General features: G+C 41.9%; 1 protein-coding gene across 5 annotated transcripts; it reads right to left on the reverse strand.

Moving 5' to 3' along the window:
- Window positions 1-5,978: 5,978 nt before the first annotated feature.
- LOC129709621 (thyroid hormone receptor-associated protein 3-like) lies at window positions 5,979-118,421 on the reverse strand. Of its 5 annotated transcripts, none has more exons than XM_055656086.1 (13): window positions 118,303-118,421; window positions 100,895-100,948; window positions 71,860-71,940; window positions 49,304-49,483; window positions 31,631-32,611; window positions 28,340-29,008; window positions 26,787-26,959; window positions 24,139-24,247; window positions 18,108-18,192; window positions 14,467-14,660; window positions 12,453-12,648; window positions 11,291-11,440; window positions 5,979-8,740 (listed from the first exon to the last, which is right to left on the reverse strand). In XM_055656086.1, the coding sequence occupies exons 4-13, from the start codon at window positions 49,438-49,440 to the stop codon at window positions 8,495-8,497; spliced, it is 2,940 nt and encodes a 979-aa protein (XP_055512061.1). In that variant the 5' UTR covers window positions 49,441-49,483; window positions 71,860-71,940; window positions 100,895-100,948; window positions 118,303-118,421; the 3' UTR covers window positions 5,979-8,494. The 5 variants fall into 5 exon arrangements, with proteins under 5 accessions (XP_055512061.1, XP_055512059.1, XP_055512060.1 ...); XM_055656084.1 differs by having other exon boundaries at window positions 31,616-32,611; window positions 118,303-118,419; XM_055656085.1 differs by having other exon boundaries at window positions 31,616-32,611; window positions 118,353-118,392.
- Window positions 118,422-144,179: the final 25,758 nt, after the last annotated feature.

Consider the following 144,179-nt stretch of genomic DNA (forward strand, 5'->3'; position numbering starts at 1 on the left):
GGTCATGACTCGAAATGGTGTCTGTCCATTCCCTTCACAGATGCTGCCTGACCCATTGAGTTCCATGTTTGGACCAAGATAGGAATGAGATCTGGTAATGAATATTCTTGGTAAAACACATAGTGAGAGTTGGCTACTGGCAAGTTCCTGTTGAGAGTACTGTCATTACTACCTTCCATTCCATATTGGCCAGCAAATGTTTAGCACACAACAGCTTTGTATGGTAACTTGACCATATTTGGGCATCTTGGTTCAGATCCACTTAGTCCTGTTCCTAGCCTACACTTCCACACTCCCCATCGAGCCCAAGCTGTCACCTGGTGTGATAGTAAGAAAATGAGTAGCGTGCTAAACCAGGCGGTTAAAAGATTTAGTGGAATTAATTCTACTGCCAAGCTTACAAACCATCCTACTAAAGCTACTCGATTTATTTTGAATCAATCCCAAGTAACTCATTTTGTCTCAGCACTAAGACTTGGTCTCCACTAAGACCATGGTTAGTCCCTTCATGATGCATTTCAATAAGACAAGGATGAAAATCCAGCAAGCCTTTTCTTTCACATTACTTCCGGCTCCTGTAATAACACTAGCTTAATTTAGAGATACAGCATGGAAACAGGCCCTTTGGCCCATCGAGTTCACACTGACCATCGATCAACTGGTTCACCCAAGTTCTATTTTATAAAGCCATAAGTGATAGGAGCAGAATTATCCATTTTCTCATTCACTCCCTCTACACTAGGGGCAATTTGCCTACAAACCCTCAAGACATTGGGGCGTGGGAGGAAACCCACGGTCACAGGGAGAACATGCAAACTCCACTCAGACAGCACCCAAGGCCAGAATCAAACCAGAGTCTGTGGAACTGTGAGCAACAGCTCTACCAGCTGCGTCACCAAGTTGCCCTCAAAGTCTAGTAGAACTTAGTTTGGCCGGCTGTGGACGAGCACTGAAACACTCTTAGTGATGGTCATCCCAGAATGCATGCTTTAATGCTTTAATATTCTCCTTGGGAGTATTGGCCAGTCAGCTGGCAACAGATCAATCCATATGCCTGAATCTGACCTAACATCATGAGATTTCATGGGGCCAAGAAGACTGTTGGCACAGTAGTGTAGATCAAATGCTGCATTGGTAGCGACAAATTGCAGAATTCACCACGCTGTTGCCTGGATTGGCTTACTGCTGGTGGCAGGAAAGAATTTTAAAGGGCATCTGACAGATACGTTTTCTTTTTTATACACAGTAAGTGGTTAATATCTGGAATATCTAGCTGCCAAAAATCTAACAAAAGACATTCAGCGAGTCTTAAATAGGCAGACTAGAGAAAGATATACAGTGCCCTCCATAATTTTTGGGACAAAGATTTATTTGATCTCTATACTCCACAATTTGAGATTTGTAATAGAAAAAAATCACATGTGGTTAAAGTGCACATTGTCAGATTTTATTAAGGGGTATTTTTTAATACATTTTGATTTCACCATGTAGAAATTACAGCTGTGTTTATACATAGTTCCCCCCCACACCTCATTTCAGGGCACCATAATGTTCGAGACACATGGTTTCACAGGTGTTTGTCATTGCTCAGGTGTGTTTAATTGCCTCCTAATGCAGGGATAAGAGAGCTCTCAGCACCTAGTCTTTCCTCCAGTCTTTCCATCACCTTTGGAAACTTCTATTGCTGTTTATCAACATGAGGACCTAAGTTGTGCCAATGAAAGTCAAAGAAGCCATTATGGGACCGAGAAACAAGAATAAAACTGTTAGAGACATCAGCCGAATCTTAGACGTACCAAAATTAACTGTTTGGAACATCATTAAGAAGAAAGAGAGCACTGGCGAGCTTACTAATTGCAAAGGGACTGGCAGACCAAGGAAGACCTTCACAGCTGATGACAGAAGAATTCTCTCTGTAATAAGAGAAAAATGCCCAAAGACGTCCATCAGATCAGAAACGCTCTTCAGGAGTCAGGTGTGGATTTGTCAAAGACTACTGTCCAAGAAAGACTTTATGTAGAGAAATGCAGGGGCTACATTGCAAGATGCAAACCACTGGTTAGCCACAAAAATAGGATGGCCAGGTTACAGTTTGTCAAGAAGTGTTTAAAAGAACAACCAGTTCTGGAAAAAGGTCTTGTGGACAGATGAGATGAAGATTAACTTATCAGAGTGAAGGCAAGAGCAAAGTATGGAGGAGAGAAGGAATTGCCCAAGATCTAAAGCATACCACCCCATCTGTGAACCACAGTGATGGGGGTGTTTTGACCTGGGCATGTATGGCTGCTGAAGGTACTGGCTCACATCTTCATTGATGATACAACTGCTGGTGGTAGTAGCATAATGAATTCTGAAGTGTATAGACACATCCTATCTGCTCAAGTTCAAACAAATGCCTCAAAACTCATTGGCCGGCAGTTCATTCTACAAGACAATGATCCCAAACAACGGATATGTAAGAAAATACTAAACATGAGTACTTTCATTTACATGACATTGCTGTATCCCAAACATTATAGTGCCCTGAAATGGGGGGGACTATGTATAAACACTGCTGTAATTGCTACATGGTGAAACCAAAATGTATAAAAATGGCCTTTATTACAATGTGCACTTTAGCCACATGTGGATTTTTTTCTATTACAAATCTCAAATTGTGGAGTACTGAGACACATAAATGATGGGACTTTGTCCCAAACATTATGGAGGGCACTGTAGTCAGAATGCAGGCAAATTGGATTAGTGTAAGTCAGCATAGGCATAGTGGGCTGAAGGGCCTGTTTGTGCTGTGCATCTTTCACTAAATCTGTAATTTAAAGGGTATTTAGGTTACTATTTCACTGTAGCAGAGATCTCCGACCGTGTATGCTGATATTACTGAAATAGGGAGGTCATTGAATTGTTTAAGAAGGGTCTGAAGAAGGGTTTCGGCCCAAAACGTTGCCCATTTCCTTCACTCCATAGATGCTGATGCACCCGCTGAGTTTCTCCAACATTTTTGTGTACCTTAGGTCATTGAATTTGCTTGGTGCTTAGAAAGGGGCCTTTGCTGACAAACCACATTGGCACCGCTGCCCACACTATGCACTTAGAATTAGACGGAGCTTTGACAAGACGAAGAATAAAACTCACTAAACTCCAAGGAAGTGTACTCACAGTGCAATAAAAACTCACTGTATTCCTGAGATGTGAAGCTCGGTTCAAAAGCTTGCCACCAGTGCGAGTTTTTTCTCACTTCCAAGTCTGCTGTAAATTGCTGTGAATAATAACTCCATCATTGTAGTAAGTAATCCCGGAATAAGCAGCTGGATAGATGAGTCTCTCACTACTACCCTCATCCATCCCCCACTCAGGCACCTTGCTGGACCTACATTCATCGATGTGGCAGTTTTCCTCCTCCTTGCTACTTGTCTTTTTTTTTTAAACGTTCAGTGTATTTGTAGTATCTGCCTGTTCTGATAAAAGAATTACAGTGAAATATGACTTCCTCTGTTGGCAGCAGCAACACGGTCTGACTGGAACCATTTCCAACACCTGGTTTCATTCTCAGATTAAAACCAGTACTTATTAAAAAACCTGACTCTCTCTGGCTGGATTCCAATGTTGTGACAATCTGCTTAATGATCAATTTGATTTGTGCAAACTGTTTACATAATTGTCTATTGATGTTGGGTATATACGTCACACCAATTATCAGTACCTTTGTTTAAACGTTGATTTTATAACCAAAACATCAGCTGATTCACTCTGCTGGTATTTGAATGGCCACTGGGAAACTCCCAGTTGATAGAACTTGCACGCACAAGGCAGATATAATTTATCAATTGATGGCTTTCAATTTTGTAGATATCTGTGATGATGCATTTGTTGTACTTTTAGCAAATTTGCTCCTTTGATGTAGACTCAAGTGTTTTTTTTTTTAGCGAGGTATTCATAAATTCACAAAATATGAATTGGCTTGTTCATAAATTCACAAAATATGAATTGGTTTGTTCAACGAAGTCTGCTTTGCGTCCATTGTTTGTTCATGCTGGGAAATGCAGACATTTTTTTGAAAACTGAGAACCAGGGATGTTTGGTGTTGAGTTTATGGTCAACAATCTATACCACAGACACACTGTTCTTTCTATCAGGATTTGATGCTCCCCAAACCTCTTCATGTCACCTCTGCCATCATCTTCAAATTGCTTTCAGAATGTGTCTCCCAACATTTCCACCCTTTACGTAAAACACCCAATTGTAAAAATGTCATGTTTACACAAATGCAGGTTTCAGCAGGTGGGTGTAGGGGCCATAATTTAGGTATGTTGCAAAACTTACCTTCAGCGGCGCTGCAGTTCTGCCGCCGCCCGTGTGCGCGACTTTGGCGCCTTTGAGAGGGGGGCGGGTTTAAAACGCGATTTTCTCTAGGCTGTTGAAATCGATGTTGTTCAGCCTACTGAGTTGCTGATGAAAAATCGCTGCGAAATTCGTTCGCTGCAGGTATTTTTAAACTAAATTGGGTTATTTAATTGTTATAGTAGATTAAAAATCATCCTCTAAAGCCGCGAACCCCGACAACGGGACGGATCTCATGTAGGGGACAAAGCAAGGTAGGTTGTTTATTTTTACATTAAAAAGGGCTTCTTAAGATCCCTTTATACAAAATTTTATGTTGCGAGTAGGTGACTTGGGGGCCCATTCAATCCCACAGTGTCTTTCATGCCGACATGGGGTACAAATTCACCGCAATGGTAGTGCTCTAAACCAGCGCGTTCCACAGAATCACACTAGCAAGCTGATTTAATAGGCCATTAATTTACAGCAATTGAACACTAAATCCCTTCCATTTGGCCTATAAATTAGTCAATGATTTAAAAATCATGTTTTATTGTGAATTCTTGTGTGAATGTTCTTTGGACACTTTGGCTATTTAAAAATGTTTATCTTTCCTTCAGAAATGGATAGATGTTTAGATCTAGTAATTGAATTTTGGAATTAGCTACAATTGGGTTAACTAATTATATGCTTTAATTTCAGGTCATCCGTAGGATTGTTTAATATTTGTTTCAGAATGCTTCAATCTATAATAACTGAAAATTTCTTTCAGTTCCCTTAATTTTTAATAATTATGCTAATTTCCGAGTATGAAAATGGCCATAACTTTTTAATACTGAAGATATGAAAGTGAATTAGGTGTCAAATTAAACTTATTTTTATGCGTTATCCGATGGGATAAATTGCAGACTTGATTATTTTGTAACATTGCTACATAATTCACTATCATGAGTTATGTTATCTTTGTCCTTAACTTCTTTCTTACCCGATCCCTATAAATTCCACATTTGAGATTCCTTCCCATGAAGAGTTCTTTCCCGTACCCACCCCCCACCAGTGGAAATTCCTCGCTGCACTTCCCATCAAGCCCCTCAGAACCGTACATTTTTCCGTGAGAAAACCTCTCATTATGTTCAGCTGTGAGAGATGTACGTTCAATATTTCACCTCCAAGTTCCAAGGATGGACCAATTTAGTTACCTCCACAGTTTCCGTCTCCTGCCCCACTCCCTTCTCAAACACCAAAACAATTTAGCACTCCTGGAATTGGCTCATTAAAAACCAAGCAGCAAAGTTTTTCCTCATCTTGCGCTGCATGCCCTTCCCAATAAAGGCAGCATTTGCCTCCTTAATGACTTTGCCAGTCAGAAGGTTGTCCAGATCGCTAAGAGCACCAACTGTTTATAGCTTAGCTTTTCCATTCTTCCTACCAATATGGCTATCACCATTCCTACCCTGGTCGTATAACACGTGCTATGTCTATGACCCTATCCTGACCCATATCCTCCTTGTGACTTTCATAGTGGCCCATCTCTATAAGGCAGACAAACTTCGAGACGTTATACTTGTGTGTGTATGGATGACAAATATCCATTCAAGTGTCACTGCATAAATGGGAATTGTTGAGTCAAGGCAGAGTCAATAACACACATATACAACTGGTGACGCTGGCACAGAAGTTTAATTAAAATTTAACACAATGCTTTGAACCTCAGCAAAATCACAGTTTGAGGGAGAGTCAAGGGAACTAAATTTAATGACAGAATGCCATTTTAGACTAGGGATGAGACCACAGTAACAAAACTGAACACAAATAACTGGAGAGATACAAATCAAGTTAAATTCTGGACAAGAGTGACTTTTAACGAATCTTAGTGATAAGGTAGTCAACAAATATTACAAAAAATAGTGCAGCCGTCATACTCCTCCCATTTCATGTTCCCCTCCCCTCACAACTATTTACTTCTATGTATAAAAAAAAATCCAACATACTTCCTGCAGCCGAGAGCATGTCACTTTTTTAATAATTTTTTGATACATACATAAAAAGATACAAAATAAAGGGATTAAGCAAGATGCAATAGAGAATGGGGGTTAGGCACAGAGTGGAGGTGAGACAGCTGATTGTCAATATAAAATGTACTTAAATGTTTAACCAATGTCTGTTCAATAACATTAATTTCAAGGTCTAAAGCAACAAGTGACTCAACATTTAAAGTCAGATGACGAAAGAATCTCCCAATAACAAATAAAAAAATCAAAAGGAACTTAAATCCATTCTTTATTAATATGTGTATTGCGCCCAATTTCCCAGTTGGGAAATTCAAAATTTTTGGGGGCGGCGGCAGGAAATTGGGACAGAAGAATGGTGGATAGTGACCAGGTAACACAAGTCTGAAGCCATGCCATAATCTGGGGGAGGGGGGTTGTTGCCCGTAGGCTCAAGTTTTAATGGGACCATTTATGGAGGAGGTATCACAGAATGTAGACTACTTGCCTACATGGACAATCGAACTGTATTTCAAACGGCAGATCTGCACAGCAAGAGTCCTCTTGCAAGCACTCCCAATGATCCAATACTCCACAATTCCAATCAGCACCACCTCGAATATTTGCCAGAAACGAGCAAACTAAATTAATTGACATCTTTTGCTTCAGGTAAATATTTTTTTGCAGATCTGTTAAATTTAAAGAATTATTTGAGAACAGTTGAATCTCCCCATTAATTTGAATCTCAGTTCCTAATCCTTGTCCAGCCTCTCTCAAACCATTCCAATTATATTTGCTAACTGTGGCCAGAGGAAGGGAGGGAGGGATAGAGGGAGAAAAAAAAAGAAGAAAAAAAGGCCTTGCCAAATATAAGAAGCTGGCACAAATAATGCTCTGAGCCAAGTTAAAACCTTTCTTCCTTTTTCAAGTGATTTTTCTCCCACCTCTCTCGCCCTTACCCCTTCTCCAGTTCTTTGCTCATGATCAACGCAGTTCTTAAGCAGCATTTAAATACATAGCCTCTTAGGCAGTGTAATGTGATCAAGAACAGAAATACTGGCTGGATCCCTTCCACTGAGCACAGTGATAAAACAAGAAATAGAGGCCACAGCAATGGCCAGGAACCAGCTCAATGAATACACTCATTGAGCCGTCTCAAACTCACAATCTAAAATGTAATGTTTCAATTTAGACTATTGCTGTTAGCAAGCTGGGAGGGGGGGGGGGGGGGGGGGGGGGGGGGGGGGGGGGGGGGGGGGGAAGATTGGGGCCGAGCACACGGGTTTAAAGTGATCCTTCTGGGCATTAAGTTTGTTGACTCGGGCCATTTCATACCTGAACTATCAGAAATATTCACAGCTGGTTCACACCTTTTGATCAACACTACAAACAAACAGCGAATTAGGCCCATGAAGAACTGCTAGTTGCTTATTTAAAAAAACAAAATCAAAAAAATATAGAAACCACTCTCGCCGTCAATCACATTGGTAATAAAGCATAAGCCAAGCGTCGTAACCAAATATGGAGATGTGCAGATTGCAAAAGGAACTAGTGAAAGGAAATGAAGGAGAATCCTTGAAACATGTACCACTATAAAGCTGGCTTCAAAAGTGAAAGTGTTTTAAAACCCATAATGATAAAATAAGCATGCGGCAATATCGGGGGCTCAGAAAAACAACAATTTGGGAAGAAATTTCTTCTAGATTGCAGAGTGCGACTTGTGAAGGGAGTACTCATTTTCTCCTTCCCTTGTCAGTTCACATTTTTTTGAAGCAGTTTCCTATCACAAACTGAACCCAGTAGCTCAGGAAGGCTTGCAAAGTCGATCTGCACAAGTCGCATCAACATGCACTCTTATATATTGTTTTAATGTCTCTAAATACACGGGGGTGGGGAATCACAGCCCCAGGGCAACCTGTGGCGTTATCGATGTCGACTCGTGTGGTATTACGACACAGGTACGACGCCCGCACCGCACTTTATATAGTAAGTTGCATTAAAGACAAGATGTTTTTGGTCCTTTCAATCTCAAAAGGGTCCTATACCCTTACCCCCACCAAAACAAATAACCTACTACACTGTAAACCCTATAGAGATCTGGATGAAGAAATCTCCTCTGATCCTAGTGATCAGCTTCTATACTCAAATCAATGTACTGTTGCCATGAGATAGGCCCAGTCCTTTCACCTCTACTGTTCCAACGCGCCCATATTTTTCTCTTCCTGGGTGGCGATGCCAGCAATTTGCCCATCCTCCTCCTCCTCTTCCTCTTCCTCCTCCACGCCTTCCTGTCCACTGCCTTGATACTTGTCATGTGTCCACTTGGGGCTGGTGTTGGACTTTTTGTACAGGAAACGACCTCTGCCTCGCTGGAAAGCTCCGCGACCCCTTTTGTTTGCCCAGTAGTTGTCTCCTTCTCCCTCACGGTCATCATGCTGCAGAGGAGAAAGTAGGGCAGGGAGGTAGGGTGGAGGGAACAGGGGAGAAAAATTATAGCAAGTGTAATTAAATGCAAATTATCAGCATGGTCAGCCTTTTAATTCAATCTATTCAGAAAGTCATCAAGCATTTTACCATCTTGTGTAGCTTCATAACGATTATATGGGAATGCAATCATGTCTCTGATGACACACAGCTGATTAGTCCCTCAGCCAGCCACCCTGGCCTCGTTGGTAGAGATCTCCTACTCCCCTTCCCCTCAGAGAAGATAGTAGATTCAACCCTCAGAGTCTAGAAGGGCAATTCAGTACGACTGAGAGAGCAGCAAACTGTCGTAGCTTTTCACGGATTAGTCACACTGCTGTCTCTGATCCCCCCCCCCCGACTCCCCCTGGCTCCCACCCACCACCAGCAAAACAGAACTTCTCCAAGTATCTCTTTCATAAGGTCATGAGTGATAGGAGTAGAATTAAGTAATTCGGCCCATCAAGTCTACTCTGCCATTCAATCATGGCTGATCTATCTCTTCCTCCTAACCCCATTCTCTTGCCTTCTCCCCATAACCTCTGACACCCGTACTAATCAAGAATCTATCTATCTATCTCTGCCTTCTCAGCCAACACTCATTACAGATGATCTGGTTTTATATCACAGCTGCTTGCCTTGGTTACTACATCCTTTCCAATAGTGACTACACTATAAATGTACTACTTCAGATGCGTTGCACTTTGGTATTCATGAGACCAGACAAGACACTAAACAGAAACATGGAGACACAAGGGACAGCTGCTGTTGGAAGCTTGAGCAGAAGACAAATTGCTTGGTGCACCCAGTGGCTGCCTATATGTCAGTGAGACTAACAGCAGACTTGGCGACGACTTCGCCAAACATTTGCGCGTGACTGCCGGGACTAGACGGAGCTCCCACTTACAATGTATTTTATTTCTCCTTCCCATTTGCTCACGGACCAGTCTGTCACCGGCCTCCATTGCCAGAGTACCTCGTATTCCGCTTGGGTAGCTACAATGTAATAGCATAAGCACTGAATTCTCTAATTTCAGATAATCCTCTTTCCTTCTGATCTACCCAGGCCCTCTCACTCACACCCTTCTTTCCACTATTGTGTTAACTTCTTCACCTCCTTCTACTCATCACCCACCCTTCCCACTCCATGTCCCCCTTCCCACCCCCTGCACCACCATTCCCACCTACCTATCACTTTCAGCACATGCCCCACCCCATTTCCTACCAGTTAAATCCATTCTAGTTTTGGGGAAGGGTGCTGACCCGAAATGTCATCTGTTCATTTTCCTCCATGGATGCTGCCTGTTCCGCCGACTTCTTCCCGCAGTTTGAACTTTTGCATCAACAGACAAAATGAGTTCCCATAAGGAAGCAGGAATACAGGGAATCAAACTAACGCGCATGACAGAGGACGATGGTTTGATACTGTAGCAGAAGCCGATATTTACTATTAAATGAACACTGCTGTAAATTTAATGGCTCTTGCCAATTATATTCGAAGTGTGCTTCAGCTTTAGCCAGTGCCTCTACCAATTAGCTCCCACAAGTATGTATTCTTTTGGGTTCACATCACGAGGACACAGTCACCTTTGCATTCCCCAGGTAGGGTGGAAAGACAATTGACATAAAATAAGGCTCAATTACTCTCTAAGCAACAGGATAATCCATTAACCCCCACCAAACTAACACACCAATTAGATTTTGCTTAACTCTCTGTCCCAGCATGGGAAAAAGAATGACTTGCTTGGATTAGTGATAAATTATTAAATCCTATTAAGCAGTTACACTTGTACTTTACCCTCTCCCCAAAGCTGCTCAGTGTCACTGGCAACCCACAGGTTCGATATTTCCATTACAGATGTTTGTACAAATTTGCAGCAATAGCTATATCAGCAAGTGGTCAGCATTTTAATACTGAGGTGAACTTCCAACAGAAAACTCTGGATAGAAGCATCTTAACCTTGATAGATAGACCAAGCCTCAAAATGAAACCCTGTAGCACATGGCCAATATGATATGGTAAAAATTGGGTCACTGCCTGATGGCAACTGTACAAGATTAAGGTGCTTCCATCCAGAGTGAGTCATGGATTATAAAGATTTGCCCATCTGGATTGTGAAACTTTTAATTGATTGACCCCCTGATTCCGACTAGCCTCCAGGTTTCCATGTGCCCATCACCCCTCCAGGGTAGAAGTGCTTCCTGGTGTCACTACAAAACAGCCTTAGCGTACATTACACCCTATTTGCTCTGTAGGCACAACTTACGATTCAGGACTCAACTATTTCGCAGTGACATCAAAAACACTTCTAAATACAAAGACACAAACCTGCCACATCTACTCTATTCACATCAATCACTCACTGTTTCAACTTGCTGAGCTCTTGGGGGGAGAGGGGGGGGTGGGGGGGTTGGACACCTGCCTATCCCTGTGTTACTTAGGACATTGTCTGAAATCCCCTCAGCACAGACTGAACATGGCACTGACCCAGGCCTGAGCCTGGATGCTTGTGGACACGTACCAGATAGTACTTTTTGCTTTTTGGCGTGTACTCGGGATCCCAGTCCTCTTCACGGGGTCGCTTTTGGAAGGTTGTGTTACCTGGGTTACTGCTATTGCTGGGACCAGGAAACGCTCCCCTGCCATATCCTCTTCCTCTTATTCTGAACTGCTGCATTAGCATAAAAAGGAAGGCGTGATTGGGACAGGTATTCAACTTCAACGGGTTACATTTTCAGATCTTGATGCAAGTACCAGTGACAGAGAATGAAACTGACTCAATGTACCATGGTGACAGGTGGAGGTGGCTTTCTCACACTAACTTGGTCATGCAACTCCACCCAAACACTGCCATTTTATGATAGTGCCCTCATGCAGCAAAGGATCTCAATTCTCTGAACTCCTAAGCACTGTCTAGTCGAGAGAGAGAGTAAGAGAAAAAAAGAGAAAAAAGAGAGCAAAGAATGAAAGAGATAGAGAGGGGAGAGAAAGCGGGAGAGATGCATTCAAGCACTGTTTTGTCATGAGAGAGGGAGAGGGGGAGAGAAGGAGAGAACAGGAGAGTGAGGTGGGGAGGTGAGAAAGAGAAAGAAAAAGCAACGGGTCAAGTCACAAAGGCCAGAAGTAAAACCACCCCAAAACCCTCTCTCTAAGTATCACTTCTAATTGCTAAACAACTGTGGGTTTCTACTTTGGTTCTCTGTATAAATTAGGAGCAAATATCACGCAAGCTGGAGGTCAGACATGGGCATTAAATAGAAACTCTGGATGGAAGCATCTTAACCTTGATATCCAACCAAGATCACTATTCCCAAAAAATCAATGTGGAACTCTGTGCCACAGTGTCAATACAGAGTTAAGACTTGGTCAAAGCCCACAAGCAATTGTTTCCATTCAAGGATGAGGTGGTTCCAACCAGAATCATTTGAAGACACTCAACTCCAATCCTGGGCTCTAGAAAAGAAGGTACATTAATCACATTTCTATACAAGAGTTAATAACTCTCAAATCACTTCAGTATCAGACTGGGCGATTCTGGGCCAGATTTGAACACAAACTCAGTCGCTTAATCTGAATATTACAAAAAGCAGTCACCCGTTTTGTCCAAAAATTAGAAATCAAGGAAGTCCTAATGCTAGAGATGTGACGGCAGAAGGCACCATCAATGCTCAGTGTTTGCTTACAAAAACTCCACGTGCTCGGCCTCGAGTCGGTGGGCCGGTGAACTCTCTTGTCCCAAGGCGAGCTTTGTTAAAGCCAGGAGTGGGTTCTTCCCGGCCTGCCCCCTCTTCTCTTTCTTCTTTTGCCTCGTGCCCCGGGGAAGAGGAAGAAGATGAGGAGCTTGAAGAGCTGGACCTTGCTCTGGCTTTCTTGCGCTTCCTGTTCAAAGTTACATAAACATTTAAAACGTTTTTTTGTTAGAACCAATGTAGAACTGTGGATGTTGGTTAAAAAGTGGGACACAAAGTGCTGGAGTAACCCAGTTGGTCAAGCAGCATCTCTGGAAAACATAAATAGGTGATGTTTCAGACTGAAGAAGGGTCGCAACCTAAAATATCACCTATCTACGTTCTCCAGAAATACTGCCTGACCTACTGATTTATTCCAGAACTTTGAGCGCTTTTGTTTTAAACCCATGTGTTCTCAAGCATTAATTAACACTTAATAAATACCATAATCTGTTAAGAGATTCAGCCTCATCCAGATTAGACATATGTAGTGAGATCAGAGACAGCAGTAAGAATGATGGGGCTGTATTATGAGGATCCCCCAAATGTCAGTAGAAATTAGGAGCAAAATGTAGGGAGATCACAGGTGGCAGTAAGAAATAAAGTGTCAAAGGTGATTTTAACTTCCCGCACATTGGGAATTTATTGACTGAGAATCTCACACTGCGAAGGTTTGAACTTGTTGGAATTTCTTAAATATGTCCAGGAAAGATTTTGTAAACGATATGTATAGAGCTCTGTAAGAAAGGGCGCAACATTAGACCTCCTAACTTGGGAATGGGGCAGGGCATGTAACTGCAGCATCAGCAGCAGGAACAGGTTAGGACCAGTGACCCTCAAATTATATTAGTTTTTAAATAGTTACGGAGAAAGAAAGGTCTGGTCCATAAAGCCAGTCCTAAACTGGGCCATTGGACAGAAACATGCATAGGTTGACTGGGAGATGTTCTTCACAGGTAAAGGGAAGTCTGGCAATTGGGAGATTTTTTATAAAGGTGTGATTGGGAGAGTTCAGAGACAACATGGATTAAACCCTTTTAACCCTTGTTAAAGTGCTAGTCAGAAAACAAAGACATTCACCAAGTATCAGCAGCTGGTGTCAAGCAAATCCTTGGACAAGTACAAAAGATGAAGAATAGATTTTTGGAGAAAAATAGGACACGAGATAGGATTTTCCTGTCTTGCCTGACAAAGCTAAGAGATTCCACAAGTTTCTTAAGAACGATCTATCACCCTCTAACTTTGTCATGCTGGCCATCAGTAAGAGCATCGAGTACAGAAGTTAGGATGTTGTGTTCCAGTTGTACAAGAAGTTGGAGAGACTGCACGGGAGTATTGTTTTTAGCTTTGGTCACCCTGCTTTAGGAAAAGTGCTTTTAAGTAGGTCCAGGGACTGAGTTATAGGGTTAGGGACTGTGTTATGGGGTGAGGTTAGGCAGGCTAGAACCTGGAGTGTAGGGGACTGTGTGGTAGGTAACCTTAGAGAGATTTAAGGAATCAAGAGGGGTATAGATGGAGTGAATACACCTTTTCCCATGGTTGGATAATCATTGACTAAAGAACAAATGTTTAAGGTGAGAGGAGCAATTTAATAGGATTACGGAAGGCTGGGGGCGTAAGGGCAACCTTTTCACACATAGGAGGTACATATGTGGAATGACCTTCCAGACTATGTAGATTGAGGCATGTACATCAAAAGGTAGTTGGACGGGTGTGTGGATAGGAAACGTTTTGAAGGGATATGGGTCAAATGCAGGCAAATGGTTAGATAGGTATCTTGGTTGGGCATGGGTGAGTTGGGTGAAGGGTCAGTATGACTCAAAATGAAACAAAATTTCAGCCGCACGAGATAGTATCTCACCAGATTCATGACTACTGTTTCCCCATTAGGTAAGGCCCATGTAGTCATGGAAAGGAGAGACTGAGCGGAGACATGTGATCCATTGGAACGAAGGAAATGAAATATTACCTTGGCTTTTTCGATTCCTTGTAAGCTTTAGCAACTTTTCCAGATTTTTCCTTTGAGCGCTCACGTGAATGACTTGAATCCCTTGAGTCTTTGGAACTATCCTTTTTATGCTCTCCTTCCTTGCTTTTATATTTTCTACGTTGCTCAATATCTTGGCGAAGGTCATCCATTTCATCCCTTAATTTTCCTTCTCCCTGTCGGGTTCAATATAAAAACAAGTGCATTTAAAATAGACTCCTGGCGAAGGAGGTTGAAGAACCCAAACCTCTTCAGGAGATGACAATGTGGACTCACATTTCCATGACTTACTCTGCAATTCATCTGACTAGCTTCACAGTAATGCTGTAGCACACCTGGCAATGTGTGCACAGCCAAGAATTGGTTGGAATTGGTTGCAAAGCTGCAGATATGGCCTTTACTCCCTAGTTTTTTTCTTAACCTCATAGTCAATCTCCAGTTACCTGCATTGCAAGTATAACCCCACATCACAATATAACAATCTGCCTCAAAGTATGAGGTCTAAAAATCTATATCATTCAGAAACACCACAATTTTTCTTTGCCCCCTTCTCCTGAAGTCTTGTGCTTTTCAGAATATTTTGCGAGTAAAAAATAAAATAATGGTCGACAGCAAGTAGATTTGAACTCATGTTGACATAGATGATAAGATTCAGGAGTGCAGAATTTATAAGCCAATAAGTGACCTCTGTAAACATGACCAGAAACATGATCCACATCATTGCTACTCCAGTAAACTATCTAGTTCCTTCTTTATTATTCCAACTCCTGCAGTGGGTAAGAAGGGTAGGCTCCTTAACTTGTAATTTCACTTTCCATTTCCTCACCGGTACTACTAGTTTGTTCCACGCAAGGCATCCCGTCAATCCCACCTTGGCCTTCCACAAACATAGGGTCGGACGGCGTGTTGGAAGAGACTAAAATAACACTGTAGATGTTTCCTCCCCCTCCCTAAATGTGTTCCTCATTCCAGTCACATTATCATCAGATACCTTTGAACGAGGACTGATGGAGCTGGTCCATAATTTGAAAACTACTGAATCAAGGTGGTGCCCTTTTAAGAAATGTTACTATTGTAAACTCAGTGATGCGTCAGGAGGGATATGATTGAAATAATCATTGATTGGAAACCAGGAGCCAAAGGTGAAGGTGACTTCTTCAGTCACCAATTATTGGAAAAGATCAGTCCAGTCCAATAAACATTGACTGAAGCAATTAAACAGTTGAATTAGCTTCCACTTCAGTAGGGAATAAAGGGCGTAACCAGGAAGTTAAATTAAAATTTGGATTAGATCAGGATCAAAGTACGCTGAATGGTCTCTTCCCGATATTATATCCTATTCTTCCACCAAGGGTGATAGGCAAACACTTGTGAGTGCTGGTCTGGTCACTTCACCAATTTGCATTCAGATGTTGCTTTCCGATTTGAAGCAGTTGACATAAGAGGTTACGGTAACCAGATCTCTGCATCTCTTGAAGTCATAAATTCTCAAAACACAGCGAGAAACACGAGGAATTAACTAACGAGTTTGGCTTCTCTGCATGATGATCTACATCCTTTTCTGTTGCAGTGAAATGTTTTGCCATGGTGCTGTCAGAGGAACTGCCATGGGCTGTGCCTGCCTCCTTATTCATTCTCAGCTTCAAGGAGCAATCTGTCTCTCTCTTTACATCAATTTCAGTTTTGTGCAATTGGAAAATTATCCACTGACAACACTGCAAATGAACAACAGCCAACATCTTGCAGTGTCTCGGAGCCAGTTAAGAGTGACCAGATGTTTAAAAAGCAAGGCCCCGACCAGCTCAGAGGAGCCTGCATGCATGAAGTGTATAGGTTTTGCAGGCCAAGCAATGTTCTATCACAAGTAATGCAGTTCTTAACTGCCAGAAGAGCTTTGGCAAAAAATAAATAAATCTGGTCCACAAATACTGGAACGAATAGGATATTTGCACATCTGGAAAATAATTCTGGTACAAATGACATCTTGCAGGTTCCACCCACCTCTGCTTTTCAGGCTGTCTGCTGACACATGTCTAAAATTATGAGTTCAAGGCTCAGCGCAGCCAGCATTTCCCCTTTCTCCTTATGTTGCTGACATGTATTGAGAGTGATTTCACTAACAGCCTTTTTGGTACCTACAGCATGCCTCGATCATGAACATCACTGTATTTGGTCATCTCTAGGAAGTACAGGCTTTGAACCAACAAAAGGAAATGCAAATATTAGAGCGAGCTTGACAAGTTATGGACTGGACTAGAATTAAACCCCCAAGAACACAGCAAGAGCAAAGAGAAGTGCAGGCACATAGAGAAGGTGAAGGAAAATAGAGTTAGAATTTGTTTTGTGAACTATCATGTCAATGAAAATTCTTTCCCTCTGAGGAGTTCACTCAGCAACTACTTTGTGTCTGGACTCAGAAACCCATGTGTCTACAACTAACATGTAGCTCCATTACCAGAATTATTAAGTATAAATGAACAGGGGTCGGAGTGCACTCAGCAAATCCAGACGATTTTTATCATCGAGTAAGCTATGCCCATTCATTAAAATGTATCTCTGCTAGTATAGCTAGTAGATCCCAGGTATGTTTGACCTGCGTCGCCAGTCTCCACAGGCAGCAGAGAACAGTGCGTACACAGTGATCCAAACCAATTTGACGAGTCAGCCTATAGCTTACAATATGGATTACAGTGGCGCTGATGTTTTCCATCAAATGTCAGCATTGTATTTAATGTAATAACTGGATTGGAAAAGAGGAAAGAGCTGCAGTTTCCTTCATATTCACTATACAATTCAAAACTATTTATGAATATAGGCATGCTGAGAAACCTTTCTCCAGTACTTATAATGCATGGTAAGGGGGCAGGCAGTTTAGTCCTTCACGTACTCCTTTGATCTGGTTTATTAGTTGAATCATTGTCCAGACACCAGGTCTAGGAATCAGAATGGACCCCATACCTAACATATCTTATTTTGTACGCCACTCAGAATCTCTTTTCGTACATGTAAATAAATGGCATAAAAATCAAAAATTTATTCTGAATTCCTATGTTATTTTTATAAAATACATACAGGCTCTGGAGACAGCTAATGCCACAATGGCCTAGATTCATTTGTTAATTTTCCAAGGAGCAAGACATGGGTACAAATATCCTAATACTACATCAGGGATGACAAAACAGAATTCTTAAAATGTCAACTACATTTGAAAGTATTAAAATTTTCTTCAGAAAAAAATCCAAAATACTTACAGCTCAGTCAGAAAAGTAGTTTTCCTGCATCAGTCACTCGCATTTTTTATATATTTTTGCATTTTTCTAAAGATTTTTTTTTCCAAAAATGTCTCCCAGTGTCTCAATCTCACCTCAACAGGCTCTGACAGCATTTGCCATACTTTTAAGCACGTCACAGAGGTGAGGATTAATTTAATAAATTAAACACTTTGCAGCTCAGTTTTTTTTAGAACAATTGTTTTGGGGCCTTAAAAGAAAAACACAAACTTATGATAGGAGAAACTTCAAACAAAAATTAAGTTATTTGCATTACGCAGTCATTACCCGATATCCATGCATTAAAAGCACAAAACACATCATTAGTAAAATCATAACTGAACACCAAGTTACCTTATAACTGCTTTCCTTCGGATTCTTTATGTCATCACGGAGATGCATGCGTTTCTTTAGAGCACTGGGTGATATATCAATCCGCCTTAAAAATTGGAGACCAACATCAGAATGAAGAATAACAAAAGAGCAAACTCCTTAAAGATGCCGCATTAATTTTGAAGGATGGGAGGCAAAAAATAAAATGTCGTGCTTAACAAGAGGTTAACAAGAGTACAAGCAGACCTACTATTTCAGCTATTCGGTATCGGTATTGATGTCTCTAACACCGAGTGGGTACAGCACAGCCAAATGAAGAGTTTGAACAAGAGCTATTGTGGGCAGCACAGTGGAGCAGCTGGTAGAGCTGCTGCCTCACAGCGCTAGAGACCTGTGTTCGGTCCTGACCTCGGATGCTGTTGGTGTGGAGGTTCCATGTTCTCTCTGTGACCGTGTGTGTATCCTGCTCAGTTTCCTTCCACATCACAAAGACATGCGAGTTTGTAGGTTAATTGGCCTCTGTAAATCACCCCTAATGTGTAGTAAGTGGATGTAAATGTGGGATAACATAGAACTAGTGTGAACAGATGGTCAGCGTGGACACAATGGGGCGTGTTCCCATCTCTTTAAATAAAAAGCCCAAGACTCTACCTCTGCTGTGTTTGTGCTCCAAGTGGTCCACTTGTATTTCCCCTGGGACTGTTTGTTTACTATTTGAATTAAACTTATTAATTCACAATCGATTAATGACTATCAGGAATAACATTGCACTGAATTGATTTTGAAAGTGCACACCAATTTTACTTCCAAACTTCAGAGGGCAAAGAACTAATGGAAGGTTTGCTAATGCCACACGGGAGGGTTTAAACTAGATTGGCGGGGTGGTAGGATCTGGTGCAGGACAGAAACACGTGAGAGGCTAGAAGCTTTTGGTGTGCTAGCCTTTGTAAATCAGAGCATTGAGTATAGAAGTTGGGATGTAATGTTAAAATTGTACAAGGCATTGGTGAGACCAATTCTGGAGTATGGTGCACAATTTTGGTCGCCCAATTATAGGAAGGATGTCAACAAAATAGAGAGAGTACAGAGGAGATTTACTAGAATGTTGCCTGGGTTTCAGCAACTAAGTTACAGAGAAAGGTTGAATAAGTTAGGTCTTTATTCTTTGGAGCGCAGAAGGTTAAGGGGGGACTTGATAGAGGTCTTTAAAATGATGAGAGGGCTAGACAGAGTTGACGTGGATAAGCTGCTCCCATTGAGAGTAGGGAAGATTCAAACAAGAGGACATGCCTTCAGAATGAAGGGACAGAAGTTTAGGGGTAACATGAGAGGGAATTTCTTTACTCAGAGAGTGGTAGCTGTGTGGAATGAGCTTCCAGTGGAAGTGGTGGAGGCAGGTTTGATTTTATCATTTAAAAATAAATTGGATAGGTATATGGATGGGAAAGGAATGAAGGGTATGAAGGGCATGAAATATGGTCTGAGTGCAAGTAGATGGGACTAGGGGAAAAAATAAGTGTTTGGCACGGACTTGTAGGGCCAAGATGGCCTGTTTCCGTGCTGTAATTGTTATATGGTTATATAAGTTGGTATGGAGGATGGTGTGGGAAAGGTTAGAGGACAGAATAGGCAGGTGAAAGGCAGAGAGCGAGGATGGATTTAAACTGCACGTATTTTAATGCAAGGGGCTTGACGGGTAAGGCAGATGAGCTTAGGGCAAGGATAGGTACGAGCGACTGGGACGTTGTAACTCATGACTGAAACCTGGTTACGGGTGGGGCAGGATTGGCAGATCAATGTTCCGGGGTACAGGAGCTTGAGGAGAGACAGGGGCGAGGGAAAAAGAGGAGGGGGGTTTGCATTGTTGGTAAAGGAGGATGTCACGGCTGTGTTCAGAGGACATTATGGACAGTTTGTCTATGAGGCTATATGGGTGGCGCTGAGGAACCAGAAAGGGATGATCACTTTGTTGGGGGTGTAGTCCCCAAATAGTTAACAGGAACAAATGTGCCTGGAGATTGCAGGTCAAATAAGGTTGTTGTCGTAGGGGTTTTTAACTTTCCCAATATAGACTTGGAAAATCATAGTGTGAGGGGTTCAGATGGGGTGCAATTCCTCAAAAGTGTTCAGGAAAGTTTTCTTAAGCAGTATGTGGAGGCCCTCACACGTGAGAGGGCAACGCTGGATCCAGTATTGGGAAATTGGGAAGGGCAAGTTAATGAAGTCTATGTGGAGGAGCCTTTTGGGACCAGTGACCACAGTTCGATTAGGTTTAAGATAGTTATGGATCGGAAAGGAGAGGGTCCATGTGTTAAAATGGTCAACTGAGGTATGGCCAACTTTGAGGGTATGAGAGAAGGTCTCGCTCACGTTGACTGGAGCAAGTGGTTGGATGGGAAAGGGACATCGGCTAAGTGGGATGTTTTTAAAAGTGTACTAAAGAAAGCTCAGGATGTGTACGTCCCAGTTAGAGTGAAGGGCAAAGCAGACAAACTTACGGAAGCTTGATTGACGAGGGAAATTGACACGTTAAACAACAAGAAGGATGCAAGGGACAGGTATAGGCAGCTGGGATTAAGTGCATCTCTGGAGGAGTTTCAGGAGCTAAGGAGTAAACTAAAAAAGAACATCAGAAGGGCAAAAAGGGGCCAAGAGATACAGTGCCCTCCATAATGTTTGGTTCAAAGACCCATCATTTATTTATTTGCCTCTGTACTCCATAATTTGAGATATGTAAGGAAAAAAAAAAATCACATGTAGTTAAAGTGCACATTGTCAGATTTTATTAATGGCCATATTTATACATTTTGGTTTCACCATGTAGAAATTACAGCCTGGTTTATACACAATCCCCCCATTTCGGGGCACCATAATGTTTGGGACACATGGCTTCACAGGCGTTTGTAATTGCTCAGGTGTGTTTAATTGCGTCCTAATGCACGTATAAGAGAGCTCTCAGCACCTAGTCTTTCCTCCAGTCTTTCCATCACCTTTGGAAACTTTTATTGCTGTTTATCAACATGAGGACCAAAGGTTGTGTCAATGAAAGTCCAAGAAGCCATTATGAGACTGAGAAACAAGAATAAAACTGTTAGTGACATCAGCTAAACCTTAGGCTTACTAAAATCAACTGTTTGGAACATTATTAGGAAGAAAGAGAGCACTGGCGAGCCTACTAATCGCAAAGGGACTGGCAGGCAAGGAAGACCAGCACAGCTGATGACAGAAGAATTCTCTCTATAATAAAGATAAATCCCCAAACACCTGTCCGACAGATCAGAAACACTCTTCAGGTGTGGCTTTGTCAATGACCACTGTCCGCAGATGACTTCATGAACAGAAATACAGAGGCGACACTGCAAGATGCAAACCACTGGTTAGCCGCAAAAATAGGATGGCCAGGTTACAGTTTGCCAAGAAGTACTTAAAAGAGCTACCACAGTTCTGGATTAAGGGCTTGTGGACAGATGAGACGAAGATTAACCTATCAATGTGATGGCAAGAGCAAAGTATGGAGGAGAGAGGGAACTGCCCAAGATCCAAAGCATCTGTGAAACGGTGGTGGGGGGTGTTTTGGCGTGGATATGGAACAAAATACTAAACATGACTACTTTCATTTACATGACATTGTTGTGTCCCAAACATTATGGTGCCCTGGAATTGGGGGGACTGTATAAACACTGCTGTAATTTCTACATGGTGAAACCAAAATGTATAAAAATGGCCTTTATTAAAGCCTGACAATGTGCATTTTACCCACATGTGATTTTTTTTTCTATTACAAATCTCAAATTGTGGAGTACAGAGGCAAACAAATAAATGGTGTGTCTTTATCCCAAACATTATGGAGGGCACTGTTATAGAAAACATCAGTGCCCTCCATAATGTCCAGGATAGGTTATACAGGCATTTGGATGGGTATGGGCTGATTAGGAATAGTCAGCGTGGTTTTGTACGTGGGAGGTTGTGTCTCACGAAACTGATTTTTTTTTTGAAGAAGTGACCAAAAAGGTTGGTGAGGTTGTGTACATGTTGCGTTCGACAAGGTTCCGCATGGTATGCTGCTCTGGAAGGTTAGATCGCATGGGATCCAAGGAGAGATAGCTGAATGGATAGCAAATTGGCTCCATGGAAGGAAGCAGACGGTAATGGTGGAAGGTTGCTTCTCAGAATGGAGGCCTGTGACTAGTGGTGTGCTTCAGGGTTCGGTGCTGGGCCCATTACTGTTTGTCATCTACATCAATGATTTGGATGAGAACATACAGGGCAAGATTAGCAAGTTTACTGATGATACAAAAGTTAGTGCTTTTGCAGATAGTGAAGATGGTTATGAACGATTGCAGCAGGGTTTGGACGATTGCCCAGGTGGGTGGAGGAATGGTTGATGGAATTTAATACAGAGAAGTGTGAGGTGTTGCATTTTGGGATGTCTAACAAGGGCAGGACCTACACAGTAAATGGAAAGCCTCTAGGTAGTGTTGTAGAACAGAGTGATCTACGAGTACAGGTGCATGGTTCCTTGAAAGTCGAGTCGCAGGTAGACAAGGTGGTCAAAAAGGCTTTTGGCACTTTGGCCTTCATCAGTCAGAGTATTGAGTATAGAGGTTGGGAGGTCAGGTTGCAGTTGTACAAGACGTTGGTGAGGCCGCATTTAGAATATTGTGTTCAGTTCTGGGCACCATGTTATAGGAAAGATATTGTCAACCTGGAAAGGGTTCAGAAAAGATTTACGAGGATGTTGCCAGGACTAGAGGGTGTGAGCTATAGGGAGAGAGTTGGCTGGGTCTCTATTCCATGGAGCGCAGGAGGATAAGGGTGATCTTATAGAGGTGTATAAGATCATAAGAGGAATAGATCGGGTAGATGCAGAGAGTCTTTTGCCCAGAGTAGGGGAATCGAGGACCTGAGGTCATGGGTTCAAGGTGAAGAAGAAAAGATTTAATAGGAATCTGAGGGTCAACTTTTTCACATAAAGGTGTGGGTGTATGGAACAAGCTGCCAGAGGAGGTAGTTGAGGCTGGGACTATCCCATCGTTTAAGAAACAGTTAGACAGGTACATGAATAGGACTGGTTTGGAGGCATATGGGCCAAGAGCAGGCGTGGGACGAGTGTAGCTGGGACATTATTGGCTGGTGTGGGCGAGTTGGGCCGAAGGGCTGGTTTCCACACTGTATCACTCTATGATTCTCTAACTGAAAAACATTTCTCTCACCATTATGGATTAAATTTAAAGTGAAAGGACAAACTATCCAGTTCCTTTCATTATCAACAAGCAAACATACTTGTTCAAGAAAAAGAAGTGGAGAGGCAGGACTTTATGTACTAAGAAATGGGAACCAGAGAACACTCCCCAACTTCTGTTGCCATCCTAGGCAACCTAACCTATACAATTATGGATTTTGTCTCTTTGAAAACGTCTGGATTTTAAAGCTAAAATAGTAGTTCTAAAGTGGTTCTATAAGGAAACAAGACAGACAAACACAAAGCACCCTCACTCTTCATCATTAACACTTTGAAATGTTTGAAGTACAATGAATAGGACAGTTTAATTTTTCATCTGCATCATGGCACTTTTGACACAGTAAGACTGCATCGGTACAATACACCACTATCACCCAAAACTTGTTCATAACTCAAAAAGAGGGCCTGATTGCCCAAGAGGTAAAGATGTTATCAACTCAACCAAGGCTGTCAGAGGAGAACAAGCAGATCAATCCTAAAGATTAGCATGAGTGGGAATATTACATAATCCCCAACTTCTAATTTAGGAAGGAGTGGCTATGGAAGAAAACTGACACCAACATCACATTTCTTCACTGACAATGCTTTTCTTCACTAACTATGATTAACAGATTGCATAAAGTCAGCACACACTAGGGGGAAAAGTCAATGGGCACTCAATTTTCACAGCACAATTAAAGAATGTTTCAGGGCCAACAGTTGACAAGAGTTGAATATCAGGATCGAAACTCGAATCTCTTTATTGACAGTCTTGGCGCAAGATTGCTGAAGCATACCAATACGCCAGTAGTAAAAAGGAAAACCAGGTACCTATGAATTTCTGGGCTCTTCTGCCTGGGAACCTCCTGCTCAGCTGTTCTCCTTTGGTACATTGTAAAGCGTTCATTTAATGTAACTGCTGCTGATTTGAAGTAATGCTCTGTTGGTTTCAAAACAAGAAACATGGTCTTTTAAAGAGATGTATGAGTGAATAGAATGAGAGATATCCAAATCTTAAAGAAAATTTACCATCAAGAAGGCAAAGATTATATATTTGAATATCATCCAAAGTGGAAGAAGACTGTTGTGAATTGCAGTCTCACACTGTTGGTACATTAACTCTACGACCTCTCAAAACATTTTTTATTAACACCCATGATGTCTAATTTTAATGTTTTCATTTCCAAAGTGCTCAAACATAGCACTCCTGGTGATTCATTCCAACAGTCTCAGCTCAATCATTGCATGGAATTCATTGCAAGAGTTGTATTTCCAAAGAGACTGGGACCCATTGTTTCGAAGGGGCTTCCAAAGCTCCTTTTGTAGGTGGTTCGAGCATATCGCTGACCATTTTTTCTTGTCCGGTCACTTCTATGCACTTGTGCTTTAGGATAAGCCAACTACTTCAAACCCATTTGGTTTTTACGTGAAAAGATTACCACAAAAATACAAATTGCAGAACAATCATGGTTAGAAGCGTACAATAACTGGCACAAATGCTGGTAGGCATCTCTTTTTCATCTCCACTAAAATGTCATCTCCTTTTCCCAGCTCCATCATTATCACACATACTTTGTTCCAAGTTTCGATTCTTTTACTAAAAGAATGAAACCTAATTTTCTTATTTAATCGCATTTCTTTTATCCGTGCTTATTCGTTCAAACAACCTGACGAACTCAAATCCCTTTCAGCTTTCAGTAACTTTTGCTTACGATGACTGGCGATAGCGGATCTTTGTGGATATAAAAACAACAGACTACATTCAGCAAAAAAATTGCCAGCTGGTCTTCCAGTAACAAACATTTCCATCCGATAGCCACAATGCAGCAACATCTGGAGACGAACCATCCATTGGGTTTTCTCGATCAATATTCAGAATATACATTGTAAATGCAAACGCTGTCATTTTAACATGGAATCCATCCATCATCAATGAGGACATCTAGCAATTTCACCCAGATGATAAAGGATGAAGTTCCTTTAAATATTTAACTCTTTGGTAGGTATCACCACAATGAACAATTTAGCTGTAGCGATTAAACAGTAAAAGTGCCATGACTTCAGTCGGCAGCCAAACAATTTTGTGAAGTTACCCGCACCATCTTATCCCACAACAAGACGTCACGTTATGTCCTGCAAAGCTCCGGAGTTAATATATTCCAGATATAAATCAAAAGTTGGAAAAGGCTTATGCCACAGGTCACTTCTTTTCCATTCAGTCATATCTCTACACAAATAGGAAAATAATTAGAGACATGTTAACCAACAGTACCAGATACCCATACCCTACCTTTTTGGGCCAAAAAAAGCACCAAGTGCAAATGACAAATCTGAAACACAGAAACTGCTGGGAGCGCAAGTCAACTCAAACAAGGAAACTTCATTCTCTATGAGACTATTCTGATAAAAAAAAGTCTCCGAAATATCATCATTTATCTTTCTTCACGAAAGCTTTTTGTTTCAAGCTGTCCAACTTGCTGAATGTTTCAACTTTAAACCTGGATGGAGAATTAAATGCAAATGGTTCACAGCCTGCAAACTGGTTTTGTAGCATTAGCGGCCACATTTTTAAAAAGTACTTTTGAGATGCTAGATTTTTGGTTACAACATAAAATTGGACCGCAAATCAAATGTGTGAAGGTCAATCATAGTCCACGGATCAGTTTATTATTAAAGATGGTGAGATATTTTTATTGGGCCTCAAGGTGGATCTGTGCCATCTGCAGAGCAAAAAGCCATTGTATAAAAAGATCAGATAACAACAGAGCTGATACAAACACATTTCCCAAAGTATAGAAGAAGACCAATATAGATTTATCATGAAAAGCTGAGACTCTATTTGTCTGGAGAAGGCTGTGAAGTGCCCTTCTATAGTTAAAAAAATATATATATATGAATGGCTTGACTGGTAGATGTGAACTGTTACAACTTCCAAAACTAGAGGCTTAAATAAAAGATGCTCAATGATAAATAATCTTTACTTAGGGAATGGAAGGAATATTGAAAAGTGGAGGGGAATAATTAAGATGTACGGTTTCCCCCCACCCCTTTGTTCACTCAATAGCAAGATGAATGAGGTCACAAAAACATATGATGTAGGAAACAGATACGAATGAAAGATACATCATTAATTTGGCAGCTTGTTTCAGTAACCAGCACACACTCTTATAGAATTCATTTACCAGCACTGTTTGGTGGTTTCACGGGTCACTATGTGTCGTGGCTACAAGTAAATGATGCCCTTTTTGAGCCCTTTTGTGTGATCGAAACACAACTGATTTACAGCATGGATGCAAGAATAATGAGCATTTTTTATGATGTTTTTTTATATAATGATTATAATGAGTATAATTGTCAGCATTCACAATTTTAACATGTTACATGGTTGCAAAGGGACCAGACCCAAAAGAAAAAGAATTAAAACAAACCCCACACTGAAAGGAGAAAATTGCTAAATAGTCAGTCACTTGTTATCTTACCTTTCACGTGGTGAACCAATGTCACAATGTGCTGAGCAAACAGTTCTGAAGGGCTACGGCGAGTCTGGGCCATCTGAATATGTTGGAAGATGGAACGGAACTCTTGATCTTTTTTGGGTTTGTGAACAAGGTCACGACAGAGTCGTCGTTCATGGGTCAGGACGTTGGCAGAGCTGGAAGGATGACACAAAGAATTGCTCATGAAAGTCGGCTATTCCGATGCAATGCTCTGACTGTCACTCAATGTATTCAGTACAGCAAGGGCATCATTCATTCTATCATGTAACATTTTTCTGATCACCACCATGCATCAATATCTCAAAGATAAGTCACCAGGTTTGTTGAAGTTTAGATAATGAAGATACTGAATAATTTAAATATAGATAATCTATCATTTTCCAGTCCATGGTGAGGGAGGTGTTACGGCAGCATGGGAAAAAGCATGGGAGAGAAACATTTTAAATTGCTGCTCACTCTGATAAATTGCTTTCAAAGTCAAGAAATAGCTGATGCTCTCCACAGCATAAAAGACAGCAATTGAACATGATCTGGGCATATTATCAAACGGAGGCAGGAAAGGATGGGGAAAAATCCTAAAAGAGTAAATGAGGGTATATGAATAACAATGCAAAAGAATTATAGGGTCACTGAATCAAGCTTCAGTAAGGCAGCAGAGGGCCTCAAGAGCAATATTTTAGTGGCCCGTTACACAATTAGCAGACATCATAAGGTCAGAATAGGAGCAAAATTACGCCTTCCAGCCCATCAAATCCACTCTGTTATTCAATCATGGCTGATCTATCTCTCCCTCCTAACCCCATTCCCCCGCCATCTCCCCATAACCCCAGCACCCCCGAGATCTATAATGTATGCCCAATTTTTTAACCAATCTATCAGATGGATCACTGGTCTTATGGCTTGGAACCAATGTGTTGTTTACATTTTATGCAAGTAACAAATTTCAGCTGGAAATTACACAAAGCGGAATCAAGATTACAGAAATATGTTTTAAGAATTTGACTTCACTGCAACAGGTTGAAGTAGTGAGAAATCAGGAACTATGAGACATGGTCTTGAATTAAAGGGTCACCCAACTGAGACTGGAGCCAAGTTTCCCTCTCAGAGGATAGTGACTTTTTTAGAACTCTGCACCCAAGAGAGCAGTAGATGATGAAATACAAAATACATTCACAACTGAGACAGGCAGATTTTTTCAGACTAATCAGGGGAATGGGGATGAAGTGGCAAAATAGAGCTGATGTCGATGATCAGATCACCATCATCGTATTGAATGATAGTGCAGTTTCAAAGGGCTGTACGACAAGCATTAAGTTCTATTAAGTTCTTACAACCAGCTCTCTAAAGCAACCACAAATTACTAAATGGCCTTAGCCCCACACAAATGTAGAATCCCACCTAACATATTTAATATACTATTTCAGGATGGGGTGGGGAGATGGAAGAGAAAGTATTTAATCATTACAGAATTAGCCGCAGAGAAACCACATAAACCTCCATGACGAAATAAACATGAAACACAATCCAATTCTTACCCGAGAACATCATCGCCAAACTGCAAGGAATCCATTTTCAGTGTCACCTCTGTCGGACGATGAGCTGGTTTGAGCACTGAGGAGCTCTCCTCCAGAGCAGTGACATCTTCCTGCTCTTTGGCCTCAGTGCTCTTCCTTGCAGGAAGAGGACTTTCTGCTCGGCCTGACTTATACTTTGATGTTTTCATGGGCGATACCTCCCGGTATCTGTTCCCATCTACTTTCTTGGTTTGAAAGCGGTCCTCTTTTTTAAATCTCTCAGGTATCATTTCCTCATCCTCCACATTCTCCACCTCCCTAAACTTTTCCTTGGAGATGGCAATCTGCTTAAAGAAATTCACTTCTTCCCGTTTGCGTGACCTATCACTCTCATCTTCTTCCTCCTCCTCCTCATCTTCCTCGTCATATCTCTCCTGAGTTTTACTTGCGATTAATTTGCTCCGGTACCTGGGCTCATCCTCATATCCATATTCCTTTTGGTTCTTGGACGGGTATTCTTTAGTATGATCCTCCACTTCCTCTTCATCATAACTAAATTTGTGACGCATCTCTGCTTTCGACACTTTTTCAAAATCCTCTGCAACTCCACCCTTGAATCGTTTTGGGGATTGGCTGCTACGGTTGCCCTTCTCTGGAATATTTTTCACATGGAATTCCGTTTTCACCACACTGCAAGCAGAAAGCCTTTCGTAAGCACTGGCCTGGTCTCTCGCTTTCTTTAAAAAAAAAATCTGTTCCTTTCTGCTCCTTTTCTCTTCCATTCGCCCTATCCTTCAGTAATATTTTAGCTTTTTATTCACTGTTTTTAAAAACCCAATAACATATGCAGAGAAAAAGAAATCATGCCATATAGCTTCTGGCTAAAATGGAAGATTTTACAGCAAGGATCCATCTCAAAGGTCTTGTCTTTACCCAAGCTTGGAGCAAGACCTCAACTTGAGATCCATTAAAGTACTTTTTCGAAAAGATGTTTAGGTGAAGTGCCAACACAAATGTAAGGTAAAGACAGAAAAGAATAGAGAATATCATGTGCTGATTAGGTTACAAAAGCTCTGGGGTTTTTAAAAAAAGGAAGTAAAGGATAAGACGATGACTTGGGGCAGAGTTTCAGTTGAGCTAAACTAGAACACTTAAAAACACAACCATATTTTCCAAGGTATAATACAAAGTTACAGATTAATAATGCACACTTTTCCTTTGCTTGCTTAAAGATCACAATCCCACATCTACATTCAAGGACTACTCCTTGCCATCTAATACAGATGGAAAAAAATCTCTTGACACGTTTGCACAAAAAGAATTGAGGGGAAACGCAGGGGTTAAATCTAGTTACACATTGCATTAGAACAAGATATTGCCAGACAGTAGCCAACTTTGAAACCATTTTAATCAAATATTGAAAGAGCACCTCAGAACCAGCCTGACCATAAACAGGGCTCAAATATATGACAGTTGTTCGCGATTTGCTCCAGTCTCTTTTTTTTTAAAAAGACTTTCAAAGGCAGTTTTAAATGGATAAATGGGGAAATACATAGTGCATGGTACACTGTACATTGCATATTTGGGAGTACGGTCCCTCGCAAAACATTGAGAACTGCAAAGCTAAAGGAAGTTGAGACACTGTTAAATGGGTCTAAAAATCAAGCCAAAGTATCCATGCCCTCCATCTCAAACATGCCAATTTAGGAGCGGCATTAAATGGAGGATAAGCCCGCATGTGCCAGAGTCAGAGTATCACAGCACAGAAATGGGCCCTTTGACCCAACGCATTCATGCTGACCTTCTTCTCATCTAGACTAATCCCATTTGCCTGAATGTCATGCCTATTTAGGAGCTGTATAAATGCCTCTTAAATGTACTAATCGTATCTGATTTCACCACCTCCTGTGGCAGCGAGTTCCTCATATAAACTACTCCATATAAAACTTTTCCCTCAAATCATCTTGAAAACTTCCTTTGACCTTATATCTGTGGGCTTGTTTTTGATACCTCTGCCATGGGAGAAAGAATATGACTGCCCCATTACTACCTCTCAATTTTATACATTTCTATGAGGCACGCTTTTATTTTACTCTAGGGGAAACAAACCGAGCCCATCCCCATAAACTTAATCCTCCAATGCAGGCAACCTCATGGCAGGCTTCCTGTCACTCTCACCAACACAACCATCACCTTCCTACAGTGTCGCGGCCATAACTGCACACAATAATCCCAGTACAGCATTTTGTAAAGTTGCAACATCCCAAATGTTATATGCTATACCCTGACCGATAAGGACAAGCATGCCTTCTTCACCACCCTTCATACCATTTTCAGGTGAACTAGACCTTCAAAGTCCCTCTGTTCTTTAACAATCTTAAGCGCTCTACCACTCACTGTACCTGTCCTGCCCTATTTCTAAATTGACTAACACCTCACACTTGTCAGGATTAAATTCCATCCGCCAATTGCCTGTCCAATTTTCCATCCAGTCCTTCCTCGGCTTCCTATTCAGCAACTTCCTCGCCATCCACATCACCACCAGTTTTCACGTCATCTACGTGTGTTATAGAGCCACGTACAACAAAATGCAATCTCATCCTTTATTATTTGACCACCCCACATCCAAAAGCTTAAGTTGCAAGATGTTTCTGATGACGGTAATAACAGTTTAAGACCGAGCCCTGCTGGGAACAGGGTGACGACTGAGGATGCACAATAGAAGTATTTCTTATATGTGTGTTATATCTTATTCAAGGCCATTAAACAACGTATTCTGGAATGCTCTCTTACTTTACCAACCATCCCACTCCATTACACAGAAGATTTAAAAGTAAGGAGTACCACATTCATGGAAGACAAAAAAAACTGTCAATTCCTGAACTTCTGCCAGCCTTGCCAAGCTAGCTGGATTACAAAGGCTTAACAAAATGAAAGCCAAAATCATAATGGAAGAACTATTCTTTCAGGCCACAGTCACTTGACCAATCATACCTTTTCAAACACGCAAGTGTTAACAAATCATTCTACCGTTATCCACAGTTACACAGAACAGCCATTCTATTGTTAAATAATTGGTTAACTAGTCACTAGCTGGGTTTACAGAACCTGCGCCTCGGAAGATATTTCATTAGATGCTACAAATCACAAAGACTCACCATTGTGAAATGCAATGTACCTACTATTCAATTCTACAGGAGCAATTGTGACAACTTTTCAAACACTTTCGTAAGAAGGCTAATTAAAGATGAACAAAAGGGATGGAAAGGAAAGATAAGTCAAGAACTTAATACTGACCTTTTTGGAACATACCTCTTTAGATATGAAGGGATGGTTGGGGCCGGCTGCTCCGGAAATAGGCCAGATATTCCTGGCCGCATTTCTTCTTTCTGTGCAATGCCCAGTGGGAGACCGGTCAGCGGTGGACTCCTCTGCGGCGGGCTGTGGTTGGCCGAGATTTGACGAGGCAGGCTACGAATTGTAGAGCTGATAGACGGAGGGCTCTGGTGAGAGGTATTCAGCCTGCTGGGGCTACGGCCCTGAGGACTCATCTGTGAGGGGCTCCCATGAGGCGAAGTGTGGCGGACAACGCTCGACTGTGGAGGGCTCTGCTGGCTGGGGCTGGAATGCACGGGAGAACTGGTCTTCAGCACCACCGTGGAGCGCGGGGCAGGGCTGGGATGCTTGGGGCTGGCGTCGTAGGCAGTCAGACCTTTCCAGGAGTCGCCACGTTTGGGGGGCAGACCAGTGGGAGTCTCTGTGCCACCATTGCCAGCCTGCCCGTCCTCGGGTGACCTCTTCTGCTGGTCTTCGGGCTCCTGGCTGGGCGGCTGAGAGGCAGCCGCCTCCTTCTGGGCAGATTTATTTTTCTTGCTCCGCCGCTTTGGCGAGGCCGAGCGACTGCGGTGAGGAGAGGAGCGGGACCTGGATGATGATGACCTGCCCGACCTGCTGGACGATGACTTGTCAGTATACCTGGAGCGGCTCCTGGACCTTGGCGACGCCGACCTCCGCTTGGGAGAGCGAGAGCGGGATCGGCCCCTCCGGGGACTGTAGGTCGAGCGGTAGTTGTGCCAGTTGGGCCGGTAGTTGCCGTAATGGTTGTAATTGCCGTAGTTGCCGTAGCCCCCACGGTTGTTCCAGTTGCCCCGGGGGTAGTAGCCTCGCCCACGACGCTGGATGAAGGGCCGCCTGTAGCCACGGTGGCCTCTGAACTCCCGAGGCTGGTACTCTCGCGGGTAATTCCTCTCCCGGTTATGAGTTGGAGAATAGGACCTGGAACGAGACCTGGGGCTGCAAGGCAAAAGCAGAAGAGAGATCACAGTGTGAATGTAATATGAACATACTTTTTTTTATTTTCTGGTGGCTGATGCAATAACTACCAGCATTTATACAATGGCTTTGATGCAATCATTTATCCCAAGGAAATACAGAAGCTGGAATCTCAAGCAAGAAACAAACTGCCGGAAAAATACAGCGAGTCAGGCAACATCTAAGGAGGTAAAGGGAAGGTTGACGTTTCAGGTCAAGACCCAGCACCAGCATATTGCACAAGAACCATTGACCATCCCTTTGCCGAGTACTCGCCGCTGTTTGTTTTTTGCTAATAATTTACCTCAAGATGACCAACATTTACCTTCCGAGATCAACATTTTTTAGTGGGGGAAGCGCACAAGATCTGGGAAGCCTTTACAACACAATTTGGCCAATTAGATTTAAAGAAATGGCTTTGAGGAGAAGGCTAAGCTAAGACATTTAGGGACAGAACTTTAAGACCCAGAAATATTAAGGTCATATTGCCAATGGAAAACAATCTCAAAAGGCAGTAGATTTAGAGGAAATTGTGGGCACAACTTGCACATTTTCCTCTCCTCCTTGCAGCAACGATAATTTGACCTTCTACTGGGTGCAATTTTTTAACACTAAATTTTCTGGTAGTGCTGCTGCCTCACAGCACCAGAGACCCAGATTCAGTCCTGACCTCGGTTGCTGTCTGTGTGGAAATTGCACATTCTCCCTGTGATTGCATAGGTTTCGTCTGGGTGCACCGATTTCCTCTCATATCCCAGAGGCGTGCAGGTGTGTGGGTTATTTTGCCTCTGTAAATTGCCCTGGTGTGTAGGAAGTGAAAAAACAAAGACTGGTGTGAACAGGTGATCGATGGTCGGTGTGGACTCGGTGAGCCTAAGCACTTGTTCCCATGCTGTATCTTTCAATCAATCAATTACTTCACCTGTCTTTACCAGAAGATTAAAGGCTCCACATAGGCAGAGTGAATATACGGCGACACAAAACGGTGCATGGATGTTCTTTGGCTTCCTCATAATTGCATTCCCTCCAGCAAAACAGTTGAAGTGGCCATTTAATCTTTACCAGTGGGACACTGCTGTGCAAACTGCTGCAGCGCCTACATATCAGTTGTCTCCAGCAGGGGTCACTCCACAGCGTCGGGTGAGGTTTTACATTCGAAGTTGGGGAAATGGAGCTGAATTGTTGCATCTTGGAGCAGGGTTGGCAGTCCGCAGAGGCCAAGATCTGTGATTGGGAAATCTCCAGGACTGTTGAGGCTTAATGCCAACATTTTCAAATAATTCCCAAAAGAGACATCGAGGAATTCCTTCCACACGATAATCACTAACTGATGACCCTATTGTTTCTGGCAACACTGAACCACTAAATCACCACCAGCCTGGGCTGAACAACAGTTTTACCGAAATTTTGCACCGTATATTGGAACATTGCTAAACCTTTTACTAGACAAACCTATTACAAACATCCTTTTCTCAGAAGGATTTTGCCGTGAATGAGACGCTAAGGGCATTAACATTTGCTTTATTTTTTAACCTTGTTTGAAAAAACGAGGAGCACTGAGCAAGATAATGGACGGCAAAAACCAAGGGCATAATTACTGCACCTGAAAAATGACTGCAGACATTATTGTGCGACATCTGTGTAACCACAGGCCTATTTCAGACGCCATAACTTTCACATAACACAAGATTGCTTAAAAGCCGTTTCTCTAAAAGGAACTCATTATATGTTCTATCATCCCGACCACCAGAACTCGATTTTCAAGTACTGTACAAATTTGTCATAACACATCTATGGTAGCAGAGTGGAGCTGCTGCCTCGCAGCACCAGAGACCCAGTTTAATCCCAATCACAGGTGCTGTCAGCAGAGTTTGAGCAAGGTTTTTCCCTTCAACCAATTTTCCCCCACATGGCAAAGATGTATTGGTTAACAGGTTAAATAGCCACTGTTAATTGCCTCAAGGGTGTAGGTGGGCAATAGAATCTGGGGAAAGTTGACTGAAGTGTAAAGAGAATTAAATGCAAGATTAATGTTGGATTAATGTAAATGATTGGCTGATGGTCAGTACGGACAGTGGGCTAAATAGGTATTTCTATGCAACCTTGTGAACAATTCCATTTCTATAACTTAAATTCCCTTATCCATCTCCCTGATCTTCTCAATACTGCGATCAGAGCCATCAGCTGCAGTGTTATCCTCTGAAGCAATTCATCTAATCATTCCTACTCGCCACATTATGCTTAAAAACCATCCCTTTCAACAAGTTCAGGTTATTCTCCAGCAATTTATCCTGACTTTTTGTTTAATTCTGCACCCATGAGAGAGCAGAGGAAAAGAAAGAGGGGGAGAATAAGGAGGTTAAATTGCTGAGGGAAGAGAAATGGACAGAGCTTGCAGAAGTGGGGCGAGGGGGGCGATAGTAGACTGGGGCTAGTTGTTAGGGAAATGGGGTGGCGGGTGCAAGGAACATGAATTGAGTGGCAACTGGCAGACAAATAGCTCGGAATAAGGTCAGCAAGTGATTGAGTGGGGAGAGAGGCACGGGGGAGTTCGACGAGAACAGTTAGTCAGAATATCCACAATCTTTCACTCACTTAACAATATTTTGGACTTCAGCGTATACATTCGAAAAATATTGTTAACTGTTTATCTTCTGCCACCATCACAGACATCAATAAGTGCTAATAAAGGGCATAAAACACCCTCTATACTTGGAAAATGGTTTCATAATCAAAGTACAGTAAAAGCTTTTTATAACCAAATTGAATTAGTGATTTTCACTGTAGTTCTAAGATACAACTGACTGATACATTATTATGCCTGTGATAATTATTTGAATGGATTTCATTATTTTAAGTTAAATTTATTAAAATATTTAATAAAATCTTCAGATATTTAGTCATAACATTGGACTGAACCTTCTCCTAATTTCTAACGAATATGGAAAAAGACATAATATTCAGCTGATTTAATTTTGTCAGAGACTCACCTCCTCACCCAGCAGGGCCCAGTATTGAGCTGAGATCTGGGTAGGAGTTGTTTTAATGTGACAACAACTATAACATTAAAATGGAGGCACAAGCAACTGCATATGCTGGAATCTAAATGAAAAGATAAACAGGCTGCTGGAGAAGCTCAGCAGGTCAAGCAGCATCTGAGAAGGGAATGGACAAATGATAACTTGGTTTTGGGACCCTTCAACCATATTCCCACTGTTCCAATCTGCCCATGCTGCCACCCTTATTTGATTCCATTCTTTAACTTTCTTTCCTATCATCCGCAGCCCTTTGTTGCCCCCACATATCACCTCCCAGCCTCCTCCATCAGGCTCCATCAGCCACTTAATTCCTTCCCACCTGGATCTGCCCGTCGTTCATCAGAACATGCCCCCATCCCACCTCTTTATACTGGTTATTTCCCCTGTACTCTTTCGGTCTAGATGAAGGGTCATGACCAGAAACGTCAACTGTCCAATCGTCTCCGCAGACGCTGCTAGACCCACTGAGTTCCAGCAGCTTGTATTTTTGCTCCAAATTAAAATACAGTAAAACCTCTCAATAATGGACCGCTGTGAGGGTGGGTGGTGGGGGTGTAGTCCATTAATGCTTATTGTCTGCTATGACCGAGTGAAGGGCGTAAATTTTAACCCAAGACCAGGAGGGAGAAAACGTGGCATTGGGAGAGGGGAGGGGCGGAGGGGTTTAAAACAAACGGCAAATTCACAGGCCTGGGGATCAGCAGATCCCCCGAACCCAAACGCAGTGTGCCAGGGGGTGGATCTGGCACTCATGGCGTCTTCATGCTGTTCGCTCTTTCCATTCCAGCAACCAGATGTCACATGGCGTCATCTCATTTGGTCACTGGCAGATGGGGAGGGGGTGGCATGGTGCAATGGGAGCCTCGGTCCACTATAATCAAAATCCACTATGTAGAGGTCCTTTATTGCAAGGGTTTACCGTAGGCCTCTTACAGGATTGTGGATTAAAAACATTGCTCAAATCAAAAAAAAAATGCCCCTCAGATGCCATGCTCCTGACAGAACAACATAAATAAAAACAGAGAATGCTAGAAATACACAGGTTAGGCCGCATCCGTGGGACAGAAACAGAGTCAATATTTATCAAAGCTGGAAAGGAGACAAGAGAGGGTGGGGAAGGGAGTACATCTCTGATAGTGTAAAACCTGGGTCAGTGAGTGAATGGCAACTGCTAGCACATGGCAAAATAACATAGAACAAAGACGGTTGAAGTTAGAAAATGCAGGAGCACGAAACATCCAGCAGGTCAGACTGGGTATGGTCGCTCACTCAATAGAAGTAAAAACAAAAAGGGAAAAAACAATTTGTTCTGGCCCAACCACATGGAAGCTACAGCCAAAAAGCACACCAACGCCTCGACTTCCTCAAGAGACTAAGGAAGTTCGGCATATCTCCAACAACTCTTACCAACTTCTACAGATGCACTGTATTAAACATCCAATCACGGACGCTGGAATTTGTCAGTCAGTTTGATTGTCAGCAGCTTTGACCAAGACCACAAGAAATTGCAAAGTTGTGGATGTACAGACACGGTGAGCGAGGAGATGTTGTTTACCTAGATTTTCAGAAAGCCTTTGATAAGACTGGCTGCTGCTGAAGACGATGGTATCAAAGGGCAGGTACTTGCATGGATGGCAGAAGGGTAATGAAGGGAGCCTTTTCTAGTTGGCTGCCAGTAACAAGCGGAGTTCCGCAAGGGTCGGTGCTGGGGCCGCTGCTCTTCAGGTTGTATATTAACAATTTGGATGAGGGGATTGAAGGCTTTGTGGCCAAGTTTGCGAATGATATAAAAATAGGTGGAGGGGCTGGTAGTGCAGAGAAAGCAGGGACTCTGCAGATGGACTTGGATAAGTTGGGGGAGTGAGCAGAGAACTGGCAGATGCAATATAGTGTAGCAAAGTGTGGAGTCATGCATTTTGGTAGTAGGATTAAAGGCGGAGATTATTTTCTGAATGGGGAGAGAAACCAGAAATCTGAGGTGCAAAGGGACTTGGGACTGCTGGTGCGGGATCCCAAAACGTTAATCTGCATGTTGAATCGGTAGTAAAGAAAGCAAACGCAATGCTAACATCTAATTTGAGAGGGCTTATATACAAAAACTGGGTTGTAATGCTGAGGCTCTATAAGGCGCGTGTCAGGTCGGATTTGGAATATTGTGAGCAATTTTGGGCACCATATCTGAGGAAGGATGTGCTGGTTCGAGAGTGGGTCCAGAGAAGGTTTACAAGAATGATCCCAGGAATGAGTTGGTTAACATATGATGAGCGTTTAACTGCACTGGGCCTGTACTTGCTGGAGTTTAGAAGAATGAGAGAGGACCTCATTGAAACATACATATGTGAATGGCTTGGATAGAGTGGATGTGGAGAGGATGTTTCCACTAGTGGCAGAGTCTAGGACTAGAGGTCATAGCCTCAGAATTAAAGGACCGTGGCGCTCTTTTCGGACGGAGATGAGGAGGAATTTCTTTAGTCAGAGGGTGGTGAATCTATGGAATTATTTGCCACAGAAAGCTGTGGAGGCCAAGTCAGTGGATATAGAGATAGATTCTTGATTAGTACAGAGGTTATGAGGAGAAGGTAGGAGAATGGAGCTAGGAGGGAGATAGATCAGCCATGATTGAATGGCGGCATAGACGAATGGCCGAATGGCCTAATTCTGCTCCTATCACTTATGATCTTCTAATGTAGTCCAGTCTCCCCACCAGTGACCCTATCTACACATTGCACTGCCTTGGGAAAACCAGCCAACATAATTAATGACCATTTTCACTCTAATCATTCCCTCTTCCCCCCTCTTCTGTCAGGAAGATACAATAGCTTCAAAAAACGGACCACCAGATTCAGGAGGCATCTTCCCCTATCATTAGTCTACTGGTGCTACTCCAATAAGTTAGAGTGTAGACCCGAGGTTCCAACTTACCTCATTGTAGAGTTTGCACTTCTACAACTAATTTTAACATACATACTAATTTTTTTTACTCGGCTTGGCTGCTTGGGAGAAGGAAAAAAAAATCAAGATTAACAACTGCAGATCATTTCCAGGAACTGCAAGTTTAATATTCATAAATCTCTTACAAATAGGTAGAGTAATAAAATAGTTGTGTTGGTGGGTCTGCATTCCAGAGGCATGGACAAATGATTCCGGAGGCAAGCTCTCATTCCATAATGACAGCTGATGAATCCAAATTTAAGAAATTAAAGAAATGTGCAACAACTGAAGCATTGGACTATTATATTAAGAAAAAACACCTGCCTAATTTATGGCCTTTAGGGAAGTAAATCTGTTGTTATTATCCAGTCTGGTGTATGGATAACCTCACTAATATTGCCAATATTTAACTGCCAATATTATCTGTTCCTTGTGCATAAGGATAGGCAATAAATGCAATCATCACATGAGGCTCTACACAGAAAGAGAACCAGAAGTCAGAGGAGAAAAGCCAGTACTCCCTGAATAATGCTGCAAAGCTTTAGAGGCCTGTGGACTCGGTGGGCCGAGGGGCTTGTTTCCAAGTTGTATCTTTCAATCAACTCCATCAATCAATCCCCTCAGGAAAGAATGAAAATAATAGGGAGGAACTCCACGGAAAGAATATAGAATGTACAACTGAGACTTGAGAGTTCACCAGCTTAGAAAGACACTTGTGTGATCGGCCCCTTACTATACAGCAGCTGAATTTTGAAACTGTGCCAAACACATCTACAAGTCCATCAAGTATCAGGCTGATTCCACACGTTTGAATGTGCCTCCACTTCGGACCCAGAGGGGACATAAGGTGTGGAGAGTGTTGCATTGCACATTCTCAGTGGGCACTTGGAGACTGGCTCAGAGTTACAACAGTAGCAGTCAACATGTTAAATCTTCAGGGACAGCAGAGGATTCCAACTCTATTTAACATGATCCTGAGATAATGAATTAACCACTGGACTTCATGTAACAGTGGAACTTCAATTTAATTAAGGGGAGGGACACCCTTCGGGTATGAAGCATTTTCCTATTTGTGCCAACACCTTTAATTACTGTCTAGTTAGGGTTGCAAGGGTCGGTTCGGGAGCCCCACAGACATCTTTAAACTCTCAACACAATGCCTCACGACCATATTGAGAGAGAGCACAACACGACCAAATTTATAGCATGAACACAAACAGTTAACAGAAAACTTGTTTTCCTTCCACCACTAACTTCACCACCCCTCCCACAGTGGCCCCTTAGGCATGAAGCGAGTCAAAGAACACCAGAGGTGTGTTAAGCTCCAAATCTTCTGACGCTCAAAAAAGTTAGTGACCTTTCAAAGCAACAAATCCTCGATCGAACAATTCAGTGACTTTTTGTTGGTTTTAATATAATTTATTTTTTAAATAAGTGAACAGTTGCAGATTCTTATTTCTAAAGACTTTTCTAGTGCCTTGCTGCAGAATCACTAGTGGCTCAACAACAAAAGTAAATGCATTTCAAAAGCTAGCACAACTCACACTGCACGGGAACTGTGGTAACAGCTGGATTAACCGTTTTGCAAGCCCGTCCTCCAAGGTAACAGAAGAAAAATCCTCTTCAGCTAAAGAAATTACTTTTTAAATCAATAAAACAGACTGAGAACTTAAAAGACGTGCGGCACTTACCGGGCAAAGTTTTTCATTGAGAGGAACGTGTGCCCCGGTGAGCAAACACATTGCGAGGAATGACTGCTACAGCCTGCCTGCTAAACCCATTTTAACAGTATCAAGTGAACAGTTCACCTCGACTCTAATTCTCACAGGAAGAGGCCGGCTGTTCGGGACACAAGCCAGTCAAGGACTGAAGGTTTTTTTTTTTTCTGGCAGCAGTGCTGCCAACAAGAGTTACAGTGGATCAGCTCCCTCGGGTTTTCATTTACTGAGGGAAAAGCTGGTTCCACTTAGTTTCTTTAAGTTGCAGGCAGTACACCCAGCAACCAGGAGCCGGCGACCGAGTTCGATTCAAACTGGTTGTAAAATTGGTGCTTTCTGCTTTTGCACAGTTGGTTGCCCATGGATCCGCATGCCGCAAATAGAAACATAGAAATTAGGTGCAGGAGTAGGCCATTCGGCCCTTCGAGCCTGCACCGCCATTCAATATGATCATGGCTGATCATCCAACTCAGTATCCCGTACCTGCCTTCTCTCCATACCCTCTGATCCCCTTAGCCACAAGGGCCACATCTAACTCCCTCTTAAATATAGCCAATTAACTGGCCTCGACTACCCTCTGTGGCAGAGAGTTCCAGAGATTCACCACTCTCTGTGTGAAAAAAGTTCTTCTCATCTTGGTTTTAAAGGATTTCCCCCTTATCCTTAAGCTGTGACCCCTTGTCCTGGACTTCCCCAACATCGGGAGCAATCTTCCTGCATCTAGCCTGTCCAACCCCTTAAGAATGCAAGGCCATGAAGCAGTTTAAGTGAGTCAGGATGAGAAGCAGTTTATTAAAACACTGATCCTGAGGCAACAACAGACCGTGGCTCAACAGACGAATTTTGAGTCCGATTGTGAGACCAATTCCCACTCCACTGACTTGAGCACAAAACTTATGAGCCACATTGCACTGTTGCAAGACAGCACCAGACCTGTTAGCCACATCAATCTTTGGGACATAATGTCTCCAGGTTTGACCCGCCAATTATGGATAGTGTAAAGCTGAGTAGTTAGACATGAGTATATCAATAAGCAATTTGCTCAGCAATTTACAGAACACTCCGAGACTCACTATTAAGTCCAAGAACAGAATGATGCTTGGATATCTAACCACCAGCAAGTTCCTGACTCCTGTGCTACATGCCGAAGTTTGGAAAACCCTGCTGGTCACACTGACAGTTCCCTCCAGACCCATTAATTGGTTCTCTCGGCCCTCTTGCATAACCTAGTCAACAATGCTGCACCGTTTGAAAAGCTACCTTTTCAAACTGGTCACTCAAGGTGATTTAAACAATCGTTTGGCACTATTTCAATTAATAGCAAGGTAATAATCGGAGTAAGGGATGTCTACCGGCAAAGACCCAAGTAAGCTCAGGCTAAGTGATCACAACCCAGAGAAAGTGCAATACATTACCAATCGTCTGAGAGGTGAGTGTATTTTCAACTGGATGACTGGTGATGCTGCCACTGAAATACACTGTGCTAACAGCAAAGTCTGCACTTCATCTAGGGTTACCCCAGCTGCACCAAACTCACACGTCCAAACATAGTTGTTTGCTGTGTGGAAATCTGCTCATGTGCCCCATAATACAATTGTAAATCACACTGCACTAAATCTTCCTGGGCTGCATACCACTTTGGGTTGGCCCGAAACCTCAACAGAAATTACTTTTGTGCAATAAACTCGGATCTATTGACAATCAATAGTGTGAATATCTACAGTGCCCTCCATAATGTTTGGGACAAAGACCCATCATTTAATTATTTGCCTCCCTACTCCACAATTTGAGATTTTTAAAATAAAAAAACCACATGTGGTCAAAGTGCACATTGTCAGATTTTATTAAAGGCCATTTTTATACATTTTGGTTTCACCATGTAGAAATTACACTACAAGATGCACTGGTTAGCCGCAAAAATAGGTTGGCCAGGTTACAGTTTGCCAAGAAGTACTTAAAAGTGCAACCACAGTTCTGGAAAAAGGTCTTGTGGACAGATGAGATGCGGTGAAACACGGTGGTGGGGGTGTTATGAACTGGACATGTATGGCTGCTGAAGGTACTAGCTCACTTATCTTCATTGATGATACAAATGCTGATGTTAGTAGCATAATGAATTCTGAAGTGTATAGACACATCCTATCTGCTCAAGTTCAAACAAATGTCTCAAAACCGGTGGTTCATTCGACAGCAAGGCAATGATCCTAAACATACTGCTAAAGCCACAAAGTTTTTCAAAGCTAAAAAATTGTCAATTCTTGAGTGGCCATGTCAATCACCCGATCTGAACCCAATTGAGCATGCCTTTTATATGCTGAAGAGAAAACTGAAGGGGATTAGCCCCCAAAACAAGCATAAACTAAAGATGGCTGCATTACAGGCCTGGCAGAGAATCACCAGAGAAGCCACTCAGCAACTGGCGATATCCACGAATTGCAGACTTCAAGCAGTCATTGCTTGCAAAGGATATGCAACAAAATACTAAACATGACTACTTTCATTTACATGACATTGCTGTGTACAAAACATTATGGTGCCCTGAAATTGGGGGGGGACTATGTATAAACACTGCTGTCGTTTCTACATAGTGAAACCAAAATGTATAAAGATGGCCTTTATTAAAATCTGACAATGTGCACTTTAATCACATGTGATTTTTTTAAATTCCAATTCTCAAATTGTGGAGTACAGAGGGCAATAAATAAAGGATGGGTCTTTGTACCAAACATTATGGAGGGCACTGTATCTGGCAGCTCGGTGAGTAAATCCACTCCCACTACGCTACTCATATAGGTAAAACCTATAGATTCCGGAAATCTCACACAAGACAGGAAATGCTTAGCAGGGGAAGGCAGCAGGTGAGAAACAACAAGATCAATGTTTCAGGTTAATGACGTGAAACATTAACTATTATGACACTGCCCAATACAAACCAAGCAGGTTCCTGTGCTAACTCTCAGTTTGTGCCCGGCAAAGGCACCATTTAGAAAATTATGGTGTAGGTACTGCACTTAGTGATTTTTCTGACCTTCATAGGCTCACATAATCACCATCCAACAGGCCTCCTTAAAACGATAGTTGGTGCTAACATCCATGTCGGCTAACAGAGTGCAGGTCAATATATTGTAGAATTGTCCTGCCAAATACCAGGCAGGATGTCAGAGAAGATTAGTAAATGAAAGGTGGTCAGGCATTAATCTTTATTCTGTCGTCTTCAACATTGGTGTTTAGAGACAAGTCAGATTGAAAGGATGTCTCTATTGGTTTGAAAGGCATCACGTGAAATGTATTTTCCATTTCTAGAGGCTACACATCACAGAATGGTCAGAATGGACAGCCTGGTAAAGTCATTGCATCTACAGAAAAGGATGGGAGCATGGCTAGTGGACTGTTTAACTGTGGGAATAATTAAACCGCACACAAGAGGATCTAGAGCTGGTAGAAGGCAGTCTTTTAAAAAAGTGAAACAGAACAGGATATGGCAGCTGAAATGCCCCTTAAGAGTGAGGATGCCATGGTTACAGGGGCATAGACTTGTTTAAAATAAATATATTGTCACCTCCTAAAATAGCAGGCCACAGAATTGTACATAACCTTAAATCTACTATGGTCTTTTTCAGGACAAGTTAAAACAAATAAAGAAATTACAATCTAATCTAATGTCAGTACAAGTGACTTAAAGTACATATTGCTGTAAAAAAAAAATGTGATATACTAATGGAGGCCCTATGGAGAGAAAAATCTACTATGGTCTTTTTCAGAACAATTTTAAAAATACAGAAATTACAATCTAATTACGACCTAAATTTATCTTTGTGTGTGATCTGGCTAACATATAAACCAGGCGCACATAAACTGATGTGGACCAGGAAGCCACACAGTTATATTACACGCGTGTGGTTCAAAATGATGGCCTACCACCATGCCCTTGGGGAATCTATGACAAGGCAACTTAGCTTGCATAAAATCAAGATTAATTCCATTGGAAAAGAGACAACTAATGAGGAAAATATAAAATTCCACAATAATGGAATAGGAAACTTCTTCTCAAGTCTTACAACTATCATTGTAATTCTAATTTTAAACAGTGCGATGCCTGGTTACATAATTAGATTATATGCAATGAAATAAAAACAGAAAATATTCCTTGGCAGACTACTGGATCTCCCGGTTCCTAACCACTTAAACTCCCCTTACCATTCCCATATTGACCTTTCAGTCCTGGGCCTCCACCGTTGCCAGAGCAAGGCGGCATGTAACTTGGAGGCACAGCATCTCAAATTTCACTTGGACAACTTACAAGCCAATGGTATGAACATTGAATTTCCAATTTTAGATCATTTTTACAAATACCTCTCCCCCCCCCCACCACCTCGCCACTAAAGGTTAGTTAACTAGTTCTACAGTTCACAACTATGTATACCTCTTGGGCTCACACCCGCCCCTAGGCAACAGTCAGCCTATCAGGGAACCTCCTTGCCCGAGGCCAGTTGCTTGCCAGAAGAGGGATCTAAGGCAGGTACCAATACAACACTGAAAAGACATTTGGACAGGTACATGGATTGAAATGGATTAAAGGGATACGAGCCATACATGGGCAGTGGGATTCGTTGAAATGGGGACATCTTGGTCAGCGTGTGCAATTTGGACCGATGGGCCCGTTTCATGTTGTATGACTCTATGACTATATGGGGTCAAGCAAATCACCTGCAAATCAGAGTACATTTTGCAGGGTAGGTGTAAGGTGACTCTAGGATCAACTCTATTCCTCTATAACCGTTCCAGACATAGTGAAAACATAGAATTTGCTCTATTTTCTACCAACCGTTATATGAAGCCCTGATTACACTTCAATGTTCGAGGAACAAAACCATTTAGCTGCTCAGATTTGTTCCACCACTTGATGCGATCATGGCTGTATGGTCTTGGTGCCTGATCAAGCCTAAAGCCCAAAGTCTGGGACCTTTTTGGGATGTTGGGTGAACAATGCCATGCCTGTCTGGCTCAGTATTTTATCCAGGTCAAGGTGACCTGTTTGTTACTGGCATGTAGTTTTAAAAATAAATTATGTTTTATGGCTCGGGTTGTGTTGGATCAGAAAAGGAACCAAGTGGTCGTGTTTAGGTCATGCCGGCTTTAATTATACCCTGGCAGGCCCCAGGTGCCTAATCTGTAAACTACTACACCTACTCGTTCTGAAATCACCCTTTATTCTTACTCTGCCCCTTTCTACATTGTTCGTTTCTGAACCTGGTCAGCAAATTGCTTTAACTTCCATGAATTTTTAGACTACGCACTGTCTTCGATTTTCTAATGCCCTTTCCTACTTTTGTATGGTATCCTAAACATTAGCTCATCCACTAAAATGTATTATTTTCCGGCCTAAAATAGATGGCTTGACATTTGCCTAGGTTAAAAGCCACGAGCCTCAAAATTTCCCATTCACTCAATATATACAGTATTCTTTTGTAATAGTTTGCTTATAATGCAGATTATCTGTGCCATTGGGAGGTGTGATTTCAGTTTAATTTCATATCAAATCAATTATAAATACAGCAACACAGCCCTTCGATCACAGATGATAACAGCTTGATCACCTCCTGCCAACTGGCACATATGTCCCTACTCCCAGCCTTGTCATTTTCTTCGCCAGGTCAATATATTGCTTTTATTTCCATGAATTTCAACTTTGGTTAAGTCTCTTCTTGATTTATATAATGCTTTTGGAAGTCTACACAAATAGACATTCCCCATTTCACTATTTTAGTCACCTCTTCAATTAGGCTTGTCAAACATAATCCACCATGAAATCCATGTGGCTCTCTATAAAAATGTTTTTTTTAGAGCAGTCAATATTTTTATACCCAGTAGTCATCGAGTGATCCAGTTTGGAATCAGACCCTTCAGCCCAACTTGCCCAAACTGACTAAGATACCCCATTTACACTAGTCCCATCTGCCTGTGTTGACCCATATCCTTCTAAACCTATCCTATGTACCTGTCCAAATGTTTTTTTAAACATTGTGAATTTAAAAAAATACGTCAGTAACTTCCTAAAATTATGTTAGACCACCATATAGTAGTTCTGTGGGGTTTTTTCTGCTTCCTCTCTTGCCTTCCTTAATTAAAAGCAACAAAATACTACTTTTCATTCTAATGGACTGGTTTCCAATTAAGATAACTTTGGAAGTGAATAATTCGGACAACTGAAATGTTTTAACCTACTTTCTTTAGTAATGGAATTAAATCAACCTGGTCATAGTGACTTGCTTAAAATAAAAAAAAAGTGCGAGAGTAACACAGAGGACCAGGCAGCATTGTTGGAGGACACGGACAGTTGACGTTTCAGGTTTGAAACGTTGCCTGCCCAAGCAGTCTGAAAGTGGTCCCAAGTTCTTCAATCCATAGTTTGAAGAAATGTCCCAACCAGAAACGTTGCCTATCCATGTCCTCCATAGATGCTGTCTGACCAGCAGAGTTACTCCAGCACCATGTTTTTTTTTTTAAACCAGCATCTGCAGTTCCTTGTATCTCCATAGTGACATGCTATTCTTCAATGCCACGGTTTTTTTCACTATGTAATTTACCCATGCTAATTTTGGTGAAAGTCTCCCCTGAATTCTATCTAGTTTTCTCTGATAAATGTTAAGCCATATGACGCCAAGTATCACATTTGACTGCCATTTGTTTATTTTCCATTTAGTTTTGTCTACACCATTTATAAGGGGGCAATTTTGCTTCGAATATGATAGTAAAATATTTTAAATTGATTTTAATGTTGGTTGTAAATTTATTTTGATCCTCTCTTTCACAATCTCTTATAGTTTGATTTAGTCAGCTTTTCTTTGGTACATCTCTCAGTTGTTGGATCTCTGCAAACCTTTGCCTTTAAAAAAAACAAAACTTTTTAATGTGGTATTACATCTTTGGTTGTTCACTTTCCTTGGTGTCAAGAGTTCTTGTCCCTCAAGGCATGTATAGTATGTTTATAACTGTCTTTTTTTCAATATTTACTATTTGCTGTTCTGTGGTTTTATCCCTAGCACTGGTGTGGAAGACAAGCACACCTAAACCTAAACCTAGAATTTTAATAATAACATTGAACATGATCATATAGCCATTGATACCCGATAAATATTCACACACCATTTAGCTACAGCTATCTCATTACTCATTACGGTCTGTTCCATTGTCTGATATAGGATATGTTGTTGCAGGAAATCCTGAGCACATACCAAGATTTACTAGCTTTCTGAAATGACACCCCCCACTACAACTCCCCACCGTTTCCTACATGCGTGTTTAATATTTGCCATAAATAAATTCTGCCGTGTGTAGGCGCTTCCAGGAAATCTTTTAAACAGCTCTCAATAGTTTCAAATATATTTATTTCTCTTACTTCTACCTATACAGTTCTCCACTGCCTGCTCACCATGCTCCATATTCTCAGTCATCAATAAACAGTTGCTAACCATTATAACTTATTTCCTAATCCCATACCAATGGTACAGCTCCCCCTGCCAAAGGACTCCAATGTTCCCAATCTGCTCATCCAAATGCCAATTTGCAAGTGGCTCAGATAATTACGCCACACTTCATAACTCCACGCCCAGCACTAAAAGTTAATTACCCGCACCCTCCGCCAAACAACCATTTACCGGTGCTGGGAAGGAACCTTGCATAATCTCACAATCACAGTATTTTACAATAAATCAAGTATTATCGTAATTGACAGTGAAACAGGAACTAGGAGCAAGGCCCGTTAGCGCTATTCCACCATACAATGATCATGGCTGATCATTCACTTCAGTACTCTGCTTCCACCTTTTCCCCATATCCATTGAACATTGTAACACTTGCCTCTTTCTTGAACATATTAATAAGGGTTTCGGCCCGAAACGTTGCCTATTTCCTTCGCTCCATAGATGCTGCTGCACCCGCTGAGTTTCTCCAGCTTTTTTGTGTACCTTTAATAATGCATGTTGCCTTCTTTGGCAGAGTATGTTTTCCACGCTTCGGATGAAGACATTTCTCTGGACCTACATCTTAAATACCCCATTTTTTATGATTGGGGCCCATGGTTCTGGACTCCCCAGCTGTCGGGACGTACTTCCTACATTTATACTATATGGTCCTACTGGAAGCTTATAGATTTCTATGAGCTCCCAGTTGTTCTTCTAGACTCCCCAGAATCATAATGCCAGTTATAACTTTGGAAGGACAAAAAATCAGTTTGTACATGGTAACTTCCCACTAGCAGCAGTGACATAAACAGCCAAATAATTAGTTGCAAATTTATCAGTTGGGCAACACTTAGAATCTGCTTTGGACAATGCCGTAGGATCTTTTAAATCAACCTGGGACATGGTCTTGGTTTAATGTCACTTCAGAAAGATGGGATGATGCAGCTTAACACTCGATTGCCAGATCAGGCTGGATTTGACACTCAAATTCTATAAAGTAAAAAATGAACAGTAAGCTACACGCTCAAAAGTGACATCTCTAGCACTGAGACTGACACTTTATGAAGGGCTTACAGTGCCTGGTTTAAAATGCAAAGAAACCAGAGACAGAATGGCCAGTGTCTTTAGAGATTCTCAGTGACAACATTGGTTTGCCTTCTTTGGTCCACTTTTATCATCTTTTCATCTCTAGCCTGTGTCCACAATCTGCCAATCAAATATCCCCCCCCCCCCCATACTCGTATCCAACTATCACAGAGTCTGAAGAAGGGTTCCGACCCAAAAAGCAGCCTTTACATATATTCTAGAGATGCCAGCTGACCCACTGAGTTACTCCAGCACTTTGTGTTCTACCCAAGATTCCAGCATCTGCATTTTGCTTGTGGATAATCACTGCATAACAGTGGTTTGTTAGATTTTAATTCATGAATATTAAACACCTTATCTATACAAGGTAACAAGAAGGTTCTAAATATCATCAAGAGCATGAAATCATAATGTAATCATCTGAAGAAATTCTCTCACCTGTACTTCCGTTTTCTTGAGTGAGACCGTGAACGAGAACGTGTGCGAGATCTAGTAAAAGATCTGGATCGGGACCGAGAGCGGGACCTTGAGTGGGATGATTGCGACCTGGACTTTGAACCTGCTGGCTTCGACATCTCTCAAACGTGGAAATGGCAAAGTGATCACCTCCCTTCGAACCTATCAATAAGATAGAAATATTTAAGAAAAAGGCCAGAGGAAAGTGGTTCAAAAATACTAGAGACCTAAATTGCATGAGTAAGTAAAGGAATGTTAGTGAAATACATTGAAGAAACAACACCTCAGAACCCATAGATGGTATTCTGTCCATCAATGCACATCAAGCCTACTTGGATTATTATACTTTTAAAATGTTGTCCATTTAAAAAATTTTGATAGCAGGAAGAAGAGCAATGTACTCCGAGCTCCTGTTGTATCAGGGCTTCCAGTGGGAACTGTACATGTGAAGAGATAGGGAGAGCCTGTATGGAGTTGGGTTTCTAGATCCTAGCCAGAACTAGGAAAGAGCTGAAACAGAGGTGACAATTCCTGCTTCCATCTTCCAAGAGTATTCCTTAAATCAGGATTTTGTCTGGTACACGGGGATGGGGCAAAGAGCTGCGGAAAGTGAAAGCAGATCCAGAGCTTATCTTGCTATTCGGAGTGTGCAACACTACTTTCTTTTGACGGGCAATATATTGTTAATACCAAAATCCTGATTCAATACTGCTCTAACAGTCTGCCTCAGATGGTGGGTTTCTGCCCAGCAAGGTATAGTAACAAACTGGTAACAACAGCTACACTCTCACACTTGCTGTTCCTGAACTACTGGTTCCACTTGCGTGCTGGGATAAAGAGTTCCGAAAATAAGCTCTCACTGGATAAACCCATTGTCACAGCTAAGTTAGCCAACTATAGTGACCCCGGGCGGATATATAAAAGTATATGCTGACCTGTGTAAGAGGGCAATGCCAAGCAAACAACAACAAAAACACTGGAAATAAAAACAGAAGACGTGGAACCATACAGCATGTCAGGAGGCATTTATGGAAAGAGAAGTAGAATCAACAGTCCAGGTAGGAGACCTTTCATCAGTTTCCCTTTCGACAGACACCCCCTTACCAGCCGAATGCTTCCAGTTTTTCAGTGCTTCGATCCTTGCACAGGAGCTTGCACGTTTGAAATTATACTGGAAATACTATACGCCAACATTATCTCAGGACAGCAAGAGACAGACTTAATTTCTCTTGCTGGTGGCTATTTTTTTTACAAAAAAAAAGTTTGAATGTTAGAAATGAACAAGTTAAGTTTCAGCCGATATGTGAGAGGGAAGACAAGAGGGAAATTTGCATTGTGCTTTAATGGAACAATATAGCAGGCCAAGCAGAGAACACTCTATTTATACCTCTCAGACAGATCAGCTATGATTAATTAACAAGCTTTCATCACACTATTTTAGTGGACAGCAACAGCATGTGCCTGTCACCCTGCCAACCCAAGTTTCTACTCTATCATAGTTGTTCCCCCTGCTCTCTCCAACTACCCACTTTGTCACTTAAAACACAATCTTCTCACGTTTCCACTTCTGGTTTCTCCCCGCTGCAGTATTGGCAGTATCTTCAGTTTTTATTGCAAAATGAGCACATAGTAGTAAAACTATGCCATCAGAAAAACTGCAATTTTGGGTCACATGTTTAATGAAGGCAGAGTGCTCATTATTTAACCACATTGTGAACAGCAAACACAAATGTACCAGTAAATCTCTCTCTCATATCTGGAAATAGCACCAGAGGTCCCGGATGGCAGTAATAAAGAGGTGTATTGTAATAGTTTATCAGTCCAGATGAAAGGTTATCAAACTGAAATGTCAACTCTGTTTTTCTCTCCTGACCAAGCTAGTTCCCGCATTTTGTTTTAGCTTAAATGTTTAGCATTTGCAGTTATTCAATTTCCTTTGCACACATAGATGACACAGAGACACATTTGGTAATTCTGTATGTAGTACCAAACATTTTCGTTCAGCATCTGTTAAACTTCCATTTGAGGGAGTGTTACACTGCTCTGCCCAAGATCTCATGAATTTCAAACAAAAATGGTCCACTGTGTCATTGCAGGAAACAGAGTTTGAGAGACTTTTTTTTAAAACCAGCAAGTGTGCCAAGATCAGGAACCATTTGGAGCGCTACGAGCAATGAGTAGGGAGAAGAAATGATTTGATAGGATTTTCAAAGACTGAAACATGAAAGCCAAGTGGCCTCTCACTGCTGCATTGTTTGTTCTTCAAAGAAATCACGCCGGCTCAATGTGTTCATTAAAGAGCTCAAAATAAACCTCCAATTAATGCTCTTATTGAAAGTACCTTGACAGCATTTTTTGTAATATTTATTTGGGATATTCTTTTTTTTCCACGTAGAAATCATTCTATCAACACTTAATTTTAATTAACAAAACATATAACACTAGTCATATATACTTTTTTGAAACTGACACACGATGAACAAAATTTAGTTGTACTCTGTTAACGGAGTAACAGGAGTTTTGAACTTTGAGGTTTCATTTACAACTAGAGGAGAATTACTCTCTCAGGGAGTAGGCTAAAAATAATTTGTGCCCAGCAATTCCATTCCAGTTATTAATTAAACATCTCCAAGTCACAGTCTTTAGCCAGGTAAGCTAAAGGAGTCTTTACCGGTTGCCGACTTGTGAGATGAGAAAACAAAGCACTCTCCACATAAATCTTCTCAGAAGAGAACAAAGGTTAATTACTGGGAGGGAGGGAGGTGACGGCAAATGCGATTTGAAAACTTTTGCTATTTCCCCAAAGTCTAAATTCCTAACATCTCCACCTGGTAAATCATTTCAGACTGTCATTAATTGTATGCCCAGAGCTGTGCCTGTGATTTGCTGTGTTTATTTTTGTCTGTCTGCATTGACCCCATGCCACAGTCCGAAGCTTCAGAATTATCTCCAGAATATAGGCAAGAGGAATTCTGACAATGAGATCCTTGGAACTGAGATATGGCCTCAACATCACTTCTCGCTTCTTAATTTGGAGCTTTGGGGGTGGGGAATGTGGTACAGAAGAAAAAGTGAGAGGGAGGAGTGGACCAAAGAGAATGAGAGAGAGCATGAGGGAACAAGCTGATGTATTCAAAGGTGTACAGAGGGATTTAGATTCGGAGCATGGAATCAGGCCCAACTCACCCATGTCGGCAAATTGGATTTGGAAGAAGTGGGCATTAAGATCAAGGTAGGAGAAAGGGGGAATCCACAAGATAAAATGGGAGAAAGAAAATGCTAAAACTAAAGAGACAGATGACAGTTCCTGACTCCTAGTATGATTTAAAGATAGTCTGGAAATAGGCCATTCGGCCCACCAAGTCCACACCAACCTTCAATCACCATTTACACCATTTCTATATACCCCACTTTCACGTCCATTCCCCACACACTAAGGGCAATGTGCAGAGACCATTTGACTTACAAACTGCATGTCTTTGGAAAATGGGAGGAAACCAGAACACCCAGAGGAAACCCACATGGACACAGGGAGAACGTGTGACCAAACCACACAGGCAGCACCCCAGGGCAGGATCAAACCCGGTTCTCTGGCGTCGTGAGGATGCAGCTCTACCAGCTGCACTATTTTTTTTGAGAGAACATTAAAGGTTGATTGCACAAGATTCTCATTCCATTATACGAACTTAGCCTCCCAGCAGAGTAACTTGATACATTCATGCAAATCTTCAGGCTTGCATGTAATAGGTATGACAGTTTAATATAATCTGTTTAAGAGTATGTTGACTTTGTCTGTACTGCGGCAGACTGTTAATGAAGCCACTCTGAACCGCTTCTACTCAAGCACTGAGCAGACTGCGCAGTAATAAGAAATTGAATCAACGTATTACTAAGGTCTCTTTGCTGATAGAGACCAAATGGTGCACAACATCGGCACCAGATAACAGTAAAGGATGAGCACATCCACATCTCCACACCTGTCTAATAACAACCAAAACAAGTACACTGTACTAGTAGGTAGAAACTTCAAGTTAATTTTCCTCCAGTATATTGATTTTCAGAACTTGCATTAATATCACACTTTCCATCTTCAGGATCCCTCAAGCACTTTGAATCAATCATTTTCTCCACTGCAATCACTAGTGTACAGGGAAGAACAGTAAACCCACAAAATGCAAGCATCACACAAATCTGTCTGTTTTGGAAATCCTGGTTGAGGGATAAAATTACCTGGGTGTCTGGTCAACAGAGAAAGCACTACACCCACTACGACAGAGGGCGGTTGTCACCTTTACTGGCACCGACAAAGCCCATGGGAGATTTCACATAGCTGTCAGAGACGATTAACTGCATAGGATGATGGAGTTCTCTCAGGGACGAACACATGCAGCATTCATGACAGTACCTTGCATGGCAATTCATTAAAACAAGAAAAGGGGACTAATTTTTCAAATTTCAGTAAAGTATTCGGGTATTTTTTTTTAAAACTGTACATAAATGACCTGAATATTGGTATAGCTGGCAATGCAGCTTTAATTTCTACAGATGATACAAACATTAATGCAATAGAAAAATTAGTAAATCAGGAGAGTACAGAAATCTGTAGAAGAGAAGGCATATTTTGACTAAAGTAAGCTTTAACAGTACATGTCTGAAAAACGGAGCAAGACTAGCATTGTAATGGTGGGGACTCAAAGCAGCAATTATGGTGCAGTGTAACATGTTTTTAAGACCTGAAGAGCAAATTGTAAGAATTTAAAAAGCATGTGTCTAGGATTAGAATATCATGGTCCAATGCGATTCATTTTCAACAGATAAATGGAACAGGAAAATGCTTTGGAATTTGACTATAATGTTGTACAAGCTGCGGTTTTCTCTACATCCAACAGGGAGAACTCCATAGACAAAGTATTACTTCAGGAGCTATGGGAAAAGAGTAATTTTCTCTTCTAGTAGCTGGCTAGTTTGAGGAGATGAATGACTGCCTTCATTGCCACAGTAATTGTGAAAAATGTTGGCCAAGGCCCTGGAAGAACAATTGACTTCACAAGTCTGTTGCACTGTTCAGCGAGATGATAGCAGAACCAATCTTGGCTCCAACTCCAAAAATCCTGACCAGTAACATGATTTGCCCAATCCCTCTCCAGATGCTGATGATACTGGTTGTCTTTGAGGCAGATCAAATCTGCCTCAAAGATCCCTTCAATAGTGGGGAAGTGAGTACCTGTGATGGACCAGACAGCATCCAATCTCTTTTGTTCCTGGGCGTTCACATCTTTAGGTCACATCTACTCATACTGTCTTTACACACCAAATATGTCATCCCAGGCTCCAGTGTAATGTCTTTGCATTCTCCTATTTGCTTCTGCAAATCTAAATATGCTACAACTACTGGTACTCTTTATCCACCCTGTTTGTAATATCCTAGTAGAACTCTACATAATTATCAAACATAATTTCTCTTTCATAGACATGTTGACTCTGCTTGATTACCTTAAGATTTTCCAAATCTCTTGCTATATCTTTTTAGTCGTGGATTCTCATATTTTCCCAATGAACGATGTTAATCAAAACTTCTTACAATTTTACGCTTACCATCTTCCTCTTGAAGAGCGGTGCTACATTTGCAGTTTTCCTCTCCTTTATAATCTCTCCAAAATCCAGATTACAATCAAAGCATCTACTATCTCTGCTGCCATGTCCGTTAAAACCATGGATGCAAGTAATTAGGTCCAGATTTTAGCCCCATTAGTTTCACTCATTGCACTAGCTCCACTCTTGAAGAAACCTCACTCTCATCAGTATTCAAAGAGAAAACCTATATTTGCAGTGGGCACCTCCATTGCCTCCCTGCTTGTTCTTTTCTGCATTGGGAGCCTTCCTATCCCCCTGCCTACACACACACTAGCTGTGGTGTGACCTCCTTTTCAGATTTACAAAGTCATCAGTCTCAGAGGCACCATGGTAACTCCTGCCACTGTTCCAGCTTTACAACCTGGCCTGAGCTGCTACAGATGTAGACAATTCCTGCACTTGTGGCTGCCTAGGAAATTGGAAACATCCATGATGTTCCTCATGGCACTGGATTTACATTCCACTCGGCTGAGTGCCTGTCATTCTGTAACTTTACAACTTATAAATTTATAAAGAAATCAGACAATAGAAAATACTCACCAACCAGGTCCCTGTCTCCAGTCAATAGCACCTCTGAACTGATACAGTTCCAAAACACTGCACCACTGTGTTCCCATCTCTTTCAAATTACTCGGGCTCACTTCAATTTCTACTGCAGTCTCAGTTAACATAGAGAAACAGAGGAGAAACCAACCCCGGGGAAAAGAGGTAATCCCTGTTTAAGCTCCTGCAGGAAAATAGATTCTGACTAAAGAAAGCCCCAGCAAGCAGAATTGACTAAGATGAGAAAACAAAAGGTCGTCAAGGAGTGTAGGGCTGCAGAGGGTGAAACTGTGTAAGGAATGAACGTAACAAATTTTTAAATGGAAGCATTGCCAAATTGTGAGCTACTACAGATCAGATCGAGATGAGCGAACATCTTGTTCAGAAAACAGAATACCAATTTGAGAACAGACTGCAACATAGCATATGAGCCTCCAATATATTCTGTTTTAAATCCCCAGGTCCATACCAACTAAGAGATAACAGGGTACCAGAACACCACAAAGCATTTGAAACCTACAGCAGCGTTAAAAAATAAAATGCTTTAATTGCAGCCAAAACTAGGAGCTCTGGCCAACATAGAGATAACTAAATACCGAGCGAAGGACATTTGTATTGCTGAGCTGCCATTTGAGACAGATTTCAACATTTTGGCTCTTAGCCTCCAAAATGTTGATCCCACTTAAAAAAAAAAAATCAGGGTAGCTGGAGTGAGACAGAGGAGGTGGAAGGAACTTGCAGAGCAAGAAAGAGATCTTGATTAAAATTATAGTTAAAGGACAATAAATCTGTCCACAGCTCCTCACTGATGGCTACCAGTCTTCTGTTGGTTCAGCTGTCATGCTCCGATTGGTGGCTTAGCTGTTCTTTCCAATCTGTTCCCCAACTATATCAGTACATGTCCTGTCGAATAATTTTTTCCAGTATACATGACAAGTTAATCTCTACATTTCAGGGGGTCATAGTCAGTTCCTGCTACGACAAGTGAACTTGACTACAAAGAACCAAGCAGATTTCTGTTTGCATTTGTTGCTGACTGACAGAGTGGATCAGCCTGTGACAACAGCAGTGTGATACAGCATAACAGAATGTCAAGGTCAAGGAAATATCTCCACTTTTGTTGATAATTAATAAAAAGAGATATTGTACTGCCAAAGTAAAGAACATGCAAGCTTATGCAAGAATGGAGACATATGGAAATTATATTCACAAAGCAGCCTGCACAGCTTTAGGATGCTCCCGAAGGACAACAATGAAATCCACTGATCTACAGAGGTGCTGTTGTTTATTTTGAAGATTAATACACTGGCCAAATTTTAAGCAACTAAGTTTTTTAATGGTTTAAGCAACATGTATTGGTTTTTTAATGGTTTTCGCTGTGGAGGAATGTTGACCATGTCCAGACCCGATTTTAAATTATTGTATTGACCCAGTCACCTGAGCGAATAATTTCTTTATCTTCCTCACCTTGGAAGCTTTATCTTACTTTTTTGTTCCATGAGAAACAATCCTGTAATACCATAAAAAACAGGAACAGAAGCTATTCAGCTCCAGGGAAACAACATTACAGTATTTATCCTTTAAAATTACTTACTACTTCTCAATAATACCGCTTCTCATTCTTCTAATTACAGATCCAGCCTGTTTAAACGTTTCTCAAGACAATCGTTCCATACATGGGATCATCCTCATGAGCCACCCCTGAATTTTCATGTGCAAGGGTTGAAAATTGTATATAGAGCTTCACTAGTGCCTTGTTCAGCTGTAGAAAGACATTCCTACCTTTATATGCCAAACACCTCAAAATAAAAACCAACAATATATTAGCCTCCCTGATTACAATCTTGCATCTATAATGTTAGCTTTGTTTTTTGAATCTGCCTGGTCCATCATGGGCACAGACCTCCTCTCCATCAAAATAATCTACGAGAAGCTTGAAGTCCCACATCACAAGGTTGAGGAATAGCTTACCCACCATCGCGGAGCTGGCCGAGTTCGGAGCGGGAGGAGTGGTGGTGGCACGCGGCTGCGGCCCGGCCCCGGGGATTCGGAGGCTTACCGCAGATCTGGTAGACAGTAACACCGGGTGCCCGCGGGGGTCCCGCTTTTCGGGGCTTCCGCAACGGCGACTTCTCCCGCCCGAGTTGCGGGGTTGAGGATGACCTGGAGTGGGGCCTTACATCGCCCGACGCGGCTATAAATGACCGCGGGACTTGTTAGCGCACGCTGGGGGCTCCAACACCAAGACCCAGAGCGCGGCCTTGCATCACTCAGCGCGGCTTTATAATTGCCGCGGGACTTATTTACCATCGCCCGCCGGGGGCTTTGACTCTGACATCAGGAGGAGAACGAGGAGTGCAGGGGATAGATAAGACTTTGCCTTCCATCACAGTGAGGAGGAGATTCTCTGTGATGGATGTTTGTGTAAATTGTGTTGCTTCTTGGTTCTTCTTCTTGTTTGTATGACTGCAGAAACCAAATTTCGTTTGAACCTCTGGGTTCAAATGACAACAAATAAATTGTATTGTATTGTAACTGTATTGTAGCTGCTTTCCTTAAAATATCAGGTCCTTGAACCAACCCACATAACCCAACCTTGACAACCGAACAGCAAAGGCCCACTTCTTTCTTGCACTACTATCGACTTGTTTATTTTTAACTTGCACCTACATCTTGTTTTTTTATCAGATTTCCTTCTTTTAGAATTTAGTGTAATGTATAACTTATGTATTTGTATTACTTGAGTCTGAGTTCTCCTTGCACCCCCCCCCCCCCCCCCCCCCCAATCATGAATGTAGAGTAAACCTTAGACATTGATAGGTATGACTGTAAAGAAATAACACAAGACTATTTACAAGATTTGCTGAGTGCAAATGAGGCGTATTCCTACTTGGAGTAACAATAAGACGGCACAGTGATGCAGCTAGTAGAATCATTGCCCCACAGACCAGAGATATGGGTTCAATCCTGAATATGATTGTTGTCTACATGGAGCCTGCACCTTCTCCTTGTGATCATGCGGGTTTCCACCATGTGCTCTAATTTCCTTCCACATCGCAATGACATGCACTTACTAAAGTTAATTGGCCACTGTAAATTACCAATAGTACGTAATGGCTGATAGAATTTGGGAGGAATTCAGAACATGGAGAAAAAAAGTGGAATTAATATTGGATTAGTGTAAATGAATGGCTAATGGTTGGTGTCTACTTGGTGAGCCAAAGGGCCCAGATCCTTACTGTATCTTTCTAAGAGTTTATTTCAACATAATAAAATGCAGCTAGAAAAAACAACCTGATTGATTTGAATCTTTGACAGACTGTGAGGATACTGGGGCAGGGAAGAGTCAGGTGGAGAATGTACCAGCAATTGATGCAGAAAGAATTGTTATATATAGAATCCTGCCTAAATAAGAAGGGTGACATGCAATGCTAGAGTGACTGAGGGTGCACAGTTTCGAAACACAAAGCTATATGGGGGAGATTACCAAGGATGCTGTTCATGATCACAATGTCGTGAAACTTGCACAGCAGAATGAATGGGAGTGGGGGGGGGGGGGGGGGGGGATGAGAGAGAGTAAGTTGGCTTACAAGCACTAGACATAAGGACCATAATCTGCAAAATGAAAACTGTCACAACTGAGGTGCTGGATTGTCAACTCTTAACCAAATTCAAGCGGAAAAGTTGATATCAGAAATAAATGCAGCAGGGAACCAATAAATATGTCAGCTCGCACTGGACGAAGAGAATTAAGTAAAAACAGTCAACTCACAATGTAACATTGACGATAGCAATGACTAATTGGCACAAGTGTCTCCTGGGATGAAGAAGTTATTGAATAGATTAGTTTATTGTCACATACACCCGGGTGCAATGAAATTCATTGATCACAATGAAACAACAATACCACGATGATTCAAAAAAGGGTGCGGCAAAGATGTAGTACAATCTATAATAGTGCAAAAAAAACAAAAAAACAGTGCAATACCATAATTACCAATCTTTCAAAGCATTTGATTATGGTCGAATTCTGGAGCTGCTGGTGGTAGTCATTGAGACAGGTTACTTTAATTTTCTTTGGTTATTTTGATTCCCTCATAGAATGGAATGTTTTATAAGGAATAACTGAGCAGGCTGAAGTTAGGGTGAGAGGTGATCTTATCAAAACAAGATTCTGAGGAGATTGCACAGTAGATACTGAGAAATTGTTCTCCATGTGAGGGAATCCAGAATTAGGGAGTTAGATTCTTGATAATAGACAATAGGTGCAGCTTAGGCCATTCGGCCCTTCGAGCCAGCACCGCCATTCAATGCGATCATACCTGATCATCCTCAATCAGTACCCCATTCCCGCCTTCTCCCCATATCCCCCGACTCTGCTATCTTTAAGAGCCCTATCTAGCTCTTTCTTGAAAGTATCCAGAGAACCGGCCTCCGAGGCAGAGAATTCCACAGACATAAATTATCTTTAATTTAAGATAAAAGAGGATTCTTATCTCCAGTGCCACGAATCTGAGTCCAAAACCATGGGACCTGTCGAGGCCGCAAAAGATGAAATCTGGACTTTGGAAAGGCAAAGGTCATGAGAAATTAAACAGGAAAATCAGAATCGTATCAGTTATCGTTAGTGAATAGCAGAAGATGAGCTTGTGAATAGCTCGAGGAGGTGACTCTTGCTCCTATTTCTTATTCGGTTAAATGACCATAAACACTTTAGGACTTCAAAGTCTTGCAAGTCTTTCATATCCATATAAGAGGGAACCATGCAATGAGCCTATAATTTAAATACCAAATCCAGCCAATGTCATCCCCTCCCGGAGGTGCAAGATCATATCTAACTGCATTAGACTATTCTGTTCCATGTTCTTACCCATGAGTAATTTCTCATTAACACAACAATCTCAAAACAGGTTATATGACAATCTTCTATTTCTGAATGTGGAGCAAGAATCCAACATCTCAGAGATGAGACACAACGATTTTGACCTTCTCAGAGGAACTAGTTGTTCAAAATGTCTGCAGCTGTTCCTCCTTCAGTTGGCACCATAATCTCTTCTGAATTTTTATAGCTATAAATGTTCTGGGTTAAATTTCAAGATTAAGCTCCCATAATCAAAGTCGCAGCCCTTATAAGCAGCTGTACGCAAGCAACACATCACCTGTTTGAATCATCATCTCTCACTATGCCAAAAAATACAATGGTCATTCGAGCAATGAAAGAGCCAGCCAAATGTCTCGCAGTAAACACAGGTTTGATGGCTCATTCAATGGTTACACACAGCAGAAGGCGTACTAAGACCTAGAGTAGACCAAGAATATGCAACCTCCTACAACAAACCTACTATCCCTAGAACGTCAAAATAAAGCCCACTACACTCAATATCAAGCTTATACCTTTCAGAAAAGGCATCTAAAACTGCACACAATATTCAAGATTCTGTCAAAAAAGTCCTATATAAATACATTATGTTCTACATAAATTACACTTGTCATGATAAAGCCAACATACTACCTACTGTACAAATCACATATTGCATCTGTCTACAGGCTTTCAATGAATTCCAATACATCTGAACAACATTACCCAATCTCTGACTTATCTGAACCACCTACATGCCATGTGTCCAAGCCTGTATCTCCCACCCATGACGATGTTCCAGTCCTCCCGCAGTTTCTATTTTCTCTCCCCAAGACCAACAATCCCATCTCCAACTCCCTCCCACTAACTCCTCCCTGGTAATCCTTCTCCCAATATTGGTCCCTTCTTCCCAAGTAATCTCCTCCCAAATTTACATGGTCTGTTACCTGCACTACCTACAAGAGTTGCTAATGAAGAAATGGCATTTTCTGCCACCTGGTGGCTTTCTTTGGTCTCTTGCCTGGTGGAATATACCAGACTCAAAATGAGATCTACTCTGCTAATTAAGCAAAGAATTGAATGTTCTTGAGTTCGATCACAACTATCTAAACCGCAATTCCATCCATCTACGATAAGAATAAAGACACAAAATTACCAAATTAGTAAAGTAGGGTCCAAAATGAAAATCTTTGTGTGGGGCCAGAAACGAGTTGTTAAATGAATATTTAATGTCATAATTGAATATAGAGAAAGACATTGCAGTTAGAAAATTTAGAGAGGGAGATGGTGGAACTCTAAAACAAATTCTCACCAAGGAAGTTATTAGATGTCTTATTGGGCATAAATAGATGAAATAAATCTCTCAAGACCGAATAACAACATCCCTTACTGCTATAGGACAAGGGCATTGCCGAAACTTTAGACATGTTTATATCTTCTCTGCCCATAGTTGCTGGATGACTGGAGAACAATAAATGTGGTACCTTTATTCAACAAGAGCATCAGGTACGCCAGTTAATTACAGACCAGCGAGTACAACATTAGCAGCGAGGAAATTATAGAATCACATTTATATATTGGGAAAAAAATTAATGACAGGTATAATTTACGCGCATCAGGCATACATATCATAATGAACAATATTGCATCATTTGAGAATGGTCTGGAGATTCAACACAGAAGCCACTGTTGTGACACTTTCAGGCTTCTGGAAATATCATTGTTCATACCTACAGCTAAAGGACTCGATACATGAAGACAAACATATTCTGTAGTCTCCCTCCTGCAAAAAGTAACATTCTACGCCATGTACCTTGTAATCGTTACTTTGACAAGCAAGTCCAAACATATCATTAAAATGTTAACAATAAAAAATCCTAAAATTAAAAAAGAAAGCAAGGCTTTAGGTTTTATTTGACTAATTTAATTGAATTTTGAGAGAAGGTGACCAAATCTGTCATTGTGGTCAATGTGCTCGATGTAATCCCAGTGGGCGTCAATCAGGCCTTTTGTCATGGAAGATTGGTGCAAAATTAAGAGCCCATGGGATCCAAGGCAATTTACCAAATTGCCTCAGAGATTGGCTTGAGGGGGAGAGTGATGATTGTTTTTGTGATTCCAAGACTGCACCAGTGGTGTACCATAGGGGTTGGCACCGGGATTTGTGTTGTTTATGATATATAATAAAACACCGAACGAGTACATCGCACATGATTAGTAATTTCTCAGGTAACACGATTGCTGGTGTTGTTGACAAATAGGAGAGTAGTATTTGGCTATGGGATGATAATAATTATTGATCATAAGATGGGCAGAGAAATGTACTATGGAATTTGACCCTAAGAAATCTGCATCATATTTTAGGCAGACTAATACAATTAGAATATACCCAATAAATTCTAGGATCCCAAGAGGGGCCTTGGTGTACACGTTCAAGTATCCTTGAAGACAGTAAAACATGTAGATAAAATGGTGAAGGCAGCATACTAGATACAGTACATTCAGAAAGTATTCAGATCCCTTCACTTTTTCCACATTTTGTTACGTTACAGCCTTATTTTAAAATGGGTTAAATTCTTTTTTTTTAAATCATCAATCTACACACAATACCCCAGAATGAAGAAGCAAAAACAGGTGTTTACAAATGTTTACAGTAATTTAAAATAAATAATTAAAATATCACATTTACATAAGTATTCAGACCCCTTGCTAGGACATTCAAAATCAAGTTCATCCTGTTTCCATTGGTTATCCTTGAGATGTTTCTACACCATGATTGGAGACCACCAGTGAGTGGTAAATTAAATTGATTGGACATGATTTGGAAAGGCACACACCTGTCTATACAAGGTCCCACAGTTGACAGTGCACGTCAGAGCAAAAACCATGTCATGAAGATGATGGAATTGTCCATAGACCTCTGAGACAGGATTGTGTTGAGACACAGATCTGGGGGAAGGGTATAAAAAAAATTCTGCAGCATTGCAGGTCCCGAAGAGCACAGTCGCCTCCGTCATTCTTAAATGGAAGAACTTTGGAACCACCAGGACTCTTCATAGACCTGGCCAAACTGAGCAATGGGGGGAGAATGGTCTTGGTCAGGGAGGTGACCAAGAACCCAATGGTCACTCTGTCAGAGCTCCAGAGTTCCTCTGTGGAGATGGGAGAACCTTCCAGCAGGACAACTATATCTGCAGCACTCGACCAATCAGGCCTTTATGATAAAGTGACCAGACGGAAGCCACTCCTCAGTAAAAGGTACATGACAGCCCGCTTGGACTTTGCCAAAACGCATGAGAAACAAGATTCTCTGGTCTGATGAAACCAAGATTGAACACTTTGGCCTGAATGCCAAGCTTCAAATCAAGAGGAAACCACGCACCGCTCATCACCTGGCCAATACCATACCTATTTTGAAGCTTGGTGGTGGCAGCATCATGCTGTGAGGGTGTTTTTCAGAGGCAAGTACTGGGAGACTAGTCAGAATCGAGGGAAAGATGAACGAAGCAAAGTACAGAGAGATCCTTGATGAAAACCTGCTCCAGAGCATTCTGGATCTCAGACTGGGGTGGAGGTCCACCTTCCAACAGGACAACGACCCTAAGCACACAGCCAAGACAATGCAGGAGTGGCTTTGTGACAAGTCTGTGAATGTCCTCGAGTGGCCCAGCCAGAGCCCGGACTTGTACCTGATCGAACATCTCTGGAGGGACCTGAAAATAGCTGTGCATCGATGCTCTCCATTCAACCTGACAGAGCTTGAGATGTTCTGCAGAGAAGAATGGGAGAAATTACCCAAATACAGGTGTGCCAAGCTTATAACCAAGAAGTCCCTCTTGGGATCCTAATCATACCCATGAAGACTTGAGGTTGTAATCAATGGAAAATGTGCCTCAGCAAAGTACTGAGTAAAGGGTCTGAATACTTATGTAAATGTGTTATTTCTTTTTAATTACTTTAAATTACTCTAACACCTGTTTTCGCTTTTTTATTATGGGGTTTTATTTCTTTTTAATTCTGGGGTATTGTGTGTAGATTGATGATTACAATTTTTTTTTTAATCCATTTTAGAATAAGGTTGTAACGTAACAAAATGTGGAAAAAGTAAATGGGTCTGGATACTTTCTGAATGCACTATAGGTTTAGGGTGATGGGGGAAAGATTTAATAGGAACCAAGTGGACAACTTTTTCACTTAGGGGGTTGGGTGTAGGGAACAAACTGTCAGAAGAGGTAGTTGAAACAGAATTAAAAGGACATTTAGCCTGGTACATAGATAGGAAAGGTTTAAAGAGATATGGGTAAGACATGTGACTAGTGTAGATAGGAAACCTTGATTGGCATGGATGAATTGAGCCGAAGGACCCTTTCAGCGCTGTTTGACTAAGATTCTAAATTCAACAGGAAAAGTGCAAATTTATTAAGACGTTCATACAATGTAAATATAATCCAACAAACCTCACTGGTTGCCATCAAAAGCCGAAAATCCCCACATATCTAAACAGCACAGAGTGCAACCACTGTCATAGTCATTGCTCATTTATTCATCCATTTGCAGGATCTGTGCATTATTAGAAACAAGGAACTATAGATACTGGTTTACAAAAAAAGACAAAGTGCTGGAGTAACTCAGCGGGTCAAGCAGCATCTCCTCGAGAATGTGAATCGGTATTCTTTCAGATCTGAAGGAGGGTCCCGATCCAAAAGTCACAAATCCATGTTCTCCAGGAGATGCTGCTTAACCTGCTGAGTTACTCCAGCACTTTGTCTTTTTCTGAGCACAGCTACTCAAGCCAACATTAATTCCCAATGCCTCAATTCCTTAAATGATAGTCCTTCTGTTGAAGGTGCTTCAACAATGTTATTGGAGGAGAACATGACAGATTAGGTGACAAATAAATATATTTCCAGTGACAAATAAATATATTTCCAATTCAGGATTAACAGCGATTTAGGGGCAACATGTAGATAGCAGTGTTGACATGAGCTTGCTGACTGGTGCATTTTGGTGGTAGGGGTAATGTGCTTGAAAGATGCTGTAGAGATAGCCTTGTACGGGTTTAAAAGGGATTTTTTAAGATTTAGGACCATACACAAATCCTTGACAATAATGTCAATTTGAAAATAGTTCATAAAAAACTGAACCTACACAACAGGTTTTCTGCCAATATCTTGATTCTTCATGTTTTTATCCAAAACACTCTCATTACGCCACAAAATCCTCAGCCCAATAAGTCAATTCTTCTCCCCCATCTAGAGAGGCTCTCCTTACACCTCCCACCAATTCAAGCAGTGGTTACGATGAAAAGCACAAACATTTATTGTAGAGCCCCTCAAGCTCCAGCTCAAACCATTTGCCTTTTTTGGTCTTCTTGACACTGCATCACCAGCGCTCGCCTGAACATTTGCATTTTTTGAGATACAAATATCCTTCATACCCACCCTCCCTAGGAACACTCACATTTGCCTATTCCTATAATAAAATCTTTCCAAACATAAACATCTCCCAAATAGTTTCTGGGAAATATTAAAACTGCATACATCGGAATATAAAATAATCAACCATAAGGGGGAAATTAACTTAAAATAGAGGCAGGGATAGTGGATGGAAAGAGGCAAAAAGAGCTGGCAACAAAAAGAATGCTTATCTTGAATGTATGTTGGCCTTATCAGGGCATAAGAGTAACGCGGTTGGCAAGTGTAACACTGGCAATTGCTCACCCACATTATTCCTATAGCATCACCCAAACCCATAACCTCTAACAGTTATTTCCCGTATGGGAATATGACAATTGCAGATTCTCCGCCAAGTCACCCCGACTTGGAGACATCATTGGTCCACTGTGCAAGGTCTAAATGCTGGATTCCCCAATCTGAACTGAACTACAGGAGTACCTTCTGCAGACGCACTGGCAATTCAAGGTGGTGGCACACCAACATTTTCTCAAAGATAATTAGGAAGGGTAATAAATGATGGCCTTGTTATTGACATTCACATACCGAGAAATACATGAAAAAAATGCTTCTCTTGTTGGCTACATATGGATACTTTTTCCTGCTGTTGTTTGGCTTAATAGGTTTATACAACTTGTAAACAGTGCATTAGTAGTTCCTTAAAAGTTAGCTACTGCTTTTTTATTACTTATTATTTCGATGTGGTTCCCCAATCTATTATTGATAACTCACAGCTTACAGCTTAATAGGTTATTTAAATACAGGTATTCATCCAAATAGTTTTCAAACTATATATGAAATTCTTCTTAGATCTTCCAGATCACTAATTATTCTTCTCACCCCAGTATGCTTCATGGACACACTGATTTAGAACACTTCCCCTCCACCAGTCTGAAGAATCATCCTAATCCAAAACGTCACCTATCCACATTCTCCAGAGATGTCGCCTCACCCGCCATTATTCCAGCACTGCGCATTTTTTTTATAAACAGCATCTGCAGTTCCTCGTGTCCATTTTACTGCTCCATTGTGAAATCTCAAGCAATGGGCAGCACCATGGTGTAACAACAGAGCTACTGCCTTACAGCGCCAGATACCCGGGTTCAATCCTAACTAAGGGTGCTTGTCTGTATGAGATTTGTGCGTTCGCCCCGTGAGCTGCGTGGGGTTTCTCCGAGATCTTCGCTTTCCTCCTGCTCCAAGAATGTACAGGTTTGTATCTTAATTGGCATGATATAAATATAAAATTGTCCCTCGTGTGTGCAGGGTAGTGTTAATGTGCAGGGATTGCTAGTCAGTCATGCATTCAGTGGGACGAAGGGCCTGTTTCCATACTGTATCACTAAACGATACCTATATTGAAGAAGTTCTCTTTCTACCCCCCCCACGCCTTAGCTGCATCAAACATCATTCTACTTTCTGAATCAAGATTCTTAATCGCTTCTGTACATCCCCTTAAATTTAAAAAAAAAAAAAAAAATTAAAAAAACAGGCCTATCCCCATTTTCTTGTCCATTTTGATCATTTCTAAAGTTACACATCTAGGAATATTTATGTTGCAGCCATGATCAGTCACTTTACAGTCAAGTCTCAGAGATGGCTATTGGATGTTCTAATTTATTTTTATTTGTACATTTAATTCACATGCATTTAGATAAAGAGTGATCAATTTTGTCCTTGTATTGTTTTACCCTGCTCCAACACAAATTAGAATTAAACTTTTATTTTGTATACTTTGTCAAGTGTGTTCTGGTTATCATTATGATGAAAGACCATCGACCCGTAATGTTAACCATTTCTCCCTCCACAGATACTGCCTAACCTGCTGAACATCTCAAGCACTTGCAGATTACACAGAACCTACAATGTGAATAGTAAAGCAAAACCATGTTGATTATTCCATACTTCAGATGTTGTAGAGATCTATACCTGCATGCAGGAAGACTTGGACAAGTACTGGCACAGGCTGTTAAGTGACAAATGACAGTCACAATATGCAAATGGGCATATTGAACAACTACACATCAATCACTAAATACACCACAATAAATATTGTAACAGGTATAATAGTCCAGAAACTTAACTGACTAACCATTTAAATACAGCAGCTATAAGAAGGGCCAAGTCACTCACCTCCTGCCTACCAAAAAGGATGGTAAAGTGTCCTGCACGTGGCTCGATGAGTAAATTTCCACAAACAGCTGAACACCACCTAGGAAGCAATTTGCTTGACTGGTATGCAACCTCTGGCAAAGATTCCCTCCCTCCACCATGGCAGCAGTGTACTCCAGCTACAGTGCAATGCAGCAACTCCCCAAGGCTCCTTGCCAAATCTGAGACCCTGCCTTCTAGAAAATACGTACGGAAGGCACATGAAAATACCACTACCGAGTTACATACAATCCCAAGCTGAAAACAGACCAATGATGGAACTTAAATAATGGTATTAACATTTTAAGAAATAGAAAATGCCAGCAAACTGGTCAATGACAGCCCCACAATGTTGGCAGTGGCATATTTTGCAATGACAATGCATTTAACGAGTTGCAAGATTGCCAGACAAATAAGCAAACAAGAGAATTGGGAGTGGTTTAGATTTCAGCAAATGAGGCCAACGAAATTGATTATGAGAGCAAAGTGTAATCATCCAGGGAATACAAGTAGTTAGTAAATCATTTTATAAATACATAAAAATAAAAAAGGTTAATGTAGCCAGCTGTCAACTCCCTATGGGAGAACTCAAATGGGGAATAAAAACTGGTGCATTAATTAAAGGAAAAAAAATGGTGCTTCTAATTTAATTAAAGAAGTCACAAATATATTTCAAAAATAGGGAACCAAGAACCTAATCAAGGTGAGAAAATATAAGTTAGGGAGACACAAAACTGCAGATATTGGTTTACAAATATAAACACAATTGCTGGAATAACTCAGCGAGTCAGGCAGCATCTGTGGAGGACACAATACAGGAAAGGTATCGGGCTGGCACCCTTCTTCAGACTGATTGTGATGGGGGTGGGTGGGAGAAAGTTAGAAAAGAGGAGAAAGCCAGACAAAGTTTGGCAAGTGATAGGTGGATGCAGGTGAAGGGGGTTTGATTTGGCAAATGGATGGATGAAGGCTAGATATGAAAGTTGGACAATAGGGTGTCAGACAAGTAAAACAGTGGGAGGGTGTCAGGATGGAGGGATATAGGTGGAAGGCAAGGGAGGGGTTTGTTACATAAAAGTGGAGAATTCACTATTTAAATTTAATATCAGTTCCAAAAGCTATAAATTCAGAGAGACCAATAATTTGCATTGCAGAATACAAAAGGTAGCTATGGAAATGGTGGGAACATTGGTTAATTTACCGGAATGCTAGATTATGAAATAGTTCTCGGATTGAAGATGACAAATATGACCCCACTATCTACAAAAGCAGGGAGGGAGAGAGAAAGCAAGAATCTATAGACTAACACCAGTTTAACCCATCAGTTGTCAGCTGCTAGATGCTATTATGAAAGAAATAACATACTTGGAAAATATCAAAGGAATTTGGCAAAATCTACATGGATTTTTGGCCGCTTTAATCTGCCTGATTTTTTCCGACTGTAAAGGACTCGGATTTTAAGAACCCCTTTGATAATATCACACAGATGATGTTAACACTTAAATTTAAGCATACATTGAAGGTACTGGCAAGGGGTGAAAATTGTTTGGCAAACAAGTACAGGGAGAATAAGTTTCTTGGCATTAATATTGTGCCATTAATGCTACTGTCGTAAACAATCCGTATTGACGCAACGATGAACTCACACCTATGCTGCTACTTCCTTTGGTAACTGAAGAAATTCAGCATGTCCACAAATGACTGTTACAAGGTTCAACAGATACACCACAGAAGCATACCTTCGGGTTGCATCACAGCCTGGTTTGGTAACAGCTCTGCCCAACACCGCAAGAAATATTAAAGTTGTAGATGTAGCCCAGTCCATCATATAGAACAGACTTCCCACCATTGACGCCACTTACATTTCACACGGCCTCAATCAAAAAAACAACCATCAAATCAAAGACATGTCCCACCCTGGCCATTCCTTCTTCCCGCTGCTCCTGTCATGCACAGAGAACAAAAGAGCACACCACCAGACTCAAGAACAGATTCTTCCCCTTTGTTATCAGGCTTCTGTACAGATCTTCTATAAGCTAAGGTACTGTCTAATTAATTTCTATTCTATTGCAGACATTGGATTTTGTCTATCGAACAATAGTTCAGCAATGTTGAGAACTATATTCTGCACTCTATCTTCCAATTTGTTCTATAAATTATACTAGCGGTTGGCCTGATTGTATTTATGTATGGTATTGCCCGATATGATTGGAAACATGCAAAACAAAGCTTTTGGCTGCACACCCTTATTTGACAAAAATAAACCTAATCCGAAGAATCAGAGGGTTTATAAATTATCAATGATTTAGATAAGGCAACAGCCTGTAATATTTCAAAGTCAACAAGCATCAGTAATTGAGTGAGATAGTGAACAGCGAGCAGAATATAAAGAGGTTCCAACATACAAGCAGATCAACTGGCTATGTCAGTGTTTAAGAGGGAACTGCAGATGCTGGAGAATCGAAGGTTACACAAAAAAATATGCCCCTCAGTCTGAAGAAGGGTTTCGGCCCGAAACGTTGCCTATTTCCTTCGCTCCATAGATGCTGCTGCACCCGCTGAGTTTCTCCAGCTTTTTTGTGTAACTGGCTATGTCAGTTGGCTAAGTTATGCTCACCGGCATAGATGGCTACCAAACCTATCAGAAGCTTTGATTCAGAATGTCCGTGACATGCAAAATCAAAAGTTTAGCAATTAAGAGCAGTATCTCACAATTAAAAAATATTTAATTGAGTTAATACTATTAAATAACCGTTGCTTCAATCTTTATCCCTACAATTTATTGGAGTTGCTGCTCATGATCCAGGCCTAACAGGGCGTAGATTCACCAAAGTCTCAATAAAAGTGTTTGCAAATTGTTACCTGTTCACATGATCAGCACAGTTGCAAAATCACCCAAGAAGGGTTAACTCGGGAAATTGATGCTCAACACTGAAACCAAAACTTGGAGCATTTCCCCACAAATTACAGCCCATTGTTTTGTTAATCCTGGCAGACTTTCTCAGTTAAATATCTCTCAATCACCCCCACCCTCCTCACTCATGTAATCACCCTTCTCATATCTGGGGAAAAGAGCCCACTCTGTTCTATTATTCCTGCAGTATTATTTTGTGGTCCTGGTACAACTTTGCAAATCTGTTTTTACAATTAAGCCAATGTTTCCATGTCCTTTTATAATTTAGAAACTGCAACAGGAACATAGTCTAAACATAACCACAGATAGCATTAACACAAGTTATCTTCTATCTGGTTTTATCCTGCTACCAATAACTCAATGCTTGATTTGCATTGTTTTGTGGGCTAGTCATAGGGCATTGCTTCTTGGAGTGATTATACTACATCCATAAATGGTGCTTTCCTGAAAGACTATCAGTCAGTGCCCTCCATAATGTTTGGGACAAAGACCCATCATTTATTTGTTTGCTTCTGTACTCCACAATTTGAGATTTGTAATAGAAAAAAATCACTTGGTTAAAGTGCACATTGTCAGATTTGAATAAAGACCATTTTTATACATTTTGGTTTCACCAGCTAGAAATTACAGCTGTGTTTATAGGGTCTGTTATTGGTTTACTTCAAGATACATTTCTTTAACAAGGGCAACTTCTTCATGACTGTACTAAAACTTCTAAGATATTAATTACATGTTTCTTAAAGAGACTGTTGTGTGGGATTACTCTGTGGCAAATAACCAAATTGGAGAAGAATCATCATTGCCACATGCTTGGAACTATTAGTTGGTATATCCCAAAACTGATCTATAACCAGAAGATGCATATCTTATTAGCTAACTCAAACAAAAATCTTGCCAATCCTCTGGGTCAGAGGAGAAAGGAGGCAGAAACAAAGACCGATTTGTGTCTACAAACATTCTCTCATTGAAAAGTATGTCATCTTACCACACAAGGCGACTAGTAATCTGAAGCAAAGGTTATCCTTGCAGGAAATACTCCATATAGGTGACGACAGTATTCAAGAATCTGAAGAGAGAAAAGAACAATCATGTAAAGGATGGAAGATGTTCAGTTTTCTCTCATTTGAATATTCACTAAATGATAAATTAGATTTCTAGCTTTAATGCGATACTCTTTACTCCCAAAAGATGAGCAGAATTTGCAGATGTCATAGACCCATCAGTACTTCATGGGGTCAGTTTACACCAACAGATTGCTCATATGATTATGGATACAGTTCCTTTGTGCGACAAGTATTAAATGGGGTCACGTAGCAGGATTTGGAAATAAATGAAAAGAAATTTAATCTTGATTATCTGAAATGCATCTTAAGCATTAAATGCTCAAAATGCTTTATCGCATTTGAGTATAATAGTTAAGAGTTCCAATTGTGCATAAAGAACTGTTGGTACTTCCAATGTAATCAGCTCCTAAACATGTATAACAAAGTATGTGTTTAAACTGAAGATAGACATAAAATGCTGGAGTAACTCAGCAGGGCAGGCAGCATTTCTGGAGAGAAGGAATGGGTGACCTTTCAGATCGAGACCCTTCTTCACACTTGTCAGGGGAAAGGGAAACGAGAGATATAGACGGTGATGCAGAGATATAAAACAAATGAATGAAAGATAGCCAAAAAAGTAACGATGATAAAGGAATCAGGCCATTTGTTAGCTGTTTGCTAGGTGAGAACAAGAAGCTGGTGCGACTTGGGTGTGGGAGGTAAGAGAGAGGGAATACAGGGGTTACTTGAAGTTAGAGAAATCAATATTCATACCCCTGGGTTGTAAGCTGCCCAAGCAAAATAATTTGATTGTCATCTCATAATTGTCCCCATTCTTTCTCTCCAGAGATGCTGCCTGTTCCACTGAGTTTCTCCAGCATGTTACGTCTATCTTCTATAACAAAGTACTGTTCTGTTCAGACCATACAGACGACACTCCGTCGACAACCTAGTCGCCAAAAAAATAGCCTAAGTGGGCCAGGCCCTTAACTGCTGGATCCACAAATCAGACTGAAATTGGGGGAACTTTACAACCAAGTTGATATTGTAGCATACAACAGTATATAAAAAGGAACTGTGTCATGGCATGTAATAAATGCTATAAAACATTATTTTATATAACACCTTTGTATAACAACAATAGTTGTACATCAGGATAGCCAAGATATCCTTTCACATATTCTTACTGTGCTATAATATTTCTTTAGTATAAAATAATTTGTCTGCAGAGAACAAATATCCATATTAAAAGTTTGAAATAAAACTATTGAGAATGCTTGGTAATTCAGCAACCAGCTTGCCGGCTAATGTTTATGTTCCCTTTCAACTCAGCAGAGCGATGGCCGTACGTCTTCCTTTCAACTTATCTAGTTCACAGAACAATTTATCATATTGTATAACATCTTAAAAAATGAATTTGAAGAGTGTCATGGGCCAGAAAAACCATGGCTGATTATTGGAGAATTATGCTGACTGGCATTGTTTTAGATGATAGCATATAAAATTCTCAATACAATAGAACGCTGCAAAAAGAAGTCCTCTGTGTACACTAGGTTGTGCATAACGTATATAACACTGTTTATTACATGGCAATGACAGTTCCTTTCATATAATACTGTTTGACACAGTCAGAAACAAGGAACTGCAGATGCTGGTTTACAATAAAACATAGTGCTGGAGTAACTCTGTGGATCAGGCAGCATCTCTGGAGAACATGGATTGGTGACACTTTGGGTCAAGACCCTTTTTCAAATTCTGAAGAAAGGTCCCAACCCGAAACGTCAGAGATGCTGCCTGACCCGCTGAGTAACTCCACAACTTTGTGTTTTATTATACTGCATCATTAATATTGCTATGCATTTGCTCAAAAATCTTTAGAAGTCTGCTCCAGAAAACCACGTGTTAACTTACTAAATTCTGAGACATTCAAAGCCTTGATGGAGATTCAGAACTCAATCAGCGAATGACGAAAAATAAGCAGCACGGGTTGTGATCTTTACATTCCAATGCAGCATCCCGTGAAACACTGGGTATGTTGTTCAAGCCAGCCAATCTCAATTACGCAGCAATCCAACATTTAACCCAAACTAGGCATCACGAGCTTTGACTGATGAAACCCAAGTAGAAAATGAGCACACAAATAATCACACTATCAATGGGCTCATTTTACTGTATCAGAACAAATACAGATCCCACCATCGATTTTCTGGCAACTGGTGGCCTGGGGGTTCCCTTAACACGGACATAATTACAAGAGAGCACATGTTCTTTGTGCTGGACTCAACATGGTAAATGCATCTATAATCAAGGTAACAGTCTCACAATCAGGACCGAGTTTTTTTTGGAAAGAAATCTCAGTAATAGTTTACCAAAGTGGTTGTGGAGTCGCTCAGTACATTCTAGACAGAAAAATGCATTTTTGGATATTAATTGAATCAAGGATTACAAAGTTGTTGCTGATGTAAAAGACCTGCCATGATCTTATCAGATGGCAGAGTGATGCAAGAGGCCAGATGGTCTACGCCTGCTTCTGTTTCTTATGTCCTTGGCATATGCAATGAGTTACTGTCCAGAATCAGATTGAATGGATCAGGGGCCTTTATACCATGGCTATTTATACTTTGCACTGAAACACAATCCCCAAAGCAGATTTCAGCCTGCAACATGCTTCCAGGTCTGTGTAGTATTTTTTTAAACACGTGTATATCATTCAACAAATAAAGTAATTCCGTACAGTGTTCAGCACAGCAAGACTGAGACCATACGAGTCCAAGTTCCAAGTTGCCATCAACAAAGTTCTGGAACAAATTCACGCTATTTCATTTATTAAATTCAGGCTCATAAGTAAAAACTGGACAGCTTACTCACAAAGAGGAAGAACACAAAGGAATACAAAGTCAGGATAATTTTAACTTTTTAATTTTGATAATAACTGAATAGAGACACGAGCAAGATCAGGAGTGAGAATGGCACTTTCATGCAATCAGTGGCAGTAACATGGTCGAGGGTAAAAGAGCCCAGATGGATGTCAAGGGTTAAGACCTTGATTTTAATTGAAAGTTAGTCCCTTGATTTTAACCTTCTTGGGTCAACATGCCTGGTCATTAGGGGGGGGGGGGGGGGGGGGGGGGGGGGGGGGGGGGGGGGGGGGGGGAAGAGAGATGAGGGCAGGAGAAGCCATCTTTGGTGAGCTATTTCTAAGGTAATTCATTTAATCATTTTAACAGGGCAAAGGCAAGACAAGAAACTGGAATAGAGAAACAAATCCAAGGAAGGGTGCATCATATTGTGCTGCAAATACTGGTATTCTAATTCTTAAAAGACAAGAACAGATGAGGATGGAGACACAAGGAATTGTGGATGCAAGAAACATGAGCAAAATACAGAGTGCTGGAGTAATTCAGCAGGTCAGACACATTTTGTGGAGGGAATCGCTCGACAATGTTTTGGGTCAAGACACTTTTTCAGACTGATTCAACCTGAAGGATCATGACCCAAAATATCATCTGTACAGAAATATCATCCATTCCTTCTCTCCAGAGACGCTGCCTGTCCCGCTGAGTTACTCCAGCTTCTTGTGTCTATCTCCAAATTATCATCTGCCATTCCCTTCAAAGACACTCCCTGACCAGCCAAGTTCCTCCAGCACTTTGAGTTTGGATGAGGATAGATATTCCACGACCAACACAGCACATTTGGATGTTTAATCACTATAAAAGACAATACCCAATAACTAAGAATTGTTAACAAAATCCCTAAATGTCAAATCAAACTATGCAATTACAAAGGTCATTAGTTAGGTCAAGCAGCATAATAATAAATCATAGGAAACTCTTATACACTTCATTTTGACACGCATGCTCTAGCTAATCATGTATTATTTTATAATCCAGGAACTAAATTGCAATAGCTTTGAGGTAGTTAACTCTCTTTCCCCATCTAGCACAGCCCAGGGTGTGGAAGTGGGAGTGAAAAATCACACAGGCAGCTGCAGCTGTCGGTTTTAAACGTTGTCCTCTTCTCCCACCTAAACTAAGCCAGTTTATTTCTGAGACCAATGGATTATTTGTGCACTCTAAGCCTGGCAGTAACAAGCAGCGATAACACATCACAGTTTTGTTAATGTCATAGAAACCGCACGGATTGGGCTCAGCATGGAGCAATAGGACCAGCTGTCCCATCTTTTCACATAGTCCATCATAGTGATGCAGTGAATAGGCAAATAGGATGGGTTGCTAATAGACTCATTTCCCTAATTAACCATCGGTTCCAATGGTTAACTAAGGAAATCACTGCTCTTACTCTTGTAGCCAGCACACAATAATCATAGCTGTCGCCAAAATCTTATTTCAACACAAAGACTAATATCCAGCTGTAAATGTGGTTTTAATGAGTAATGTGAAATAGCCAAAGTACAGAAAAATCACAGGCAGAATACATCTCATGGGAAACTTCATTCACACAGTCTAAATGGGCCTCATCCCGACTCTATGTTACATATATTTGTCCAATGAATGAATCACATGGCAAGAAAGTATCTGTATATCAGACACTGAACTCTCCAAAACATGCTTCCCTCTACAAACATGTCCATATTAACATATAACAGTATGGTTGCAAGACAGAAGGCTCTTGCTTTTGTAATCCATTATCAGGCAGCCTGGAGTTCCCAAATGGTACAGGATGTGCATTCTAAAGGTTAGAGGTGCCCTGGCACGCCGCAGCAAGACTCCTGGTGGGCACCCGAAAAAGGGACCACATCACCCCGATCCTGGCCTCTCTCCACTGGCTCCCTGTGCGGTTCCGAATAAATTTCAAGATCCTCCTTCATGTCTACAAAGCCCTCAATGGGCTTGCCCCCACCTAAATTAAAAGTCTGCTCACCCACCACTCCACGTTCAGGTCCCTCAGATCGGCCGACTTGGGATTGCTGAATATCCCGCGGTCTAGGCATAAGCTCAGGGGCCACCGCGCCTTTGCGGTTGCAGCCCCTAGACTGTGGAACAGCATCCCTCTTCCCATCAGAACTGCCCCCTCCATCGACTCCTTTAATTTTATTTTTATTAGAAGTACAATAAGTTGCAGTAATACACACCGCATATATCTCATTACATTTGTTGTACCCCTTCATTTTTGAACTTTAAAAAAGATAGAAATAAAAGTAAGGAAAGTCGTGAAGGAGCAGGAAAGTGTTGGGAAAAGAAAGCCCATTAGAAAAGGAGTTAGAGAAGAAATAGACCCTAGAAAAGAAAGAAAGAGTAACAATCGCTCTATTATGAAAAAAAAACTCCGCACAAAGGGATATACCAACCATATTTTTCACCCCCCACTACCAGATCTTGGCACCATTTATTTTTTAAATTACTATTGCACCTTATGTTTGTAATAAGTCCATAAATGCAGACCACGTCTTTTGGAAGTGGTCTGCTTCGCCTGCTAGGAGGAGTCTCATCTCTTCCAGATGTAATGTTTCAAATATGTTTGAAATCCACATTTTTATTGTTGGTATAGGAGCATTTTTCCAGAATTTGAGTATAAGCTTTTTTCCCGTTATTAGCCCGTAATTAAGTAAATTCTTTTGAAACACGTTTAGTTCAGGGCTACCTTCTGTTATTCCAAAAATAATCCATTCTGCTTTTGGTATGAGTTTTATTTTAAATAGTTTTGTGAAGATTTCAAATATTTAGTTCCAGAATTTTTGGATTTTTATACAAAAAACAAAAGAATGCGCTATGGTAGCTTCATGAGACGTACATTTATCACAAATGGGTGAGACGTTAGGGAAAAGTTTATTTATTTTTGAATAGTAGTCTATGTAATGTTTTGAATTGTATTAGAGTATGTCGTACGTTAATCGAGCATTTATGCACATATATTAAGTGCTTATCCCAGCTCTCTTTTGAAATTTTTATATTTGAGATCAGTTCACTCCTGTGCCATTAAGCAATGAATTTCTCACCGGTCTGGGGAAAGTGGGTGCTATTTTGAGTTTTATAGCTAGTTCTTGTTCCCAGTCTGCTCACCCACCACACCACCTCCAGGTCCTTCAGATCAGCAGACTTAGGATTGCTGAATATCCCGCGGTCTAGGCATAAGCTCAGGGGCCACCGCGCCTTTGCGGTTGCAGCTCCTAGACTGTGGAACAGCATCCCTCTTCCCATCAGAACTGTCCCCTCCATCGACTCCTTTAAGTCGAGACTAAAAACCCATCTGTACTCCCAAGCCTTTCTTGACATCCTCGGAGAGAGGGCTATAAGTATGTAGTTTGTTTGTTATACTATTCTTATACAAATGTAAAGCACTTTGGCCAACGAGAGCTGTTTTTTAAATGTGCTATATAAATGACTTGACTAGTAATGCTGCGCCTCACAAAGACCCTTGTTCAATCCTGACCTAGAGTTATATCTGTGCGGAGTTCCCTGTGACCGCATGGGTTTCCTCGGAGTGCTTAGTTTCTTCCCACAGAATGTTGATAGGGTGGGTTTGCAGATAAAATGGCCACTAAATTGCCCCTAATGTTTAGGGAGTGGATGCGAAAGCGGGATAGCTTTAATCAATCACAATTGGAGTAACACATTTAACGGATTACATTTTTTTTACAAACTATCATCTGAAAAAAAATTCCTGACTCTCTAAACCACGTGCTTGTTCATCAAGGGGATGTTTCCTGGCTTCTGTAATGGTGAAGTTGTGCAATGTTATAGCATTACCCATGAGTAATGTTCCTGCTTTAATATATGTCAACTGTAAAAGCAAACAATTATAGAATTTAAAGGTTGCATAATCTAGAGAAATTATATGGATCTGATAGACATCTTGAAGGTTATTCAAGAAAAGATGACTACTTTTAATTATCTGGTCAATTTCGTATCACTTTCAGGAGGCCCCAAAGCCCTTTCCGACCAATAAAATGTCGCCTCAATTTTAGCATGCTGAAACAAGGCAGCCTATTTATGCAAATAATTTTCACAAGCAGCATGCCATTTTAAAATCACATCAAACAAGGGACTGCCCCACAGTGCCAGAGACCTGGGTATGATTCTGACCTTGTGTACGGTCTGTGTGGAATTTTCATGTTGTCCCTGTGACCGAGTAGATTTCCACCAGATGCTCGTTTCCTCCCACATCCCAAAAACATACAGGTTTGTAGGTTTGTTTAAGAAAGAACTGCAGATGCTGGAAAAATCTAAGGTAGACAAAAATGCTGGAGAATGGGCGATTGATGATTGGTTTGAAGTCAATGGGCCGAAGGGCTTGTTCCTGTGCTCCCTGCCAAATTATTACCAAGGAATCATTTACATCTACATGAGAATGCAGGCGAGACATTGGTTTAATGATTCATCTGAAGATTGACGATGTCAACATTCTTGTTCTGCTCAGTACTTCAATACTGTCAAAGGATATAATAGTGTTCAAGCTCTTTAGTGGCCTTTATTTGCTATGCAATAGTTTGTTTACTTTTAGTTTCAATTTTTTCCTTTAATATATTATTCGTTCATAATATCTTTCTGGATAAGTTCTTATGTAGATGGATATAGATATATTTAAGACAATCATCTTAAAACTCCATTGTTTAACTCTTCCTGATCTTTGATCCAGACTGTAAATGCACTGAAGAGCCCCGATCTAAATCATCACCTATCCATGTTCTCCTGAGGTTCTGCTTGGCCGGCTGAGTTACTCCAGCACTTTGTGCCCTTTTAATACAAAACATTGCTTCTCTGCGAATACAAGTTTTCTTTCCCTCAAGATGTTGGGAATGATTCCTGCCCCCCCTCCAGGCTTTCACCTAAGTGACTTCACTCAAATCCAAGTAAAGAATGAGGTTTTTACTAATTTTTGTAGCAGAGAAATCTCTTCTGTCCAACAATGTCTTACATTGGAATTCCGAGAGTAAGGGGAGGGCCACCATCTCAAAAACTTCACTAACAGCCAACGAGAGTCAAGAGAGGGACATGGGGAGAGTGGGTGGAGGCAAGGAGTAAAATACTTGTCTCATATTCTTTTTGCTGCTATCACCACAACCACCCCTCCCCACTTTGCTGCCATTTTTCTTCCCTCGCCACTACCATTGTGCCATTCCAATGGTGAAAAGCGAGATCAGTTCACTCCTGTGCCATTAAGCAATGAATTTCTCATCAGTCTGGGGAAAGTGGGTGCTATTTTGAGTCGTGAAGTGTCAGTTAAGCATAGGGGACGAAGTCTCCCTTTTACTGCAATGTCAGCAATTCCCCGAGGATGATAAATGAGTTAATCACTTAGGGTCTCGGTTACGTTACCACCTGTCCCAGCTAGACTTGCAGTGAGAAGTGATAATACTACTGACAACTGGGAACCAGCATAAACACTCCTCCACAAGTGCTTAGCCCAGCAAAATGTTACCTACAGCGCTGTGGTTTATATTCCACGTTGAACCTTTGAAAAAGACTAACTGCCCTCAGAAACAGATTGAACTGCAGTTTAAACACTGCTTTATAATACATTATGGCTCCCAACAGCTTGCCCCGTGTTGCCATTGATGTGAAACAAAATAGGTTTTGCGACATAATGGAGTGTACAGAGAGAGCAGAGCCCCAGCCCATGCTCTGAACTTTCTCTATGGTCAATTCCATAACCCGCTGTGAGGGATATTCTATAATATAATATGTGTGCGGTGAGGAATATTCTTTCTGTGCTCCCAATCACTCTGAGTAATGGGCAGAGGAAAGGGCCAACAGGTACTCCTGATATTCACTCTCCCATGGGTAGAGACACATCGATGAACAAGGACACATAAAGGTGCAAGATTATTACTTGTCTGGGGAGTTTGGGGGAGAGGGGGGTACAAGTAAGGCAAAAGTCAGAGACAGTTCAAGACAATGAAAGGAAGAGAAAAAGGGGATGAAAGAGGCAGACTATTAAAGAGAATGGAGATTAAAGTGGCAGACTGGAATAGATACCAGTCATGCAATTTTTCACTTTATCCTTTCTTTGCAGGTAGAAAGCAGAGCACGCCTTGTCAGACACAGGAAGGAAACCATGAAAGTCTAAAATACAATTAAATTTAGAGAATATCTTTCATCAACTCGGTTCTACAAAGTGCCGATAATAGTCCACATAATAAGATTATCTTGATGATACTATTGAAGTGGTTGAAATGTGACAAGTCGCTCACCAGATGGTAGATCATAGATGGTAGAGTAGGCCGAGGACAGAATAGTGTGGGAAGGGAAGAGGAATTGGCTCAGAACAGGGAACACCTGATGATTTTTGTGGACATAGACCAGTTTAATTTACGATTAAACCCTATTTAAGGCATCAGCCTAAATGTGACACTGTTTAAGACTCTTCCACTCAGATCTGAAAAAAGTACATTTTTTCCTCAATTCAGCTATGTTGCCAAACCAGTAACAGGTAGCATGATAAAAGGAGGATGGAAAGACCACCATTAAATGAAAATCAAAAACTGATATCAAACAAAATGGTGGAAAAGCCCAAGTCATGCACCAAAGAAGCAAAACTAGACCAGGTGGCAGAGGTGCAGAAAGACATTGGATAGAACAAAAATAAAAACTATGATTGGATGAAAAATAAAGCCATAAAGGGATTGATAAACTGCTTTGGCTGTGTAATATGGTGCCAATGTTGTAATGTCATTGTTTGTCATATTGACCCATCACTACGCCCAGTCGTTGACTCCTCTCAGCAGATGCTAAGTGGCCTCTGCGATGTTTCCAGCATTTCTATTCCTGTTTCAAATTTCCAGCATCTACAGTTGCTTTTCGGTCAGTGGCCAGATCTGATGCAACACAGGGTATTTTTCACGCCACAGATGCTGCCTCCTGCTGGGTACGTTCAGGATCCTTTTATTTCAGGTTTCAGATTTCCAGCAACTGCTGTCTTTAATATCGCAAAGATCCAACATGTGATCTTTCAAAAAAATAAAATGTATTTTTTTATACATTGGTGCAATGAAAATCTAAATATAGTCTACTGGCTACACAATCTAATGAAATGAAAAAATACTACATATCTGTTCCAAAATTCCCAGTCTGCAGTTGACTGGTAACACCAGAGGTCGGCAGGATTCATATGGTTACAGTTCTTAAAGTAAAGTGGCAATAGTACTCAACATGGTATAACATTGGGATTTACCCACAAACCCAATCCAGCCTTAAAACTGATGAGAGCAAGGATATTATTTATTGATATGTTTATACTTCCTAATCATCCATTCTGGCTTAATGAAGAGCAGTAAAGCAGGGTCTTGGCACATTGCAAAGTGAGAAGTAGAGAAACCAGAATAGTTTAGAATAATGTGTAATATTAATAGGGAACGCTCCATTTTTAAGCACTTGCATACTTTATTTTGAACAGCAACTTGACCCAACAACTTCTCTTTACCATTACATTGGAGGAGATTGTGGATAACTCAGAATCCACATGGAAATTTGGTGGGAAGGCTGTTCATCCAACGCATGTTACATAATAGGTTGATCTGCTTCAAGACCTGAAAGAGCTCAGGTTTTATTCTCTTATTAAAGCAGCTGACAATTCAACCCAGATGTTACTATCTGAGCTTCTGGGGAAAGTCTGCACATTTTGCAGTAATCTCACACATCTCGGCACACCCAGCAAATCAATTATGGTAGGCAACTGAAAGGTGCAAGACCCAGCTGACTTTGAGGCAGCCCTCAATCTTTCCAGAGACTACACTTCCTAAGCTTCTAGGGGATTGATTGGACATTTTTAATTTGCCACTTTTCCTTAGAGCACAACTTGACAGGTCATTTCACAGCCATCTCCATTTACCCAATCTTTCCTCAGAAGCCTTTCACTTTATGAAGATACCAATCGTGTCCTATTGTGATTGAGCTGCCATGACTCTTGCAATTCCAAGCCAATTGGCAAGAAGCAGCCAACATTTAGCCTGGCTAATAGGTGACCAATTATCATTTGACACCACTTCCAAATATGACCACATCCTCACTCCAGGGACTGAACGACAAAAGCCTCCTAAATGAGTGTGCTTGAATTTCTGTACAATGACATAGCCCTCAAGTCGTACAGCATAGAAACAGGCCCTTGAGCCCACCATCCTTGCTGAGCATCAAGCTCCCATTAATATTAATTTTACGCCAACTTTATTCTCATCAATTTCCTCTCGCCTACATACTAGAAGAAATTTACATTGGCCAATTAAGCTATTAACAAACAAGTATTCGGGCGAGGGAGAAATCGGAACACCTGGGGGAACTTGCCTGGTCACAGAAGATGTCAACGCAAACACCACCCAAGGCCAGGTTTGAACTCACACCTCAACTCCAAAACTCAAATATGCAACTCAAGAACAAGTTGTTTGTAATGAAGAAAAACATCCTAAGGCACTTCAAAAAAAGTGATTAGATAACAATGGTTGCAGTAGCAAAACATAAGAGATCAGGAAGGACATCTGCAGACTGGATCAAATAGATGAAGTAAAATTAAAAATTGTATTTCCCAACTTCTGTACCACAGGGCATCAACGTGTTGCAGCCAATGAAGTCCTAAATTAAGCAAAAAGTATTTCATAACTGAGACCATTAGGCACATGAAGTCTGTGCAAGTTTTCAAGGCAATCTCATTCCCTCCAATTATTTGCCCGTAACCTTTGTTCACACAGAACCAATTATCCTAACCAGAGGATCAGGAGGCAACCCAGTGACACGGAGAATGTGTAAAATTCAGAAGGATTGATTAAACCTGAACTACCCAGAGCACTAGTGTATTGCTCTAGGAGGTTTTAGGTAGACAGAGAGCAAGGTACAGAGGAGAAAGCAGTACACTGAAGAAACATGGCGTTTACTACCGGAAGATCTGGAAAGTCTGCACACCATGCAGAAATCCCACATATCTCCAGACACACAAGCAAGGTGGGAAACTCCACAGCAGTAGACACCTGAAAGCACAGCAAATAATAGGAGATTATAAGCCAGAAACTAGAAAATGAAACACTGGCTGAATTTAATTTAACTCCGGGATGCAGACCAACCAAGACCACATAGATCGAAGCAAAGATCAGCAATATGACTCACTGGACTGAAACAAAGGAGCGGTACACTCGCACATATGCATTAGAACGTTATAAACAACAAATTATAAAATTCCTTCAAATGATTTAAAACCCTGCGAATTATTTCTGAGAAGCCATGTTGTCAAGTCAATAAATGCTCCCTGAATCTATGCATCACAGGTTCTCACAAAAAGGAATTAGATAAAGAACCTGTTTGCCCCTTGTGTTGTTCAGAGATAAAATGCCTGCCAAGAAACCTGGAGCGGCTCCCACCCCATCTTTTGAATAAAATAACTATTAAAATCAGTAGGAACTAAGAACACCTTGTTTTCTGGGTTTATTTGCTTTTAATCAGTGATTACGCGCCTCCAGTATAACCATACCTTTCCGATGAAATAATGGATTTCAATCCCTTCTACTCTATCATGTAGATGCAAAAGATTCTATGGCATTATTTCAACATTTTAAAAAATCACCTCAGTGAATTAAACAATATTTGTGTCTCAGACAAAAGCTTCAGAAGAATGTGTGGGAAGGAACTGCAGATTTTGGTTTACACCAAAAATAGAAACAAAATGCTGGAGAAACTCAGTGGGTCAGGCAGCATCACTGGAGGAAAGGAATATGTGGCGTTTCGGGTCAGAACCCTTCTTTAGATATCGGACTGCTGCTGGCAGGGGCAGTTTGCAGTATTTCCTACATTACAACAGTAACTGCACTTCAAAGAACATTTCTCTTTTCTAACCTACGTTAAAGTCATACTTCAACAGAAGCTAGTTTTGGTCACAAATGATATACCCTGTACTAACATTATTTTTCTTGCAGCTGCCAATGAACAGCCTTGTACTTCCACGACCCCCCTTTCCATTTTATTCCTACCAGTAAATTCTACTAGGTACAGGAAAAAAAGGAAAATTAAGTTGCTGAATTTGGACGCCTCAATGTTGAATAATGGCAGCAAAACATACTTGACTCAAATATCGAAAAAACATGCAAAAAACATGCAAATGAATACGAGAACACGATGTGATTAAAAAAAATGTTGTGCATAGGAACAAAAGAGAGAGCGAGGGCAACTGTATTAAAGACAGTTGCTTAAGAACTGAGATAGAAGAGAGGCAAGAGTATATTGTTCATGCATGCGTGGAAATACCTGTCCAGGATGGAGACACTTATAAAGAGCAGAATTTTTTGAACGTAACCATTCATGAGATACAGGTATAACTGCCATTTTTGCCATCACCAACTGTTCCTCCACAAAGTGCTTTGCTGGGCCATTTCAGAGGACAGTTAAGTCAACTGCATTTTTGTGGGTCAAGAGCAATTTTCTGCCACATTAAGCAAAGGTGTTAAATTTTCCTCCCTGAAGAACATAAGCGAGGCAGATGTTTTTAATGACAATCTGAGAGTTTTTATAACTAATACCAACACCAAATTTGTATTCTACATTTACAGCACAAAGCAATTAAACATTGCCATGATAAAATACTTTCAATGAGTAAAAAGAGAACAGAGTTAGGGCAATGTCTGCACAGCAAGAAAATGCCTCAATGAATCCAATTGAGGTTACAGCACTGAGAACTCCATATAAAATTCCACAACTGTCATCAGCACAGTTAAATAGTAGTGTCACATACAAACAAGTGGCAGCAGTTAGTTTGTGGTTCTGACCCTTTCACCACAGGTCAGACAGCTTCTTACTGCAACATGCTTAATAAGATATGCAGGAGATGGTGGGGAGCATTGGATCTGAGAAACAGCCCTCTATTTCATCTCACTCACATCTTGTATTGAACATTGTGCAAAGTTCTACTACCATTACCAATTTAAAGTTCTCTAGCTCAATACTAATACATGGTGCAAACAATTTGCACATGCCTATTGCACAGAATGCCAAATGTTCATTGGCATATGCAAGATTGGGCGTAATTTGTTTCAGAAAAAAAATCTTTACCCGACATAGTGACAATCCATCCCCATTCTTCACTTTGTAAAACAAGCACAACAGCATACACGTTTAGTGTGAAGCTCCCTCAGAAGATGAGTCCAAATACAAAATATCACCTAGCCAGTGAGAAGAAAGGTCCAGACCCGAAAGTCACCTATACAAGGTGAAGAAGGGTTTCGGCCCGAAACGTTACCAACGCACCCGCTGAGTTTCTCCAGCATTTTTGTGTTCCTACGTCACCTATACATGTCCTCTTGAGATGCTGTCTGATCCTCTGAGTTACTCCAACACTTCTGGTGTCAACTTTCTTATGTGCTGAAAAGAATTGCAGATGCTGGTATGTACCAAAGATAGGCACAAAGTGCTGGAGTAACTCAGCGGGAACGGCAACAAAACTCTGGAGAAAAAGGATTTGCGACGTTTCGTCAGATTTTCAACTTTTTTATGCTGGAGGGCAATGTGATAGTGATGGACTTCAGAACTTTTGACATCAGTTTTCATAGAATACTCACTAACAGAAAGATAGGATGGATGAACAAAGGAAAATAAATAGGTTAATTCTAGTAAGACTGTCACCAATAAAACAGATGACAGGCCTTTCGGCAAGGAGGAAGGAATGGGAATTATATTTTGTTCAAATTCTTTGGACTTTCCTACAATGACAAAGAAGCTTAGTTGGGATGGAATCAAGCACACCTCCAAACAAGATGTTTCACATATTGGATGCTAGATCCAGATTTAAACAAGTAAGGTGACAATGTAATTTTTAAAGAGGCTATCTGAAAGCATGAATAACGGGGTAGAAGAAAAGATTGACATCCAACAGGCATGGTTCCTACAACAGGCAACAATGATGGGTTTGGGGTTGGAGGTGACCTAGAATGCAGTCAGCCAGAATCAACTGGCATATGCAGAATGACAGGATGAAGGGGTGCAAAAATAGAGTAGGGCAAGATGTGGTGGGAAAACGGGATAAGATAATGATGTTAAGATGAATAAACGTCACAAGATTTGTCAACCATCAGGAAAGCAATAGGCTAATCGCAAAAATACAATTTCATTAATTGCTCAACAAACTAAGTTCGCACACTGTCATTTCTAACCTAAAGTCTTCATGACAGAAAATACCCAAAATAGTTACCTTCTCTAATAAACCGCTGTATTTCTGCCCAACACCAGCAACAAGTTTCCTCAGGTCAAAGAGGTTTGGTGACAGTGCTCCTTACAATCACAATAACTACCACAGTATTTTTACAGGACATTAAACTCTGAAGTTGTAGAAATTTATAGAACAGCCAGAAGTCAATGAACACGCCGAGCCTGGAGTAATAAGACTTCTGAAGGGTCCCGACCCAAAATGTGGTCTATCCTTTTCTCCCCACAGATGCTACCTAACCCACTGAGTTCCTCCAGTACGTTGTGTTTTGCTCTGGTTCTTTAAAACAAAAATACCCTTACACAAAACACATGCTCATTTTTAATTGGAATTATGCATACAAACAAAGCTGGCCACCATCTACACTGCATTATACAAATCTCAGATCCTCATTAGAAGTAAGATATCTATCTGCACTGTGTTCTAAAGATCAAAACTTGTGACAGCTAAAATCAGGGAGTCATCCGAATGCTCAGAATTTTAAAGTTTAAACCCTGGAATCATTTGCCAAAAGTGTTCACAAAATTAGTCCAAATCCCACCTGACCCGCTATGTATTTCCAGCACTTTTGTTTAGAAAAATAATCTGGGCAAGGGAGTAAAAGGCAAAGTTTGCTCATTAATAAACCTGGCACCTAATAGCAACTTGACAAACTGTGTATCAGACACATGGTTCATCACAACAAGCTTCGGCCCAATGGTTGAGATCAGACGCACAAAGCAAGGTCAAAAATCCCCACGATATCACAACACACACCAAATTTGAACCGGTCACCCCACTCCCAAACTTACCTCACCAGCAAAACTGAAACCAGGTTTACTAGACTAGATGATGTAATGGGTAATTCCCAAGACTACCAGCAATTTAAATATCCATACCAAAATTGGTCACATTTTATTCCTGACTGCAATCCAAATCATTTGGCATTCTGTGATTCCAGGTACTGCCTGTGACAATCCAATAACTTTCCACATGCAAACAGACAAAAATCTGCTCTCATTTAACACATTTTACAAATACCTCCACTAGTTCTAAATTATCAGATTGTTTACCATACGACACTGGTAATTTTCTCCAGCTATATTGAGCTGCAGCCCAGTTCCTAGAACAAGTGGTTCCCCAGCCACCAACAATATCCCTCTCCCTAGCAACTGACTGAAACCAAACACTAATCACACTATCAGTATCACATTTGATGACAAGATGAGCTTCAGGCCGCATACCCGCATACACCACAACTCCCTATTACCATCTCCATATCACTTGATTCTGCCTCCATCTCCGTTTATTTGGAGCCAAGAACCTCATTTATGTCACTCTTATATCTGGACTGAATCATTAAAAAATATTCCAAGCTAGCCTCCTTTATTCAATCCTCCAATAGCATGAAAAGCCTGTATTTAAATTCCACAAAGCCCTGTTCATCCTATTCTATTGCTTGCAGTGATATTTAGTCTCTTTCTTTCTCCCGACATTTTCACTTAAGTCTCCAAAACATAACCCTGATACCGCCTCCCCAACCAACACAGCCATACCCCAGTCGGCAAAGACTGGACCCTTCTACACCCACTCCTCCCCAATCACCACATCACACCTACTTAATGCAAAACTCCAGTCTGAAAAGACTGGACCCTTTCCCACCCCAAACAACACGTCACACCCACTCACAGTCTGCAAAGACTGGACCCTGCTACACCAACTCCTCCCCAATCACCACTTCACACCTACTTAAAGCAAGACTCCAGTCTGAAAAGACCCTTTCCCACCCACCCCACTCCAATCACCACTTAACACCCAATTACAGCCTGACTGCAAACGACTGTGGCCTCGTCCACTACCCACCACCTCCGTGCTGCCCAACATCAATCAAGTCAATTCTCCATCACCAACAATAGAAACTGAGGAGGTGGAGAGGCTGTTCAGAAGACAGAAATGCTGGAAATCTTCAGGACCGGACAATGTTTCCCCCTCTACTCTCAAGCTCTGTGCTGAACAATTGGCACCGGTCTACACAGATATTTTCAACCTGTACTGTCCCTGCCTGCTTCAAAGTCTCCACTCACTGCTTGTATTGAACATTGTGCAAAGTTCTACTATCAAAAGGCAAAGATTACTGGTCTTAATGACTACAGACCTGTCGCACTGACCTCTGTAGTCATGAGACCCTTGAAAGGCTTCTGCTGGCCAAGCTGAAAAATATCACAAACCCCCTGCTGGACCCTCTGCAGTTTGCATATTGGGCCAATAGATCTGTGGATGACGCAGTCAACCAGGGCCTGCACTTCATCCTCCAGCACTTAGACCACCTGGGGTCTATGCGAGGATTTTGTTTGTTGATTTTAGCCCTGCATTCAACCATTGTGCCAGAGCTACTACACTCCAAACTTTCCAAGATGACTGTGCCTGAACCCCTCTGTCGGTAGATCACCAGCTTCCTGACAGACAGGCAAGCAGCATGTGAGACTGGGAAAGCACATCTCGGACCCGCAGACCCTCAGCATAGGAGCACAGCAAGGTTGCATACTCTCCCCTCTCCTCTACTCTCTACACCAATGACTGCATCTCCACCGACTCCTCTGTCAAGCTTCTCAAGTTTGCGGACAACACAACCCTGATTGGACTGATCCAGGATGGGGATGAATCGACCTACAGGCAGGAAGTGACACAGCTGGCGTCCTGGTACCATCGCAACAACCTGGTCTTAAGACAGTGGTATTGATTGTAGATTTTAGGAGAGCTCCCCCTCCCCTCCCCCCACTCACCATCAACAACACCACAATCACATCTGTGGAGTCTTATAAGTTCCTGGGAACCAAGGACCTTAAATGGGGGGGGGGGGCACCATCGACTCCTTGGTCAAAAAGGCACATCAGAGGGCAATCTGCCGCAGGCAATGATGGTCCAATTCTATGCAGCCATCGTAGAGTCTGTCCTCACCTTCTCCATCATGGTCTGGTTTGGCTCAGCCACCAAGCACAACATCCGGAGGCTGCAGCGAATCGTTCGATCAGCTGAGAAGGTTATTGGCTGCAACCTTCCCATCACTGACGAACTGTACACTGCAAGGGCCAGAAGGCGAGCGGGTAAGATCATCTCTGACCCCTCTCACCCTGGCCACAAACTCTTTGAATCACTTCCCTCTGGAAGGCGGCTCCAGACTGTCAAAGCTGCCACAGCCAGACATAAAAATAGCTTTCCTCCCCCCAATGAGTAGTAGCTCTACTCAATAACCAAAAATACGTAGCCTCCTTTTGCTCTGGTATTGTATTTAATTCACATGTTTAATCAATAATGTTTTATTATTAATGTTTTGTGCGTCATTCCTAACTATCATTGTATGTCATATAGTCACTTGCGCGCGGAGCACCAAAGCAAAGTCCTTGTATGTGAATACTTGGCCAATAAACTTATTCTTTCATTCATTTTGATGTTTTTCATCATCTGCTCTAGGCACCGAATTCTGTTCAACACGTATATCTGGTTTGGGATGTTCTGCGACATTAAAGTTGCAAAATGTTGTTGTTGCCTCTGTCACCACTTCCGATGTGAGACAATGATTCAGTGGTTGGAATATTCAATTATTCCTCACAACCACTTCTCACTCGTCTATTCACCTTGTGAAGCTACTAGGACTGCCTTCACATGTGAACAGATCACTCTACTTCCTTTGCCAGAAGCTACCATTCACTGTTCCAATAACAAATGAGCACTTAAACACAGGATGACTGATAAACACAGGAAGCAATTGAATCATATCTACCAGAAAAGGCCAAGCAGGTTTATTCAATATACTGAATTAAAGTGTGCGGACTTAAGAGTTCTCAGCTGGGCTAGCAGTGGGGGTACTATAAAGCCAGTCAGCTTCAGATGAGGGATTGGCAGTTTATAATTCATATTTGTGTCACGAGAATAGAAGTTTACATCAGTGTAGACAACAGTTAAGGACTCAATTTTGGAAATGTCAGGCAGCATTCAACCACAGAGGTAATGCTGGATAACTGCCATCTATAGAATGCAATCCCAGTAGACAACTACTGCAAGAGAATTCAAGGAGACAAACGGATGTCATATTTTATCTCAGAACCAACTTATCCCAGAATATATCAGATAAGTTTGCAACATAATCAAAACTATGGCAATTATATATACAATTCAATCAATTGTTGCCAGCTATGGCTCAGAGGCACACGTGCCTCAGAATCAAGTGGTTTTCAGCCCAAATTGTCACACACACACACTGAAGTGTGCATGGAGTACAAGCATGAGAGGGTATGATACTGGCAAGGGATGATACATCTTGGAAGAGATATTAAACTGAGATTTACAACTTTCACAGGAGCACAGAATAAATTCCTATGGCGTTATATAATCCCAGTGTCCTTTATCTACATTAATAAAATGCATGGCTGTGGGAGCTTGTCATGCATAGATTGGATATGCACAATATAACAAAGCATCTTGTTTGCAAATGGAACAGATTTTTATCTTTCCATAAGTAACAAGCAACAGTTTCTGGAACAAATGTATTTGATTTTGTGTTTCATGAACTAACTGCGCCTGGGGCATGCTAGAACATTCCGTATGTTCGTGCCAAGTCCTCAGCGAGATGATAGGGTCAACAAATCAGTTTCCCAGCCAATAACTGCATAGTGTCAAACAAACAAAGCCACGGTCGGGGAACAGGGAGAGGTAATGTTCTTCATACCTTGGCTGGGAATACAAAACCATTTAAAGTCAAGAGAGAAGATCAGGAGGGACCGAACAATGGAAGATGCAGAAGCATTGTGCAATGGAGCCCCCGAAGCATTCTTGGGTTTGTACCAGAACAATGTTCAATGAAGCGGAATCAAACATACTGAACTGAAGATCCATAGCAGACACAAACAAAAGCAACCCAAATTAAATTCAGACCATTACTATGGACAACAGGTTTTATGCCTAGAAAAGGTATGGAACCTCTTACGGGCACAAACAGCATCTTTACATGAGGATCATCTGAATCCCAATCATCCAGTTGAGTTTCCTGTGGAAAATAAGCTAACAATCATTCAACATAATAAGATAAATCCAGATTATTTGGGACCTTTGAGCATCGTGGATCCAGGAACTCCATTGCTGGTTGCAAGTACAATGCTATTTCCCCCAATTCATTCTATGCTCCATCAGAGACAGGCTCAATGATCTGGATTTATTGTAGTGATTTGGACTCTTAAATCTCTACAGTGCATCCTAATCATTGGGCCTATCTCTGATAGAGCAGAGAACACAAACAAAAACCTTTCAAAGTAATGGAATTTGCATCATAGTTGAAACAACAGAATGCTGTTTCAACCCATTCTTTCCAGCTCTGTTGTACCAACTTTGCTTCGGATATGCCCTCTGATATCTCCATAGGCACGGATCATGTCCCAACATCTCCACTCACGGAGGATCCTTGCATGCAAACCTAGTGTCAAACGAGGTAGTGAGCAAAACAACACCCCTTCCAAATGATCAATGGAACAGAAGTACATAATTATACAGCAAGTCCAAGTCAGAAACAACAAAACACTGTTTAAAAGTTAAAATAAATCCCAGCAATTTCAGCTGGATTACTTGCTTAACCATTCTGACTTCACAGGTGATTTCCAAAGAAATAGTTAAATGAAATATTATGACAGAAAGTAAACAGAATAAAATCATACAGGAATTAATTAAACCTCGGAAACCTTCACAGGAGGGAGAGGAGGAAAGTATTATCCCAGTAAACTGTAGCATATTTATAGCCATCCTCCTAGAACTGTGAAGCTATATCTGGAGCTCCAGTTACCATCTAATCTGCATTAGATCTACAGATAAGAGTCACACAGATGGTCCAGCTTCACTTGAAACGATTGGTTTTCAACACTGGCACACTATTCCACAATCATATGCAAAAACCATACTCAAGTTACAAATACCTTTGTTTCAAATTGCATCGATTAAATTAGGGTACTGAAAATATAAAAACATTCACAGAAGGTGCAATGAAACTAAAATATCTAATTTAACTAATGTTTTCATAATGCATAAATAATACACCTTAAGTGCAATGTCAAAAAAAATTGATTAGTTCAAGTACATGCCAAGCAAATGAGGTAACGACTAGGAGCATCGCATTGATAGCAGCCTCAGCTTGTAGTCTGTCTGTTTTTCTAGTCAGTTTTAAAAGTTTGTGTTGGAAATTTCTTTAGCTTTTCTATGTGGGGGAGGGGGGGTAGCGTAAGGGTGAAACCGTTTCCCAGTCACTTCCTGGCAAGGAAACGACTATTCTCCGAGTCGCGTCCTCGTCCCCCTCCTCGCGGCCTACCAACTTGATTGGAGCGAACTTTCCTGTCGGGGACCGGACCAGAGCTTCAGCAGCGGCGGCGCAGCGCTGGATACATCGCGGAGCAGGCGATGCCTTAGCTGTTGAAGCTCCAGAGTGTTGGGCCTGCTGCTTCAACATCGGAGCTGTGGTCCGTAGAGCTTCCAGTGCGGGCGGCGCTGACTTCAACATCGCGGAGTCCTGGGCCGCCAGCGTTGAATCTCCGGCCTGTGGACTCTTGAAGCCACGGACTCCAATAGGAGGTGGCCGATTCGGATGCCCAAGCCGCAGAGGATGTCCTCCAGTCCCGACGTTGGACTTCCATCACCCCGGCGAGCGGGCCTGAACATCAGGCCGTCTGTAGCGGCGACAGCGGAAGGTTCGGGAGCCCCCCCCTGACCACAGGAGGACAACAGAGGAGGATGACTGAATTGAAGCCTTCCCTCACAGTGGGAAATTTTGATCCCGCTGTGTGGGGATGTCTGTGGAAAAGACTATCGTGTTCTGTGCTCTTTATTATTCGTATGGCTGTATGGTGACCACACATTTCACTGTACCAATTGGTACATGTGACAAATAAATGTATCGTGTATTAACATTTCCAGTGCTTACAAATTCACCACCTGTAAGGGTTGTGGAAACAGAATTAGTTCCTTCAAAAGAGAACTGACAAAACATTAAGGAGAATCATTTGCAAGGTTACAGAAAAATGTGAGAGAATAGGAGTGATGTGATCAACCAAGAAGGTGCAACCTTCAAGTGGTCCATCCTGTTTCGACGAATGCAATCAACCTGGCATGCACAAACAGAAGATTAAACCTAACAAGTTGTCTTACAACTTTAGGCTGTGCATGCCTTACGCAAGAAGAAGAACCAGGAAGGAGCCACCATGAAATTAATGGATCAAATGGTCTCTTTTTGTGCTGTAATAACCAACGATGACAGATAGCATTGTATCACAAAAATGCAGATGTAAATCATGGAGCTGCTCAAGTGTATTTACCCACATTCCCATAAGAATCGACCAAAGGAAAATAAAAATTGTTAATATATACAACAGTAAATCCTAACATATACTTACATAACACATAAAATCACATTTGTTGCATTGTTCTTTTGTATCAACATTGAGTTACAATAATTTAGATGTCCAAACTATATTCAAAATATACAAATTACGAATGAACATATTTTTCTCTAAATTTATGGAGATCGAATATCTGTGATTTCTGCAACAATCACTCTGCATCTATAACTACGGTGACGAAAGCCAAGTCTTATCCACAATGCTATTCCTAGCCCAAGTGCAGATAATTGAATAATTTCCATCAATTGTCAGGTGACATTCATTTTCTGCCCATATAACACGTGTACACACAATATATTGGTAACTATCTTAGTGCAATTTTCTGGTGAAATAAGTCTGCTTTTTTGGAGAATAATTTCAGTTACTCTACTCTTTGAATAGATTGTCTTCTGAGTAAATTGACATTGCAGGCTAAACAATAGAATGGTGTGTTCTTGCGCTCCACTCAGCTCCAATACAGTGACATTGTTGTCAGCCAACAGACAAGAGTAATGTTCCTTCCACACAGCCATCCTTCCCTCAACCCTCCCCTCCCCCCAGCCCAATGCATAAAACGATCATGCATGTTTTTCGAGCATTGACACAACCTTTCCTGACCGCCTTACATTCTGAACGCCTTTAGACCAAACTACATCTGCCTAGCTTGATCATCAGATTGGGATAAAACACGAGCAACTTATTGAATAACTTGGAAAAGACGAAGTTGAATAACGCTAGACAGAAGACTAAGATTGTGATATTGCAAAAACTGACTTTTATCTGTCAAAATTGCCACATTACTTTCCATTGTCAGAGCGTCATTCCAGATGCAAAAATATCTAATTAAAAAGCAACATAGCACAGGGACAAAGACATAAAGCAGCAATTGTAAGAACATTATCCTTTCATGTGGCAACTCTGAATGTTCAAAAATTGCTCAACTCGACTCCTCCCAAGTAAAATAACAGAGATAGGGAAATGGAAAAATAAATAAATTTGTCTAATCCTATAGCCTGCATCTCAAGATCTGCCAACACCCGTAAACTATTAGAGACCACAAAATGCACTAAACGGTTCCAGTCGACAAGAGCTCATTTATGTCCGTCTTTACTTCAAATGGATCCATCGGTTCTTATGACACGGAGGTCTCACAGACTTGGTATCTGAACACTTTGCTGCTTTGGAGTAACATGAAAAGAGCACAAAATCTAACTTTTGATTAATAGATTGCCAGAGAAATTCTGAAACTGCAGGGATTTTATTTAAAAAGCAGCTCCAACAATCCTCCCTCACATTCTGATTTTTAGGAGGACTGTTACAAGCTAATTTTGAAATGAATTTTGATTGTGAGGAGCAAGCACCCCACAAAATCCTACTAGAGAATACAGAGTAAATTATACCATTTTTGTTACAAAATGGGACGTCATCCACATCAGAATTTTGAAACAAGCCTCCAACAAATGATTAACTTGTAACTGGATTCCTTAAAAGGATATGGAGTCACCGCTATTTGAGATGGGTGCATAATGCTTGCGACCTAGTTTACCTAATTGCAGAAAAAACAGGAAATACTCAGAAGACTCCGTCAGGCCACATCTCTGGAAAGATAAATAAGGTTAATGACCTTTTATCAGAACAGAAAAAAAGAATTAAGAGGCATTGAACATGTACTGACTCGGGAAAAGGAGAAACTAATAAAGAACAGAATAAAAAGTCTAATTCCTGGAATTGCAGGACTGATGTATAGAGAAGGGGAGGAATTGGGTTGGTTAAGTTCATACAAGCACGAAAACTGGCGCATTGAGTCCAGACCAACACACACCCTTTTACACTAATCTGACAGTTATACCACTTTTTATTCTCTGCACATTCTACCATCCACCTACACACTCTGGGCAATTTACAGCAGCCAAATAACAAATCACCCTGCGTCTCTGGGATGTGGGAAGAAAATGCACTCAAATGAAAGCCACATGGTCACATGTAGAATGTGCAAACTCCACAAAGAAAGCACTCAAGTCAGATTTGAACACAAGTCTCTAGGGCTGAGTGGCCCGGATCTGTTTGTTGCACCACTCGTTATATTGACTGGAGCCTTTACCAATCCTGACATTTTCGTGTCACGGGAACCTGATGTGTCTGGACACAAGAGTGGTCATTTCTGTGCATCTACTCCTTCGGCATAATCCACGTCATGCACATCAGGGCATCAGGTCCTCTGGTGCTGGGAGAATATCAACGCAGCAAGTGAGGAAACATAAGAAGTGGTAGCCATGAACCTGCACACGCGACCTATTGACATGTCATTCAAGAACAAGTGACAAACAAGATATTCACTGCAGTATAAAAGAAAGAAAACAGATACTCAACGAATATAATTAGAAACAGGACAAGACAGACTAACTGCAGGATGAATGGAGAGTCTAGAGCCAGGAACCATAGCATCAGCCTAAAGGGAATGTCATTTAGAACAGGAGAAGTATCACAGCTTGGTTTGGGAACAGTTCCAGCCAAGACCGCAAGAAATTGCAACGAGTTGTGCACGCAGCCCAGACCATCACACAAAACAACATCCCTTCTATTGACTCCATTTATGCCTCACACTGCCTCGGCAGGGCCAGCAGCATAACCAAGGGCAGTCACACCCTGGCTACTCCCTGTTCTTCCCTCTCCCATCAGGCAAAAGGTTTAGGTGTGTGAAAGCGCACACCACCAGATTCAGGAACAGTTTCTTCCCAGCTGTTATCAGGCAACTGAATCATCCTACCATCTAACGCTTTGGTGACCCTTGGACTATCCTTGCGCGGAATTTGTTAGCTTTACCTTGAACTAAACGTTATTCCCTTATCATGTATTATTGTCTTTCTGCTGACTGGTTAGCACACGACAAAAGCTTTTCACTGCACCTCAGTACACGTGACAATAAACTAAACTGAAATTAACTGTATCTTTATGCAGGGTACTGCAAACCTGTAGAATTCTCTACCACAAAAACTGTAGAAGCCAAGTCACTGAGAAATATATTTAATCTCACAACATATTTAATCCCGGTACAGAGTACAAAAGTGGATGAGCAAGTACGATTGTGTTGCCTTGGGTGGGCTGCGCGACCGACGTCGCAGCGGCCTCTGCAGTCTGTCTGTTTTTTAAATTTATTTTTATTTTATTGTCCCGTTGAGGGTATAGTTTGTAGTGGGCTTTTAAATGTGTATGAATGGGGAGGGGGTGGGGGAAACTTTTAAATCTCTTCCCTGCACGGGGACCCGACCTTTTCCCTGTCGGGTCTCCGTTGTCGTTGGGGCCTAGCACCGTGGAGCGGCCTCCAACGGGAATGACCTGGGGGCTCAAGTCACGGAGCCGGCAGAGCTGCGGACCTACCATCGTAGAGCTGGCCAGCTTCGGAGCGTGGAGAGCTGCGGTGGCGCGCGGCTGCGACCCGACTCCGGTGGATGGTGACACCGGGAGCTCGCGGGTCCCCGGTGGGAGACCGCTTTGCGGGGCACCGGCAACGGCGACTTCTCCCGCCCGAATTGCGGGGTTGAAAGTGGCCTGGAGCGGGGCCTTACATCGCCCAGCGCAGCTTTAAATGGCCGCGGACTTGCTAGCGCCCACAGGGGGTTTGGCTTTGACATCGGGAGAAGAATGGAGAGCAGGGAGAGACAAGACTTTGCCTTCCATCACAGTGAGGAGGAGATCCACTGTGATGGATGTTTGTGTAAATTGTGTTGGTGTGTGTCTTGGTTCTTTTCTTGTATGACTGCAGAAACCACATTTCGTTTGAACCTCATGTGAGTTTCAAATGACAAGTGGGGAGAAGAAAAAAACAAAGAGCCAAACGGCCTATTGCTGCTTGTATTTTCTATATTTCTACATCTGTGATTGGGTGAAAAGCATTTAGAGACCATGATGAAAGATATCAGAGCTCAAGATTTTAAAAAAATGACGTGGGGGGAAAAGATGGGTGAGCAGGGTGTAAATGGAAACAGTACAATTATTTTTATGTTTATAATTTGAATTTCTTAAACTCAAAGTGATTAGAAGGCAATGTAATAGAACTGAGTCTTTGGCATGATGAAAGGAGAGTGAAAGCAGTATTTGGTTGTGTCGTCCTGATGGACTTGTAAAAATGCCAGAGGATATGGTAACTGGTTTTGAAGGAGAGGATAGAGGATCTCTATTGTAGCTCTGGGAGAGAGAGAGCGAGAGAGTGGACTGAGAATACCACACCTATCTACATGCCAATACTTTAACCATCTGGCACCCAATTCCCACCAAATCCATCTAGAACAAATGATTATCCAGATCCTCCGCTCCTCTACCCAAACCGCCGTCCCCTGCCTGGTTTAACTTGCTCATGTATTTAAATACTTTGATTTTTTCTTTTCCCTCCAATAACATGTGTGAGAAAAACATGCAGATCCCAGTAAAGTCTACTTTGTTTTAGCCTTCAACCTCATCTATTGCAGCCGCTGCTCCACATCGGTGAGACCAAGCGCAGGCTTGGCAATCGCTTCGCCCAACACCTCTGCTCAGTTCGCAATAACCAACCTGATCTCCCGGTGGCTCAGCACTTCAACTCCCCCTCTCATTCCGAACCCGACCTTTCTGTCCTGGGCCTCCTCCATGGCCAGAGTGAGTCCCACTGCAAATTGGAGGAGCAGCACCTCATATTTCGTTTGGGTGGTTTACACCCGGTATGAACATTGACCTCCAATTTCAGGTAGTCCTTGCTTTCTCCCTCTTTCCCCTCCCCTTCCCAGCTCTCACACAGCCCACTGTCTCTGTCTCTTTCTTTCTTCTTTGCGCCCCCCAACCCCACATCAGTATGAAGAAGGGTCTAGACCCAAAACGTCACCTATTCCTTCGCTCCATAGATGCTGCCTCACCCGCTGAATTTCTCCCGCATTTTTGTCTACCTTTGGTTTCGGCAGCTCACTAAACAATAGAAAACACGAAATCGGGCCCAATTGCCAAATATCTGTGGCATCTCCTATTTTCACTTGATTTAATTATGCACTCAACATGGAAGGAACGAACACAGTATGTGGGTGAGGATCACAGAAACGGCTGAGGTAGGAGAGTGAGCAGTCCTCCAGTGCTTCTACGCAGTGGCTGTGGAAAGCATCTTGTCCGGTAATATTACCATCTGGTTTGGGAATTGCTCTGCCCAGGACAAGAAGGCTCTGCAGAGTAGTGCGTTCAGCCGAACGCACTATGGGAACTTCACTCGCCCCCCTGCAGGAACTATACATCAGGAGGTGCAACTCCAGAGCTAATAAAATCATGGGAGACCCCTTCCACCCATGCAACGGACTGTTCCAGCTGCCACGGTCAGGCAAACGCCTCCGTTGCCATGCTGTGAGAACGGAGAGGTTGAGAAGGAGTTTCTTCCCAGAGGCCATTCGGACTGTAAATCTCACCAGGGACTAACTTTACTGAACGTTTTTCCTTCCAATATTTAATATGTAAAAGAATATGTGTGTGTTTATGAGTGTGTTTATAGTTTGTTTGTTTGTCTTTTTGCATAAAGTCCGCGAGCATTGCCACTTTTCATTTCACTGCACATCTCGTATGTGTATGTGACGAATAAACTTGACTTGACTTGAGGCACGCAGAAATGCCCCCATTCCACCCAGCAGACAAGAACATCAGCCCCACAGCAGGCACCAAATTCATACCCATCCATCCTGCCAGGCTATCAAATGCAAGGGGCTCATAAATCTGGAGCTCATAACCCAGGAGTACGACTACTTTGGATGCTGAACTGTACAGCAAGCCCAACGTGCTTCGGGGCTTATACAAAATGACCAGCAAATGAATAACTCAGCCCAACCACTTAATCCTCCCTGGCATTTAGCAAAGCATCCCGCACTTTATATCAGATCGGCATTATCAACTCAGTTCTGCTAGAGGAGGATTCACAGAGGCCAGATGGTGAAGAGTGTGAAACTCAACCATATGGAGATAAAACCCCAGATGCACGTTCCATTCTGCAATTCACAGACAATCAATAGCAAGGCTGCAGCTATGGTTTTAGAAATGGCTTCAGTGTTTCAAAATTATTCACCAAGGCAAGAAATGGCTTGGTTATAACATCAATTATTACAATTATAAAACTTATCAGCATTCACCATTTGGGCTCATGTTTCAGAATTAGGACCAAGTGAAGTTTGGTTGATGCCAATACAAGTAGACTCCAGGATAGGTCAGCTCAAGACAAGTCGACAGTATTTAGACAAAAAAATAATTTGAGAGGCATCACATTTGAATTCTGAACTCAAAGTTTCAACTGCCATGAAAGCAATCAGTGCTATGGACTGAAGGATCTTCAAACCAAAAGGCCCAACTTTGTTTCTCTCCCCATGGAATACTGCCTGCCTCGCTGGGCAATCTAACATTCGAGGTTTAGCACACCATAATATTATATGAACCTGTTAATGTTACAACATACCTGTTACGATAGGGTTACTGCAGAAAGAGCCTCTATCCCAGTACACACAGCAACCTGAAACAAGAATAAAAGCATAGTGAGTTAAAGGGAAATACCAACAAAGTAGATTGTATCGCAGAAGATGGGGTGAGAAGGCTGCTCTGAAACATCTCACCATATATGTTTAGCTCAGTTGGCAACATTCACCCGAGTCAGAAAGTTCAGAGATCAACTGAGTCTGCATTTCCATCTGGTAATGACATATTTCTACAATGTCTGAGGAACTACCATTCAGTGTAAAACCATAGCCATAGAAGAAGGATCTCGACCAAAAACGTAATCTATCCCTTTTTTCCAGAGATGTTGCCTGACCCAGTTACTCCAGCATTTTGTGTCTATCTTTGGTATAAACCATCATCTGCAGCTCTTTTTTATTACATAGCCTTGTTCTGGTGCATTTTGAAATTTGGCAAGTTCTAATGAAACCTCCGAAACCGCATCTAAAATAGATTGTGACCATTAAATCATTATTATTTTTGAGACATTATTTTGGGCAAAATAATTGTTGCATTATACCTATATAATTTTAGGAATACTTTATTAGAATGTTTAGAGGACATGAAAAGGTCTAAATGTACATTCAGATTGTGTTTACTTCAATGATTGTGGTTGATAGAATTGCAATCAAGAAGACAGTCTGATCTCTGGCTATACAGAACAGGGTTGGGTTGCGTTTCTATTTTCACTAATCTTTTTGAAAATAATGAAAGAGGTACATCTTCTGAAAACAGAAGTAGGCTGTGGAGATGGGATTTTAGATGAAGCAAAACAGTAAGGTCAACTGATCATGTATCTGTTGCTCTTCAGGCGGTTTTGCCATAGCTGCCACATTTACCTCCGCAAGAAGAGTACCTGCATCGGACAGTAAAGCACCACTGCGACTCACTTTCAAATTCTGGATTGAAAGTTACACGTTAAGAGGCACCAATAAATCAAGGCAGTAGATCTATTCAACAATTCGAAAGGGTGCTATCCCAATATATTTGGGACCTACATATCCAACTGAAAATCCCAATCAAATGCAATACACATTGTGTGCAATACTCAATTTATTATCTCTTCTGCTTGCTGTCAGCACTGAGGACATTCCAGTTCCACAAGTTCTTCAGCCACGTGTAATACAGGTTATCAAAGCCCCCTCCAAACACGGACTATGTTTAGAAGGATATAATCTAGAGCTGCACGTTAGGCGTTTCACATTTCAAATGAGTACATTGAATTTTCACACCTATTAAATTTCACAAAAACCCAAGCGACAGTGGAAGCCCAAGAATTGGTTAAGCTCTGGGTGAGAAGCTGTTGCCCAATACTCCCACCCTCTTCCTTGCAATGAAAGCTTATTAATCTCACTCCCATGCAGGACCAAGATGCCTATCCTGGCTGGTCTCATGATGTATGCCAAGGATCTTAACAAGCTTAATATCAAAAGCACATAAATATACTCTGTATAAACTTTACCTATGCCTCAATATCTCAGACTCCCCAATTTTTTCTCCCATTTTGAAATGGCTGACTGTTGATTGGGTTATCGCACCATACGTAGTCTATCGCAGGGAAATTTTTAGGGCACTGTGCCAAGGTTTCAAAACCATTTGGACTGAGGTGGGAAGGAGATTGCAGCGCTCACATGAACCCACACCACAGTTCAATGGCAGAAAGGGCTAACTGCAGCAGTTGGATTTTCTGATGTGCCATAGCCATCTCCAGTGAAATGAGGGGAGGATAGAGGTTCCTCATGGACAATGGATTTATGTCCAGCTACTCTGGTTATGTACACAGATCAGGCTGTACCTGCACAGAAGCCACATTTAATAGCCATTAAATTTAAAAAAAGTCCTATACCTAGCATACAAGTTACAAATGATAGATAACTGCAAGAATAATAATAATAATAATGGATGGGATTTATATAGCGCCTTTCTAGATACTCAAGGCACTTAACATTGCATTATTCATTCATTCCTCAGTCACACTCGGTGGTGGTGAGCTACTTCTGTAGCCACAGCTGCCCTGGGGCAGACTGCCGGAAGCGTGGCTGCTAATCTGCGCCTACGGCCCCTCCAACCACCACCAATCATTCACACACATTCACACGCAGGCAAAGGTGGGTGAAGTGTCTTGCCCAAGGACACAACGACAGTATGCACTCCAAGCGGGATTCGAACCGGCTACCTTCCGGTCGCCAGCCGAACACTTAGCCCATTGTGCCATCTGTCGGCCGTAGAATTGCACCTATACACCTGTCAAGGTCAGTAGAACATCAAGGTCAGTATGTCTGGGTTGTTGAACTAAATGGCAGAAAGATAAAAAAAGACTGCACTCTACCTCAACATCTTGTTTGATTTACCAAAAATCTGAAATGTTTTCTCTATACGCAACCTAAGTGGGAGTTTTTGGTCGGCAGAATTCTCGCAAACCTCAGCCTGGAATCATTGCCATTGGATGGCCAATTAACATTGGCTTCAGATCACAACACTGTACCCAGTGTTAAAGTCATGTTTGCTGCAGACATTTCTGGTGGATAAAAGCAGGTTTTGCTGCAGTGCACATTAGACAAAAAATAAGCACTTTTTTTGTCAACCTAATGAAGAGGCATTGGACCTGGTACTGGGAATGAGTTGGCTCAGGTTGATCACTGGGAGGACTCCTGAGGAAGCGGTGACAGCAGAAGACCTAGATGAATAATGGAGAAGGCCAAAGAGCAATTTAATATATAACTGCTTGGTCAGAGGAGGGATATAGTCAATGAAGTGAAACGGGATCTGGTGAAGATAACATGAAACTAAGGATTGGATGATAAAACTGTAAGAGCAACAGGTAGATTTAGAAGTCTGTAGTGCCGGCACAGTGCATTCCCACGTGGTGACAAGCGAGCCAAAGCCAAAGCTAATTAAATGATTAAAAGTTTTTAAGAAGAGATGATAAGAAGGAGTAAATAAAAGGGGATTTGCATGATGCACATCATGTGACTCATTCAAACAAGAACCAGGTCAAATACATCAGTGGTAAAAAGGAAGGAATAGATCAAAGGATTGCCCTTATAATATTGTCCAAAACTGCAGAAAGGAATACAGTTGATGTTTTGTGAAGACCTGCGTGAATGGCTGGTGAGCAAAACTGAAGCACATGAATAAAAGTAGTGTGGACAAAAGGTTTGCTAAAGCAAAGTGTGCTGATAAAATGTAAGATAAAATGTAAGTTTTTCATAATGAAGAGATAGTGCTTCTCCCTCAGGGGTTACTGCATAGACCACAGATTATGTTGCCATGTGTAAAGTTTATATGTATGGTAAACAGGATAGTATTTGGAATGCATTTCTTACACAAACCTCGTCCATACTGCTTTTATTTCATGGGCCACTGTTTTCCTCACTAATATGAAGACAGTTACACAAAACATCATCTATCTATGTTCTCCTAAGATACTTCCTGACTCGCGGAGTTACTCTAACTCTGCTTTTTTTAGTATTGGAATGCAATATGGACATGGATTGTGTGACTGAATAGACACACCATTGTCAGATGAAATTTAACACAAATCCTCACCACACCATTTGCGTGTGGGTGCAACGCACAGAGCCACTGTTTAATAGCTCTAATGCCCCAGGTCAAATCCTGACCTTGGGTGTTGTCTTTGTAGTTTGCATGTTCTCCATGACCATGTTGATTCGCCCAGGTGCACCAGTTTCCTCTCACATCCCATAGGGTGGTGGGTTAATTGGCCGCTGTAAATAATCCCTAGTATGTAAGTGAGTGGGAGAAAATCAATGGGAATGTGGGGAGACTAAAATTAAATTACATCTAAGTGCATGACATGGCTGCCACAGACTCAGTGCGCCGAAGTGCCGTTTCCTGCTGAATTTCACTGACAAAGTGTGAAGTGATACATTTTGTCAGAAAGTACAAATTAGATCATTCCATTCCATTCTGGTCACCGAACTTTAGGAACAAATGTAGATCATAAAATCCATGTAGGAAAGGGAATTAGAATGGCAATTAGAGATTTTGTAAGTGCTTCTAAGTACCAATTAAGTAGGTCACTTTGTCCAGTCCGATGTCGAACATCAGGAGGGCGTTTAGAGCTGTTCTCATCCAGCCAAGTGGAGAGCATTCCACCAGTGCCTGAATGGTATTTAAAATGAATTAACTCCAGACAAAGTGCAAAGGGACCCTTCTTCAGATTGGTTTAAGGAGAAGGAAAGAAAGCTGGAAGAAATGAGAGGCAGGAACAAAGCATAGCAAGTATTAGGTGGACAGGGGCGAGGTGGATATTGATAGGCAGACCCACTGAATTGCTCCAGCACTTTGTGTCCTTTCATTGATACTATCATTTGCAGTTCCTGGTTTCTCGAAGATAGCTTTGGGAAGCAGCAACCATTGCAATGTGATTTACGGCAACTACAACAGCAATCTGGATATTTGTCCAATAACTTGGTCACCTCACATCTATTCATTGGACAAGACATGAGGTTTTAGATAAGATAGAAAGGGGAAAGTATTTAGAGTTTTATATTTACAGATACCAACATCAGTTGAAAAATGAAACAACAATTCAGTAAAAAAGATTCTAGAAAGTAAAAAATTAATCACGCTAAAAACGGAAGGGAAGCAAAGAACTAAAAATGTAAAGTAGAGAATTTAGTGGGGAAAAATGAATCTTATCTGTGGGGATTAAGTGATGCAAAGGTCAGCAAAGCTCCTTATAATATGCAAGCAGCCCAAAAATGAACCCTAGCTGATAAGTAAAACTAAAAGAATGCAACTAGCAAAAACACCGAAGGTATTTTTTTTAAAATTCTAAAATCAATAGTATCTAAAATGACTTTACCAAGCCCTGGTTAGAACAGAGTTAGGGATACTGTGTAGAGTTCTGGTCATCATATTAGAAAATAGATACAAGGGATCAGGAGAATAAAGATCTCCAAGCAAGAGGTCATGCCCATCAGGAAAGGATGAAAACCCAAAGCCTTTCTCTCACAAAAGAAAGGCTGAGGACATGTGGCCAATTAAAATTATGAAACTTGCTGTAGGAAATGGTCATGTGGATATAGATATCTGTAATCAGTCTTGCCATAAACCTATGAAGGAGGCGAATATAGCGATATCCTATAAAAGTCAGTTAAAGGGAGTTAGAGCAGGTTTAGAGCAGTGGGCCATTAATGTTAGCATGGAATATACAACTGAAAATAAATCCAAGCAAAACTTCAAAATTACAAAGTCCATTTTAGATCTTCACACAGCCTCCATTTTAAAAGAGACCTGGGTAGTCCACCATTTTCTGACATACAACCTCAGTTCTAGTTTCATCTATGCAAATCCTTGCGCACTCTACAATGCCTCCAAGTCAGTTTTTATGGAAATGTTGGTGGCATGACAATTTTATATGAATACTTTACAAATGCTATTTGAATACTCTATCAGGAACTTTGAAATAATTCTGTAGAATGTCTCGAAAATCCCATCGGCCATTACATTTAAAAAAAAAAGAGCCTTTACCTCTAACCAAAATAACAATGCTATTCTCGGGTTGAAGGGAGACAGAGGTGGGAGAGAGAATAGAATCGTAGAAAAAAAGACACACTATACACCACCATAACTCCACGAACACCGAGTGTAGGAAGGAACTGCAGATGAAATGTGTAGGAAGGAACTGCAGATACTGGTTTAAACCAAAGATAGGCACAAAAAGCGGGAGTAATTCAGCGGGACAGGCAGCATCTCTGGAGAGAAGGAATGGATGACGTTTTGGGTCAAGACCCTTCTTCAGAGTACTGCAGATGTTGGTTTATACCGAAGCGCTGGAGTAACTCCAGGCAGGCAGCATCTCTGGAGAAAAAGGATGTGTGACTTTTTGGGTCAGAGCCCTTCTTCAGACATCAACAAACACTGATTCAGTCAATAAATTCCAGAGGAAAAGTAGCACGCAATTTTTACACACAAAAAGATGAATGACCAATTAATTTATTTTCAGTGAGGCCAGCTGATGGTTGTAGGGAAGAATCCTCATTTGCTCTTTGAAAGCAACCTATTAATACCTTCTACGACAGATGAGTAATCTGCTACCACTTTGATGATATCCGCCAACCATCCAGTTTACTTGGGGTGGAATGGGGACATCAGCCACCACCAGGCCAGAAACGCATATTTTAAAATAACGAAAAGCAATAAAACTGCCACAAATACAATTACGTCGAAAAATTGAGCAACAAGAACGCTCGCTTCAACCAAAAAGATGGAAAACTATCGAAAGACCTCAAATTCGTCACTGCACATTTTTGAAAAATGCAATTGTCAAAGCACCAAGTGCTAATTGTTAAATTTCACAGCATAGCAAGCACACCTACCATCACTGGTAATTTCAGGATTGTTCAGGTTCCAGTTTACTTTGGCCAAACAAACTAACTCCACGGCCTGCCATTATTTAAATTATTTGCAGACATGAATTTTGTCTTTGGCACCAATTCAATAGATAGTTAGTTCTTTCTGTTGTCCAGGACAGTGTTCATCCCTCTGTCAATATTAAGAAAGCATTATATTCCCATTATATCTTCGGTTTCCACAAACTGGTTGCTGTTAAGCCTTGTGACATCTAGAGTATTGACATTGCTAAATTGCAGAGCCACTACGTATTAAAAAAAATTCAAAGAAACAACAAAAGTAGAAGTAAAAATAAGTATTGCAATACTCATCATCGCCGACATCCTCCTACTCAATAAAACAGTCAATTCTCTTTATCAAGTGGTCTCAATATATCCAAGCTCACCAGCTGCCATCAAAGTCCACTCTAGTTCCAATACAAGCTGAGCTCCCAGCTCAACTTTCACAAACATCATCTTACTCTAGGCTCAAATAGTGCAAGAACACCAAATTCCTTGGTCATTGAAGCTTAATCCAAGCTTTCATTACCTGATCCCTCCATTTCTTAAAAGGGAGTTTGAAGAAGGGTCTCGACCCAAAACGTCGCCTATTCCTTCTCTCCATAGATGCTGCCTCACCTGCTGAGTATCTCCAGCATTTTTTATCTACCTTCGATTTTTCCAGCATCTGCAGTTCTTTCTTAAACTATGAGCATAAGCAGCATAAATCTGTATTGAGCTTCTCTGAATAGAGGCTAAACTAATACAGAAGATTTTTGTGTGTGCAGTGGTTACCTGTGATGATTAATGTCGGGTTAGGAGCTGAATGTTATGGGCAAATGATTCTTTGGAATAGGCTCAAGGTACTATTTTCTTCCAGCACGGCTTAAACAAGTTTCTGCGATTCTCCAAATTTCTTATCCACATCTCCCAATTCCCAACTCAGAAAAATACAGGACTCTGTTCTATGACTTGCATATGCAGCCTTAAGCATGGCTAATCCCAGCAGCATGTTCCAAGATCCTGCTTTACAGTTGCTACTCACTCAAAACTACTGTACCTTTCAAACATTTTCAATTATTGGCACAATGGGGGTTGGAACAGATTAAGCAGAAACAGATTGTCGTCCTGTAACTTCAGGTCTGCTTGAGCAAAGATGTTCAACTTCTTAATTCCATTACACCCTCTCCTTTTCACAAATTGCAGCCCATATATTCTATACTAGAGCACCCAATATTCGATATACTGTCCTCCATTACTTCACAAGAGCCAATGTTGCCATGCAAACACAAATGTTGGCAAACATTTATGGGGGGGGGGGGGGGGGGGGGGGGGGGAATAGAAAAAGCAGATTGTGTCCGTGCCCAACATCCCTGCAGGATCCCTTGAAGCCGCACTGCATATATTAAATATCTTTTACTGTCACCATCTTGAAGCTCCCAATCCAAAAACGCTGTGGTAGTACAGTACTTTCATAATCCAGACTTCCATGGCTTCAAAATAACTTACTGAGCTAGGCAAGTTATTTATCCAACTCACCAAATAACTTACCCAATCAGGCCACCAATATTGATCCCACATACATACATTTCAAACTAATTACAAAGGTTTTCAGCTGGGTGATTCTCACAAGTACACACTCAAGATGAATGTCTCTTTTATACCCTAGATCATTGAGACCAACTGGAGCCTGGACAGGGCAGCACATGCCCAAAAATATTTGCCGCAGTAATTTGCAGCTTTAACACCTCGAGCTACTAGGAAATCCCCAGTTATGAACCTGCAGTATTTGACACATAGCGGTGAAGCTACTTTCCTAAGGGTTCTGATTCATCTTAGTTTTGTGCATGTACATAACCATTAAAGATGCTTCAATCTCTAATAGCTCAAATTTCAAGGCAGGAGAGTGGTTTTGAAAAACAAAGCCACATTTTTGCTTCCCCTTTTAAGAATGTCCTCCTCTAACTCATCCCAGTTGTTAAAGGATGTTCGGCTCAGGTAAAAGATGAGAAAGTCCTGGACTTGACAATAAACAGAACCCAAAATAACAAACCTGCAGCCTGGGGCAAGTGCTCAACCATCATAGGTGTCAGCTGTTGAAAGTGGGGGCAGTCTTTCCCCACTTGTTCTGGGAGTATGAATGTGCCTGGTGGATTACTGACATTACCCTTGCATCTCCAGTCTAGTCACTCACCATCACCAACTTTGTAATACAAATTTCTCACACAACTCATACTTTGCCAACTTAAAAGGACAGTTTCAGATGAATAAAATACGGTAGATCTGTTGTGTCTAATGTGTGTAACAGCCATTATTAAGCATGCCTTAGCTGGTAGCAACATATAAAGGCATTTGGGCTTGGACAAGGTATATGGGTAGAAATCAATGTATCTTTGCCACTGCCATACAATCCATTACACAAAAAGCATATGATTCAGTCTGACTATGATACAAAGACTAGGTTGCATAAACAAATATAGATCTTTTCTGTTGCACTATTACTATCTATGACCCTGAAATCCCTGGAAGTGAATAAACAGCAAAGGGAGTTACAGTTTGGACAGGAAGTTCTGAGCTTAGATAACAGGTTTAAGCTTGAGAAATGCATTTTTCAACAATAACAACTTTAGTTACAGTTATTGATTGACACATCTTAACCTATTTGAAATGCCCAATTTATAAGCATCAGGCAACTCTAGTTATTTGTTAACGTATCACCTATTTTAAATGGTACTAAAATTCCCATTAATGAAAAGTGATGACAATGCAACATCACATATCAATTGCAACTTAACCATGGACTTTTCTCCCCTTTCCTTCAGGGGTGACCGTTCTTTGTCAGCCATAGGTTCAGTTATCTAACCCAAAGCTTTAAAATCCAAATCTTAACCACACATTCCCATTTCTATACAAATTCATTTACAATATGTAGAAGTTGTAATCAAGACCAGTATGTATTGGCCTCTCCCAAATGCCCAAGCTTGTTGGACCATACTATGTTCTTCTTGGGATTTTCTAATTGTTTCTACTACATGCCTTCAGGTTCTGAGATAACTGATGATATCTGTGAGAGAACAAGAGATTCATCCATAATGGGGAAAGGTGCCAAAAATTCAGGCCTATGTATAGTTTGTGAAGTGGAGCTCCTTCTGCCATTTATGCAGGACTTTTATGTGCTCCTAAAAACAGAATTCCAAATTCTCAAACCATCCCAAATTGACCTTCCTTGCTTTTAGCCACCATGTGCCATGGATTCCCAAGAGTTAATGGGAATGTTGCATTTTTTCCCCCAAGGACAATTTGGGCATATAATTGAATCTGTCTTTCTTCCCAGGAGAGCAAGGAATAGTGTGTTTCAGGAGCTCAATAGCCTACACAAATGGCACACGCAACAAAAACCCAGAGTAGTTAGTATGTCATTGATTGGCACAATGACCTTGGAGAGGTATTTATATTGCTAGAAAAAGGAACTGCAGATGGGCCATTCTTTGGAAAGTGAACCAAAATGTCACACACGTGGCCAGATGGTATCACATAACGTATAAATCAAAAAATTATAGTAAGAGATTAATCTTATCCGTTGCTATTTTCCTACCTACAGAACTATAAAGCATATCTGCTAACGATATGAACATTCTAGCTTTTTAAAATTCTCAGTTTGTAAGATAAAACTGATATGGAAAAAAATGCTTGTGTGAGATCACACCAGTGATCAGTCATATCTGACCTCTGACCCTAAACAAACATTGTCAGCATAACATAAAAATTTCACTGGATAAACTGAAAAAAATATGAATCATGTATACAGTACAAAACAATGTACCTGCAGTGCTTTCAGAATTAGAAGAGATGTATTCCACAGTTTTCATATTTTGGTCACACACGTGACTAAGAATGGTCAAGATTCTGGTTCACAAAATAAAACAGTAAAGTGGGACAGGGGCATAACTCTGCATTCCTCAACAGTAAGTCAGCATTCCTGGAGAACATGAACATGGATAGGTAATGTTTCAGGTTGGGACTCTTCTTCAGACTAAATATAGGATTAGGGGGGTGAGAAGAAGGAAAGCTGCTCTGTTCAGGGTGAATGAGTGATGTCCAACAATACTCACAACCCAAATAATGAAAAAATAAAATATCAGATGGTACACAGTGCTGATTCTGCACTCAGATGGTGAAGAGGGTCAGTGTTAAAGACGTGGGTATCATCTTGGAAGAATGCAAGCTGCTTGAATATTGCAGATGCTTCAAACAAATGGAAGGTATTTCATCACATTGGAAGTGCTGGAGAAGTGTGTTTTGCCTTGCTGATGCAGGTATAACATTTGCATTGCTGGTCTCATTAAAATTCTGGTCAGTTAATTTTTGGGGGGAATTTTAGAGTGCTGGTGAATATCAAGATGGTGGGGTATTTTTGATGGTTTCATATATTTTGTGTTTTATGACTATTGGCAGATCAATCCACCTCCTGGGATAAATAAAGTTCTATCGCATCCCATCGTTAGTCTGTAGTTGGAGATGGTGGATCACCTTTCATGTTCCTATGACTGTGGAAGGAACATAATTTTGGGCTTGATAAAAGTTTTATTAACTCCAAATCTATATTTTGGTGCTGCTCTTTTGATGTTAGTTGATATCAGGGAAGACAAACATTTTCACACTTTTACAGGCTATTACATTTTTATGTCTGCCTTGTATGGCTGGGAGAAGGTAGGGATGTGGGAGGAGTGCAGATGTGGCGTGTGGCATTAACTGATTGCAGGTGGTGGGAACAAGGCAGGAAGAGAGACAAGACAAAGGCATGGCAGGTAACAGGAAGCGAGCGAAGGGAGTTTTGATACGCAGATGGTTGGACAAAGGCCATAGATGAAAAAACAGAATGTGTGAGACAAATGGCGTCACAATTTGCAACTATTCAAGCTTTTTGTTTCACACCTGCTATTTTTTTCCATCTCAGGCCTTTGTCCAACCAACCATATGCCTACTAAAACCATTTCTAGCCTGTGTTCACTTTTACCTGCCACACTTTCTCCTCCTTCTCCTCACTTTCAGCTTTCTTCCCCACCCCTCCACCTACAAGCTACAATCGGTTGAAAGAAGGATACCGACCCAAATCATTACCTATCCGTGTTCTGCAGGGATGCTGCCTGGCCCACTGAGTTACTCCAGCACTTTTTTTCAACATTTACATTGCTGGTCCTATTAAGATTCTGGTCAGTTAAATTTGGGGGGGATTTGATAGTGTTGATGAATACTGAGATGAGGTGGGTAATCTATCATTGGAGTTGGTTATTCCCTAGCTGACTGACTTGGTTCCAATTAAGTTGCAGGATTTTGAGAGATTTGCTGGTAACTTTCTGGTGTTTGCGATGTTCATTTCAAGTCGTCCAGACAGACGCATAGAGACGACCATGGATCTTGCTGCCCAGTAAGCATGCGTTTTAAGCAAGACGTAGTCTTGATCTTCCAACACCCTTTTCCTCAAAATGGTCAAAGGCTGTCTGGGCATAATATATTATCTCTTGGACCTAGCTTTTGACCATTTCTCCACTTCATGGCTTAGTTGATTTTGCACTTCCTCCCGAGAGCCATTGTATAGGTATGTTACAATACTTACCTTCAGCGGCGCTGCAATTCTGCCACTGGCCGTTTGCGCAATTTTGGCGCGTTTGAGGGGGGGGGGGGGGAAACGGGACATTTTCTTTTTCTTTTTTTTAAAATTCGCCCGACAAGTTATTCGCTGGAGTGATTTTAAAATCAGCTTCTGAAACCGTCAACGCCGACAATTGGGACTGATTTTACGCAGGGGACAGGTAAAATAAAGTAATTAATTTTTATGTATAAAAGTGTTTTTTAAGATGCATTTAATTCACATTTTAAGTAGCAAAACAGTGATTTTTTCCCCCGAACGAACCGGCAGTGTATTTGCTGCCGATACGGGTTTAAATCCACAGCAACCGCAACATTCCAATTGATAGCGTTCCAGTTTAAACCCACTCGCAAGCTGATTTAAATGGCCATTAATTTACAGGTTTAAACTTTAAATTCCTTCCATTTGGCCTATAAACCCATGACAATGAGATTTTAAAATTATGTTATATTGTGAATTCTTGTGTGAATGTTATTTGGACACTTAGGCTATTTAAAAATGTTAATCTATTCTTAAGAAATGGATAGATGTTTAGATCTAGTAATTGAATTTTGTAATTAGCTACAATCAGGTAACTAACTAATTATATGCTTTAATTTCAAGTCATCTAAGTAAGATTGTTTCATATTTGTTTCAGAATGCTTCAATCTATAATAACTGAAAATTTCTTTCAGTTCTCTTAATTTTTAAGAAAGTTATGAGCTTTTGACTGTTCTCGATCACAGCTTTTGTGTTGTCAATGAAAAAACAATAGGGAACAAGATGCTAATTTCCGAGTATGAAAATGGCCATAACTTTTTTAATACTGAAGATATGAGTGAATTAGGTGTCAAATTAAACTTCTTTTTATGCTTTATCTGATGGGATAAATTACAGACTTGATTTTTAAAATCTCAAAATTTTGTAACATTGCTACATTATATGGCATATTACCATATCAATGGGCAATATATGAATGCAACTGAAAGCACACAATCCAAAATTAATGGTTATTATTAATTTTTATAAATCACTTGTAAAACGCATTGTCCAATTCTGTAGTTAAATACAAACTCTTGGGCAGAATATTAAAGGCACAAAGATTTACCAGGAGCACCACGGATGCAAGACTTCAGTTAATCATTTACAGCCAGGGATGCTTGGGATCTGTTGACACGGTACGGTTCAAAAGGAGCAATGAACTTGAAAGAGTAAGATGAAGCCAATAAAGGTACACAACAAAATAAAATCATATGACTTGCAGATACAAACAATCATACAGTTACAGCAAGAGAGGTCCCTGCCTGATGCAATTGTATGAGCTTGCACTGCAATACATACTCCTCCTCAAGGCAGAGTGGTTTTAATCATCTGAAGGGTCTCGACCCGAAACATCACCCACTCCTCTCCAAAGATGCTGTCTGTCCAGCTGTTACTCCAGCTTGTTGTGTTCATCCTGCCTTTAATCTTACCTTCTCAGATCATGTCAGTAAAACATGCACCACATCTGCACTCGTCCTCTCACATCCTGACCTACTCCCAAAGCCAAACAAAGCAGACATAAAAATATAAAGGCCTGTAATAGTGTGAAAATGTTTGCCTTCCCAGACACAAACACCAAAAGAGCAGCAGAAAATGTGCATTTGGTGTTAATAAAATTATCAAAGCACAAACTTACATTCCATCCACTATCATTGGACCATAATTGGTGATTCGGCCAAGGGACACCCATCTCCAACTAGACTAACCACCTCATCTTGACATTCACCAGCACCATAAACCCCCCCAAAAAAATTAACTGACCAGTATTTTAACGAGACCAGCAATACAAATGTCATGGCTACATCAGCAAGGCAACACTATCTCTAGCACTACCTCTGCTGACTTCCAAAGACCATTCAATGATCTACAATGCACATCATCAATGTGATGAAATACCTTTCATTTGCTTGAAGCATCTGCAATATTCAAGAAATGTGCATTCATCCAAGATAAAACAATCATCCAAGATGACATCCACCATCTTAAACTGCTCACCTTCGCCATCCAAGCATAGTATCAGCACTGTGTACCATCAATTGCTTTATTTATTCATTCATTTGAATGGATTTTATTTATTGATTATTTGGGGGTGTGGGAATCGTTCGCCAACATTCATTGGCTATCACTCATTCCCTAGAACAGTGCAGGGCTTTTTAAAAGTCCATATTCAGGATCAACTATTGCTGTGGGTCTGAAGTCACATTTCAGATGGCAATATCCTCCACCAAGGGAGTGAGTGACGCTGATCAGGTTTTAAGCTTTGTGGTCATCACTAAAAGTTACCAATGTTTTAGACAATAGGTGCAGGAGTAGGCCACTCGGCCCTTCGGGCCATTCAATGTGATCATGGCTGATCATCCCCAATCAGTACCCCATTCCTGCCTTCTCCCCATATCCCCTGACTCCGCTATTTTTAAGAGCCCTATCAAGCTCCCTCTTGAAAGCATCCAGAGAACACTGCCCTCTGGGGCAGAGAATTCCACAGACTCACCACTCTCTGTGAGAAAAAGTGTTTCCTCGTCTCCGTTCTAAATGGCTTACTCCTTATTCTTAAACTGTGGCCCCTTGGTCTGGACTACCCCAACATCGGGAACATGTTTCCTGTCTCTAGCGTGTCCAAACCCTTAATAATCTTATATGTTTCAATGAGATCGCCTCTCATCCTTCTAAACTCCAGTGTACAAGCCCAGCTGCTCCATTCTCTCAGCATATGATAGTCCGGCCATCCCGGGAATTAACCTTGTAAACCTACGCTGCACTCCCTCAATAGCAAGAATGTCCTCCCTCAAATTAGGGGACCAAAACTGCACACAATACTCCAGGTGTGGTCTCACTAGGGCTCTGTACAACTGGAGAAGGACCCCTTTGCTCCTATATTCGATTCCTCGTGTTACAAAGGACAACATGCCATTCGCTTTCTTCACTGCCTGCTGTACCTGCATGCTTACTTTCATAGACTGATGTACAAGGACACCCAGATCCCGTTGTACTTCCCCTTTTCCTAACTTGACGCCATTTAGATAGTAATCTGCCTTCCTGTTGTTGCTACCAAAGTGGATAACCTCACATTTATCCACACTAAACTTCATCTGCCCATTCCCCCAACCTGTCCAAGTCACCCTGCATTCTCATAGCATCCTCCTCACAGTTCACACTGCCACCCTGCTTGGTGTCATCTGCAAATTTGCTAATGTTACTTTGAATCCCTTCACCCAAATCACCACAATTTCTAGAGCCACTTCCTTAAGTACCCTGGGATGCAGACCATCAGGCCCTGGGGATTTATCAGCCTTCAGTCCCATCAGTCTAGCCAACACCATTTCCTGCCTAATGTGGATTTCCTTCAGTTCCTCCGTCACCCCAGATCCTCTGGCCACTACTATACCAGGAAGATTGTTTCTGTCCTCCTTAGTGAAGACAGATCCAAAGTACCTGTTCAACTCATCTGCCATTTCCTTGATCCCCATAATAAATGCACCTTTTTTGGCCTTCAAGGGTCCAACTTTGGTCTTAACTAATTTTTTCCTCTTCATATACCTAAAGAAGCTTTTACTATCCTGCTTTAGCTTGGCTAGCTTACCTTCGTACCTCATGTTTTCTTCCCGTATTGTATTTTTGGTTATCTTCTGTGGTTCTTTAAACATTACCCAATCCTCTTGCTTACCACTCGTCTTTGCTTCGTTGTGCTTCTTCGCTTTAATTTTTATACTGTCCCTGACGTCCCTTGTCAGCAATGGTCATCCCTTTCTCCCCTTGGAATCTTTCTTCCTCCTAGGAATGAACTGATCCTGCACCTTCTGTATTATTCCTAGAAATGCCTGCCATTTTTGTTCCACTGTCATTCCTGCTAGTGTACCTTTCCAGTCAACTTTGGCCAGCTCCTCCCTCATGGCCCCATTGTCCCCTTTATTCAACTGTAACACTGACACCTCCGATCTACCCTTCTCCCTCTCCAATTGTAGATTAAACCTGACCATGTTATGGTCACTGCCTCCTAATGGCTCATTAACCTTGAGGTCCTTTATCAAATCCGGTTCATTACATAACACTAAATCCAGAATTGCCTTCTCCCTGGTAGGCTCCAATACAAGCTGTTCTAAGAATCCATCAAGAAAACACTCTACAAAGTCCCTTTCTTGGGGTCCAGTATCAACCTAATTTTCCCAGTCTACCTGCATGTTGAAATCTCCCATAACAACCACAGCATTACTTTTGCTACATGCCAAGTTTAACTCCTGATTCAACTTGCACCCTATGTACAGGCTATTGTTTGGTGGCTTTAATTTCAGTTTACTCACCCAAATTTAAACTTCACAGCTGCCATGATGGGATTTGATTCTAGGTCTCTAGATTGTTGGTTAAGACCAGATCAAGTAACTTCACCAATATGCCATTACCATACCCTAAATTTACCAACTACAGCAGTGCATCCAGCAAAATGCAATGCAGCAATCAATCAAAATCTCTTGAAAAGAACATGCCATTAATATCTAACACATAGAAGAAAATGAGCATGTCACATGGCAACTCATCCCAAATCAAAACCCTCCCTCACTAATCTCCAATACTTATTTGTCATTAGACCAAACACCTATTGCACACAGCAGTTCAAGGTGACTGCTCATAAACAGCTTTTCAAAAGAAAAACAATTCTAATTCCAATCCAAGTTTTTTTTTAATATAGAAAAAACATGACCCAACACTTACTTACCTTTCCCTCGACAACCTGTATCTTCTAATATCTTACAGCCCAAAACTAAAAAAAGCATCAATTCCAATTATAAAACTTTCAATTTAATCTCGAAGGAAATTGATAGGTTACAACTGATAAGAGACAAAATCCTTACAATTGACACGAGCTACGCAGTTCGGACAGGATGCATGACATTTGTTGGTAATAAGCGCGAAACCGAGTGGACCGGAGTTGGAACGAGTCCCACTCCCGGATCAGAGGAGGATGAGGTGAGCTTGGAGCCAGGATGTGGCTGCGGGCCTAAACCCGTGCAATCCGATCCTGTGTCAACCTGCAGCGGGGCGGCACTGGCAGCGGTTGGCCTTGTGCGGCCGGGCAGCGAAGCCTGCACCGCTCCCTCCGCCTCCTCCACGGCGTAGAAGGCCGCTAGGCCCGCTGCGCCAGGGCCCGGTGGCAAGGCCCAAAAGCCAGGCCCTTCCACTCGGGTTCCGGGCCCGCGGATTGGCGCTGCGAAGCAGCCTCTTCCCCTTTCCTCCTTCCCAATCGCCCGGCCTTCCTCAGGCGGCGACGGTGGTGCTGATGGGCACACGAAGCCGCCCTCCCGCCCCAGGGGCCTTGCCCCGCCGCGCCCGCCCGCCCGCCGGACCCACCTGCCCGCGACCTGCCGCTCCGCGTGTCTGCCTCGCACCGAGCGTCTCACCCGCGCTTCGCCATCCACCGCACCGCTCTGCGCCTGCGCCGCCTCCCACAACCCCCCGCCGCGCACAACAAACTACAACTCCCACACAGCACCGCGGCATAGCCATTGCCTCCATCAGCATAGAGGCGGACAGCACGGAAACGGGCCCTTCGGCCCAACTCCTCCATGCCGACCAAGATGCCCCTTCTCCGTAGTTCCATTTGCCTTCGTGTGAGGGCCCATATAATTTTAAAAACCGTTCCTATCTATGTACTTCTCCACGATTCTTTGAAATGTTGTTATAGTTCCTGAGGGAGTTAGATGTCCTAAGGGGATCTATACGGGTACTTCTCCACGTTTCTTTGAATGGCGGTGAAGGGCCGAATGGCCTACTCCGTGCACCATATGTGTTTCCTGCCTCAACTACCTCCACATAAAGATTTAACCATATTTCCACCACTGTGTGTGTGTGAAAACATTGCCCCTCCGGTTCCTATTAATTTTTTTCCCTCTCACCTTAAACTTATGTCCTCTGGTTCTTGATTCCCATACTGTGGGGTAAAACCGTCACTTTATCTATTTCCCTCATGATTTTATAAGCCTCTTGCGCTCCAAGGAAACTCCTAGCCTGCTCAACCTCTCCCTACAGCTCTAACCCTTGAGTCCTGGCAACATCCTCGTAGATCTTCTCTTCATCCTTTCCAGCTTAATAACATCCTTCCCATATCAGGACAACAAAAAGTGAACACAATACTCCAGATGCAGTCTCACCAACATCTTGCAACAATCCATCTCAACGTCTATAATCAATACCCCGACTGATGAAGGCCAATGTACCGAACGCCTTCCTGACCGCCCGTGATGCCCCTTTCAGCAAACCATGTACCTGCACTCCTACATCCCTCTGCTCAGCAGCACTCCCCAGGGCCCTTCTTGCTGTTTGGAGTATTTGGCAGCTGCTGCATTGCAAATCAATGAGGGGAAGCAGATTCTGAGCAATGATGGTATTGTTTCTGCATTGAGTTGGAGGGGCTACGGTGATTTAAAAAAAAGATCTGAATTTAGACTTAGTGCCAGCTGAGGATGGAGGGAGGCCTTCCTAAAATGTTTCAGGAACTTCCTAAAATGTTTCAGGTTCCCCGAGATGTTTTGTAGTAAAGAACTGCTTTGCGATGTAAGGGATACGCCACCCAGCTCGTGTACTGCCAATTACGCCAAACAATAAGAAGGTAATGGTTACATAATGCAAAGGAAACTAACACATAATTCTCATTTACAAAAAGATTGCTGATCCTTCATCATCACTGGGTGAGAATCCTGGAACTCTCTCGTTCACAGCATTGTAGGTTAACCCACACCTCGGGGACTGCAGTGGATCAAGAAGGGAGTTCACCACCATCTTCACAAGGGCAAATAAAGATGGGCAATTAAATGCTGGCAAGAGTCCTTGTCACGGTTCATCCCGAGCAACTGTGTAATGGAGGACTTTCTGATTTATGGGCTGATCCCAGAGACAGACTTGAAGACGAACATCAAATGCTGCCGGCAGACCATCAATTCGGTGGACGCTTTTTGATCTGCCTGGAACTTGTTGGTCTCCCAGCACAGTGAGATGTCCGTCAGGGAATGTTGCCGACTGGCCCATCCCAGACTGCAAAAGAGCATGTGCTGAGGGACTCACTGATGCGTAGTGCAGCCAACGGCAAGACCCTGTGGGGAGGATCGCTGGTGGACATTGTGGGTCTGAGTCTGGTGGGAACACCCACAAACAAGGGAAGGGATATCATGCCAAGGGGGTGGCATGAGTGGGAAGGGTGTCTTTGTGTAAAGGCAGGTGCTGACATTATTAAGTATGACACTACTATAAGACTAAACATGTATGAAGAATTTCTGCCACAGCTGCCAAATAAACGTCTCATTCTCCAGTTTAGTTCATTGTCATGTTCATTGTCCTGGTGATAGCATTACCCTCACTAACATTGCCAACAAAGTTGGCCTGGCCTTGTGGGAGCTTGCAATGTTCAGATTAGTTGTCACATTTCACCACATTACAGTAAAGACTACAAGGAATGCTGGCCTGATGCAGCATAGAAGAAACTTGGCTCACAACCTATGTCGTGGTATGTTGAAAGAACTACTTAATTAGTGCCATTTTGCAACCTTTCCCCAAAGTTTGGGATATTTAAAACCTTAAAACCACCTCCATCGTGCCAGTGCCAAAACACTCCACTGCGGCAAGCCTCAACGACTTCCGCCCAGTTGCACTTACCTCCATCATCACCAAGTGCTTCGAGAGGCTGGTCCTGGCACACCTCAAAGGCTGCCTACCCCCCACACTGGATCCCTATCAGTTTGCCTACCGCAAGAACAGGAGTACAGAGGATGCCATCTCAACGGCACTTCACTCCGCCCTCTCCCACCTCGACAACAGAGACACTTACGTAAGAATGCTGTTCATCGATTACAGCTCAGCATTCAACACCATTATACCATCAAAACTGATCACCAAACTCGGTAACCTGGGCATCGACCCCTCCCTCTGCAACTGGATACTGGACTTTCTAACCAACAGACCCCAGTCTGTTAGGCTAGACAAGCACACCTCTTCAACCCTCACCCTGAACACCGGCGTTCCACAGGGCTGTATGCTGAGCCCCCTCCTCTACTCCCTCTTCACCTATGACTGCACACCTGTACATGGTACTAACACCATCATCAAGTATGCAGATGATACAACGGTGATTGGCCTCATCAGCAACAACGATGAGTTGGCCTACAGGGAGGAGGTCCAGCACTTAGCAGCATGGTGCGCTGACAACAACCTGGCCCTTAACTCCAAGAACACCAAGGAGCTCATTGTAGACTTCAGGAAGTCCGGAGGCGGCACGCACACCCCCATCCACATTAACGGGACGGAGGTGGAACGTGTTTCTAGCTTCAGGTTCCTGGGAGTCAACATCTCTGATGACCTCTCTTCTTCCTGAGGAGACTGAAGAAGGTCCATCTGTCTCCTCAGATCCTGGTGAACTTCTACTGTTCCACCATCGAGAGCATCCTTACCAACTGCATCACAGTATGGTATGGCAACTGCTCTGTCTCCGACCGGAAGGCATTGCAGAGCATGGTGAAAATTGCCCAACGCATCACCATCCGGGAGGCGCTACAGGTCTCTCCGTTGCCGAACCAGAAGGTCGAGGAACAGCTTCTTCCCGGCGGCTGTCACTCTACTCAACAACATACCTCGGTGACTGCCAATCACCACCGGACACTTATTATTATTTATTCAAATAATTTGCTATGTCGCTCTTCCAGGGAGATGCTAAATGCATTTCATTGTCTCTGTACTGTACACTGACAATGACAATTAAAATTGAATCTGAATCTGAATCTGATTTTTTTTTCTTTCTTGTTGAAATTATAGCTGCTTTTATTGCTCCTTAATCCTGCACAGAGTGTATCATGGCACCTCATTCACAGTCCACTGCAATTTTCTTTGTCATTACCTTAATTATGTGCCCTCTGGAAAACCAATTACTAAAGCATTTCATAATCTTGGATCAACTGTTGAACTGACCTCTTTACCTTTTCTACTCTGATGGGAAGAACACATTCTTCTCTGGACCTTCTACACACTGTCGTCCTCACACCAGGCGCGTTGCTGGTAAAGCTCCTCGGCTCCGTCGCAAACCTTTGACATTCCGCCGAAAGAGAAGCGTCCAGAATTGAACACAATACTCCAGCTGAGGCTTAGCCGGTGATTTACAAAGCCTTAGCACAACCTTCTTACTTCCTTTCTCACCATTCCACGCATTTTGTGAATGAAGTACACCTTTAAAGATTAATCTACAGACACCTTCAGGTCTCTCACTTCCCAGACCTCCTTTATAATTACACTATGTTGTACATCCTCATGATATCAACTAAAATGCATCGTTTTCACAGTTCTGGCAGTAAATTCCAGCTGCCATATGTTTATTCATTTTAGTTTAGTTTATTATCACCACATGTACAGACATAGAGTGAAAAGCTTGCTCTGCATGCAATCCAATCAAATAGATAATTACAACCGATCCTCTTCTGGAACAGCACGCAGTGAGTCACCAATTTACTGGCGCCATCTTGCAACTTCTAAGTCTCAGAAAAGTCCAATCTTGGCCGAAGGAAATGTGCAATTTCTTATTTTTGCACTTTAAGACCCAGTGTTTTGACGACACTGGATCAAAGAAGTAGGGGTTGGCCTGGCCCAGCACAATGTCGTCAGCTCCTTCCACCACCGTTCCATGTAGCTGCTGGAGGCTGCGCTTGATCCAGGAGGTTCTTCAAAACTAAAATGTGAATTGTTTTGTGAAATCATTAAGAGTTTTTTCAGGTGATTGTGGGTTTAAGATGAAAAAGAATTTCAGGAGAGGATCCCATGGTAGGTGTGTAGTTGTTTGTACTAATGGGATGCATCTCAGGGAAAGGATGGATTACAATGAAAACCAGACCATGTCTTTCAGAAATCTCCCATAATTCTCCTCACTGGTCATGGGATGAGGAAAGCCATTTATTCTTTTAAGCCTGTCGCACTAAATATGGATATCATAATCCAATATTCTGCCTCTGTCACATATCCCCAAGTAAGTTATGTTCACTAAATTTAAACTCGGTTTTAAAATTAACAGTTAACTTGGAGTCCCTGGAACTCCAACCTGCTACAGTCTTTGGTGTCTAGAAGTATTTTCCTACCTACACTACAGAAAAGTGATCCATGAAACACCATCCTAGTGTTTCCAGCCAAAGAAAACACTTTCTCTCCATTTACCAAATAAACTTCCATTGCTATTTTGCTCAAGTCTTCTTTTTTAAGAAGGTTTTCTCCTTTTCTTCTCTGCAGCACTCCACTGAACAATTTGATTACGTTTTACTTGCTGGTAATATTTTAAGTACATTAGGTACATTTAAGTACATTGGTCACAGTATCCCACTGTTTCTAGCTTCCCACCATTCATGAGTTCAACACCAGCATTAAAAGTAGTTAGTAGATTATCCATCTCCCTCCTGTACGCCGACTCATTGTAACCCCTTATTCATCCAACAATTACGGTATCATTGGTAAATTTAAAGTTGGTTTTGGAGCTGTGTCTAGTTACACGTGTATTCTCCCAGGGATCAAAGTGAATGATTCCACATTTGTCCAAACTGAAATCCATTGACAGCATGGCAAAATTTGATGCTATTTATTTATCATTTACTGCTAACACCTACACTGCTTACAATGCTTCTCCACAGATTTATTAGCAGCACAGGAATGGCATGTTTCACTGCTATCATCCAAGTTAATAATCAATAAATAGTTAAAGCAGGAAATGTTAACTGAGGGACAGAGTTCATCCAATACCTTCTGAATAGTAAGATTAAACGAGAACTTACCAGTTTGACGTTTGATCTGTATTTTAAGAGGAGTTACGATGAGGGATTACGTGAAGAACCCGTCCAGCATGCATGCGCAACATACTTCAAAGCAGCGGTGTGGAATCACAGGAAACACAATAATTGAAATAAACATAGTAAAGAAAAGGAGAACTAAGATACCAGTTGATCTCTATAATTGAGGGTGGGAGCGGAGGGCACGGAATCCCTCATCGTAACTCCTCATAAAATACAGATCAAACTTCAAGCTGGTAAGTTCTCGTTTAATCTTACTATTTTACTTCGGGTCACGTGAGTGACTACGTGAAGATTTTAAAGCTCTGTGATTTCAAACCGTGTAACAGTCCATACTTCACTCGCTGCTGAAGTCATCCAAGGGAGGAAGTATGTTATCGTAATCAAACCCAAATCTGTTTGTAAAACCACAATGGTATTATTTGAAAAGTATAACAAAGAAATTAATGCTCCCCCGGGCTAAATTATATATTTTTTGCAGCATCTAAATTCTCTCTGCAAATGAAACGGGTTTTAATGGCTTGTTGTAGAATGTTTGAAAGTTCTTCCCATGGACCACCCCGCTGTTACCAGGTTAGGTCCAGTGGCACATCCATACTGTTAGCCGCCGACGTGGATGCTGCTCTGGTGGAGTGAGATGTGTAAATATCGGTATCCACTCCAGCAGCTCCTAATACCTGTTTGAGCCATTTAGAGAAGGTTTGACTCGGTACCCTGACCCAGTGGCTTTTTTGTGGCTGACCCATTTTGTCTCCCTTGGGAATTTTAAGCTGTGTTGATACATTGTAGAAGGTGAGTCATGACACATAACGGTGGTCAGGTGGGTACGCCCGGAATTTCCATAATGAGTCCTGAAGTTCCTGGTCTGCTCTGTTTTACCAGCTCCTGAATGGTGAATGTTATTTGGTCTGATGTTATGACCATATTGTCCAGTCTGAGTAGGTAAAAAGACTGGACCCTTATGCTGAGACTAAGCCATCAGCATGGCCGTATACAGGGTAGCTGTTTTCAGAGTAAGAAATCTGGCTGGTGGCCATCCTTAGGTATGTCAGGACAACGCTGACATCCCAGATCTTGGTATGTCTTGGTCTTGGGATTTTGAATAGAAGGTACCTCTCATTAATTTGGCCACCAGTGGACGAGACCTATGGCCTGTTTCCCTTGGTGCCTGTCTTAGATAGGCTGACAGTGCACTTCTAGCACATTTGATAGTGCTATAGTTCAGACCTTCATTGTGGCGAAGGCTGGCCAGGAACTCTGGTACATGGGTATGGTGGTTGATTAGTAGGTTGTCTCTGTTCACGAGCAGTATGTTTCCCATTTTCTTATACTGGAGAGATATTGTTTCTTCGTGGAGTCGGTGAGATGCTGTCATCGTGTTCATGGTCCTATTTGGCAATCCCAGGTCCATCAAAAGGTCTTTTTCGAATCTGCAATCCAGTAGGCTTATTCTGTCATGGCATGGGTGACTTATGCCTGATACAGGGTGGATCAGTAGATCTGATCCATGGGGAATGGTCATGGGTTTCAATGACCTCAAGGATCACTGGGAAACCATGGCTGTGTAGGCCAGTCGGGTATTACCAAAAAGTCCGAAGCAAAATTCATCTATTTTGCGTGGTACCTGACTGATGAGGTAGAAAAGGGGAGAAACCTTTATGCTGAGACTAAGCCATCAGCATGGCCGTATACAGGGTAGCTGTTTTCAGAGTAAGAAATCTGGCTGGTGGCCATCCCTTAGGTATGTCAGGACAACACTGACATCCCAGATCTTGGTATACCTTGGTTTAACATGTCTGCCACAGTATTTAGCTCACCTGGTAGGTAAGTTGCTGATAGCCAAATATGTTTGACGACATACCATTACCAAATTGTGTTAATCAAATTGTCACATGATATCGATTTTATTCCGCCCATGTGGTTTAGTATATGCCACCACTGTGATATTGTCAAATTATAAACGAACATGCAAAATGGTGCACTATTGAACAATATGCTTTTAACCCATAGAACGCACCCAACATTTCCAACTAGGTTTTATGTCCAGTGTCTGTAGTGGTGATGACTCTAGATTAGTCCATTTACCACCTGTTCTGGATATGGGTTATTTTGTTTAAACGCTAGTACCTTAGTTCTAATGGAAAGGTCCAAGTTAAGTAGCTGGTAATGCTGCTACTAATTTCCCAATTACTCTTGCCACTTTGTCGAATGGTTGGTTGATTGTTAACCATTAATTTGTTACAGGTTTGTGCCAATTCTGCTGATTCTCCTTTTGGCAACATTATAGACATGTGGACTGAGTTAATTGAATATCAGATAGTCCATAGTTGTGGATGGTGTCAGCCTAGATTTACCTGGATTGTATGACAAAGCCCAGGCTAAATACGTTTTTAGTAGCTAATGCTGCTGATTTAGCTTATTCCATGGTTTTGACTGTTGTTAAATATCATCGAGATATGCCATGACAATATGTTTCCTTAATAGTGTCAGGGCAGGTTTGAACATATTGGAAAACAGTTTTGGCTTGTATTTAAGCCATTAGTCAATAATTTATACTGCCATAGTTACCCCATCCATGTAAATTTTAGGTATCTCTGATGATCTTTATGAATGGGTACTGAATAGTATGCATCTTTTAAGTCAATGCCTACCATAAAGTATCTTTAGGAATTCCATGTTTGGCAGTTACAAATGTTTTCCATTAAAGTGTGTATACCTGGTGAAAGTATTCAAAGTGGTTAAGTCAATGATGGTGCGACATTCACCATCTTTTTTGTTTTTTTGGTAAATTAATACGGGTTCCAAAGGTTCATATTTAGACTTCTTTATGACCCCTTTGTATGTCTTCTCCAGTTCAGCTTGTCCTGTGAATTTTTTAGGTTGAGGGCAGGTTTTATGACTTCCTTCCAGAGGTTGCGGATCACATACTGTGTTGAACAGTAGGGTCAGGTGTTTTGCCATACTACCCTGCTCCTCTGGAATGAGCATGCGAAATGATAGCTGACGTCAGGGGTATCAATATTGCAAATTAAGATTTTGGGCTTTAAAGGCCCTTCTCAATGTACCCCCAATAATGGTAAGCACTTTGAGCAAATGCAATTTTGGGGAGGCGTGATAAAGTCCAACGCCTTACGACTACCTGTCTTGGAGAGGTTTTTAAAAGACAGGTAGTAAGCTGGCCGCCAGATTAGGTTGTAACGGCCATCTCGCTCATGGTGTAGCCACGTAGTGGTATCTCACACCCAGCGGCTCTTCCTGGTCCTGTACCTCAAGCATACTCCCGATATTGTTCAGCCAGTGACCCCTCTTCTTGACCAGCCCAGCCCTGGTCACCAACGATCCTTTCTAATGAGGGAGATGCGATGGCTAGTGCTGTTAGTGCACTGGAGTGGGAGTGTTTGTGCTCCCTTGACGAGTTTGCCCCAGCTCCCGAGGCAAGTCTCGCTAGAGTTTTTACTCCATGACCTTTCTCTAAGGCTTGGAAACAGACACTTTCTCGCTCTCGGGCGGTAGTTTGAAGTGCCGGCTCTCTGGATGAGCCGGCCTGTCCGTCGTCCGTGTGTCTGTCTCCAGCTCGCTGCGACTGGTCGCCAACTTTGCTCAAGCGGCTGCCTCTGTCGTTATCCCAGCGAGTCTCCTTGTCGGAGTATGTAGGGATTACCGGCCGGTCTGTATCTTGATTTGCCTCCAGCCCGCTGCTGTTGGTCAGGCAGCGCTAGCGGGCTGGGCTGGGCTCGGTACCCGTGACAGTGGACCGCAGCGTGTGCGATCCAGGTGCTGCCTCTCACCCCCCTTGTCACTGATGGAACGCTCCTTCCCTGGAGTCGAACGGGGGCGGTTTTTCTCTGTGCTGCTTTTGTCTTTCCAGCTTTCCTCTGGTGCACAAAGAAGAGCAAAGTTTGTCAATTCGAACCTGTGGGTAAGTACTTACCTGACGGTCCGTTCTATCAAGCTTGTAGCGGGAGCGCCCGTACTCCCGTTCGTCGCTGTTGCACTGCGTGAACGCTCATGTCAAGCATGCGTGCTGGACGGGTTCTTCACGTACTCACTCATGTGACTCCGAAGTAAAATTTGTAGTCGGCAGGGCAGTATTCTGCATATGTGCACACTAACGTGGTGTTAGTGTCCCTTTAAAACTCTCTAGTGAAGGTGATTTGACTATATTGTTGTCTAGTTTATTCCATTCCCTTAAGTTTCTTACAAAGAATAAGTTCTTATAAATATCTGTCCTGGCGAATGGGGTTTCTATTTGCATATCATTTCTCTTTCTTGTTCTCCTTTCTGTTGAGTATGTTATGTATCTATCTGCAGTTTGGAAGTGGCGGCGCTGCCTGACAGCTGAGCTCGCCTGCAGTCCGTTTGTTTTTTCTTTTTTGTTGTTTTCTTTTGTCCTGTTACATTTTAGTTTATTAGGCTGTATATGTGCGGGGTGGGGGGGGAGGGAAACGTGTTTTTGTCTCTTCTTTCGGGGGAATGCGACTTTTTCTTGTCGTATCCCCCTTCTCTGCCTCCGTCTGCGCTGAGGCCTAATGGCAGAGCTGGTGGACTCCAACTGCAACCGACCTCGAGGCTCCGGAGACAGACCCAGCCAGGACTTACCAACGCGAGGCTGGCCGACTTCGGGCTGTGGCGGCATTCCGGTGGCGGTGGCCCGGCTTCGGGGCTGTGGCGGCGTTCCGGTGGCGGCGACCTGAATTCGGGGCTTGGCCTCGGGGCCCAGTGGACGACATCGTCGGGAGCTCACAGGTCACAGGTTGGTGATCTGTTTTTCCGGAGCTCCCGCAACAACAGCTGCGTCCGCTGGACTGGAGGGCGGCAGCTTCGACCACCCCGGGCCACGGAGGTTGAACCGACCTGTTCACGGAGCTCAGTTGAGCCGCGGGACTGACTTATCATCACCCGGTGGGGTCACAACAACGGAAGCCTGGATTGTCTCAGCGCAGAGGGAGAACAAGGAGGGAAGAGACAGAGACTTTAAGACTTTTGCCTCCATCACAGTGAGGAGGTGCTTGGTGAACTTGGTGTGGTGGATGTTAATTTGTGTTTATTGTGTGTTTTGGTTATTTATTACCAGATGTATGACTGCAGGCACGAAATTTTGTTCAGACTGAAAGGTCTGAATGACAATAAAGGAATTCAGATTCAGATTCAGTTATGCCCACGACCCTTTTGAATCTTGTACAACATGGCTAGTCTGTTCTTTGCCCTTCTTGTTTTCAGCATTTCCCACTCCAGGTCTGACAGCATCTGGGTGACACTGCTACCTCTATTGTAGTTCCCGATGCAAAAACGTGATGCTTTCCTCTGTACCCCTTCTAGTTTGTTGATATGACCAGTTTTGTATGGGTCCCAGGCGCATGAAGTGTATTCCAGTAAGGATCTAACTAATGTTGTATATGCTGAGGCTTTCACTTCCTTGGAGCAGAACCAGAGGTTTCGTCTAAGGAATCCTAGTGTCCGGTTGGCTTTAGTGACCGTGTTGTCCACGTGTTCCCCCCACGAACGCTTGCTATCAAGATGAACTCCAAGGTATGGTTGTGAACTTGTACAATTAAGTATTTGTCCATAGAAGACGTAGTCTCGAGTAGATAGTTTTTTCTTGTTTGAAATTGCCATAATTGAGCATTTGGTTGGGTTGAAGCTCATCTTCCATGTGTTTTGCCATAATTCCAAGGACTTAAGGTCTTCTTGTAAGGAGTTCATATCCTCCCCATCAGTGACAGGTGTATATACAAGACAATCATCTGCGAAGAGTCGTGTTTTACAATTTATGTGTTCAGGTAGATCATTAATGCACGTCAGGAACAACAGTGGTCCGAGGACTGTGCCTTGCGGTACTCCTGACAGTACTTGGTCTTCTAAAGAAATGTTTCCTTCACAGGCTGCCCTCTGTGTCCGGTTTGTGAGAAAGTCCTTAATCCAGTTATGTCGACTATTTCTGATGCCATACTAATCCAGTTTTCCTAGGAGCCTTTCACGAGGAACTTTATCGAATGCTTTTGAAAAGTCCAGGATTGCCATATGTATAGATTTCCCCTTATCTAATGCCCTTGTGATGTCATCAACAGTGACAATAAATTGTGTTTCCGTTGAACGTTTTGCTCTGAAGCCATGTTGTGAATCCACCAGTATCCTATTCTTTTCAAAATGGTCCATGCTGTGAGAGTGTATGATGTGTTCCATGATCTTACATGTAACCACTGGTCAGTGAAACTGGTCTGTAATTCTCAGGCGCAGAAATAAGAACTAGAATTGTTGGTCCTGCATGGTGATTCAGGCAGCAGTCGAGAAGTGGTGGTGTTGTCTCTTCATGCTGGTGATTGTTGTGAAGTCCACAACTTTATCTCTGTTTCCAACTTCACAGATGCTAATGACTTGGTAGTGATTTTGATTGCCAGGGAAATAAGGTCAGAGATTGTCTGGGAAATAATGGCCTGATATTCTGTGGAGGGATCATGGGTTGGATTAGTTTAGAGATACAGAATGGAAGCAGGCCCATTGGCCCACCGAGTCCACTGATCATCCTGTCCCACTTCATCTATGTTATCACACTTTCGCATCCACTCCTTACACACACGGGCTAATTTTGCAGAGGCCAATTAACTTACAAACCTGCACGTCTTTGGGTTGTGGAAGGTTAGGTATCTCCCATAACACCTCTGTTGAAGTCTCCTGCCTTTTGCATCCACGTGACCCACAACCCGCATGTGTTTGGGTTCAGGTGGAAATATGAGGAGTGAGTTGGTGGCTGCACTGCAAGGTAGAGGTCAGGCTGGTCTAGTCAAGTTTATTGTCAAGAACGGTGAAGTACAGGTACAATTAAAATGTTGCCTGTAGCGGCATCGTAGGCACAAATTCAGTGTTCAGGCAGAAGGAAAATATTTCAGATTCACCTGTGTGGAAAATCATGTCATCAGCAGTTTGAACTCTCTTACTCTCTAGAATTTAGGAGATTGAGAGGGGATCTTATAGAAACTTACAAAATTCTTAAGGGGTTGGACAGGCTAGATGCAGGAAGATTGTTCCCGATGTTAGGGAAGTCCAGGACAAGGGGGAAATCCTTTAAAACCGAGATGAGAAGAACTTTTTTCACACAGAGAGTGGTGAATCTCTGGAACTCTCTGCCACAGAGGGTAGTTGAGGCCAGTTCATTGGCTATATTTAAGAGGGAGTTAGATGTGGCCCTTGTGGCTAAGAGGATCAGGGGGTATGGAGAGAAGGCAGGTACGGGATACTGAGTTAGATGATCAGCCATGATCATATTGAATGGCGGTGCAGGCTCGAAGGGCCGAATGGCCTACTCCTGCACCTAATTTCTATGTTTCTATGTTTCTATGAACACAGCTTATTTCTATGGCAAAAATGGATAAAAAGTGCTGGAGCAATTCAGCAGCTCAGGCAGCATCTGTGGAGAACATGGACAGGTGACGTTTCGGGTTCAGATCCTTCTTAAGACTAATTATGATTAGGTGGGGAAGAAAGCTTGAAGAGGGGAGATGCAGGGCAAAGAGTGGCAAGTACTTGGTGATTACAGGCAAAAGGGGTTTATGATAGGTAGATTGTTGGACCAAAGTCCAGAGATAAAAGCAGAAGGTTTGAGACAGGATTGCAGAGTTACAAAATGTGAAGCCCGGGAGAGAAAAGTCATGGGGGGTGGTGGCATAGGAGAGATATAGATGCAAGTTCAGGTGGGGGGGGGGGGGGGGGGGGGGGGGGGGGGGGGGGGGGGGAGATGTGGGGAGGTTAGTGGGGGGGGGTTAGTTGGAGGTTATCTAAAATGACAGAATTCAATATTCATTCCCCTTGGTTGTAAACCAGCCAAGCGGAATATGAGGTGCTGTTCATCCAGTGCGCGTGTGGTCTCACCCTGGCAGTGGTGGAGGCTCAGGACAAGAGGGTCATTTTGGGAACGGGAGCGATGGTTAAAATAGTTGGCAACTGGGAGATCTGGTAGGCCATGGCGGACCGAGCGTGAATGTTCAGAGGTCTTTTCTGTTCATGGGAACACCTTGTACATCTCAGCAACCATGTCTATTATTATTTCCTTATCACAAATGTTCCCACTGTAGTAACCATCCGTTACTCACTCCTGCAAATTAAAAATCACGAATTCTCTCCTTCCCAGTTCTGATCCGCCACCTTAATGATGTTTCTCTCTCCAGAGATGCTGCCTGTCCTGCTGAGTTTTTCCAGGACATTTTCTTAATAAGACAGTGGAAAATTGTATTAGTTTTGGTTTATTATTGTCACTTAATACAGTGAAAAAGTTTGTTTTGCATCCTATCCATGTGAGCACATTAGGTAGTGCAGGGGAAACTACCTGAGTGCAGGATATAGTGTTACGACTACAGAGAAAGTTCATAAGTGATAGGAGCAGAAATAGGCCATTCGTCCCATCAAGTCTACTCCACCATTCAATCATGGCTTATCTATCTTCCCCTCTTAACCCCATTCTCATGCCTTCATCCCACAACGACTGACACCCGTACCAATCATGAATCTATCTATCTGCCTCAAAAATATCCATTGACTTGGTCCCCACAGCCTTCTGCGGCAATGAATTCCACAGATTCACCACCCAGTGCAGACAAAAAAAAGTGTGAGGCCCGTAACGAGGTAGATTAGAAAATAGAACATTTATTCTTAGCATATGAGAGGTCTATTCAAGATTTTGATAAGAAACGGGGAAGAAACTGTTCCTGAATTGGGTACTTTCACGTTTTTGTATCTTCTGCCTGATGAGAGAGGGGAGAGTGTTGCTGATCTTGAGAATGCAAGAACGCTCAGCCTTGTTCCACTTAGATGAACAGTAGAGATGTTTTTGACAGGATATGTTCCGCAAGCCCCAGGGAAACGTAGCGCAAAGCAACTTGAGCAGCCAAGGAAAGTGTAAGGTGATATTGTTACTGTTACTGTTAGTACACATGGTTGCAGAGGTATACAAGGTGTTCTCATGAGCAGACAAGATCTCTGACAAGAACATTATCAGACTCTTGGAAGGACAAGTTATTCTTGTGCTTTCAGAGATTTTTGAGAGTGACAAGGTTTGGCACAAACAATCTGAGATCAGAGGAGACCGTTAGTGAATACAATGTTAGACTTGTATCATTGCCCAAAAGGAGAAACACTAGACTCTTTTTGATCAGATACTGCACAATTATCAGTTTGTGTTCTGGTAAATGACAAAAAAAAATTGCAACTTTGCAAATGGAGACAAAAAATGGTCACCCAGGCCATGACTGTGGTGCAAGCAAGAAGCAGTCTCACAAAAATGCTAGTGATGGTCAATTTTTCTTCTACAAGTGGCACAGCTGGGAGAGCTGTGTGGAGTTTGCATGCTCTTCCTAGTGTCCGCATAGGTTTTCTCCCATATCCCAAAGAAATGGGGATTTCTAGGTTAATTGCCCTTTGAAAATTGCCTCCAGATTGTAGGGAGTATAGGAGAAAGTAGGATAACATAGAGCTGGTGGGAATGGGTGATCGATAGTCAGCATGGACTTGGTGGGTCGAAGGCCTATTTCCATGCTGTATCAATCAATCAAAGTGGGTTTGGCAGGAAACTTGTAGATCCATAGCAGGAAGTCTACAAGTCATGTGGTTGCCAAATGCAGGAGACTTTGACTGGGGCAATGGGAGATACCGAGTCTCTGCATGCCCAATCAAATCAGCTTGATGTTATGACTGATGCTGAATAGGACATGCTGCATGCTGAAGAGGGTTATGTACCACAATGATATTCCTCCTAGTTGCCTTGAACACAGGTAGGTAAAACTGTAGAACAGTCCCATTAAGGTACCGTCCCTGTGCTGTGAATGAAGAATGAAAATGTGGAATAAGGTATATTAAATGGAACCTTCTGGAGTAGAGATGATACAAGGTGGCCTAACAATGATAGCTGGCCTACAGGGATGGTATTAGCAGATGGGGTTACAGTACTAATAGGAGGACATTGTAGACTGTGGTTAGTGGACCCACAATAACTCTACTCTGATCAAGAAGGCTCACCGTCTCTCTTCTGAGGAGACGAAGAAGGTCCTCGTCCCTCAGATCCTGGATGACGTGCACATACCAGTAATAGCGCGAGTCAGTCTGTTGTAGGCTAGCATGTGTACGGGAAATGGAGTCGTGTGTAAATGGCAGTGGTGAAATGGAGCATTTTACAACAGCCCTGGATCTCCAGGGTTGAGTGGTTCCCAGGAGCTTTGTACCCATAATCACTTCACTGCAGACACCAAGTATTGACACAGCGGCCCTGAGATGGTTGGGCAGAAGGTATCCATCGCCACGATCACCAGTACCCGCCACGATGAGCGGCAATTGGATGTCCCAAAGTGATGGCCAGTCCTATTCTGAACAGCCTACGTTATGGGTATAATTTGGACTGCGATCTGCCATTTGCTGAGCCTGTGAGGAATATTTAGAGTCCTCAACAACAAACAGTTCAGAAGAGGAGTCGGTGACTTCATTGGGCAATGTGAGGCAGCTGATTCACCAGAATGTTTGTGCTAATCTACTGGTAAGGCCGAAGGTAAGAAGCTTGTGGTGGGGCATTGTCGTCAGGCAATCATGTCCAATGATGCTGCAGCGGTGAACAACACCACAGCAGAGGACACTGTATCTTCCAGACTTCTGTTGTTCCCCAAGTTACCAAAGGAATTAGTTTAGCAAGGAATGTGTTGTGATATTGAAGGTTTTTTGAGGTCAGAACGTCTTATGAATGATGTCACCCTGAGCCTGAACATCTGTTCGATATAGTGTAACTGACGTCTGTTCGATGTAGTGAGGCTAACCATAGTCAGGCACGCTAGAAAGAGTGTACGCTGAGTTTCATGAGTACACAAAACAATCTAGAGAGGGAAGATCTGACACATCATACTCTCAAGGGACGACAGATAAGAGGAAGTCCAGAGTCCATGGGAAGCCAAAGTGGAAGACCAGACACGAGATAGTGTTCACAAAGGGATGATGATAGGGAGCTTTAAGGATTTAAAGTGGCAAATGCTTCCCAGCTGTTATCAGGCAACTGAACGGTCCTCTCATCACCAACTAAATGAGAGTAAGTCTGAGGTCATCCTTCTCTGCCCCTCGGACTCAATCAAAATGATAGCAGGCAGCCTTTGAAGCCTTACCTCACTACTCAAACCTCACGTCAAAAACCTCGGCGTGATATTTGACTCAGCACTGAAATTTGACAAACAAGTCAATGCCGTGGTAAAAGCTAGCTTCTTTCAGCTTTGGACGATAGCTAAAATAAAACAATTCCTCCACTTTGATAAGCTCGAAAAGATCATCCACACATTTATCTCCTCCCTTCCGCCTAGGTTACTGCAACTCTCTTTACACTGGCATCAGCCAATCTTCCCTGTCCCGCCTTCAACTGATCCAAAACTCCTGACGGGCACCCGAAAAAGGGATCACATCACCCCGATCCTGGCCTCGCTCCACTGGCTCCCTGTGCGGTTCCGTATACATTTCAAGACCCTCCTCTATGTCTACAAAGCCCTCAATGGGCTTTCCCCCTCCTACGTTAAAATTCTTTTCACCCACCACTCCACCTCCAGGTCCCTCAGATCGGCCGACTTGGGGCTGCTGAATATCCCGCGGTCTAGGCGTAAGCTTAGGGGCGACCGCGCCTTTGTGGTTGCAGCTCCTAGACTGTGGAACAGCATCCATGTATATATGTATGTAGTTTGTTTGTTTATACTATTCTTATAACAAATGTAAAGCACTTTGGCCAACGAGAGTTGTTTTTTAAATGTGCTATATAAATAAATGTAACTTGACTTGTGACTAGTGTATTGTCCTGACTTCCCATCTATCTCATTGGAGACCTTGGAACTTTCTATAATCAGACTTTATCAAATTTCAATGTTATATCTTCACATTTAAAGTTGCCCCCTTTATGCTTTATCTTTGCACTGTTGGTGACTTGATTATATAGTCTTTGTTTTTACTGGACAGCGTGCAAACAAAAGCTTTTCACTGTACCTCGGCACATGTGACAATAATAATTAGACTAAACTAAACTAAAATGTCTGATTGGATTAATGGTATTTTATAATATGTATTGAAGTAGTGTCTAATTGCAACTGTTATAGTGGTTAATAGATGTTGGTTAATGTGGAGTTAATGATTGGAACTACATAATGTGATTCTGTTCATGTGCCATTAGTGAGAGGCGAAGCTTTGGGATGGATCATCAATATTGAGAGTAAATTCAGAGATGTTAAGTTGAAGGTTGTCGTCAAGCAGACTAAATAAATGAGTAGATTTATGTTGGACTGAATTTAAGAACTGTATATTTATAACTATTATTTGTTGTGCAGAAGGTACATGCCCATAGCCCCCTGGCAGTTGCAACACATAGAACAGTTAAGTGGATAACAAGCTTGCCTTTATCAGTTGGGGCATTGAGTATAAAGGGCATGAGGTTATGTTGCAACTGTATAAAACTTTGGTTGGGCCACATTTGGAGTATTGTGTGCAGTTCTGGTCACCGCATTGTGGGAAAGCTGTGGAGATTTTAGAGTGGATGCGGAAAAGATTCAACAGGAATGTGCCTGGATTGGAGTGCAATAGCAGAAATTAGAAGTTGGGCAAACCTGGATTGATTTTTGGGGAACATTGGAGACTAAGGGGCGACTTGTTAGAAAAACAAGTGAGAGAGGGAAAGTTTGAAGGAGCTTCCAGGGGAGGTGGTTTGAGCCAGATGCAATAACAATAATAACAGCAGGACATATGGACAGGTGCGTGGGTAGTGGGGTGTAGAGGGATATGGGCCAGATGCACGGAAATTAGATTGGCTTGTATAGGGTGCCTTGATCAGCGTGGACAGGTAGGGTTGAAGGGCATGTATTTTTTCACAGAGATGACAGGTTCCTGGAATGCACTGCCAGAGGTGGCAGTGGGAGCAGATATAATATCAATATTCAAGAGGCATTTGTTCAGGCACATGAGCTAGCAATGAATAGGGAAATATTGGGATTAGTTTAATTTGACATCATGGTTAGTGTGGACATCATAGGCTGAGGGCTTGTTCCTGTTCTGTGCTGTTCTATATCCTAATTCGTCATATATAATTAGTTACAGGCGTACAGGTGTATTAGGACTATGGGAAGGAGATTGAGAACCTCGAATCCTGGTGCCAACACAACGCCCTCTCCCTCATTGTCAGGAAAGCCAATAGATATTGTGATCGACTTCAGGAAGTGAAGCACTGCACACACTCCAATATATATTGATGGCGGCGAAGTAAAGATGATCGAAAGCTTCAAGTTCTTAGGAAGAAATATCACCAGACATTTGTCCTGGACAAGAAGCTATGGCCATGGCTACCGCCTCTACATCCTTAGAAGGCTTCTGAAGTTTGGCATGTCCCCAGCATACCTCACCAACGCTTACAAATGTGCTGTAAAAAGTATTTTATTGGGATGTATCACAGCATAGTTTGGCATGTCCCCAGCATAGCTCCATCCAACACTGCAAGAAATTGGATAGAGTTGTGGATGTAGCCCAGTCCATCACACAAACCAACCTCCCTTCCATTAATTCCATCTATACTTTATGCTACCTTGGCAAGGCCACCAGCATAATCAAGGACCATTCTCACCCTGGTCACTCCATCCTCTCCTTTCTCCCATCAGGCAAGAGGAATAGAAGTTTTAAAACGCATACTTTCAGATTCAGGGACAGTTTTGTTCCAGCTGTAATCAGGCAACTGAACCACCCTCTCACCAGCTAGAGTGTGGTCTTAACCTCCCATCTACCTCATTAGTGACCTTTAAAGGACTTTATATTGCACTAAACATTATACCCTTTATCCTGTATCTGTACCCTACAGACGGCTTGTTTGTAATCATATACAGTTTTTCATTTACGCAATGAAAAACTTTACACTGTACCTCAGTACATGTGACAATAATAAACTAAACTATTCTCAACTAAACTAAACTAATCTTGCAGAGACAAGGAACTGCAGACGCTGGTTTACAAAAACCCCCCACAAAATGCTGGAGTAACTCAATGGATCATCTCTGTAGAACATGGATAGTGATGTTTCATGTTGGGACCTTTCTTCAGTCCTGACCCGAAACGTCATCTATCCATGTTCTCTAGAGATGCTGCCTGACCCACTGAGTTACTCCACCACTTTGTGTCTTTATTAGTTAATCATATAATTTTTCATATGTAATTATTTATCACAGATATAATTTACTAATTTAATATAATTAGGCCCTCCCCAATGTACAGCAAGCCATATATACAATTGAGTGCTTGTGAGACCACCAGGATGGGTGTTCAGGCAGCTGTAGGGCTGAAGGCATCTTCTGCCGTGTAGGAACTTGGTTTATGACTGCATTTCTACCTTGCAAATGACTTAGATTTCAGGAATGGATCCTTGCTGTGACCTGGAAAAGATACTGTATGTACCTAGATGGCTAGGATGGGTTATTTCTCCCCCTCACCATCGCAGGGACAGGAGTTGATGCATTGTTGGTACATGACAAATAAACTCTCTTGACTCTTGAAAATGAGTGTGCCTTACAGAACAGTGTGCACCATGTGATACATTGTTGTCCCAGCCACTGCTATTCGATAGGTGTTCACTGCTCTCAATAAAGGATGCTTTGTTGGGAACTCCTTGATATTTGTCTTTGTGAACAAGTACGCAGCAGTCTACATTAGTTTGACAATACATTAGTTTGACAATTCTTTCACAAACCCATGAGGAGCCTTTTACAACATCAAATGCCCTGTGCAAATATAACTTGACGTTATACATAAAGCAAATCATTATTTCTTTTCAGTGTCCAGGCAACGTGTTTTTGAGTACATTTCTGTACTCCTTTCAGAATTGTGTTCCCACAGCCCCGGGATAGAGATGTGCTGATTACTGCTGAATTGTTCATTGACAAAACCTGAATTAGAATCAAAGTAATTTGAGAAAGCAGAAAATGAATGGACATATCAGTTTAGGGGCTGTCCCACTTACGCGTTTTTTCGGCAACATGTCACGGGGTGAAGCCTGTATGGTCGTGAGTAGTCACCCGAAGAGTCGTACCTTTTTCTGGTCGCCGCTGGATTTTCAACATGTTGAAAATTTTCGGCGACCTGCTGCGACTATGACGGGTGCCGGCAAGTCGCCGAAAAAAATCGCGTAAGTCGTACCTGAGCTCAAAGAGTTCAATACTGACCCAAAACCTACCTACACCATGGCTTTGGCACCACTTTTGCAGCAAAAGTAATTGATAAACAAGAATGGCCACCCATCACAAAGAGGATTCCAGGACATCCATGCTTGTTACACATGCATACAATAGATGGTTTATTGGAAGGGACAGGCAAGAAAGTGGATCATGGGAAACCAAAACCGCACTGGGCACAACCTAGTATCTGGTTTCAGAGACCACCTTTTCTTTGCGCGTCCAATCTTCATTCTGTCCTAACTTGCTACAACTCCTATCTTAAGCCAAACTCTCCCCGCAGTAGGCTGAAATATTTGTATGGTTTAGCCTCCTCTCTCAGAAGCATGGCGAAGAATGCTTATAGGTGCTCTGCTTATAGTTGTTCTGGCATTGCTAATATTTACAGCCTCATACAGCAGTTTCCATTTCAATGTCTCTTGCAATGCAATGTTCCCTGCAGCCCCTGAGATCTCTATGAAAATAAAAAACATATTTAGAATGTCTGTTCCTTACACGAGGCCAAGATAAACACTTATCTGACTGACTATGAACCATATCCCTCCATTTCCTGCATGAACATGTGCCTATGCAAATGTATATTAAATGTCAATATCGTATCTGCCTTCACCATCAGCTTGGCAGCGCGTTCCAGGTACCCACCACCCTCTGTGTAAAAAGCTTGCCCTACACATCTCCTTTAAACTGTGCCCAGCTCACAAAGTTATGCCCTCTTGTATTTGATATTTTGATCCTGGGAGAAAGGTTCTGACTGTCTACCCTATCTATGTCTCTCATAATTTTATCTACTTCTATCAGGTCTCCCCTCAACCACCGGCTCTCCAGAGAAAACAGTCCGTGTCTGTCCCACCTCTCCTTGTAGCTAGTACCATCTAATCCAGGCATCACTCTGGTAAACCTCCTCTGCACCCTCTCAAAAGCCTCCCTCCACGCAATGGTGTGACCAGAAGGGAGCACCTTTACCAACTCAGGTAACCTTAAACAGCGTACAATATTTTTTACTGATCTATGGAGACTGTATGTGAAATGTAGCAGTTAGTTTAGGCATGGCAAGGGCCATAAATGGAAATATATAATGAACAGGTAATTTGTTTCAGATGTTAGCTGCAGAATAAATGTTGGCCACGATGCCAGGGAGAATTTCCTGCTCATTAAAAATAATGTTGCGGAAAATTTTGCATTCACCTAAGAGGAAGTCTTTTTACATCTCATTTCAAGATTTATTGCTGTTTCATACCCAACTCCAGTATTGGAGTACGCTCTACACAAGTACTGCAAAGGTACAATATATGGCTCACAAACATCTTTTTAGTTTTAGTTTCAGAGATACAGCATTGAAACAGGCCCTTCGGCCCACTGAGTCCACGCTGACCATCGATCATCCGTTCACACTAGTTCTATGTTATCCTACTTTCGCATACACTCCCTACACACTAGGGGCAGTATTTACTAACCTACAAACCCGCACATCTTTGGGATGTGGGAGGAAACCTATGCAGTCACAAGGAGAACGTGCGAACTCCACACAGTCAGCACCCGAGGTCAGGATCGAACCTGGGTCTCATATGCTGCGAGGCAGCGGCTCTACCCACTGCACCACTGTCCTGCCTCCAACTGTCCTCTCAAGGAAAGTTCGCAATAGGCATTAACCAGGGTTTTTTTAGCAAAGTGGAGGGAAATGTAATGCCATACGTCAGATGTACTGTCATTTTTTTTACCTCCAATAAAAATAAATTAAATAAAAAATAAAAAATAAATAAAATATTTAAAAAAAATATCTAGCAAAGCGAAGAGTGAATAAAAATTCACTTGTGGCAATGCAGCACTCCCTCAGCTCTGGACCAAAGCTTCAACTTCTATCCGTTCCTGAGTCAGCAGTAAGGCTTTGTTATTATGGCTCGGAGCGAGATTCCAGTCCCTGTGGTCTGGCAGACACTTTGTACGTGCAGGATGTTCTCCAGGATTTTATTCCTGGAATTTCCTACAGATCATCGAAGTGGCTTGGACCAACGTCAGTGCTCCTGCCAAAGGGTGTTCCTGGAACCTCACCCCCTCATCCACACCACGTCAGCACCATCGAACCTTGGCGGTTGATGGAGTAAGTAAGTAAAACAGCAGCAATACAACCTACGTGGCCTCAAAACCACGTCCCTGTACATGGCTTCCGAGACATGGAGATCACTCTCAGAATAACAGGGCAACTTTTTATGTACTCTGGCACATCAAAGTGTCAAAATACTTAATGGAGCCTAATTTAAAACAAAGGGTTAGAGGAAGGGGCGGAGCAACAAGCTGGAGTAGTCGCACTTTTTCCAAGCTCCCAATCTGTTAACCTTCAACTGTTATTATAGCTCAGCCTAAGTTTTAAAACTGCCATAAATATTTAACACTATCGACAGCACTCCTCCACATCGCAAGGATGGCAGGCAGAAGAAAGAAAGAGGAGCAAAATATTGAAGACTCTACGGCCAGCACCATCACGGCTACGCTATCAGCCATGTTAACAGAGCACAAGGCATCGCTACTGGCAGAATTCAACGCAGCGTTCACCAAACTGGAAACGAAACTGGACAATATCCAGACCACTATTCTAGATCAACAACAGCGTCTTTCATCATTAGAGACATTTGCCAATACCACCAGCCAAGACATGCGAGCTATGGAGACAATGCTAACCACGGTCATCAAAGAGAACGCCAAGCTAAAGTCTAAGCTTATCGACCTGGAAGGCAGGAGTCGCCGAAATAACGTAAGGATAGTCGGCCTCCCCGAGAACATCGAAGGCCCCCAAACAACAGCTTTTTTCTCTCAACTCCTGCTCGAGACACTTGGCGAACGCACACTGGAATCAGCCCCGGAGCTAGACCGAGCCCACCGCACGCTAGCAGCCAAGCCAAGCCCTGGTGGGAAACCCAGAGCAGTTGTGATTTGCTTCCATAGATTCCAGACCCGCGAGTTGGTGGTGCGTGAGGCTCGGAGGCAGAGGGGTAAACTGAAGTACAAAGATATCCCGATCCACATTTTTGAAGACTACTGTCCCGAGATAGTTGAACAACGTTCTGCATATCGAGACGTCATGAAGGAGCTGTACAACCTGGGTCTCAAACCCTCCCTTCATTATCCAGCCAAGCTGTTCATCATGGCCGGGGAAGGAAAGAGGCGACGGTTAACATCTCCCAAGGACGCTCAGGATTTCATTTCATCTTACCGTCGATGCAGACCGGGACCCACAGATGACTGACTCTGCTCAGTACGTCTACATCCGAATGGCACAGGGTTCCAGTTAATCTACGGTTACATTATGGGCTAACTTCAGCTTGACTGCCCTTAGCAATTAGCCACTGCTAGCGCTCGGCCTTGCTGTTATACTAGATCCCTGTCTTGAAACGTATGAGGCGGTAAGAAATCACCACATTCATGACTATGTCTTACCAACTTTTCCTTTTAATGTATAATCAAGTATAATCATACTTGAAAGGCTCTTCACCTGCACATGCTATAAAATAGGGCTCAAGGGACCCACATTGTGGCTCGTGATTTGATCTCTGCCTTCTTGCTTTTAGCAGCTGGCCAGCATTTGAATGGTTTGTTTATAGCGTTTCTTCATAGCGGACTGTCTGGGGCTGATAAGAACTCATTATAGTCAAGGCTGCGTTACACCAATTAGCTCTTACAGCGTTTTTGTTTAACAATACTTAATTGATGTTCTTCTGCCCTGCACCTTAATCCAAGAATCCAGTTTGCAATTTGCTAATTTCTCTAATGCTAACTCTTTCTTTATACCTTACCAACTTTAAGTTATACTATGTTATACCAAAGGAAGCTATTCCTGTTTCATTTATACATTGGCTTAATAATTTAGTATCACCATTTTGTTAATTTGTTTTGTTGTATTATTACTATCATCGCTACTATTATTACCATTAATGTTAGCAATGTTATTGGCGGTACAACTACCAAGGCTATTATTTTAACTTTGTATCTATTCATTTAGGTTTACTTCACTTTATTTCTATTTTCTATTTTCTATTTCTCAAATTATTATTATCATTGTTATCATTACTATATTTATTTCATTTTATGTTACTTTACTGATATTGAGAGACTTTGCTGCTTTGGGATGTGGAAATATTGGGAGTTAAGATCGGACTACTCCATGCGGATGCGAGGACAACGTACCTTGGTGCAATGGGCACTCGAGGTTCGGTTGGGACATTGGGGATCTCAGGTCCGGGGACTCAGGTTTGAAAGATGGTTAAGTGATATGTGTCACGACTGTTTGTTGTGTGTTTACGTATGTATGTATCTTTTTTTTTTTTTTTTTTTCTCATTTTATTTTTATTTATTATTTATTTATTTATTTATTTATTTATTTTTCCTTTTACCACCCACACCCCCACTCTCGGCAGCTGGCTTCGATGCGCTCTTCCATCTCAATTTGCATTACTACAGTGCTCTGCCCACTCGTTTGGATATAACTAAATATGGCCACCACAAACGACACCCTTAGATTTGTCTCGTGGAATGTGAGGGGAGTGGGGGGTCCTACTAAGACTGATAAGATCTTGGCCCACTTGCAATACCTTAAGGGCGATATATTTTTAATTCAAGAGACACACCTTCGCAACAGAGAGGTAACACGGCTTAAGAGAGGCTGGATTAGCCATTTATTTCATTCAAAATTTAATTATAGGGCTAGGGGTACTGCTATCCTGATTCGTAAAAACGTTATGTTCGAACCACAGAAAACTGTGGAAGACCCTGCTGTCCGCTTTGTCATGGTTTCTGGCAAACTGCAAGACACACCTGTCATATTGGCCAGTATTTACAGTCCCAACTGGGATGACAGCTCATTTGTAACCACATTTTTTACATCTCTCCCAAACATTGAAAATTACCGCATCATTGTGGGTGGAGATTTTAATCTGGTCCAAGACCCTATACTGGACAGATCTTCGAACAAAGCCTCCACTTTAACTAAATCAGGTAGGACTTTGCATGCTTTTACCAAACAACTTGGGCTCACTGACCCATGGAGACATACATTTCCCATGACTAAATTATTTTCATTTTTTTCCCACGTGCACCGTACCTATACCCGTATAGACTTCTTCCTCTTAGATAACAAACTGCTCTCCAAAATCAAATCCAGCGAGTATCATAGTATCGTGATATCAGATCACGCTGCGACTGGTCAAGATGGTCCTTTCCAGCATGT

Source organism: Leucoraja erinacea, chromosome 26, assembly GCF_028641065.1.
Source record: "Leucoraja erinacea ecotype New England chromosome 26, Leri_hhj_1, whole genome shotgun sequence".
Lineage (NCBI taxonomy): Eukaryota > Metazoa > Chordata > Chondrichthyes > Rajiformes > Rajidae > Leucoraja > Leucoraja erinaceus.

Excerpts from the sequence above, each read along its gene's own strand:
- LOC129709621 (XM_055656084.1), bottom strand. The coding sequence starts at position 49,440 with ATGTCGAAGCCAGCAGGTTCAAAGTCCAGGTCGCAATCATCCCACTCA. Across the intron at positions 29,009-31,615 it reads AAGAGGTATGTTCCAAAAAG|TGTGGTGAAAACGGAATTCC; the intron begins GTCAGTATTAAG and ends TTCTGCTTGCAG. Across the intron at positions 18,193-24,138 it reads AAGAGCCCAGAAATTCATAG|GCGGATTGATATATCACCCA; the intron begins GTACCTGGTTTT and ends CCAATTTTTAAG.